A 140,728-nucleotide genomic window follows, 5' to 3' on the forward strand; every position below is an offset into this window, starting at 1 on the left:
CTTTTGGATCTGGGTACTATCTCTGGAAGAACACAGGATGCCAATTGCTTCTTTAACCGTATGACGAACATCATGCAAGTTAGGATCCATTTTCTCCTGGTTGCTTCTGGGGAAAAAAACAACCCAGAAAAGTTTGATAAACCGTTCAGAAGAGGATAGGTGGACACTCTTTTATTAATGTAGAAAATTGATATTGCTGCCTACTCACACATGGCCACTCAAGGTGGCTTACACAGATATAAAACACTCTATAGAAAGAATAAAAATAACAAGAATAGAAATAATAAAATGATAATCCACCCGACCCCGGCGACAACACACTTTCAAACTAACCATTTAATGGTCTCTCTTTACTGTTCTCTAAGAAAAACAGAAACTCCTTCTGTACAATTAAGACAGGGGGGTCTTCAAACCTGGCCCTTTGATGACTTGTGGACTTCAACTCCCAGAATTCCCCAGCCAGGCATGCGTGAACTTCAACTCCCAGCATGCCTGGCTGAGAAATTCTGGGAGTTGAAGTCCACAAGTCATCAAAGGGCCAGGTTTGAAGACCCCTGTATTAAGACAACGAAAGAGCTTCAGAATGCATCATTTATTGATAAATTTTATCCATGGTTAGGGAAGCGAACCAGCGAGAAATGAATATGTTATTTTTAATATATACATTAGTAAGAATGATATGTATTGACCAACTGATACTGTTTATGTCTATCGTTTAGCACATACGTTATAGCCATTTACTGTGATATGTTATTTTGAATATATACATTAGTAAGGAGAATGATATGTATTGACCAACTGATACCGTTTACGTCTATCGTTTAGCACATACATTATAGCCATTTACTATTATTTATTTTATTTTTATTTTTATTCCATTTATATCCCGCCCTTCTCCGAAGACTCAGGGCGGCTTACAAGCTTAGCAGTAGCCTTCATTCTATGTATATGCCTGCTTATTAGGGCTTTCACACACACCCCAAGCGGCATTATTACAAAGTCAGCTTAATTGCCCCCAACAATCTGGGTCCTCATTTTACCTACCTCGGAAGGATGGAAGGCTGAGTCAACCTTGAGCCTGGTGGGACTCGAACCTGCACTAATTGCAGGCAGCTGGTGTTACTTAAGGAGGCATTAGCCCACTGCTCCACCAAGGCTCTTTTATTATATTAATTAGCGTTAACTGAACATATGTACCCGGACAACAGTCTGTTTGCTAAAGCTTGAAAATGTTATTGGGGGGGCAACCCCAATGTTGTTCCCAACCCCATCCCTACCCCAGTCCCAACCCCAAACTTAACCTCAATCCCTACCCTGGTTCCACACTATATATATATATATATATATATATATATATATATATATATATATATATATATATATATATATATATATATATATATATATATATATATATATATATATATATATATATATATATATATACACACACATATATATATATATAATACATCATTTATTCACCCACCTGTGGTTGGTATTTGGGGAAGGAAAACATAGGCTTATAATAATGGCAATAAGTTTATAAGGCATACAAATCTATTGCATTGCTACGCGCCCCCCTCCCCACCCTCATTGGACTGGCTAGTTTAAGGCAACCCAGCCCGCGCTCTAGCATTGAGGGCTTCATGCACTGCGAGTCACGTGTGAACCCGACATTGGTCTTTTTACCAACCCCCCGAGCGTCTGAACGCAGACACAAGCTAGCACTGCCAGTGAGAGAATATAATATCCCAGAAGGCGTCCATTTCTATTCAAAGGGCTTTTACTTCCTACGGAAATAAAATTTTGAGTTGTCACTTACTTAACGACGCCGACCCGAGTCCTTCCAACGCGTCCCCCCCCCGGAAAAAAACAGAGGGCGCTCTAGGATTTCTCCTTTCTCTGCCTCCTCCTCCTCCCTAGAGACACGAGGCATTGTTCCCTCCTGACAGGAAGTTAAGAATGGAGCGCCGCTCTAGCTGCCCGCTCTCTATCACCGCTCTGATGAATTAGCTCTCGCTCTCTCTCTCTCTCTCTCTCTGCGCGACTGGTCAAAACTGGCGCGCGAGGCCGCCCTTCGCCCCGCCCACCCCACTTCTTAAAGAGACAGTAACGAAAGGACCGCTCCTCAATAGCATTCCCCTACTAAGCGTTCAAAATGAGTTTGTATTGTTCAGGACGTTTGCAATAAGTAGAAAAAGTTGAAAGTTCCAAAAGGTTGTTCAGCAGAGCACGAGAAACAATGGTTGGAAGCTGACCAAAGAGGGAAGCAACCTGGAATTAAGGAGAAACTTCCTGATAGTGACGACAATTAACCAGTGGAACAGCTTGCCACCAGAAATCGTGGGCGCTCCATCACTGGAGGTTTTTAAGAGGCTGGACAGTCACCTGTCTGAGTTTATATAGGTTCTCCTGCTGGAGCAGGGGCTGGACTAGAAGACCTCCAAGATCCCTTCCAGCTACTATTCTATTCTTATTCCATTACGTTCCAATATTCTATTCTAATTCTATTCCAATATTCTATTTTATTCTATTCTTATTCTAATTCCATTCCAATATTCTATTTTATTCTATTCTATTCTTATTCTAATTCCATTCCAATATTCTATTCTATTCCACCCTTCAGTGACATAAATCTAGCCTGTCGGCTTGCTTATTGAGGCCAATTTCTTCTGATTCTAATTCTTTTGGAGCACCAACAGGTTCCTCGTTTGCCATTTCACAATGAACTGTGAGGCATGTTAATAATAATAGATCACAGATGATTATGGATAAACCCTAGAATCCATGTGTTTCTATATGGGTTACTGCACCCACACAACTGCCTGAATTTGTACACGTTAAATAGTGAAGAAAAGGTTTGAAACTGCAGCTTGCTTCATATTATCGGCCAGAGTTCTTGGCTGCTGTCCACACATGAAACAGTGGATACCTACAAGATGTTGGTAACAGGGCACCTGAATTACTCATGTTAACTCACATAATACATTATTATTACATTTTCAATCATCTGGATCTGGTCTAATCAACAAGCAGAATGAAGTAGGAGTGTATGTGTGTACGTCTGTTAACCATTGTAGCAGAATATAGTTAGCACTGACTTCCAGCACTTCCTCCGAAGAGCGGAAACAGAAAAGATTTAGAGACATGGGTATGTGCTTTCTTGAGAAATCAATGGGTTGATACCACAAACATCTTGAAGACAAGATCCCTAGAAATTACTGCAACAGTAATTCTACTGATTAGACAGATTTACTCAACTCTGCATTCACAGTTACTATCCAAGTCTTTGATCTGAGATTAACTGCCCTTTCCATAGTTATTAACAGAGACTGCAAGAGCCAATCATGTTTAAAATGTCTATGGCAGCATTTCTCAATTCTGGGAGTTTAAGTCCACCATGCCTTAAAGCTGCCAAAGTTGAGAAACATGGTCTATGATGGGGTAGGCAACCTTGGCTCTTTTATGATTCATGGACTTCAACTCCCAGAATTCCTCAGCCAGCCATGCTGAGGGGAAAGGGAGAGGTTTCCAAGCTGAGCCAGGCTGGCTCAGGAATTCTGGGAGTTGAAGTCCACGAGTCATGAAAGAGCCAAGGTGGCCTACTCCTGGCCTAGGCCGCTTTATGACTCATGGACTTGAACTCCCAGAATTCCTGAGCCAGCCATGCTGAGGGGAAAGGGAGAGGTTTCCAAGCTGAGCCAGGCTGGCTCAGGAATTCTGGGAGTTGAAGTCCACGAGTCATAAAAGAGCCAAAGTTGCCTACCGCTGGTCTATGGAGTTAAACTATTAAGTATGTTTCTTCGCCCCAATATAGTGCCATCCACACACGCGGTGACAATTCATCTTACCTGCGAGTTGCAGTCCTGACCCAGAAGACACCAGGTTAGGGAAGCCTAATCTAGACACTCTGAACAGCTTTTCTGATCCTTGTTAGTGGTAAACCAGCATTAGTTGCAAGCTTATTTGCTAAAATATTAGACCACTGTAATTTTCAATGAGCAATAATTCGTTCACACCCTAAACCTTACTGGTTTATTTGTCATTCTACACAAGTACAAAACGCAACATGACTACAAGATGCCACCAAGTTATACGAAAATCAAACTTTATAGTAATGACTGTACAACAGGCTGAAGGCTTTCTGGCCTTTGAGAAACTGAACCTTGGTTATTCCAATCACGAAAATCCTTGCTCCCACCCACCTCCCAAACAGAGATCAGGAAAATACGATGTTTCAGCTTGTGTGTTTTGCACATCTTCTAAAAAGCAAAAGATTTACAGCGTCGTTGGCAGGAACTGAGTTTTTTTCCCCCGTTACCGCTAATAAGTTTAATTTAAGGGGTGTTTTGAGTGTGTCACAGATTCAGGAACCAACACTGCCAACAGCCAAAATGTAACTTTGGGCACGCAGGAGAATTAGAAACGAAATGGGGAGGGGGGGTTATAAAAATTTACTGATTTAGTGAAAGGGGACAAAGATGTTTTGACACTGAGATATACGTCCAAGCCATTTTGGCATGTCTTGAGAAGCGACCAATTTTCTCGGGAGTTGTAAAGATTTGTGTCTAAAATAACAAATTCATTTTGAGAATGTCAAAACCAAAGGAACACCTCCACCCTACCGGATGCAAGATTCTTAGCTAGTTTTATCATTTCTCAAAGGCTCCTTTGCTTTATTCTTTAAAAAAAAAATTTCTTTAAAAAAGATACCATTTTAAATGGGTGCGCTTTTAACTTTAAAAAAAAACACAAAAAAAACCCCCACAGCTGCCTAGTCCTGTGTTTTATCGAGAAGAATTGGAACTGGATCGGCTGCGGTGACGCCTCCGGCCTGGAGATCTGGATCTGGATCGCCTGCGAACTGGGGATCTGCGCCTAGGAGACCTGGATCTGAAAGGAAACAGATAAGAGGGAAGGGCTTCAGCTGAAGAAGAGCTGCACGTACTTAGTAGAGCATGATCAGCCCAATTCAGAGATGTTTCATAGGCTATTTATTTATTGTCTGCCTTTTTCTGAAGAGAAAACTCAAGTTTCCTGAGTGCATTTGGAAGGGCGCAGGCGGAGATAGGTATCCCTCCATAATAAAACCTAGGAGAGAGATCCACTCTGATGATCTCAGTAATGGCTCCCAAAGAAGGGGTTTCGAGAATCCTTCTGACAATTGAAAACTTTAACAAACTGGTTGCGACAAGTTACATACTCTTCCACTACGAAAAAGACTGCTTCAATGAAGGTGCGTGAGCGGAAGGGAAAGACGCACACCAGATTAACCACAGTGGCCCCGGCCTTACTGTGAAGGGATTCAGAGGCAACGCAAGAGCCATTAAGGAGAGATCTGGAGAAGAGTCCAAAGGTTGAAGTCAGTGTGAAAAGTAAAAAAAAAAAAAAAACTCCAAATAATCCTCCACTGATTTTGTTTGGTACAAGACGAGACGGACAAGAGAAATTCTGACAGCTTTTAAAGATGTCATGACACCCTATAAGACCACAGAGTGGCATTTCAGGAATGTCTTATTTCAGACATGGCCAGGGGTAGGCAACCTTGGCTCTTTTATGACTCCTGGACTTCAATTCCCAGAATTCCTGAGTCAGCATGGCTCAACTTGGAAACCTCTGACTCAGGAATTCTGGGAGTTGAAGTCCAGGAGTCATAAAAGAGCCGAGGTTGCCTACCCCTGGACATGGCACCCCCTATCGCTGATTAAGGCAGCCTACCTTCTCCTCATGCGTGGCGGCGAGCGGCGCCACATAGGGGGCGGTAGCAACATCCTTCTGGGAGGGGTAAAACGCCTGGGAAGAGGCCTTGGTCGAGGAGCTAAGACAGCTGTGGCGGTAATCTCCTGCCCATCGATTTGACCTGTTTGGATCACAGAAGAATATCCGGAGCGCTGTAGCCATCCAACATCTCTAGGAAGCACATTTTCTAATTCCGCCTACTTCAAACGCCAGCTGGCCATAACCCACACGGAGGGGGGGGGAAACGCAGGGAGCGGGCCTCGGGAATGGATGGATGCTCAGTTGAAGTCAATAGGAAGGACACGTCAGTGAGATGGACGTTTCCCCACCACTAGCAACGTATCTTTGTAAAACAGGGTTTCTCTACCATGGCAACTTGAAGAGCTGTGCATTTCAACTCCCAGAATTCCCCAGCCAGCCATCTGAAGTCCACAGGAGCCCCCCCCCTTCCCTCCTCCCAATTTTCCACGTTTTTCCGGACACCTACCTCCGTCCATGTGTTTCAGTGCCTTTTCAGCATCGTCCGGATTTTCAAACTCTACGTAGGCATAGCCCCTGGAAAGATGGGGGTTGAGCCTATCTGCTGGCATATCGATCATCTTGATCTTTCCGTAAGTAGAAAATATCTCCATGATGTGATCCTTCAAGGAAAAGAATTCCAGGCATCACTACCTATTCCCATTACCTTTAGTCTTCCTAAATGAATGCCGAATGAGAGACAGCTGTGCCTTTAACTGAGATATAAGCACACCAGCGAAATCCATGCCGAGGGATTTGCGTTTCACGTTTGCCTGCCTTAGTAAAGGTAAAGGTTCCCCCGCACATGCGTGCTAGTCGTTTCCGACTCTAGGGGCTGGTGCTCATCTCCGTTTCAAAGCCGAAGAGCTGGCGCTTGTCCGAGGATCTCTCCGTGGTCATGTGGCCAGCATGACTAGACGCCAAAGGCGCACGGAGCGCTGTTACCTTCCCACCGTAGTGGTCCCTATTTTTCTACTTGCATTTTTACGTGCTTTCGAACTGCTAGGTTGTCAGAAGCTGGGACGAGTAACAGGCGCTCACTCTGTTACGCGGCACTCGGGATTCGACCCGCCAAACTGCCAACCTTCTGATCGACAAGCTCAGCGTCCTAACCCACTGAGCCACCACGTCCCTTTTGCTGCCTTACTTTAGCTAAAATATATTCCTGTTATGTATTTACAGGAAATACAGAAATACTAGTGGTGATAGAACCAAGGGTTTAAGACAGCGAGCTCAACTGACAGGCGCAATTAGGTTCGCTATTGGAAAAGCGTCAGACAGCAACTGGGCGTGTGAAGTGGGGGAAAAGCCTCTTGTAAACTATGGAGAACCACCAACAGAACAGACAAAAGAGTGAATTAGGCTGATCAAATGAGTTATTCCACCTTGAAATCACACCGGGGTTTTTCATGAATCCAGCTCAGTTCTTTTACAGCTGGATTCCCAATTCCCAGAGTCCAAATTAATTACGACTTTGATTCTGCTCCTTCAGGGTCTAATTTTCCTTCGTTTGGAATCCAATTAAGCAACTGGCTACAATTACCTTCGTGACATTTCTGGTAAGCCTTCCCACGTGAACCTTTGTGGGCTTAGGCGAGGGACTCCTCCTCTTCCGTTCTTTTTCATCTCTCTTGGGTGGTTTAGATCTGGAGAAAACAGAGAAATCGTTATTTTTGTTGTTGTTTTTTTCCTAACGAGCAGGCTTGTAATAAAAGCCAGCGGCTGGCTACCATTTAAACGGCATGCTATTTAAACAACAGGCTGTCTGGATGATATAGGTTTCAATGAAGTTGTCAAACCTTCAGACATGATAGGAAGGCAACTGTGTTAAATCTATGGCAGCAAAAAACATCCAGTAGTTTGGTAGCATCTCTTCTGATTAATAAATGCTATTAAAAGGCACCTGCAGTTAGATGTAGGATTTAAAATGGGGCGGATGGGGGGAAGGCTCAAGGTTGACTCAGCCTTCCATTCTTCCGAGGTAGGTAAAATGAGGACCCAGATTGTTGGGGGCAATAAGCTGATTTTGTAATAATGCCGCTTGGGGTGTGTGTGAAAGCCCTAATAAGCAGGCATATACATAGAATGAAGGCTATTGCTAAGCACATTGATCTGTGCTTCTTAGATTGTAAGCCGCCCTGAGTCTTCAAGGGCGGGATATAAATGGAATTTTTTAAAAAAAGTTGATTATGCAAATTCATGTGAGACTGATTACAAGTATCTTATCAATTAACAATTGCAATGTGATTAAAACATTTTTTTTTACATCTGCATAAACCAAACTATCAACTCTTCCCTTTCCTCCCAGTTTAAATTCTGTATGTCTAGTCACTCTGCATCTGATAAAAGGAGCTGCATCTTTTGAAAACTTTTGCCTTTTAATAAAATGTTAGTTGGAAAAGGTGCTACAAGATGCCTAAATTTAGGCCTTTAAAAAAAAAATTAAAAAAAAAAACAACCTGGCATTTACAGCTTTAAGACTTGTGGACTTCCAACTCCCAGAATTTCTCAGCCAGCATGTCTGGCTGAGGAATTCTGGGAGTTGAAGTCCACAAAGCATAAAAGGGCCAAGTCGCAAGATCCCTGGCCCACAACCTTCTGCATTGTAACTCTTTGTTGATGACTTACCATTTCAGGTAAACGTAATCAACTGTTATTTTCAGTAATTACACCAACGAAGATTTAAAGCAGAGTTCCCCAGAGTGGTCAACATCATCTCAAGGATTAATGGACTATCCAAGATAATCATTATTACGATTAGTATTCATATTACTATTAAAATAATATGGGGTTGGGGGGGTGGGGTCGATGGATCAGTGAACTGAAGAGTTTGGGAACCCCTGATTTAAAGCAATGGGTGAAAATTAGTCCTCGACTCCCAAGACTTTAAGCCACCTCGTTCAAGTCCAGATTTACCACATTCCCCCAGGCGATGCCCACTCACTTGGAACGGGATCGTCTCCGATTGTCGTGTCTTCGTCGGGAAGGGCTTGGAGAGCCCGAAGAACTGCTGGAGCTGGAGCTACGGGAAGTGCTCGAACTCCCCGAACGGCTTGAGGCAGACGAGGAACTGGAGCCACTGCTGGACCCAGTGCTGGAACTTGACCCTGAACTGGAGGTGGAACTTGAACGAGACCTGACAGAAGAACAGCAGCAGCCATGTTATCACCAAAACCGAGCAGAATCAACTCTCGTGATCTAGAACAAGGGTCCTCAACCCCCCCGGTCCGTGGACTGGTACCGGGCCGCGGCATGCCAGCAACCGGTCCGCACAAACAAGCAGAGCCCCATCCGCAGGATGCAGGCAGCACACACAAAACCACGCACCCTCCGGTCTGCGGAAAAACCTCTTCTCTCCACGGAACCGGTCCCCGGTGGCCAAAAGGTTGGGGGCCTCTGATCTACAAGGCTTGCAAGAAGCCCTCGTAAACCCCACACGTACTTTCGCGTGCCTCAGTCAAGAAAGAGGAATTGAAGTAATGTTCCTTCTTTTTTTTTTTAATGGATCGTTTCCATCAAAACCTTAACAGTAAGAATGGGAGGCTAAGACCAAACCAGGAGAAGGCCCTTCACGCTCACCATCTCCAAAATTCCTCACCGGGCAATGAATGGAAATAATTAATAATTTAGTTGATTGTTAACCATCTCAAACAAGTGACCCTGGGCAACGTACGCATCCAACATAAAAATGACGAAAGCTATTCAAACAGTAGCAAGTAAATATTATACGGCACCAAGTAAAACGGTGAGTATTCGTGTTAACACAGGCAGGAAATGGGGCCCTTCACGTCCTCGGGGCCCCGTATCCAGTTGTGGGACAAGCTTTGCGGTAAACTCTGAAACGCTGCCTCCCCACAAGGACTCCTCCGGAAGTGAGTTTCTAGTTCCCCAGAAGCCACAATGTGGCCCTGCGCTTCGTACGCTTTTTCAGGGATCCCGGGATCGCGCGTACCTGGTGCTACTGCTGCCGCTGGAGGCGCTGTGCCTCTTGCGGTTTTTGTCACGCCCACGGTCTTTTTCGCCGGACTCCTTTGCGGCTGGTTTGTCCTTCGACCGGTCCTTGGATTTCTCTTCAGTCCGGTCTTTGCGCTTGGTCGGAGACGGAGCCCTTTTAACAGAAAGGCCAGAGAGTTATCGTCTTAACTTCAGCTGCCGGACAAAAGCAGGCCACGGTGAGCAGGCCACGGAATTCCCAGCCTGCACCCCATCGGGGTGGGTTCGAAGAAAGGCAGAGCCACGCAGGGAAATTATGAAAGGAGCCAAGAGAAGCATTTCCAATTGCAGGCCGTCTGTCTAGCGACCGTCGGAAGTTACGGTGGCATTGGGGGGGGGGGAAGGGGACTTAACAACCTTTTTTTTTTCTCACACTGATGACCACTGTGGCATCCTCACAGTCAGGGGATCAAAATTTGGAAGCTCGGCAAACTGACTCCTATTTATGACGGTTGCGATGCCTCGGGCCAAGGCCAACACCTCTTGTGACTTTCTGACAGGCAGTCGATGGGGGAAAAGCCAGGCCCACGTAACCACTGTGTTACTAATTTAACAACTGCAGTGATTCACTTAACAACCCTGGCAAGAAAGGTCGTAAAATGGGGCAAACCTGGCTTAACTGCCTCGCTTAGCAACAGAAATGTGGAGCTCCACTGTGGTCGTTGCAAGTCGAGCATTATCTGTACTCATGGTCCCGAGGAAAGTCCTAATAGGCTGCAAAGATCTCTCCCCCTTCCCCTTTCCCACCCTCCAGTCCCTGGGAGAATTTTGGCCTTGAAAATTCAGAGGGTGGTTACCTAGTGCTGGACTTTTTATTATTTTCTTTGATGGCTAGCAAACTCTTCTTTTTCATTCCTGACAGTTCCATTTTCCACTTCGGAGTCCCAAAGCAGCTCTGGGGGGGCCTCACTTATCTGAAAGCTTACTTCTAACGGATCCCTAAGCGAGTGCAAGAAGCTCCAGAGAGCAGCCTAGGGACAAGATAAAAGCATTGAGAGACAAATTAACATACAGGCAGGAGGAGGAGGGAAAAAAATCTTATTTGATAAGAACAGCTGGTGGTATCAACCAATATTCACGCAAAGCACTGGGTGGACGTTAACAGCAAATTACTTGGCTGAAAAAATGGCACCTGCTGAATAATCTAAATCAAGTGTTCCCGATCTGAGCAATTTTAATTTGTGTGGACTGGAGAATTCGGGGACCTGAAGTCCACAGAAATTAAAGTTGCTCAGATGAGAAACACTGATCTAGGTTGGGTATTTTAGTAGATACTGTATTTGAATAGCTTCTAAGGACCACTAATACTAAACAAAGAAAGAATGCGCCGGGGGGGGGGTGTTTCGCCACCATCACAAACAAGTTTTTCTGTCTAAATTTTTCCCAGAATTGTATCTTTAAATTGGGAGGGGGGGGCGCAGGGGATATGAAAGGAGCGTCATTGAAGGCTGCATAATTTTGGGGATTCGGGCGTCCCCTTGGTTAGCTTTGTAGGAGCTTCCGACACAAATACGGATGGGATCTTTAAATAGGAAATTAAATTAAAAATTATATATGAATAAAATTAAGTGTTAATAAAATCTGAGGGCAGGGCTCCCATACTTACAGCTCCTGCTTAAAGAACCTGGGATAAGTGTGATCCAATCAAACGTGATCAGTGGTTAACAGCTGAACTTTATATGTGAGCCAGACCTGGCTATCCAACAAATCATAGTAAAATAAACAATTCTGCACTATGTTCTAACCCAGGCATGTCAAACTCACAACGTCACGTGACGTCGCGCGACGTATCGGAGCTTTTTCCCCATTGCCAGCAATGGGGTGGGCGCGGTTTCGTTGTGATGCATCCGGCCCCGTGGGCCGGCAGTTTGACACCCCTGTTCTAACCAATATAGATGCAATAACTTTTCTATAGCTTTTAATCTTCAGTATAAGATACAGAGCAGCATGTTAAAAGATATACTCTCTATTCAATAGCATGTGGTATAGGTAATAATTATATTTGCATATATTTCTACTTAAGTACATGCAAGCATTTCCCCAGCAAAGCTGATTGGGGCCACCCTTTTGGAAAGAGGAAGAACTGCTAAACATATTTTAATCTTTGTACTACAATTTTTAGATATCGGGGCACTATGAGATTATTTGACTATTTAGATACTGAAATACCTTAGTTTGGAATGCTATAAGCACTTGCCTCATCTGGAAAGCATAAATTAAGGGAGTTCTGTTAGTTATGACATCCTGTTGGCATCTAAACAAGCCTGCAATTTAATATTTTTTAACAGACGGAACAAGGTATTTTCTTACTGCACAATTTAAAAAAAATATTCAGATAACATTTACTTTTTCTCACTGCTACTCTCCCTACCCTACCTTTATTTCAACCCTCATATCAATCAAGCTCCACCACTATCTCTATTTCCCTTAGCTCCTTAAATATGAAAGGAATACAAGTTACAGAACCACCCTGAGATTTTATTCTGAGCGAGCATCCGAATCCCAGCCTATCCATCAGAAACACTCATATGGCCTTTTGTAAAGTTGGGAGAACCATTTGGAAGCCACCAAAGCAAGTCTTTTGAGTTTTATTACACCGATCTAGCTATCGTGTTATATCTCTGTATTACGCATTATTATGTATTACTTTGCGTTATTAATTTATTTAGCGTATGGCAGGTCACACACAATATTAAAAACATTTCATATTTACGAGTTAAAACAGTTTTAAAAAGAAGCAGTAATAAAACCTAAGAGGAAACCAGAAACAGCATTTCAGAGTTTGATGTCGAGTTTGGAAATCCAGTCAGTAGCTACCGTTGTTAGGCAGAGGAAGTCCTTAAAATCTCCTAGGTATTTTCTATTAATGCATTCCTTTCACTATATGTTGGATAGTCTGTCGGGAAGCCCCGCAATCACATTGCACTGAAGATGTCTTCCCCCATTTATACAAAGAATCGGCACACACCCCATGTGTCGTTCTAATTCTATTGTATGTCACCGATGTGTGTCGGGGTAAGTCTTGGTGGAGCCTTGGTGGAGCAGTGGGCTAATGCCTCCTTAAGTAACACCAGCTGCCTGCAATTAGTGCAGGTTCGCGTCCCACCAGGCTCAAGGTTGACTCAGCCTTCCATCCTTCCGAGGTAGGTAAAATGAGGACCCAGATTGTTGGGGGCAATTAAGCTGACTTTGTAATAATGCCGCTTGGGGGGGGGGGGAAAGCCCTAATAAGCAGGCATATACATAGAATGAAGGCTACTGCTAAGCTTGTAAGCCGCCCTGAGTCTTCGGAGAAGGGCGGGATATAAATGGAATTAAAATAAAAAAAAGTTGAACCCTGGAGGTATACTATTAGGATTAATATGCTCGAAAATATCTTGGGAGGCATAGTTATTCCATGCTTCCATCCGCTTTTGTGTGGTGCTCTGATGTTCGGCCAGCAGCTTAAGAGCTGTGAGGAGTGGTGGATTTCTTGACTTTAATCGACCTCTTAAGAGATCAGAGGTATAGGCATGAATGGGTAGAGAAGAGTTTAGCAGGATCTTACTATACTCCCGAATAAGAGCTTCTTGTCGTCGTAAGTGTGTGTGTGGGGAGTATATGGCTAAGAACTGGACAGCCATTTGTCTGAAATGGTATAGGGTTTCCTGCCTTAGCAGGGGGTTGGACTAGATGACCTCCAAGGTCCCTTCCAACTTATTATTATTATTATTATTATTATTATTATTATTATTATTATTATTATTATTATTATATTATATTAACTGGTAGCCAGTGAATAGGTGTTTTATAGATTTTATACACCCAGTAACTTTGCGTTATGATACACCCCGAAAACTACCCAGAATGCAACAGGATTGAAGTGGTGCATAATTCCATTTAAAAAAAAACAACAACTGATGGGAGGACACAGACCTGCCTCTCCCCCGCTTCAAAAAAAAAAAAAACCAAACAAAAATCCCTGGAATAAATCAGATTTCTTTTTTTGGCAAAAGCGACGGCAGCAAACCGTGTAAAACCTTACAGGGCGGGCATTGGTCCGGCAAGTGGTGCAAAAATGACTTTCAAGTTCTGCAGCGGACCATTGGGGGAACCCAGTGCCTTCTTTTGCCCCCCCCGCCCCCCCTAAAAAGGGGGAGCAGCTCCAACAGCCCCCCCCCTCCCCGGGCCAGGAACTTGCTTTGAGCAAGAGGCCAGAAAGGGGCGGAGCCAGCTTGGTTCTACGTCACTCACCCACCCGTACGCCGCCCCGTCCTCCAGATTCAGAGGAGCCTCCCCTCCCCACTTTCCGTCCGGGCTTTCCGTCCTCCCGAGGCGGGCTCCCGCTCCTCCACGAGGCCGACCGTGCCGAGAAGGCCCTCAGCGGCTCGGCGAACCGCTTCCCGGCGCTCTCACGGCCTTTCCCGAGCCAGATGGCGACGGATTCGACCCCTCTCCGCGACTTACATCCTCAGAGATCGCCCGTTGCTCTCCTCCGTCGCGCTCGCGGTGACGCGATTTGCCGCCTTCCGCAGAGCTGGGCGCAGGCGGATGGCGTCAAGACGGCGACGGGGAAAAGGCGCTGGAATCCTTGACGCCTCTGTCTCCAAGGTTACGGCTCCTTTTTTTCCCCCTCCCACTTTTTTTTTAAAGGGCCAGACAGGCGAATTTTGCTGTTGGCGGGGTCGCGTTTAGGAGAACGCCGAGAAAGCTAGATTTGCAGTTGATGAGTGCGTGCAAAACCATGAGAATAATCAAGTTGCAAAACAAAAACCCAATATTCTTTTTTTTTTACTGGACTGACAGGCATTTTAATTATATTTACAATTTTTAATTTATTTTTAATTTTTAATTTTAATTTATTGCACAGATGATTTTAATTTTATTTTTATCTTAATTTCTGTGCTTATTATATGTTTTGTTGTTAGCCGCCAATAAATAAATAAATAAATAAATAAATAAATAAATAAATAAATAAATAAGTGAAAATCTCCTGATGTGTTAGACCACAACTGTCATCAACTACCATGGTTTGGATCATGGGAGTTGTAGTACATAGGACTTTTCATCTTTTCGGGAACCGAAAGGGCTTAGCGCTGTAGCAGGTTCTAGATTTTGCAGAAGACCATGCTAGCATGCAGTAGGTTCCAGATGTTTGGGGAGACTGCTAATAACATTAGCAGGTTCCAGATGTTGCAGAAGACCGCTAGCATCACAACAGATTCCAGTAGAAGATCTAGCCAGAAATCTGGGTAGAAGATGTTGCAGAAGACCATGCTAGCATCACAACAGATTCTACATGTTACAGAAGACCATGCCAGCACCACAGCAGGTTCCAGGCGTTGGAGAAGATCTAGATAGAAATCTGGGTAGAAGATTTGCAATTGCAACCTGGAGAAACGACTCACTTCGCAGCCTCTGGATGGCATTACATCTTATGGTGAATGTTGATATTAAGAGGTTATGAAATACACAGATGGATCATGCATCAAATTTCTCTCCAGCTGCCTTGATGGGATGTAGGGCTATCCTAGCACTGTGGGCAAAGCTGAACAAATTTTAACCATAAAATTATTAGAAGTGGTTGGCCCTCACTTTCTTCATCCTAGGGCTGAGAGATGGACGGGCTCCAAGTCACACCCAACTGGCTTCATGCCTAAAGCAGGACTAGAACTCACAGTCACACCTGGTTTCCAGCCTGGTGCTTTAACCACTTACCCGAAACTGGCTTTTATTCACATATGATTGTTCTCATGTTATTACTTTGTGATGAAGCATGTTGTGTGAACCCCACCCCTTTGCTTACTGGTCATAAGTCACTTTTTTCTGTGCCATTGTAATTCTGAATGGTTGCTAAACAAATTGTTGTCAGTCAAGGACTTGTAGTGCAAGGATGAACATTGGTCTCTTCCTGACGGCCACACAAATGTGCTTCTACTTGTAATAAATGTAATAAAATAAAATAAATAAATAATAAATACTTAACAGCTTCCGACTGCTGAAGGTCTCCGTTGCTTAGCATAACTAGAAAGGCAAAGAGAAGCTATTTCCTAATTTGTAGACGATCCTTGTGTTAACTGTGACAGGGAGAGCTGTAAGCCAAGCCATCCATTTCCAAAGAAAGATGAAAAACAGAAAAAGTGTGAGGGGCGGGGGGAAAGCTCTCAAGAATTGTCAGGAAGAGGAACTTCAGATCCCTTGATAGGTCTCATAACTGAAAATCAGTCAGTAAGCTGCGTTCCAATGTTTTTATTTTATTTTTCAGTCCATTCGTATGCCACCCAGTCATTCTGACTCCCTGTGGCTCACAACAGAATAAAGTACAATCAACCACAAATAAATTTCCAGACTAGGGACAGCGAAAACAAACACCATAAGATCTCCATGATCAGAGGAAAAAGAAAAGAACGAATTAGCAATTAAACATTTATTTCACAACTCCCCGAATGCCGGAACTGGAAAAACCAAGAGAACAGTATGATTTTTAAAAATGGGGGGAAAAAATGTAAGGTGGTGGTGGGAAGAACTACGGCTCAAACCGCCACAGCTGAGGCCATCTCCAGCAGAGTGGTGGGATTCAGCCACTTCGCACCACTTTGGCAGAACCGGTAGCTAATTTATTGTTGCCCCAGGCCCAGAATGGACTTCCGGAAGTGGCATCCACGCAGAGAACCGGTTGTTCACCTATTTGAATCCCGCCACTGATCTCCAGCATCATTAAGCCGCTGGGCCACCAAATCTCTGCCGTCAAGTTCATCTTCCTTATTTCTACAGAAGGAAGTTGATGATTTTGGAGACCCCTGTTCTACGGGATCAGAGAGTACTGTATATGGATGGGAAATGTAATTAGTAATTGCTGCAATGCTAGAGGATCGGCAGAGGGCAGTAGCTGATTAAAAGTTAAATAAAAAAAAATGCAGCTTCTACAAGCCCAGTTAAATCACATGTGCCTGAAAGCAAATGTCACACCTACCCTTTGACTTAAGTTTCATTACCGAACTAAGTAACATCATCAGTGCTACAGGAGCAAACCCCACCTCCTTCTAGCACTGATGATGCTATCTAGCTGGGTAATGAAACGGCTGCAAGAATACAACTAAGTTCAGAGAGCACTAAGGGCCCCCTATTCACTTCTGCAGAGGCATGAGAAGCTGGTTCTGGGACCGCACATTTCGGGAGACATTGAATTTGGCCTTTGCCCCATGGAAGAGTGCCTTCCCAACTGATACCATCTGGTGGCATTGTTTTATAAAAATAACATATTTTAATTTTAGCTGTGGTCTACTTGCAGTGAGCAAGAAATTCAAGTCTGCAGAGTTGGTAGCTATGTGAGCAAGGTGACGGCTACAAACAACTTTTTACTATACAAATTCCTGAGTTTCATTCTGGGGGGAAAGGGAATGTTTGGACAAGGCTGACCTCTTTTTTATTTTTTATTTTAATTTCTTTTGCCTACATACTGACTTTTGTTGCTTAGAAAATGGGAGCTGAGCCTAGGAACCTGCCTGGCGTCCAGTTACCTCCTTGCCCACAGCTTAAAATGTCACCTGAACCAACGGCTTTGTGAAAATTGTTTGCCTGAACTGTTCTTTCCCCCGTTTCCTGAACTAGGAAGTGAACCTGAGATTTTTCTCTGCATGGAAAGAGACAAGCTCTCCTCAGAGAGGTCCCCTAAAGCAAATAGTATTTGAGGCATGCATTGTCGGTGGCAACACACATCACAACTAAGACGGTCCATTGCTTAGGGGGAGTGAAGCCACCATAGATCTGATTAACAATCCATCAGCTCTCCGCCCACCCAACCCTTTTCTTCTCTTAAAAAAATAATTCTGGATTTACTAGAATCAAATCCTGAACATTCTGCCTCTAAAAGAAATGTTTTGCTTCTCTCTCTTTCTCTCTTTCTGATTGTGATGGGCAAAGCACTTTACCACCACCCCGCCCCGATAAATTAGGGGCAGAAAATAATCACATTTTTTTTTTTTCACAGTGGGTGGGGGGAAATTATCATGGCACCCCACCAATTTTTCACACAACCTGGCAGTGAGAGATGCCGTAGAAACAAAGAGGTAGGTTTCTCACACCCCGTGGGAGAACAGAAAAACCTTGCCCTCAAAATAAATACTTCAGGAATTTGATCCGTTTACGCTGTGCTCGATTGGCTGGAACTTTCTTCTGAGATTTACCTCTTCATCAGATCCCCAAAATAGCTTTTTCTTTACGGAGGCTCTTCCTGGTAGAATCAGATATCTGACATAATCTCGCAGCGATCGTTCAGTTCAATGTTGTTGTAGTTCTGCGGTCTGAAAAACCCAGAAGGAAATAGGGTAGGAGAGTAGCGTTGAGTTTTATTTGCTTAATGAGATGGAGCAGGCTGCTTCTGCTCTGTTTCTCGTAACAGAAAAAAACAGAGATGGTTACGGAATCTAAGCAACATCCTAGAACAGTGTTTCTCTAAACCTGGGCAACTAACTTCAACTTCTACTCCCAGAATCCCCTGGGGACATGAGCACATACAATAGCTTAAAGTTGCCAGGGTTAAAAAAATGCTGTCTTAGAAGAAGACCATGTCGAAACATCCATACGGGTAGTCCTCGATTTACAATCATTCATTTAGCGACCGTTCAAAGTGATAACGGAATTGAAAACTGGTTTCACATGACTCTTGCAGCATCCTCATGGCCGTGTGATCGAAATTTGGGCAATTGGAAACTGGCATGTACTTACGACGGTTGCACTGCCCCAGAGGTCATGTGGTCACCATTTGTAACCTTCCCAGCTAGCTTCCAACAGGCAAAGTCAAAGGGGGGGAGCAGGATTCACTTAACGACCGCACAATTCACTTAACTGCAGCAATTCGCTTAACAACGGTGGCAAAAAGGTCGTAAAATGGCCAAACTTGCTTAACAACTGCCTTGCTTCGCCATGGAAATGTTGGGTCGTGAGTCGAGGACCACCTGTATGGACTCCAGGAGTGTAATTGGAACTGATCTCTGCATTTTTCTTTTTTTTTTTTAATGCATGAAGTCACCAACTGTCCTCAGTCCTTAATAATGCTGTTAAGGAAGCTGAGCGTATTTTAGTTCAGGGCAAGCAAAGACATGTTGAAATCTGAAATCCGCCTTATACGAATGCAAAAACACAGACACACAAAGTCAGCGAAAGCATCAGGGAAGCAGGAACTTCAGCTCTTGTGAAGAATCTCGGAAATGTAGGAAATAAAGGAAATAAATACAGATAATCCTCAACTTGCAACCATTTGTTTAGGCGCCATTCAAAGTTATGACATGCTCTGGGAAAAAAATGTCTTGCGGCCAGCCCTGAAACATGACAACATCTCTGCAGTCCTGTGCACTTACTACAGTTTCCCCATAGACTTTGCTTGCCAAAAGGTCACAAAAGGGGATCACATGTCCCAGTACACTACAATCTTCATAAATTGTTGTTGTTAATTGCAAAGTCGTGTCCGACCCATCGCGACCCCATGGGCAACGTTCCTCCAGGCCTTCCTGTCCTCTACCATCTTCTGGAGTCCATCTAGGCTCACGCCTCCTGCTTCAGTGACTCCATCCAGCCACCTCATTCTCTGTCGTCTCCTTCTTCTTCTCTTGCCCTCAACCTTTCCCAGCATTAGGCTCTTCTCCAGTGAGTCCTTCCTTCTCATTAGGTGGCCAAAGTATCGGAACTTCAGGATCTGGCCTTCTAAAGAGCAGTCAGGGTTGATCTACGAGTTGCCAGTTGTTAAGCCTCTGAATTTCGGTCACATGACTACGGGGATGCTGCAACAGTTGTTAAGTGTGAAGAAGGGTCGTAAGTCACCTTTTTCAGTGTCACTGTAACTTTCATTAAAGGAATGGTTGTAAGTCTAAGAATACCTGTAACCTGTGTTGCCCAGCACATTAGGTGGGTACCAGGTTGGGCAAAGGATGATGGAGTCGGGTTCATACTGGATCAATGTTGCAGCTTCATGTTTTAGTTGCTAACTTTGGCTTCAGCACAAATCCCAATAGCAGCTCTTTTTTTTTACCTTTTTATACAATAGAAAGTTCCACCGATTAACAGCAGTATGAGCAAAATGGAACCCAAGGTCAAAAAAGCAATTTCCCAGGCTTCAAGTGAAGCTGTGGAAAAAAAAGAGAAAAAGGTATTATTAATATAAGGGCTAGATGCATCCGTACTTTCTTTTAATGGTTGGTGGAATCAGTCATAATGCAAAAATTATGAAGAAAAAGAAAGAAAGAAAGAAAGAAAGAAAGAAAGAAAGAAAGAAAGAAAGAAAGAAAGAAAGAAAGAAAGAAAGAAAGAAAGAAAGAAAGAAAGAGAATGGAAAGAAAGAGAAAGGAAGGAAGGAAGGAAGGAAGGAAGGAAGGAAGGAAGGAAGGAAGGAAGGAAGGAAGAAAGAAAGAAAGAAAAGGAAAAGAAAGGAAGGAAGGAAGAGAAAGAAAGAAAAAGAAAGAAAGAAAAAATGGAAGGAAGAAAAAAGGAAGGAAGGAAGAAAAAAGGAAGGAAGAAAGGAAGGAAGAGAAAGAGAACAAAGGAATAAAGGAAGGAAGGAAGGAAGGAAAAAAAGGAAGGAAGGAAAGAGAGAAAAGGAAGGAAGAAGGAAAGAAAGAAGAAAAAAGGAAATGAAGAAAGAAAGAAGGAAAGAAAGAAAGAAAGAAAGAAAGAAAGAAAGAAAGAAAGAAAGAAAGAAAGAAAGAAAGAGGAAGGAAGGAAGGAAGGAAGAAAGAAAGAAAGAAAGAAAGAAAGAAAGAAAGAAAGAAAGAAAGAAAGAAAGAAAGAAAGGAAGAGAAAGAAAGAAAAAGAAAGAAAGAAAAAATGGAAGGAAGAAAAAAGGAAGGAAGGAAGAAAAAAGGAAGGAAGAAAGGAAGGAAGAGAAAGAGAACAAAGGAATAAAGAAAGGAAGGAAGGAAGGAAGGAAAAAAAGGAAGGAAGGAAAGAGAGAAAAGGAAGGAAGAAGGAAAGAAAGAAGAAAAAAGGAAAGGAAGAAAGAAAGAAGGAAAGAAAGAAAAAGAAAAGAAAGAGAAAGAAAGAAAGAAAAAGAAAATTCTTTCCTTGAAGAATCTGGGGTCTTCTGTGTCACTTTCATTCTTCCCCCTACAAACCTTTGGTCACCACCTGATCGTCTCACCTTTAGCTATTGGTACCACTTCACTGGAAGATGCACAGGGGGCATTAGTTCGGAGGACTATCCCATCCACAGGAAATAGGTGGGAAGTTAGGGAAAATTTCTGTTGCCATTGGATCAGGAGCTGCCGCTCTTCCGGTGACGTGGCCAGCAACCGGCCGGACAGTTTCAGTGTGGTATTAGAGCAGGTGAAATTCAGTTCTGTGGAAAGACAAGAAAGATGGCTAGCTGCTATCCAGGTTTGAAAGACCAGGTCCAATTAAACTGATTTATTCTGTGATGCCTCAGTGATTAAAGACGCTGCACTTTGTCACCCGTACGTCGACAACCCGGGCTCAAGACCCAAGGGCCACACGGTGAGGTGAGCTCTCGTTACTTGCCCCGGTTCCTGCCCACCTAGCAGTTCCAAAGCATGCAAACGCGAGTAGATAAATAGGTACCACTTGGGTGGCATGCTGGCCACGTGACCACAGAAGCATCTTTGGACAACGCGGGCTCCCTCAGCGGGAAAACAGAGATTAGCACCGCGTCCAAGAGTTGGACACAACTGACAGGGAAATTTTTACCTTTGTGGCTAAATTGCTAGACAATTTAAAATTGAATGAAAAACAGAGGCAATAGGGTTATTCCCCATACAGAGAATCATTTCTCCTTTCTCCTTAAAAATGGCAAAATGTGATAGTGGGCAATTTTTATAGGAGCTCTCCGCACCATATTCTCGGCTGGTCTGGGGAAACCAGCTTTTGCATCCCTGCTTGAAACCAAGGGTGGAGAATCTATATCCTTTCAGAATATGTTAGATCAGTAATGGCGAACCTTTTAGAGACCGATTGCCCAAACTGCAACCCAAAACCCACTTACGTATCATTGGGTGCCGGGTGGGCTTGGCCCATTGCCCATCTTTTATAAAAAGATTTTATAAAACCCAGCTGAAGGCCTAGGACTGGGGTGACGGTACGTGTGCCCACAGAGAGGGCTCTGTGTGCCACCTGTGGCACGTGTCCCATAGGTTCGCTGCCACGGTGTTAGTCGCTTCTATCATCCCGGTCATTTGGCTTTGTTTTGGCAGGGAATAATGGGCACAGATATATATATTAAAATCTGGGCCACTACAGATTCCCCATCTTAGCTTGAAAAGTTAAGAAAAATAACATTATTTACACTGGCTGTGCTGGTGATGACCTATAAAGCCCTGAATGGCTTGGGTCCGGGATATTTGAGGGAACACCTGCTGCCAGCATCAAGTTCCCTTCGTCCAGTGCGCTCCCACAGGGAGGGTCTTCTCAGGGTGCCGCCGGTAAAAGATTGCCGGCGGATAACACCCAGGGGGAGGGCCTTTTCTGTGGGTGCGCCTGCCCTCTGGAACCAGCTGCCCGTGGAGCTCAGGACTGCCCCTGACCTGCGTTCATTCCGCCGGGACCTGAAGACTTGGCTCTTTGAGCTCTCTGGCCCAGGCTGAGAATTTTAACTGGGGTTTTATTTTCAGGGATAATTTAATCTTTTTAATTGTCTTTTAACTTTTGTATTTTGTATTAGTGTGATTTTAAAATGCCCTGTAAACCGCCCTGAGTCCTTCGGGAAAGGGCGGTATATAAATCTAATAAAATTAAATTTTCTGGCATGAATGTATTGTCCCTAGCAATGTTTTCAAGAAGCAATATCAATCAATATTATGCTATTTTTTTTAAAAAAAACATATTGGACACAAACCTTGCAGGGCGCAGGGAGAGATAGCGCATAAGCAGCTATCTTCCATGGATCTCACTAGTATCTGCTGGAGGTGAGCTTGCAGCTGTGGATTTTGAAGCCAGGGGGAACAGTCTATCAAGAAAAGAATAGCCACCTTAAGCACCTGAATCTGGGCAACATTACAACATTTATATATGCAAATAAAGAACAATGTAAAAGTCACACATTCAAAACGTATCGAACATTAAAAAGATTTGGCGTGGTGGTGAAAGCACCAGGCCAGAGACTGGAATACCGTGAGTTCTATATTAGTCCCGCTTCAGTATGAAGCTGGGCGATTTTGAGCCGCCCACTCTTCCTCGACCCCAAAAAGAAGGTAAGGGCAAATCAGTTCTGAAAAACCTTGCCAAGAAAACTGCAAGGACTAGCCCATGCAGTTGCTAGGAGCAGGGCTTTTTTTTTGTCACAGAACACCCAGAACGGAGTTCCGGCACCTTTTTGGGATGTTAACTTGCAGGGTAGGCAAGGCGGGTTGTATGACATGTCTGAGTTCTGGCATGAGTTCTCTCTCTCTCTCTCTCTCTCTCTCTCTGTGTGTGTGTGTGTCTCTGTCTCTGTCTCTGTCTCTCTCTCTCTCGTTGTGTCTGCGGCTGGTTTAGCATCGTGCCCCCTTCTGGGAAAAGAACCAGGGTGTCAGGCCCAAACCAAGAATGAGAGTGGGCAGTTCTTCCACATTGAGTTCCTTATTGTTTCATCTGTCAGTGCTCCAAACATTGGACTTTTTTGCTTTGACAACATAACAGGCAGCCTTTCCCTTTAAACTGTTTTGCTTTTGAATTAAATGAAGCTGGGGGGAAGAGAATGCTATCCCGGTTGTTTTTTTTTAAATAAGATAACGAATGGCGCGAAATAGAACGGAAGAAGCGAAGCATTGCACGTTAAACTAATTGGAGAATGTGATTTATGACGTTTACATTAAGGGAGGGAATTGTGTTTGATACGATGTGTTCAGGGGAGAATTCAGATTTTGGTATTCATCCATGAGTGCCGACGCTTCGTTCTCACTATTAATAGACTTTTTAGAATAAACAATGCCTGAAGATTCTTTGATATGTTTCATTAGTCGGAACCATGACACCATCTTTACAGACAAACATCTTCCATGCTCAGAACTCTACTATCTGTATTGAAAATGTAGTCTAGGAACTATTAGGGAGGCGTGGTCTTCACCCTCTTTCTCTCACACATATCTAGGCTGAGTTGCCCCTTAGTCCTCTGGAATTCACTCCTTCCCTCCTGGAAACCCAGCTCCTCCCTACATTCTATCACATCATATATGGACTTCAAGTTCCAGAATGCCTCAGTCACCATGTGTCAGGCCCCAAGCCAGGAATAACATGTGGTGATTCTTCCAGGCTGAGTTCTTCATTGTTTCACGCCTGTAGACAAAATCTTGACGGACTGAAGATTCTACTGTCTGCATCTACAATATACTCTGGGAACTACTGAGGAGAGACTGTCTTCACTCTCTTTCTCTCACACAGGATATCTGGACTGCATTGCCTCTTCTGGACTGCAGTCCTCCCTCCTCAAGATCTGCCTTCTCATCACACAAGGGATGACCTCATTCTCTCCAGTTGCAGGTGAGAGAGAGAGAAAAGACCACTTACTAGGTGTCCATAGGCACATTCCAAGATCCAAAGACAGAGACTCCTGAGGACAGCTATTCTCCATGCCTGGGGTGGGGTTGGAGATGAGAAACGTTTCCTTGCAAAAAGGGCAGTAGCTCAAAGACCAGATTCTGCAAGGAAACAAAAAAGCAAGCCCAAAACATTTGTAGCAAGCAAAACATTACACGTGGACCAAACATTTGCAAGCAAATATCACAGTGATGGTTAGAGGAAAGGATTTCAAGAAATGCAGTTAAAGACACAATTGGCTTGTGGACCAGAAGGTTGGTAGTTTGAGACCCAAGCACCATGTGAAGGAGCGAACTCCTGTTCTGGCTCAACCCCTAGCTGCCCACCTAGCAGTTTGAAAGCATTCAAATGCAAGTAGATAAATAGGTACCACTTTGGCGGGAAGGTAGCAGCTCTCCATGCACCTTAGCATATAGTGCTGGCCACATGACCACGGAACTATCTTCGGACAAAGCTGGTCTCCTTGTCTAGGAAATGGAGATGAGCACCACCCTGTTCTGTCCCAGCCTACTTGAGTCCTTGTTCAGTTTCACAAGGAGAAACCCCTCTTCCAATCAAGCAGGCAGAAACCGCAAGAAAAACCCAAACCCCTTTTATTACTCACAGACCTGAAGAAAACAAACACAGTTCACCGCAACTCGATTCTTAACCCGAACGGTTGCCTTCGGCAACCAGCACCTCCCACACCTTCCCTTTTATTATGCAGCCGAGGTGTGGTTTCCTAATGCTTGCTCCTTTGCTTTTGGAGCCGCCCCATTGCATTCCTTTGTCCTGCTCTCTTTGCCTGCCGGCGTTTACGAGCATCCTGGATGTCACCCAGCTGTGCTTCATCATGGTCCAACTCAGACTCCCAGCACAGCTGTGTCTCAGCCTGAGCGCGAGTAGAGGGGCCAGGCTCCTCCTCAGACTGTAAGTCTTGGAGCTCTTCAGAGCCTTCCTCTGACTCTGTTGTCACTCCAGGCCCCTCTTCCTCCTCTGAGTCTTCAGCTGCCAGATCCACAGAATCACAACACGCCCCTAGAATTGGAGACAACTGGATGGGGGAAAACCTTTACCGTACCTTTACCTTTAATGGGATGTGAGAATGATCTTGGGAGAAGGAGGAAGAGTGGCAGACTAGACAACACTTGCATAATAGACAACTGGGCCTATAGAAGAAATGTGGGTGTGGGAGCCTCCCTAGTTTTTACAGAAAGAAATGCAGAATAGGAGGGGAAATAACAAGGCACTGTAAGAACACAAGATGCTCACTGAAGTAGCCAAGGACCACTCGGGACGACAGGCTAGTTAACAACAGGTTTATTAAGAGCAAGGCAAACATAGAATAACTTGTCCGGCTTTTATAGCCGGCAGCTGGTAGCGAGGACCAATCAGCGGTGTTTAATTTGGCGCCGTGTCAGGCAGGGACCAATCCGCGTCGTCTTCTGTTGACAGCTCCGGCTTCCGCGTGGCTTGGTGTTTTGACAGCCGCGAGCTGTCAGTGGTCGCGCCTGCGCTGTGCGGTGGACGCTTTGACAGCTCAGGCTTCCTCGTAGTCTGGAGTTTGACAGCCGCGAGCTGTCAGTGGTGGCGCCTGCGCTGTGCGGGGAACTTTGACAGCTGTCAAAGTTCCCGCGTGTTTTTCTGTCAGGAGGCTTTTAGTTTATACACTTTGCTGCTGTCGTATTATTTGAACTGTTAACATATATACATATCTATTAAAGGATTGTTTACATATATAACACACCCCTTACCCCTCCCCTGGTGCGTTTCCTTCCTCTTGGATGTTTGAACCTGCCCACTGATAGTCTTTTAGGTAGGTGGGTGGTCTACGATTCCTGGTTGAGCGGCGAAGGGGTGGAGGGTGGTCTGGTCCTGGATCTTCGTTTTGGTGTTCTTCTTCCTGGTTTGGGATAGGCAGTATTTCCGGTGGGGGTTGTATGCTGGCATTGGTTGGTTGCTCAGAATTGTGTGGTGGTTGTCTGGGTCTGAGCTGATCAATATGGCGGCGTATGTTGCCCTGTGCTTGCGTAGCTATAAGGTATGAGATGGGCCCTGTTTGTTTTATTACTGTCCCTTGGACCCACTTGTTTTTATCTGTGTATGATCGTGCCCAAATCAATTGACCTGGGTTGAGTGTGCGGGTGGGGTGGGGGTGCTGTTTTTCTTCTGGATATGTGTCGGGGTGCAGTCTGTCCAGACGTGTTATTAGCCTTCTCCCCCATCTTAATTCCGCCGGTGATTTGCCGGTCGTAGAGCATGGTGTTGTGTGTTGTGCTAAGAGGAACTGGCTGAGGCGCCTCTGCCAGTTTCCTTTAACGAATTTTTTTAACGCTTCTTTTGTGGATCGTACCATAATTTCAGCCATTCCGTTCGATGATGGGTGGAACGGCGCCGACGTGACCAGCCTAATACAATTCTTCATAGCGAAGATCTGAAATTCACGAGAGGTGAATTGAGGTCCGTTGTCAGAAACCATGGTGTCAGGTAGGCCGTGTGTAGCGAATATTTTTCGTAAAGCTTGAATAGTGGCCTGGGACGTTGTTTTTCTAAGGGGTGTGACTTCCAGCCATTTAGAGTGGCTGTCTACTACAATTAAGAAACTTTGGCCTTGGATGGGTCCAGCAAAATCTATATGTATACGTGACCAAGGGTTCCTTGTAGTCTCCCATTTATGGATTAGTGCCTGGGGTGGTTCATTCCTGGTCTCTTGACAGGTATAACACCCACCCACATACTTTTCTATTTGTTTATCTATGCCTGGCCACCACACATAACTTCTAGCCATCGCCTTCATTTTTACAATTCCAGGGTGTCCTTCGTGTAAGATTTGTAATGTTTGGTCTATGTTTTTCTCTGGTATGATGACCCTATTTCCCCACAGCAGGCATCCTCTATGTGTTGAGATCTCATTTTTCCTGTTATAATAAGGTTGGAATTGAGGTTGTGGATTTTGAGCTGGCCATCCTGTTGTGGCCCATTTGAGGATTCTGGCAAGTATTTTATCTTTGGCAGAATTATTAGCTATGATGTTTGCAGTCAGGGGGCATTCTGGCAGTTGGGAGATTGCTAAAATCTGGCTGGCTGGGGCTGGGTCTGCGTCCCTGGTTTGTATGGGCAGTCTGCTGAGGCAGTCAGCATGTCCCAATTCTTTACCTGGTTTATGTATTAGTTGATAGGAATAGGCTGCTAAGAATGTTGACCATCTTAAAATTCTCGGAGAGAGAATTTGTGGCGTAGTTTTGTTCCAAGTGAATATGCCTAGCAGGGGTTTGTGATCCGTAAATATAGTAAATGGTCTTCCATACAGGTAATCATGAAATTTTTTGACCCCTGCTACTATTGCTAGGGCTTCCCTGTCAATTTGTGCATAGTTTCTTTCAGCTTTGGTCAGAGTGCGTGAATAGAAGGCTATGGGTCTTTGTGTACCGTCCTTGAATATGTGACTTAAGACAGCCCCGATTCCATAGGGAGAGGCATCGCAAGCGATGCATATTGGGGTGTCCTCTCTGAAAAGGGTGATAGTTGAACTGTGACAGATAATCTTTTTTAACAATTGGAAGCTATTCTCATGTTCTTTGGTCCAGGACCAAGTTGTACCCTTGTCTAGGAGTCTATGCAGAGGCTCCGCAATAGTGGCTTTATGGGGGATGAAGGCGTGGTAAAAGTTTAACAGTCCTAAAAAGGATTGGAGCTCTTGTTTATTCCTAGGGCTGGGTGCGGTCTGAATAGCCTGAAGTTTTTCTGAGGTGGGGTGAATGCCCTGGCTATCTATTTTGTACCCTAGGAATTCTGTGGATGTGACTCCAATAGAGCACTTTTCCCGCTTAAGTTTGAGGCCGGCTTCTCTGAGCCGGCTCAGCACAGCTGACAGCCTGTCAGCTAAGTTCGCTTCGTTTTCTCCGGCGATGAGAACATCGTCGAAATAGGGGCAGACCCCGGGTATTCCTTTCAGGGTCTTCTCCATGATACCCTGAAATATACCCGGGGCCGCCGATATGCCAAATTGGAGCCTCTTTACTTTAAAGGCACCGCGGTGGGTGACAATTGTCTGGGCCTCCGCAGTGTCCTCAGTGACAGGCAGTTGCAAATACGCCTGTGTGAGATCAAGCTTGGCGAAAAGGGCACCAGAGCGGATGGAAGCAAATACGTCCCTTACCGCTGGCACCGGGTAGGCATGGGGGCTGAGGGCTAGGTTGACTGTCGCCTTATAATCAGCGCACACTCTCACTTCACCATTAGGTTTGATTGGGGTGACAATAGGGGTCTCCCAGGTTCCCCCTTCTGTTGGCTCCAGCACCCCTAGTCCTACGAGGCGATCCAGTTCGTTTTCGATTTTTTCTTTAAGGGCAAAAGGTACCCTCCTGGCTCTTATCTTAATTGGTTGGATTGCAGGGTTTAGCTGCAAGGAGATGGGGGGACCCGTATATTTTCCTAGAGTGCCATCGAAAACGTCGGCGTACTTATCGCAAACGACTTCTAGGCTGGGTGTTTGAATGGTGTTAACCCCCGTTAAGGCGATGCCTAGTGGACTGAACCAGTTTAGTCCTATCAGGTTGGTACGGTTCCCTGGTGTAACTAAAACCTCCAGGGGACCCTTGAACCCCTTGTACTGCACTACGACCTTGGCTTTCCCTTCCAACGGAATGGGGGTTTTCTGGAAGTCAGCTAGGTGTACCTGAGTTTTTTTCAGGGGAATTTGTCCCCGGCCTTGCTGACAGATCTCCTGATAGGTTGTCAGCGAAATTAAGGAGACTGCTGACCCTGAATCTACTTCCATCTGGCAGGGCACCCCCTGAATTCTGACCCAAATCTTAACCTTGGAGCTTATGCTGTTTACCCTGTCAATTGTCTCTACCAGGGGCCCTGGTGGGGTTTCCCTGCTGGCCTGGGCAGCCGGCCTACCTGGGGGGTTTGCCTCCACCTCATTGATGTTGTCCCGGCCCTTGCTGCGGCACACCGGCTTGATGTGGCCAGTCTTCCCGCAATTGTGGCATTTCGCGTTCCTAAATCGGCAGCTTCCACGGGCATGGTTGCCCCCGCAGCTGGCACAGGCGGCTCGTTGCTCGTAACGAGGTGGTGGCGGTGGGGGGTTCCTGGACCTACGGCTGTCCGATGTGTTGCCCCTCCTCGGCTGCCGGTGCTCCATTCTGCGCTGTAGGGCTTCTCCATCGGTGAAATCTACCGACTCTCCGCTGTCGCTGAAGGTTGCGCTCTCCTGGTAGACGGTCGCGGGGGTCTCAGGGGTCGTGATCGTCGGCTTCTTCTTGTGGCTGTGCTCGTACGCCATGATCTCCCTGGTCAGCTCAGCCAGGTTCATGTCGGGTTTGGACGTCAGTTTCTTCTGTAGCCTCTCGTCCCTCAGACCGATCACCACCTGGTCTCTGATGCGGTCTTCCAGGTCGGGGAAACAGCAGTTCCGTGCAGCGTGTCTGACCCCGGCGATGAACTCGTTGGCGGGCTCGTCCGGCCGTTGTTTCTTTTGTGCGAATTGTACTCGCCAGTATAGTTCTGAACGAGCCGGCATGTAGTACTTGTTCAGCTGGTCCACCAGGTCCGCGTAGGAGACTTCAGTGATGGGCACCGGGCTGAACAACCCGACGGCTGCATCGTACACCGGGGGCCCGCTGATGTACAGCAGAGCGGCGGCCTTTGCTCGGTCGTCAGTGATTTTACTGACGAGGAGGAATCCCTCGACTTGGCCGAGGTGTGATTGCCATCTCTCGGGATGGCGGGTATCAAACTCCCTCACACGGCCGAAGTTTGCCATGTCGTCCGGTCCTGGGTTGCTCCGATGGAAGTTAAAACTTCCGTGACAGCTCTTGCCGGGAACTCCCTTCCTCGGCCGTGACTTCAGCTCCGGAGCGATCCCACCTTCGTCGCCAGTGAAGTAGCCAAGGACCACTCGGGACGACAGGCTAGTTAACAACAGGTTTATTAAGAGCAAGGCAAACATAGAATAACTTGTCCGGCTTTTATAGCCGGCAGCTGGTAGCGAGGACCAATCAGCGGTGTTTAATTTGGCGCCGTGTCAGGCAGGGACCAATCCGCGTCGTCTTCTGTTGACAGCTCCGGCTTCCGCGTGGCTTGGTGTTTTGACAGCCGCGAGCTGTCAGTGGTCGCGCCTGCGCTGTGCGGTGGACGCTTTGACAGCTCAGGCTTCCTCGTAGTCCGGAGTTTGACAGCCGCGAGCTGTCAGTGGTGGCGCCTGCGCTGTGCGGGGAACTTTGACAGCTGTCAAAGTTCCCGCGTGTTTTTCTGTCAGGAGGCTTTTAGTTTATACACTTTGCTGCTGCCGTATTATTTGAACTGTTAACATATATACATATCTATTAAAGGATTGTTTACATATATAACACACTCACCTTTCCCTTTTCCCAGATACAAAGGGTATTTGAGGGATCATCCCAGGATTCCAGGTCACAAGGTATTCTATTTTCTCGGCAATATTTAGAGTACCATATGGAAGTCGCAGCTTTCGGCTGAATAGCGCCACCGTCAGGTTCTCCTGGCTTGGGAAGGAGTGATTCCAGAGAGCGGGCATCACCAACTGCTCTGGAAAGAAACGGGATAAAGTTAATGAAGGAGCAGCATTTTTTTTTTAAAAAAAGCAATAAATTAATTTATTTAAGAAAATTTATATTAGTGCCCAACTCATTCTCAAGTGACTCCAGGCAGCTTACAAAGATTTTTTTCCATCTAAAAACAATAAAAAGTAACCGCTGATTAAGCCAAACAGCTTCAAACTGCAGTGATTTAAAAATTTTCCCCTCTCAACAACTGTGTGATTTTGCTAACTGTTTACACATACTTGGTGCTGGTTACTCACTTCTGTATTCAATCCCTGTCCATTTTGCACCCATAATTATCTTGTTTTTTCTCTCTCTCTCTCTCACACACACACTTTTAAAGTACCTAAATATGCTTTTCACAATCGTCACTTCTTCACTGGCATAGTATTTCAGTTTTTAAATATTTTTCACTAGCTTTTTACTCTTGTCCTTGTTTCAGCTCAGTAAAATGTAAAGCCTTGATTTAATGAGCCCCGGAAACAACTGACAAAATCTTTGCAAGTACAAATATCCTTCTGAGAATTGGGAAAAAAAACACCCAAAACCCACCCGCTGCTTTACGCACTGATAACATGGCCCCAAATGTTGTGTTATTAAGTAGATGATTTAGTATGGTAGAAAATAGATAACTTTTAGGAAATAGAAGAAGATTATATTCAAATAGATAAAATGCGTATTCTGGATATTATATTTTGTTATGAAGTGAGATAAGGGAAATCTTGGGTACCCAAAGTCTGAAAATTATAAATAATCAAGGCGATCAAACCGGTCAGTCCTAGAGGAGATCAACCCTGACTGCTCTTTAGAAGGCCAGATCCTGAAGCTAAAACTCAAATACTTTGGCCACCTAATGAGAAGGAAGGACTCACTGGAGAAGAGCCTCATGCTGGGAAAGGTTGAGGGCAATAGAAGAAGGGGATGACAGAGAATGAGGTGGCTGGATGGAGTCACTGAAGCAGTAGGCGTGAGCTTAAAAGGACTCCAGAAGATGGTAGAGGACAGGAAGGCCTGGAGGAAGGTTGTCCATGGGCTCGCGATGGGTCAGACACGACTTCGCAGCTAACAACAACAATGGATTGTTTATGAAGACTCAATGTAAGCCAAAAATTTATTGATAAATGTAATAATGATGTTTTTTTCCAGTTGATATAATTAGAATTGTACTAGCTTGAATATGAGACAGTAAATATTAAGGGGAAAAGAGAAGAAATATCTGATGCTGTAACCTAAGATTGCACTAAAGATTTTATTATTGAACCATTGATTACCCAGCCACCATGTTGCTTTTCAAATACTAAAATGTAAATTTGGAAAATTAATAAAATATTATTAAAAACAAACAAACATGGCCCCAAATATGTAAAACACAGCATGCTTTATGCATGACAAAAATACACCTGGCAATTCCCGTTCCAAAGCACAAATACAGGTAGTCCTTGACTTACGACCACAACTGAGCCCAAAATGTCCGTTACTAAGCGAGGCAGGCGTGAAGCAAATTGTGCCCCATTTCACAACCTTTCTTGCCACGGTCGTTAAACGAATCGCTATAGTTGCTAACTTAAGCAAGACGGTCGTGAAGTGAACCCGGCTTCCCCCACTGACTTTGCTTGTCAGAAGGTCGCAAAAAGGGGATCGATCACATGACCCCGGGACACTGCGACTGTCATACGTACGAGTCAGCTGCCAAGCATCTGAATTTGGATCACGTGACCGCAGGGACGCCACAATGGTCGTCAAGTGTGAAAAACGGTCCTAAGTCACGTTTTTTCAGTGCCGTTGTAACTTCGGACGGTCCCTAAGTGCATCGTTGTAAGTCAAGGACTACCAGGGCATGAACAGAGCAGTTTATTAGGACCAGCGACCTACCATCAGGCTTCACACTCTGGAACATTGGTCCTGGCTTGACGACAAAGAGACCCTCACTCCCAAATTTGCCTTGCAGGTGGATGCTGGTGTACGGCCGGCTATGGTTTCCGAAGAAGAATTGCAATGTGTATCTTTTTAAGCTGTCCCCGGTCTTTCCCTTCAGTTCTATGAACTTGTAGAGTAACGAGTCATTGGCCAGACCCACTTCATTGATGACCGTGGAAGAATTATGGAGCACCTCTTTGGTGAGATTCCAGTTGAGAGACACACAAGAGTTTTCCCCAAGAGGCGTTGTTTCAGTCACCTGGGAGGTGGACAGGAGAAGGCACCCAAAAAGTATATGAATCTGCAATGTTCTTTTTTTTTTAAGTGCATTTTCAAATTTCGAACGGCTCTCCCCAACTGATGGCTCCTTATAGCCACTCTATCGAGATATTTTCAGAATTTAGCCCCAGAGAAAAAACATCTAAGGGGAGAGATTGGCTTCATTTAATAATCCAGTTTCAAGGCCAACCAAGTCTTTGGGAATTCCGGAGAACTTAAAAGAGATTAACAAGGGAAACAGTATATAGAAAAAGAAATTGTGACTGAGCAGAAGAGCAAAACACTCAGTTATAATCCAAGCGTAACTAAAATGGGCTTGAAAACTATGCTGTTGCAGGCCTGGGAGAGAACAAACATGTTTTTATAGCTTCCTGAACGTCATAAGAATGGGAGATGCGTGAATATTGGGAAGGATATTGTCTAGTGGCTAAAGTAGGAGACCATGGAAAGTAGGAGACCATGAGTTCAAGTCCTGTCTTAGCCATGAAAGCCAGCTGGCCGACTTTGGACCGATCATCAGGAGACAGTGTGTTCTAGTCCTGCTTTAGGCATGAAAGCCAGCTTGTGATTTTTAGACCAATCACCAGGAGACGGTGAGTTCTAGTCCTGCCTTAGCCAAATGGGTGACATTGGGCCAATCACCGGGAGACGGTGAGTTCTAGTCCTGCCTTAGCCAAATGGGTGACGTTGGGCCAATCACCGGGAGACGGTGAGTTCTAGTCCTGCCTTAGCCAAATGGGTGACGTTGGGCCAATCACTAGGAGACGTTGAGTTCTATTCCTGCCTTAGCCAAATGGGTGACGTTGGGCCAATCACTGGGAGACGGTGAGTTCTAGTCCTGCCTTAGCCAAATGGGTGACGTTGGGCCAATCACCAGGAGACGTCGAGTTCTAGTCCTGCCTTAGCCAAATGGGTGACGTTGGGCCAATCACCGGGAGACGGTGAGTTCTAGTCCTGCCTTAGCCAAATGGGTGACGTTGGGCCAATCGCCAGGAAATGGTGAGTTCTATTCCCGCCTTAGGCATGAAAGCCAACTGGGTGACTTTGGGCCAGCCCCTCTCTCTTAGCCCAACCCACCTCACAGAGTTGTTGTGAGGAACATAGGAGGAAGATGTGTTGGGTAGGTTCAATGCCTTGGATTGTTTGTAAAAATAATAGAAGCGAGATACAAATAAATAAACATGAACAGATGAGACCAACATGTCTCCCGGTATCTTCCTTCTATCAGCCAGATGTTTGTGAGAAATCCACTCAAGTGTGGTAAGAACCCCATTTAACGTAATTCTCAGGACTGGTGACACATTATTTCCGAACAGTCAACACAATCAAAACCCTAATGGAATAAACTCAAAATCTAATTCAGCCCACATCCTGTTTCCTTCTGGAAAGCCCCCATCAGGAAGACCTATACTCAATTATCTCTTTCTAAGCTTGTCCCACCTCCATCAGCTGTGGTTCAAGTTGATGAGATGACTTGATTCCGCTAGAATGCTGATGCAGCAGGCTGGAGTTGGGAGGGTTATCAGATACTGCACAAAGCCATCACGTGGCTGTAGCCAACCCCTCCATGAGCTGCTAATATGATTTGCAGCAAGGGTCTCCAACCTGGGAATCTTTTAAGATTTGTGCACCAATTCCCGGAATTCCCCAGCCAGAATTCTGGGCGCTGAAGTCCACAAATCCTAAAGTTGCCAAGTGTGGAGACTCCTGGTTTACAGCATAACATTAGCACAGTCCATTATGGGGTGGACTCAGCCAACTATGCTAAAGCAAATGAGGGCTTGGTGTGTAAGATAAACATAACCAAAGATGGTGTAAACGAGAAACACAAGTCTTGGCTGATCTCTGTGGCTCCTCTTGAACCTTCAGCCATTTTACCTGGAAACTCTTGGAATCTCTGGGCTTCAGGCTGAGACATCGGCTGATGGACTCGTCTTCAGTGCTGTGGGAATCGTTTTCATGGAGGACATTTTGTCCAGGAGTGAGAAGAGCCACCAGCTTCTCCGCTTTATCCGTACCCCGGGCTCTGTACACCACAGCATCAACCAGCCCATCCACAGTCACCTGCATGTTGGTTTTATAGACAGGATTGGGGTGGCGGTAGAGAGCCACGGCGTCTACGCCATTCTGGATGGTGGTATCTGGCAAAAGAAGCGAGGGCCTGGGGGTGACTCCTGCACTCCCTACAAGGAAGTAGCCCCACTCGTTGGTGGAATAGCCTGTCAGGTTCAAGACTTGGTAAGCTAAGTTGTTCTTGCCGTTGTACAGAACAAGCCAGTAATCCTGGAGTGAAAATGGCGCTTGTCCTGGGTAGAACAGCTCAATATATTCCGTATCTTCTCGAGATCCAGGATTGTCTGCGTTTACTTCGTTGATAAGCAACTCCAGGGCTGGAGATTCTTCGGTTGTCCTCGGTTCTTCCGAAGTTAAATCTACAATGAACCAAATCTTGTCACTTCAGATTGAACATTCAAACATTGTATTCTAGGCTGAATAGCTAATCTTTCTTTCCTGATCTCCGAAGAGAAGAAGGGGGTTACAGGGAGTCAACTTAGAAAGTTCTCCAAGCATTGCAACCAATTATTTAAAAATTATGGACATCCTCCAGAAATAATTAGGGGACTAGAGGCTAAAACATATAAGGAACGATTGCTGGAATTGGGTATGTCTAGTTTAATGAAGAGGAGGGACAGGATAGCAGTCTTCCAATATCTCAGGGGCTGCCACAAAGAAGCTATTCTCCAAAGCACCTGAAGGCAGGACAAGAAGCAACGGATGGAAACTGACCAAGGAAAGAAGCAACCTGGAACTAAGGAGAAGTTTCCTGACCGTGAGGACAATTAATCAGTGGAACAGCCTGCCTCCAGAAGCTGTGAATGCTCCATCACTGGAGGTTTTTAAGAAGAGACTGGACAGCCACTTGCCTGAAATGGTATAGGGTTTCCTGCCTGAGCAGGGGGTTGGACTAGATGACCTCCAAGGTCCCTTCCCACTTTGTTAGTCAGTTATTCTGAATCACAAAATCAGAACTCAGTCTTAGTAATGCCAGATCATTGGAGGGGGAAAAGGCTACGATTCCTTAAACAAAACGCTGTCTTTTTAAAAGTAACCTTTTGGACAGAAAAGTGCAGGAAGCTTTTTAAGTTTCCTTTCTTGAAAACATTGCCTCCTTTCCCCAAACGTCTCTTCTTTTTTCATCACCTCACCATCTTAAAGCTTTTTGGTTAGGATGGATGGATAGAATATAGATGGATGGATAGAATATCTCTCTCTGTCTGTCTGTCTGTCTGTCTGTCTCTCTCTCTCTCTCTCTCTCATTGTGTCTGTCTGTCTGTCTGTCTGTCTGTCTGTCTGTCTATCTATCTATCTATCTAGTCAAGGAGAGAAGTATCTCAGGGGCTGCCACAAAGAAGAGGGAGTCAAGCTATTCTCCAAAGCACCTGAAAGCAGGACAAGAAGCAACAGAGGGAAACTAATCAAGGAGAGAAGCAACCTAGAACTAAGGATAAATTTCCTGACAGTCAGAACAATCAACCAGTGGAACAACCTGCCTCTAGAAGCTGTGAATGCTCCAACACTGGAAGTTTTTAAGAAGAGACTGGACAGCCATTTGTCTGGAATGGTATAGGGTTTCCTGCCTTAGCAGGGGGTTGGACTAGATGACCTCCAAGGTCCCTTCCAACTACTACTTCTTCTTCTTCTTCTTCTTCTTCTTCTTCTTCTTCTTCTTCTTCTTCTTCTTCTTCTTCTTCTTATTATTATTATTATTATTATTATTATTATTATTATTATTATTATTATTATTATTATTATTATTATATCAAGCCTATAAAATATAATCTAGCTCTTCAACGTGGGGTGGTTCAATCTCCCATTCCACTTCAAAAGTTTTCCTCCTGAAGGAAAAAAAGAGCATTGCCTGCCTTTGTTCACTTTGTTAGTGAAGTTTGATTAGCAACCGCTCAAAGTTACGGCAGCACCGAAAAAAGTGATTGGCGACAAGTCCTCACACTTATGACCGTTGCAGCATCCCTGCAGTCACATGATCAACCAGGCACATATTTACAACAGTTGCGGTGTCCCGTTGGTCATATGATCGCCACGCTGGCTTGGGAGTTCTGGGTATTGAAGTCTGCCCATTTTGAAACTGTCAAACTGCCAAACACTGGCTTATCACAAGGCCCAGCAATTCTCATCTTCCACACAATGGTGAATGGTGAATGCTTGTGCTCGAGGGGAGGGGGGAGGTAAAAGTCCTGGAAGCTGCACTCCATTGTGTTCTCCCCTCCGTCGCACTACTGTACCTGGAGGTGTGTGTGTCCCATCTGCATTGCTTGAACAAGTCTTAATCGCTATGCTGTGGTTCTGATTTCCGAAATGCAACAGTTCCTCACTCTTCTCCAAGATTGAGAGGGCCTGCAACTCATGGTTCAGCTGCTCCGTTGAGCGGGCACTCAAGAGGACATTGAAAATCAGTTCTCTGCCTTCACATGTTAAAACAGGATCTGTGCCGAGAGGAGTAAAAGGAAAATCTCATTCTTGGTCTCAATCTGTGCAAATTTCTTTCCCAAGTACTGTCATTGCCTGTTTTAATATTAGCATTGACGTGAATCTCTTTTAAATTTCATTTCATTTCCATTTTACGGTTTGTTACCTGTGCTCAACAGACGCTAGAAGAGCAGCGAGTAAATCAAACCATAGTTATTACTGTATCATGGTTTGATTTACCCAAACACAAATGGCTGCTTCATCCCCTGAACTATTATATTCGGACTGTTGGTTTACACAATTTAATGAACCAGCCAGCTGATCTTCTTTCCTGCCACAGATTACGCCATGAAAGAACAACATCAAGATTTCCTTCCTTTGGTTTCGGTCATTGCGTTAGGACGTTTTTCACAAATCTGTAAGTTTATCTAGCGATGTCTTACTTAGCCTCTTTCATGAGCTTGCTAAGGATCTTACTGGAAGGTTTTTGCAAAAACCTGGAACCATCGTCTTTCTTGGTTCTTTCAACCAAACTTTGCTGGTTCTTTCAACACAGGGGTTGAAACACCCCAAGAGAAAGACCACACAGCTTACCTTTGAAATACGCCGGGGAAAAACTGCAGTTGCATTGTTGCTCCAGAGACTGGGCCAAAACTCTCTGAATCGTGCTTTCGTCCTGAGGTTTTTCTTGGCAATCTTAAGGTACAGAAGACACGGACGGAAGATTAACAGAAGAGACAGAGAAGATATTTGTATCTCCACTTAGTTTGCTTAATGCGTTTACACCCTAACCCTGTCAGGTGGAAAGGACCGGGACCACACATTAGGTTGCAGTTAACAGAATATTGCAGGTCTGAAAGTACAAGTCTTCCACGGTCTCCTTTAAAGCCTGAGAAACTAGGCAGGGTGTCTTCTGAGCCTCTTGCCCCACCCATTATTTAGCTGAGGGCTATGCTGTCCCTTATCTTCTGAGCCTCTTGCCCCACCCATTATTTAGCTGAGGGCTATGCTGTCCCTTATCTTCTGAGCCTCTTGCCCCACCCATTATTTAGCTGAGGGCTATGCTGTCCCTTATCTTCTGAGCCTCTTGCCCCACCCATTATTTAGCTGAGGGCTATGCTGTCCCTTATCTTCTGAGCCTCTTGCCCCACCCATTATTTAGCTGAGGGCTATGCTGTCCCTTATCTTCTGAGCCTCTTGCCCCACCCATTATTTAGCTGAGGGCCGTAGGGACCACTACGGTGGGAAGGTAACAGCGTTCTGTGCGCCTTTGGCGTCTAGTCATGCCGGCCACATGACCACGGAGACGTCCTCGGACAAGCGCTGGCTCTTCGGCTTTGAAACGGAGATGAGCACCGGCCCCTAGAGTTGGAGACGGCTAGCACGCATGTGCGGGGGAACCTTTACCTTTACCTATGCTGTCCCTTATCTGACTGTTCCCTTGGCAGCGTCCCTTGGCCTATTCCCCTGAGGTCTTTCCCACAACCCATTATACCGTAGTATGTTTGGTGCAATCCCACACGCTTCAGTTCACAGGTCCCCCACTGTCTCCAGGCAGCCCTTACCTGCTATTTGAAAACAAAAGGAAACTTTTTGGCTAAAGCGCTTCTTCGGGCAGTCGTTGAACTGCAAAGGTGTGGGTTTGCCAAGGGCGTAGGAGGACGGATCACGGGAGACGGAGCAGCAGACGCACCGGCTCACAGATGCACCACCATCCTGCTGGGATCTGATGAAAATTAACAGAGGGGAAGAGAAAGGTCCATAAACAATCAGAGGGAAAGGCCAGAAGAGAATATGAGAAGTAGAGAAATGGCTGAAGTGATTTTAATAGTTTATCTTCTGCAAAACGGGCGAGGGAGATGCTTCGCTAAATGGAATGAGCTGGACCCCTTGAGAGCTATTTTTGGAGAGCCCTTCTAGCATGTTCACAGTACAGGTGGTCCTTGACTTACGACCACAATGCAAGGCAGTTGTTAAATGAATCGTGCCTTTTTTTGCCATGGCCGTTAAGTTAATCACTGCAGCAGTTAGCAATAGTTCTTAGCACTTAGACTTATATACCGCTTTACAGTGCTTTACAGCCCTCTCTAAGTGGTTTATTCCCCCCAACAATCTGGGTTCTCAGTTTACCGACCTCAGAAAGATGGAAAGCTGAGTCAGCCTTGAGCCAGTCAGGAAAGGAAGGAAGGAAGGAAGGAAGGAAGATAGCACTTAGACTTCTATACCGCTCCACAGTGCTTTACGGCCCTCTCTAAGCGGTTTACCGAGTCAGCATCTTGCCCCCAACAATCTGGGCCCTCATTTTACCGACCTCAGAAGGATGGAAGGCTGAATCAACCTTGAGCCGGTGAGGACCGAACTCGTGGCAGTCGGCAGAGTCAGCCTGCAGTACCGCATTCTAACCACTGCGCCACCAGGGCTGATATGCTTTCGAAGGAAGGCATTCAACCAACAGGCAAATCAGACTGCAAAGTGAATCAAACCAGTAGCAAAACCTCTCTCGGGGCTTTTTCCTGATTGCTATGCTTTGCCATCAATGCATATTTTGGCTCCAGCAAAGCAGCACTTTTCACTTTTCTCGTGTGCCTCTCTCATTCTCAAGTCCTAGAACTTGGGAATTTGTTTCGGCACGAGCAGGCTTCCTTCTGCAAGGATTAGCAGAACATTTCTGCTTGCATTCAGCTTCCTTACTGTTCGCTCACGTAGAAGGGGGGCTTCCCGTGGGTCAAGAGGTCCACCAGCTGCGAATCCGGCTGTTCCACTGTTGTGTACACCAAGGCATCCAGAAGGTCCGAAATCGGTGGGACACCGGAGCCCACCACAAAGTGGCCGATGGTCCCGCTGTACAGGGCAATGGCATTGGCGCCTGCTTTGAGAAGCGGGGTGCTGGAATTCTGGAGGGACTGCGAGTGAGCTGCACCCCCTGAAAGAAAGAGAACTTTATGTGGCATTTAAAGGATACCTCTACAGGTAGCTCTTGACTTACGGCCACAACCAGGCCCAACAATCACCTTTGCTAAGCAAGGCAGCTGTTAAATGAGTTTTACTCCATTTTATGCCTTTTTTTGCCACGGTTATTAAGTGAATCATTTGAGTTGTTAAGTGAATCCAGCAGTCGTTATGTGAACGCAGTTTCCCCCATTGATTTCGCTCGTCGGAAGCCAGCTGGGAAGGTCTCAAATGGTGATCACGTAACCCCAGGATACTGGAGCCATCACAAACCCCTGCCAGCTGCCAAGCGCTTGAATTTTGATCCTTGGGGATGCTGCAAAGAACTGGCCATAATTCATTGTTTTTTTTATTGGCGTTGTAACTTAGAACGGTCACTAAACAAACAGTTGTAAGTCAAGGGTTACCTGCGCATTACTCCAAAGGCACGTTCCATTTAGGGTGATCGAACAATCAACATTGGGCAAGTGTTAGGTTTACAGATAAAGTTCTATAAACTGGTGCTTTAATTCCAAAATCAATCACATGATCCCGGGACACTGTGACAGTTGTAACAGCAAGGGCCGGTCACAAATACTTTTTTCAGTAACCTTGGTTGTTAAACGGATTGTTGTAAATAGAGGATGACCTGTGTGACCGCTGCTGAGAATTCTGGGAGCTGAAGTTTATACTTCTAGAGAGCATCCAGGTCAGAGAAGAAGTACATGATGGTCCTTGAAATATGGTCTTACAAGAGGCAACTGGGACTTTTTTGTTTTCCTTTGAAGACATTTTGCTTCTCATCCCAGAAGCTTCTTCAGCTCTGACTGGATGGTGGGGAGTGGAAGGATTTATATTCCTTGCAGACATTGGCGTCAACTTCCCTCCGTCCAGTGCGCTCCCACAGAGAGGGCCTCCTCAGGGTGCCGCCGATCAAAGAATGCCGATTGGTGACCCCCAGGGGGAGAGCGTTCTCTGTGGGCACGCCAGACCTCTGGAACCGCTTACCGGTTGAGCTCCGGATGGCCCCCGACCTTCGCTCCTTCCGGCGCGATCTCAAAACATTCTTTTTCGAACAAGCTGGCCTGGTCTGACGGGATGGGGTTGGGTTTTTTAAAACTAGTTTTAACTTTAATATGTATTGATTTTATGGGCATGATGTTTAATGGCTTTTTAATTTTTGTATTCGATTTTATTGTGTATTGCCCTGTTCACCGCCCTGAGTCCTTCGGGAGAAGGGTGGTATAGAAATCAAATTATTAAATTAAATTAAATTAAATTCCTTTCAGCAATTCCAAGAAGGCTCCACACACCCATTTGCACCACTCAGGTGACCTTGAGGACACAGGTAAACCTCCAAGCGGCCTCAATGGCTCTCTGAAAGAAGGCAAATGACCAGTGGTCTGCAAGGAATATAAATCCTTCCACTCCCCACCATCCAGTCAGAGCTGAAGAAGCTTCTGGGATGAGAAGCGAAACGCCTTCAAAGAAGAACCAAAGAAAGTCCAGTTGCCTCTTGAAAACAGCATCTTTGGGACAACCATGAGTTGGATGACTGGGAATCTCCACAGACAAGTGCATGATGGTGAAATTCTCAGCCCATCAGACCAGTGAAGGGAAAATACTGTGACATCGTGGTTTGTGTGTCAATCTCCAAATTGCTTGAATACATGACTTGCATCACCCTTGGGCAGGCAAGATGTTCAACTGATGAATCTGAGGGTCAAGCACACCTTCCAAGAGACAAAGTGTCAGAATCCATTTATATCACATTTCATGGATGTATGGGTAGAATATTGTGCTTATTCTGGGGATTCTACCCTCTCTCCGAGGGGGGGGGAGAGGATGGTTACTCAGATTGTATAGGCTGTCTTCAAAGAGCAGGGTAGCTTTTGATCTGGGGGGACAGGGGGAGAGAGAGAGATCTGGATTGCATCTCCATTTGCAGCTGAAAAGGAAGAAGCAGTAACAATAAACACAAGGAGAGTTCCCTTTCCCACGAAAGGGCCTGACACCTAAGTAAATGATGTGAGCCTGACCAAATGGATGAGGGGAGGGGGCTGAAATGGGAATGCTTTATATAGGATTGAAATGTAACTCTGTTAGATCCCGTCTTGTATTGCCACAATCGATCTCATCCTGTTCTGTACCAGCCTGCTACCGGCCCTGCAGAAAAGGCAGGGACAACCCCTCCACAAACGGCAAGAGGCTGGAACTACATCTGCCAAATTTATAGCTACAAAAACAAACAAGACACGAACCAAGAAACCGGAGCTTTAAGAAACATGAACCATCCGAGCGGTTGCCTTCAGCAAACCAGCCCTCCCCACACATTCCCCTTATATAGAGTTCAGGGCGTGGCTTCTCTCTGCCTCCTTCCGAGGTGCCCCATTGCCTTCCTCTGTTTACTCCTGATTGACTGCCTCCTGCGTCGGGCGTCCTTGAACAGGGCCAGCTGTGGGTCATCTTCATCCACGCTGTCAGGCTCACACAGTTGGGTCTCCGTGGTGACCAAGTGGGAGGGGCCTGGCTGAGGGCTCTCATCAGCAAGATCTTCAACCCCCTCAGCAAGGTCTTCAACACCCCCTCCTCCTCCTCTGAGTCATCCGACCCAACTGCCGAACCCACAGCCTGACCCTGAATCACAACACATCCTAGTAAACTTTTCTTTTTGGACAAACTTGCATCCAAGAGTTCTTATTTCCTAAGATGTGGATTGAGGTGGGTCCTGACACAAAGCATCTCCTGGCAAGGTCAAGTGTCTATTTACATAGCTTTCTCCTCCTAGGAGGAAGGATTACAGCTTCTAAAACAAGTCCTAGATTCTCGCAAGATGCCAAAATAAAGTCGCTTGCGTCTTGCACAGAGGAGGGGTGTACTGTGCCTGTAAACTGCAGCTTTCGCCTTAGCAACTCTAATTTTGGGCAGTAGCACATCGTTTAACACGTCACGTGAACCCAGTCATCGCTTCTGAACATGCTGCTTCGCTAAGCCAGAGCTTCCTAAACGCAGGGAGTCCTCGACTGACGACCGTAACTGAGTCCAACATTTCTGTTGCTAAGTTGTTTTAAGTGAGTTTTGCCTCGTTTTATGACCTTTCTTGCCACATTTGTTAAGTGAATTCCTGCAGTTGTTAAGTTAGCCACTTGGTTGTGAAGCAAATCTGGCCTCCCCCATTTACTTTGTTTGTCAGAAGGTCGCAAAAGGGGATCACATGACCCTGGGGCGCGGCAACCGTCATAAATGTGAGTCAGTTGCCAAGCGTCTGAATTTTGATCATGTGACCCTGGGGAATGCCGCAATCGTCGTAACTGTGAAAAAGGGCCATAACTCAACTTTTTGCCACTGCCATTGTAACTTTGAACAGTCGCTAAACGAACTGTTGTAAGTCAAGGACTTCAGGTATGCCTCAACTTACAACCACCTTTAGGGCCAGAATTTCCTAGTGTGATATATGATCTAGCCCAGGGGTAAGCAACCTTGGCTCTTTTATGACTCGTGGACTTCAACTCTCAGAATTCTCTAGAGCAGGGGTAGGCAACCTTGGCTCTTTTATGACTCGTGGACTTCAATTCCCAGAATTCCTGAGCCAGCATGGCTCAGCTTGGAAACCTTTCCCTTTCCCCTCAGCATGGCTGGCTCAGGAATTCTGGGAGTTGAAGACCACGAGTCATAAAAGAGCCAAGGTTGCCTACCCCTGATCTAGCCAATGGCTACTGATCGTGCTGGCCAATGGATCGTGCGTCAAAAACTGGACAAACACATATAGAGAAAATATCTAACCCTACCTGGAATTTCGGACAGTCCTGAACCCAACAGAAGTAACCCATCGGGAGAAGTTTCACCCTTGACCTCCATGACAGAGTAGATCTTTTGGGTGCTTCCTTCAATTAGCACCATCACCAGGTCCTTTACCTCTTGTGAAGGGGGACCTTGGAGCTCCACAAACTCAGAGTCTCCAGCAGAGGATGCCAACTTCACCTCATTGATCAGCACCAAAGAGGCGTTCAACTGTGAGAAAGGGATGCAGTGGTTGTCTGAGCCTGGGGTTGGCGCTCCCACTTGGAAGAACCTCTGAGAATCCGCCCCTTGGCATCTCTCCAGAGACTCATCATCTGTGGTCCGGAATAGCGGGTCTTCCAAGAAAGGTTCTGTGCCAGGGGTCAGCACTCGAACCAACTCGTCTGCTCTGTCCCTTTTGTTAGATTTATGCACCAACGCATCCACCAGGCCTTTGTTGTCTACAGGCATGCCCTGGTACAAGTCCGATCTCCCCAAATAGAGAGCAATTGCATCCGGTCCATTCTGGATTGTGCCCTTTGAGAGGATGACAGCTGGCCTTGGGACAAGGCTGCCAGACCCAATCAGGAGAAAACCCTGGTCATCTGTGGAGAAACCACCAAGATTTATCACTTTGTAGGCCTTGTTTCCCTTTCCGTTGTAGAGGACTAAATGATATCCGGTCAAAGCCACTCTTTGTCCACTGACATGATAGAGTTCCAAATATTCCATGGTGTCCTCTCCGGGATTATCTGCATTGACCTCATTAATCAGGAGTGCCGGCTTTATCTTTTGGTCCCTGAGGAGGTTCTGCGAATTCCCTTCACGTAACCAGATGCATAGAAGGAGCACCGATGCACCGATCAAGCCAGACCCCATGACTTGCAGAGACGAGCTGTTTCCCAGGAGTCTAACAATCAGGTCCTCTTTCCAACCAGGTCTGGACAAAACAGAAGAGAAAATAGCTGGGAAAAACAGCCAACAGGATTCAAAGTGATAAAATTATCCCATCGTCACAACTAGCGATGATGGATGCCCAAAGATACAGACACCTCAAATCCAAACAGCAGTGACAAGCAAGTCCAAGGCTCTCCTGCAGTAATGTTCATAATAATTTCCCTTTTGTAATCTTACCCTTTCCATTAAGAAAACGAAAGAAATTTTTAAAAGCCACACGTTTCTTGTAAATCATTTCCAACCTGGCCCTAACCCGGATTGAACCAAAACAATAACAGATATCCCTTATCTTGGAAAAGACACGTATCTTGCAAATGGCAAGAAATATTGGATACCAATAAACTATAAAATACGCGTTTTTCCTTTTCAACTTTCTTCTTATTCCTCCTTCCAAAGAGAAGGAATAAAATTAATTCCAATTTAAAATGGAGACTGGAATAAAATTGCCAGTCCGTGACCGTTGGAGAGAGAGGATTTGTTTAGGGGGAAAAAAAATACTTCTGAAAAAATGCAAGTGTGAGGAATCTCCATTACTTGGATTCTCATGTAAGTAGTCCTCGACTTACAACTTTAACTGAGTCTAAAACTCCATTTGCTAAGTGAAACAGTTGCGAATTTTGCCCTTCAGCTCTTGAATACCTGCCGTTCTTCAGTTAGCAATTGAAGTGCATCTGGCTTCCCCACTGACTTTCTTTGTCAGAAGGTGGCAAAAGGGGATCACGTGCTACCGTCATAAGTACGATGCTGCCATCGTTGTAAGTGTGAAAAACGGTCATAAATCCTTTTTTTCCCCCACTGCCGTTGTAACTTTGAACAGTCACTAAATGAACTACTTCTATAGACGTCACTTGGAAGGTATTTTTATTCCTTTCAAACATACCATTAAATTTAATTGTCTTTACAGCTGATACGTAACGTATCATTTCCCCATGTTAATCTTATTTTTTAATTTATTTTTATTTTAATCCCATTTATATCCCGCCCTTCTCCAAAGACTCAGGGCGGCTTACAATCTAAAGCACAAATCAATGTGCTTAGCAATAGCCTTCATTCTATGTATATGCCTGCTTATTAGGGCTTTCGCCCCCCCCCCAAGCGGCATTATTACAAAGTCAGCTTATTGCCCCCAACAATCTGGGTCCTCATTTTACCTACCTCGGAAGGACGGAAGGCTGAGTCAACCTTGAGCCTGGTGGGACTCGAACCTGCACTAATTGCAGGCAGCTGGTGTTACTTAAGGAGGCATTAGCCCACTGCTCCACCAAGGCTCTTGATCTTATACTTTACAGGGATTGTGTATAAAGCTATCTTAGACTATATGATGGGTCAATATTGGTATAACGCTGAGACAATAGATGAATTTTTATTACCTTCAAGTTATCTGTTATTTCCATTCGATTAATAAAGCACAATAAACCCCTTTCAGCTTAGCTGGCCAAACAGACTTCTCTTCCGCATTATATCAAAATATTTACTCAACCGTGGTTGGTAATAAGCCATAATCGGCAAGACCACAGCTGCTAAGCCACACACTGCCATTCCCAAACCTAAGACAAAGAAACACTTTTCCAATGATGTATGGGGTGAAATAACTGATTCTGTCGTTGCTTAAACGGTTTTGCTATTAGAAAATGAACCTCACCAGCAAAATGTGGGCGAGTTTCCTGCTCTTTTTTAAAAAAAAAATCTACCATAGAAACTGTGGTTTACACCCAAAAGATTGTATCTCGTCCCGTTTGACCACAGCTTGGATAAGCTCATATCCTGTTATTGGTGACAATAACTTTTAAATTAAGAATGTCTTTATGTACAAATGTGTCAGAGAGGAAAAACTCTTTTTACAAAATGCAATTCTAGCAGCTTGTCGCATTACAGTTTGTTGCTGCTAACACCTCCCATTAAAGTTTTCTGAAATTTTAACTGCTAGAGCCCTCTTTTCGCCAGTAAGTGTACACTTCAGCTTCTTGGAATGGATCCCTGGGTGTGATTTTCTCAACAGCCTAGATTTCTGTTACTTTTGGGTGTTTTTAAAATGCAAAGCTTCTGAGCTATTAATGAGGAAGTGGGCATTTCGAGTTTTATTCTGTCTTGGATAACCCTTGTTTTCTCCAACCTTTGCCCTGTCCAAACCATGGGAACAATACAGTATTTACCTACCTGTCAAGTTAATTGGAAGGTTGGAAAGACTGTAATATTAAAAACAGAGGCAGGTCCTCCATGAGACCAGAAATATGCCACTGCAGTCACTGTAGGTATTCATCTCCTGGAACAGCAAAGAACAGAAAATAAAGAAGCACTGCTAAGCTGGGCAGAGATTACTTTGCACTAATACAGAAGAGTGATTATCATATTGATTGAAGTTTCAGCCTAGAAGATATAGTTCACATCTGCACTTGGTTACCCACTACACCACTACAGTCTGCACCGCTGATCCTAACAAATCTTTTTAACAAATCTTGGACAGGACAGGACAGGACAAGTGAAGTGGAATGGAGTGGAGTGGAGTGGAGTGGAGTGGAGTGGAGTGGAGTGGAGTGGAGTAGAGTAGAGTAGAGTAGAGTAGAGTAGAGTAGAGTAGAGTAGAATAGAGCAGAATAGAATAGAGCAGAATAGAATAGAGTAGAGTAAAGGTAGGGTAGAAGAGAATAGAAGAGAAGAGAGTAGTGTAGAATAGAATAGAATAGAATAGAATAGAATAGAATAGAATAGAATAGAATAGAATAGAATAGAATAGAATAGAATAGAATAGAATAGAATAGAATAGAATAGAATAGAATAGAATAGGAAAAAAGGAATAGAATAGAATGTAGAAGAATAGAATAGAATAGAATAGAATAGAATAGAATAGAATAGAATAGAATAGAATAGAATAGAATAGAATAGAATAGAATAGAATAGAATAGAACAGAACAGAAGAATAGAGTAGAGTAGAATAGAATAGAATAGAATAGAATAGAATAGAGCAGAATAGAATAGAGTAGAGTAAAGGTAGGGTAGAAGAGAGTAGAGTAGAGTAGAGTAGAGTAGAGTAGAGTAGAGTAGAGTAGAATAGAATAGAATAGAATAGAATAGAATAGAATAGAATAGAATAGAATAGAATAGAATAGAATAGAATAGAATAGAATAGAATAGAATAGAATAGAATAGAATAGAATAGAATAGAATAGAATAGAATAGAATAGGAGTTACCAATCTACCAAAATCTGGAGCACTGATTTTAAAAATCTTGCAAGACTGTTATACCAATCTTCTAGACATTGTTGTGAGAGAAAGAACAAACTCAGCAAGCTGACGTAGAATTGGTAACATGCCACTTGGCACATAGCACTTGTGGGAAGCCGCCATTGTCTTCAAAGACCTATGAGTCAAAGCACTGCCAGTCAACAAAGCTGCTGTGTTTTATTAACTCAAGGTGAGGGCGAAGCTTGATAATCAAACCTAGTTGGCTTTCCGGATGGGTTGAACAAGCCCGATTCCTACGGCCAAGCTATTGTAAAATGATTTATAGCTGGGATTTTCCCTTGAAAGTTAAATCATGGTATTCTTAAACAGCTGGGGTCAAGCCACAGCAAAGCAAAGCAGAAGATGGCTTCTTAGCCTAGCTAGCCTAACATTTAAATATAGTCACTCTCTCCCATTCTAAGCGTCTGGGAGAAAGGGAGTGGGTTATATTTATTTTTTATTTATTAGATTGTTATCCAGCCTTTATTATTTTTTTTCTAAATAACCCAAGGCAGTGAAAATACCTCATACTCCCTTCTTCCTATTTTCCCCACAACAACAACCCTGTGAGGTGGGTTGGGATGAGAGAGAACGATGGGCCCAAAGTCACCCAGTTGGCTTTCATGACTAAGACCGGGGTGGGGGTGGTGCTAGAACTCACAGTCTCCTGGCGATTGGGCCAAAGTCACTTAACCAGCTTTCGTGCCTAAGGTAGGACTAGAACTCACCATCTCCCGGTTTCTCGCCTAGTGCTTTAACCACTAGATCAGACTGGCTTTCTTTATACCAAGCACAATCAATCAAAATAATAATAATAATAATAATAATAATAATAATAATAATAATAATAATAATAATAATAACAACAACAACAACAACAACAACATAGAAGGGACGTGGTGGCTCAGTGGGTTAGGGCACTGAGCTTGTCGATCAGAAGGTCGGCAGTTTGGCGGGTCGAATCCCGAGTGCCGTGTAACAGAGTGCTGCGTAACAGAGTGAGCACCTGTTACGCGTCCCAGCTTCTGCCAACCTAGCAGTTCGAAAGCACGTAAAAATGCAAGTAGAAAAATAGGGACCACTCCGGTGGGAAGGTAACAGCGTTCCGTGCGCCTTTGGCGTCCAGTCATGCCAGCCACATGACCACGGAGACGTCCTCGGACAAGTGCCGGCTCTTCGGCTTTGAAACGGAGATGAGCACCGGCCCGTAGAGTCAGAAACAACTAGCACGCATGTGCGGGGGAACCTTTACCTTTACTTAATAATAATATAAGTAAAAAATAAGCAACCCGAACAAAATGAGAATCTAAAGGACACCTTTTCTTTAGTTCTTACATCAAGAGAAAAGCGGCCGTTCCATTTCCACCCATCACTGCCCAGCTATGAAACAGAAGATTTTGTTTGCATCACAAGCAAGCCTTGGTTTGCTTAAAAGTATGATTTAAATAAGCCCCAATTTATGGGGTTCACCCAGCATCCTGGCCCGCTACCAGAGCTGGCCTTTCAGAAGCGAAAGGCCCAGCGGAGCTGCTTCACGCAACGGCATCGCCCGTCCGGCGTGTGAAAACAAGAAACTGGACATCTCCGCAGCTTCTGTTTTCTCCCCGGATGGGGCTTCGCTTCTTCTCCTCTCCAGAAGTGGGAGCTCTGCCAAGCCAAAGGCAGCCCGGGAGAGAGAGCGCACTTGGGGGGAGGCGGGGGGGGGGGTCCAAGGAGGAGAACGCCCCCCCCCTGAGCCGAGCCGAGCGCAGGACCGCGAGTGCAAAGGCTGCTCGGAGGAAGTCCTTCCCATTTGCCGGCCTTTGGAAAGAGGAAACGTGGAAGGGGGAAAAAAGGAAGGTGCTTCCTTTCCTTTCCTTCCCTCTTCCTCCTTCCTTTCCTTTCCTCTTCCTCCTTCCTTTCCTTTCCTCTCCTTCCCTCTTCCTCCTTCCTCTCATTCCCTCTTCCTCCTTCCTTTCCTTTTCTCTCCTTTCCTCTTCCTCCTTCCTTTCCTTCCCTCTTCCTCCTTCCTTTCCTTCCCTCTCCTTCCCTCTTCCTCCTTCCTCTCCTTCCCTCTTCCTCCTTCCTTTCCTTTCCTCTCCTTCCCTCTTCCTCCTTCCTTTCCTTTCCTCTCCTTCCCTCTTCCTCCTTCCTTTCCTTTCCTCTCCTTCCCTCTTCCTCCTTCCTTTCCTCTTCCTCCTTCCTTTCCTTTCCTCTCCTTCCCTCTTCCTCCTTCCTTTCCTTTCCTCTCCTTCGCTCTTCCTCCTTCCTTTCCTTTTCTCTCCTTTCCTCTTCCTCCTTCCTTTCCTTCCCTCTTCCTCCTTCCTTTCCTTCCCTCTCCTTCCCTCTTCCTCCTTCCTCTCCTTCCCTCTTCCTCCTTCCTTTCCTTCCCTCTCCTTCCCTCTTCCTCCTTCCTTTCCTTTCCTCTCCTTCCCTCTTCCTCCTTCCTTTCCTTTCCTCTCCTTTCCTCTTCCTCCTTCCTTTCCTCTTCCTCCTTCCTTTCCTTTCCTCTCCTTCCCTCTTCCTCCTTCCTTTCCTTTCCTCTCCTTCCCTCTTCCTCCTTCCTTTCCTTCCCTCTCCTTCCCTCTTCCTCCTTCCTCTCCTTCCCTCTTCCTCCTTCCTTTCCTTTCCTCTCCTTCCCTCTTCCTCCTTCCTTTCCTTTCCTCTCCTTCCCTCTTCCTCCTTCCTCTCATTCCCTCTTCCTCCTTCCTCTCCTTCCCTCTTCCTCCTTCCTTTCCTTTTCTCTCCTTTCCTCTTCCTCCTTCCTTTCCTTCCCTCTTCCTCCTTCCTTTCCTTTCCTCTTCCTCCTTCCTTCCCTCTTCCTCCTTCCTTTCCTCTCCTTCTCTCTTCCACCCTTTCCTTTCCTCTCCTTCCCTCTTCCTCCTTCCTCTCCTTCCCTCTTCCTTCTTCTTCCTTCCTTCCTCCCTCCCTCCCTCTATCCTTTCCCTCCTTCTTACCTTTCCTTTCTTTTTCGAAAGAAAGAAAAAAAAGAGGGAAAGCGCGCAGTCAAGGCGATAAGAACCGTCTCCAACCTCCTCGGAGCAGGGAAGGGCGGCCAGGCGTCCCGAGGCGCATCTCGCTCGGGCTTCCAGTGCGCGCCCTGCCCGCCTCCGCTCCGCCTCCGCCCCCGGCCAGCTCGTCCCACTCGCGGCTGGCAGTTCCACGCCGAAAAGCTTCCACGCCAAGCGGGGCCCGGGGAAAGCTCGGGGGTTTCTGCCTGCCGGGCAGCCCGTCCTCGGAGCTCTGATGGTCTCCGGCTGCGAGCGCCGAGAGCCCGCCTTTGGGGAGGTTGTGGGGGGGCAGAGGAGGCGCCTTGATCCCCCCCCCTTTTCCAAAATCCGGGGCTGGGAGGGCTTAGCCGGGATTTTCCCTTGAGGGTTAAATCATAGGGTGGTTGTTTTTCCCCCCTTGATAACGAAAATGCATTTTCTGAATGTTTCCTTCTGCGCGGAAAAACGCGTGGCGGTCCCGTTCGTTGCATGGCAAACACGCGGATTCCTCCTTAACGCCCTGTATTGTAGGTAGATTCGGGCTGGAAGAAGCAAAAATGGCCTTTAGGGGGCAGCAAAGAGCAGGCAGCCCTCTTTACACATTGCAAAGAAATATGTTCTGCTTGGGTTAAACTGGACTCCGCATTGGAACAAGTATTTCAGGAGGCATAGCAAAGCTCCCCAACTTTTCCAGCTAGGTGGCCCGGAAGGAAAGAGAGTAGCAGGGAAATGAGAGCACGGCTGCACAAGCAGACCACATGCGCCCATGGCGGTGTGCTGGCACCTGCGTGCATGCCCAAACAGGCCGCTAGTGCCCGCATGACGCTGATGGCAGTACTAGTGCACCCAGGCATGCCCAAACAGGACTGCTAGCCCCCACGCGGCAGTACTACTGCAAGTGGGGGGGGGGCCCTGGCCAGCTATTCTTGTGGCCTCATGGCCAACAGGCCACGGCTTGGTACCGGGCTGCGGACCATAGGTTGGGGACCACTGTGGTATAGCATTTGTCAAGCGCTGGGGAAATCAAGAGATTCTGGCAGTTCAAATGAGTATAAAGATTTATTGCAGGCTTAAGCTCTCTATGAGAATCGGAACTACTGACGGTCAAGGGAAATTAGCAGGAGATAAGAAAGGAACTCAGGGTGGGCTGCATTTAGATCTCTTGTGGGTGCGCAGAGACTCATGACTGATGACGCATTTGACTCCTGCTTCTGGCTCAGCCTGGTCATCTCCTACAATACATCATGTTTGGGATGGAACTTTGAGTCAGGTGTCTCTCATTATGTCTTGCCCCTGGCAGCTTTTTAAGGACACAGTCTTCATTTCTACCAATTTGGACCAATTATTCTCTTCTCTCCGCCAGCTGAATAGTAACGGGAGAACCCGTGGCCTGCTTAAGACTGCCAAATTGGAGCTACTGACAATCATAATTCAAGATTTTCTAGGGTCAATGGATCCTCGTTTGACTCACAGAAATAAGTAGAGCATCCAAAATTGGAGGGGTTTTTTGGGGGGGGTGTTGAAGGAGAGAGAGGAAGCATCTTAAATATATTAGGTAAAGGTAAAGGTTCCCCCGCGCATGTGCACTAGTCGTTTCCAACTCTAGGGGCCAGTGCTCATCTTCGTTTCAAAGCCGAAGAGCCAGTGCTTGTCCGAGAACGTCTCCGTGGTCATGTGGCTGGCATGACTAGACGCCAAAGGCGCATGGAACACTGTTACCTTCCCACCGGAGTGGTCCCTATTTTTCTACTTGCGTTTTTATGTGCTTTTGAACTGCTAGGTTGGCAGAAGCTGGGACGAGTAACAGGCGCTCACTCTGCTATGTGGCACTCGGGATTCGACCTGCCAAACTGCCAACCTTCTGATCGACAAGCTCAGCGTCCTAACCCACTGAGCCACCGCGTCCCTTTAAATATATTAGGGGACCTATTTTGATTAGGATTCCAGTTAAGGATAACACTAATTTCTCCATCATTAAATTTCATGTTGTATACCTCCTTGGAAGCCAATTTGGTGGCGTGGTTAAGGCACCAGCCTAAAAACCAGGAGACTGTGAGTTCTAGTCCTGCCTTTATCCAAAGCCAATTGGGCGACCTTGGGCCAGTCACTTTCTCTCAGCCTTAGGAAGCAGAGAATGGCAAGCCACTTCTGAACAACCTTGCCAAGGAAACTGATCAGGCAGTGGCCAGGAATCATCAGTGAACTGAATGCATCCGAAAGTTTAAATAAAATAATAAAATATAAAATGAAATAAAATTGTTGTAATTTCCCCCCCCCCCCATTTTGCTCAAATGTCACCATTTTCAAATAGATAATCAGGGTTAACTCGCCAACCTTTTGAATGTGAAATCTTTCAAGGCCTTTGAAATGTTGCTGGAAAGGATAAATGTTTTGCGGTTTCGTATGAAGCAATGTTGGGATTTTTAATCAGGAAAATGATATTTTTGCAAAGGAGAGGAACTTAGCCCATTAGCAGAACTGGCCTTCCCTGACTTGGGGCATTCCAGATGTGAGTGCAGCTGCCAGGCAACTAACTATAGGTTGTGGGGGAATATAGCAAAATGGGAATGGGTTGAACTAAATATATCAGGGGTGTATCCCGTACTTAGAATATAGAAGCATAGGGCTGGAAGGGAACTTAAGAGATCATGCAGTCCAACGCCCTGCTCAAGTAGGAGATCCTACACCATTTTGGACAAATGGCTGTCCAATCTCTGAATCGTTGCAGGATGTAAGCCGTTCCGTGTAAAGCTGCCTTTTGCAATTGACTGGTGAGGATTTTGTCAATGGTGGAAGCCTCTGAATTCTTTAGCCACGATTTTAAGCAACTCAATTTGTAGGCTCTTCTTTCAAATACCGTTGCAGGAACTATCTGCCTCTTAGAGCTGGGGGGAAAAATGCAGTCCAGCTGGAATTCTGCACCTGGAAATGTGGAAGAGGGTGTCACCCACCTATCTCCAGCAGCAAAATATCTTCTGCCATCCTTGTTCCAACCTAGGAACTTAGGAATTCTTTTCCTTTCTTTTCCTTTCCTTTCCTTTCCTTCTTTCCTTTCCTTTCCTTTCCTTTCCTTTCCTTTCCTTTCCTTTCCTTTCCTTTCCTTCCTTCTTTCTTTCTTTTTCTTTCTTTCTTTCTCTCTCTTTTTTCTTTCTTTCTTTCTTTCTTTCTTTCTTTCTTTCTTTCTTTCTTTCTTTCTTTCTTCTTCCTTCCTTCTTTCCTTCTTTTTCTTTCTTCCTTTTCTCTTTCTTTCTTCCTTTTCTTCCTTTTCTTTCTTTCTTTCTTTTTCTTTCTTTCTTTCTTTCTTTCTTTCTTTCTTTCTTTTTCTTTCTTTCTTTCTCTTTCTTTCTTTCTTTTCTTTTTCCTTTCCTTTCCTTCCTTTTCTTTCTCCCTCTTTTCTTTTCTTTCCTTCCTTCTCTTTCCTCCCTTCATCTTCCTCCCCTTATCCCCCCCCTCTGTGTGTCTCCCCCCCCCACACACACACACACGCACAGAGGAAGGCCTCAAGGGCCTTGAGCAAAGAAGGCTGAGTCAGGCACTTTGTTTGGTGTGCAACTTTTAATCAGGCCAGGAAGGAAATACTGCTAAACGGATTTTCAAGGAGCGGCTGGGGAAGGAGAGAGCAAAAAGGCCAGGCCAGCTCCTGCAGAAACCCTGCAGAGAAGCTTCAAAGGGGGACGCAGGAAAAATGGGAGAAGCGACATCTGAAAGCCCTCTGGTGCAACTGGATGCAAATCTTCTTAGGATCGCTGCCACCCATCACCTTCTCCTCATTCTGAACTTTTTCCAAAAACCTGGTGACAGCCAGAGGGATGCAAGTGGTTTTTTTTTTCCTCTTTTGGGGTGGGGGAAGCATCCCACGATGCAGGAGGCTCTGTTGTGGGGGGGGGGAGGGGGACCCAGGCGTTCAGTCTGCAGCTGTGGAAACAGAAGCGGGAGCAAAGCGTTGAAGGAGCAGCGAGCACAGCACAGCTCTCATCAGCGTTAAAAGAAAAACTCTCGAGCAAAGTTGACCAGTTGTGTCAAAAAACTTTTTTTTGCAGCGGCTGCAAATGGGAAAATAAAATAAAAATCCCCCCCTTTTTTTCTTAAAAAAAAAGGAAGTCTTTTTTCTTCTTCTTTCTACTAAAGGAAGTGTCAACGCTACCGCTTCGGCTGGGAAAGGAACAAGCAGAATATTCTTTGGAGATTGAATGAATGGGAAGTGATAAAATGTCAAGCTTGTGAGAATGGCTACTGAGGATTTAACAGAATGGCAGAGTTGGAAGGGACCCTGGAGGTCATCCAGTCCAACCCCCTGCTCAGGCAGGAAAACCCTATACCATTTCAGACAAAATGGCTGTCCAGTCTCTTCTTAAAAACGTCCAGTGTTGGAACATTCATAACTTCTGGAGGCAGGTGGTTCCACTGGTTAATTGTTCTCACTGTAAGGAAATGTTCTGGCATCCCATGGTTTTGTGATCAAAATCTGAGTCCTTGGCAACCAGCATGTATTTATGACAACTGCAGCACCCAAGATCCAGCCAGCTTCCGAGAAGCAACTCAATAGAGGAAGCCGATCACTTAACTGCAGTGATTTTGCTTAACGACTCTGGCAAAAATGTCATCAAATGGGGTAATACCACTGAACATTTCACCTGGCTTAGCGACGGAAATTCTCCACCCAAATTTGATCGTACCGTGTAGTTTAGGAAAAGCCCCAAAGTGCCTGGGATCAGAATAAGCCACGAGTTAATTATCTTTGTCCACAGAATTTGGCTTGGTAGACACTCTGCTTATGCTCAGAGGTCTTTGGGAAGTCTCCTCCCTGAAAACCAAAGAGAAGGACCCCGCTTTTTCAAAAGGCAACTGGGCGTTCTTTGTTTTTCCTGGAAGATGTTTCGCTTCTCATCCGGGAAGCTCCTTCAGTTCTGAACTGAAGAACTGAAGAAGCTTTTTGGATGAGAAGTGAAATATCTTCAAGCAAAACCAAGAGAAGTCCAAGTTGCCTTTCGAAAAAGCACCTGTGGGTCAACCATGACCTGGACGACTGAGAATCTCCGTAGATAAAGAGAGGGCCTTCGCCTTTGATTAAAATCAGGGTCTCCAGATTAGAAAAGGACTACTTTCTGATATTTACTTTACTTTGGCAGTTACTGAACTGGTCATGAGGTGGGCCGGGTGTCAAATCATCACGCTCTTGCAATTTAAACCAAATCCTACGAAATTCTACCATTTCTTTTTTTTTTTTTGAGGCAATAGCGGCGGAATCTTGCAAAATCTGAGGGACCTTGTGAAATCTTACCAACTTCAGATATTTCTACACGAATTACTTACTTACATCAGTCACATGCCTCCCATTTCTTTACACGAAGAAGCAACTTAAAGGAATATTAAAGATGCCTCAACACCGTAGGTCCTCTACGTTTAAAACCCATCTCTGCCAGATTTTACCCTTTTTGATCATTGCATTTATCTTTCTTTTTTGTACACAGGCCGTCCTCGACTTATACCAGTTTCATTTAGTGACCTAAGAGACTTAGGACCGTTTTTCACACTGATGACCTTTGCTGCCTCCCCGTGGTCACATGATCAAAATTCAGACGTTTGGCAACTGGCATGTGCTCATGACTGTTGCAGTGTCCCAGGGTCATCTGATCCCCTTTTGTGACTTTCAGACAAACAAAAGCCAAATGGGGAAGCCAGATTCATTTGACAACCGTGTTACTCACTTCACAAATGCAGTGTGCCAACTGTCCAACTAACAGACCCAACGAAAGAACTCTTCAAGGCATTTAAGTCCCAGCAGGCTAAACGTTATTGGCTGTAGCCTTTCAGAACGGAAGAAACAAAACCAGCTCTGAGGTTTCCTGCGGGAAAGCTTGCTTAGCTAAAAGATAGATGCCCAGGCCCCCACCCACTGGGGGTTCACATGGTCCAATGGTGCTCTTCCATTTTCTTATGGGAACAGTTCACTTCTCCATCGAGCACCTGCAGCAATGGCCTTGACGTGCTGCAGGCTCTCACGATCCGCGAATAGCTTTCTTAGCATTCCATTTCCTCCCTTCATGTTCTACCCCTCCCCGCTTTTTCTACGGACAAATGAGGAAGCTAGCAGGCATCGTGGCCATGCATCCTTGATAGACTGATTCATTCAACGACTGTGGCGAGAAAAGCCGTAAAATGGGGCAGACTCGTTTAACAAACGTTTCCCTTAGCAACGTAAATTTTGAGCTCCCTTTTGGTCGTAACTCAAGGAGTACCTGTCCTGGCTCTCCAATGCAATTTTTCTGCTTCCTGAAAGAACGTAACGTGCCTCTGTGTAACTTTGGACCCTAACCAGGAGGCGGGGTGTGTCTTTCAATCTTTTAGCTGCCTGCCAACACAAAACCCCCTCTGAAGAACTTTAGTTGTGGAAAGTCCTCTGGATGATGCTTAGACAGGTGGTCCTTGACTTACAGCCATCATCGGGATCAAAATTCCTGTTGCTAAGCAAGACGGTGATTGAGTTGCATCCAATTTTACAAACTTTCTATGCAATAGAAGTGAAGCAAATTGCTGCAGTGAATCACGAGGTCATTAAATGAATCCAACTTCTCCCACTGACATTGGGAAGGTCACACACGGCGACCACATGACCCTCAGCTGTTGCAATTGTCACAAATACACGCCAGTTGCCGAGCGCCCAGATTTTGATCATGTGACCATGGGGAACGCTGCAATGATCAGGAAGTGCGAAAAGTGGTCCCAGCTTACTTTTTTTCCCCACTGCCTTTCTAACTCTGAACGCTCACTAAACGAACGGTTGTAAGCTGAGGACTACCTGGGATGGTTGTCAAGCATTGCTTGTCAAGGATCTGAATTCTGATTGCGCGGGCAATGCTGCGACGGTCGTAAGTGAAGGACCAATTGTAAATCGCTGTTTCCTGTGCTCTCGTAACTTTGTAAGCTCGCTAAACAAACACTTCTTAAGTCAAAGGACCAAACCGTAGGAAGGAACGTTGTGGGGAGGAAAAAGCATGGAAAAGTATAACGGGAAAATACCTTGGAGAAAATTGCTGTTTGAGGGTTTTCTCCATTAAAAATTGAATAAGGCATTAGACATCAGAGAGCATCATACAAAAGGCAGAAAGACCTACTCACCAGGCACTTTAAGTCTATAATTTGCCAGTTGTTCCAAGTCTGCAAGAGAAAAAGTAAAAATAGGAAATGAGACAATAAATCCTTACTGGGCAGTATATGCAAAGTTCCATATCTAGAAATGTACCAGTATTTTAAAACTGAAGGCTCCTTCATGCTCTCTGAGCTTGGTTGTTTTCTTAACACACATTTCATGACCTAAACTAGGTAACATCATCAGCCCTAGATGATGAACAGAGCGCTGATGATGTTGCCTACTTCGGTAATGAAATGTCTGCAAGAAAAGAACTAAGCCCAGAGCATCGAGGACCCCTCATTTAAACGCTGAAACTACAAATATTCTCCTTTACTTGGTTCCATTTTAAAACTGAGCTGCTAACGTGTCTCTCAAAACTGGACTGCTGTTACATCTTGAAAGGTACTACAGATGCGGCTGTCCAAATTAGATCTCCGACGTTGACTGTTCTTGTTTTAGGATGAGCCATCGTTTGGACAGGCTTGAAAATTGCGTATCTGTTGTTTAGTCGCCTGGCTTTCTGTTTCAAAAATCTGTTTAGATGGTTCTACAAGAATTATTACTAAATCACCCTGCAACCTTTTGTTCCATTGCCTTCAAAGTAATATAAATGTTGGTTCATACAGCAGGCCGAGCCTATTTTCTCCCCTTTGGGCTTGGGATGAGGTATCGGTTAGATTTAGAACATAGAACATAGAATGATAAAGTTGGAAGGGACCTTGGAGGTCATCTAGTCCAACCCCCTGCTCAGGCAGGAAACCCTACATCATTTCAGACAAATGGCTGTCCACTCTTTTCTTAATCATTCTAACTGTCAGGATCCTTCCCGCGATTCATCCGCTCGCTATTTTCTTTACCACTCAGTCTGCTCGTGAGGCTGCTTGGGAAGAGGCAGCTGCGGTCGTCTCCTCACATACACTTCCGTGTCAGCAGTCTCTTGCACAGCTTGCTCTGCAGGACAATGGAGGCGGGGGGGGGGAACCAAACCAAAGAGGTTAATTCACACTCCAGCATCTCAATAACACAAGATCCACAGGTTAATAGCATACATCCCCAAATGCTAACCCGCTGTCGGTATTTTTTTACACGCAGGCACCAAAAACATTGCACGCGACACGTCTATTTCCAAAACATTTCACGTGAGAACCGGTTTGGTGCAGTAGTGGTTAAGGCAACCAGGCTAGCAACCAGGAGATGGTAAATTCTAGTCTTGCCTTACTGGATGACTACGTGAAAGCTGGCTGGGTGACTTTGCGTCAATCGCCCAGAGACTGCGAGTTCTAGTCCTGCTTCAGGAACGAAAGCCAGCTGGCTGACTTGGAGCCAATCACCAGGAGATGGTGAGTTCTAGTCCTGCCTTACTGGATGACTTCGGATCCGTCCCTCTCTCTCAAGCCCAACCCACCTCACAGGATTGTTGTTATGGGAAAAATAGGAGGAGGAAAGAGTATAAAGCAATAAAGGTGGGATAGACATCTAATCAGCAAATAAAATAAATGTAGCTTTAGTCATCAGATCCCCGGCTCATTTACCCACTACTAAAAGATGTATGACGGTAACACAGATGGGCCCAAGATGGAGGGGGCTTCCATAAGTTGCTCAGTGAAAATGGATGAACTGATCCAGAGATATTTTCTTTGGGACCCTTTCATATCCCCAGTTACTAGACACTCCACGCTATTCCAGTCCAATTTTTTTTGTCTATAGTCTGTTCACATGTTCCTCTGCTTCCAAGGTCTTTCTATTATGTGGTTCCAATAAATAATGCATTCCTTCTATTATGAGCTTCTGTCAAAACCCCCGTCTCAAACAATGATGGGAAAGTTTACACCGTTTTTTAAAACAAATGGTCTTTTTTTTCACGTGAAGAAAAACCAGGAAATAGCGGACAAAGTTCAACCCAAATGAAAAATGAATGATTGTGGAACAGGCTGCTGGCCAACATCCTCCTCAAAATTGATGGGTCTAGAGGGTGACGAACTGATGCCATTGTTGAAAATGGCCTTGCGATTAAGAAGGGGCCAAAATATCACTGGTTATTTATGCCAGATCAGAACTAGATGACTCTGTAGGTAGATTTAAATTCTGGTTAATCCTGTAATCATTTATAGGGAGAATTGTTGCATAAACCATAAGAACAAGATAACTCAAGTATGCATGCTTGATGTGTGTTTAAAGACTTGCCAAGTCTCACAAACACACCTTCTTTCAACAACCTACTGCTGAATCCAGGAGAGGAGATTTGTTCAATACATAATTTCCAGATGTGATGGCTTCCCCATAATGTAATCCACCGTTGGCTATGCGGTTCAAATCCCACTTGTCGGGAAAATCAGGAAAAATAGCGCAAACATTTCACTCTTTCCCCAATTCCAGTGACTTTTCCCCCTTGTCTTGGATTCCGAGTTCCACTTTTCTAGCCACCGTGGCTGAGGAGAACGGTATTATAGTCCAAAATTAGGAGGGAGTGAAGCTGGGCAAAAGATACACTTTTCAAGGCATGCAAACGCGCTCAAGGATTCTGTGAGCACCTATGAAATTTGTGATGCCAACGGGGACTTACCAATTTCATCCAAGATATTCTGCTGAGCAGTATGGTGAGCTTTCTCCTGTTCGTTTAAAAAGAGAAGGTGGGAAAGAGAGAGAGAGAGAAAAAAAAGGCACACATTAATTGGAAGCTTTGGAAGATAGAACCACAGAGCTGGGAGGGACCCCTGGAGGTCTGCTAGTCCAACCCCCTGCTCCAAGCAGGAGCCTTACGCCATCCCAGTCAAAGGGTTGTCCAGTCTATTTTTGAAAACCTCCAGGGATGGAGCAGCCTCAACTCCAAGAGGCAAGCTGTTCCGCTGATTAATTGTTCTTACTGTCAGCAAATTGCTGCTTACTTCCAGGCTGGATCACTCTTTAACAAGCTTCCACCCATTACATTATGTCCTGCCGTCTCTCAATTAGGCTGCCAACAGGATGAACTTTCAACCGACACAAATAGCAACTGAAATATTAGTCCTGTATTTCTGCAGGGCATCGTGTTTGGGGGTTGGGGGGGGGGAAACTAGTTTATACCTTCTGGGATGGCTAGCTTTTTCTAACCACGGCTTAGGTGAAATCTGAGCTGTTTCATCTTCAGACTACGCCAGCCCTGTTGAAGATGTTAAAAGGAGAGGAAAATGCAAAAAGCCGGTAAGCATTTATTTTTTATTTTTAGAAGCCCGTCTGGTGCTAAATACATTGCAGTGACTCCAGTTTGACCTACTTCAGGTTGGGGGCTTTTAAAGGCATGGCTGCTATGCTGGGTTGAATATTGGATCCGCCAGCAAGGAGGCCAGCCTGGCATTCTTGCAGAAGGTTAACTGAAATTTAATGCTTGCAATTGAACTGCTCTCTTGGCTAGATCTCTTCACTTATGCTCTCTCATCTACCTATCGTGAGGTTTCCGGGCAAAGTGAGAAATATAGAAATCTTTTCTGGAGACCAAACAGTCAGTCAGAAGGGTAGCTAACCCATGGGAAAAGAGGGCATAACCGTTCACATAGATACAGGTAGTCCTTGACTTATGACCACAACTGAGCCCAAAACGTCTGTTGCTAAGCGAGACACTTATTGAGTTTTGCCCTGCTTTACGACCTTTGTTGCCACAACTGTCAAGTGAATCACCGCAGTGGTTAACAACATGGTTCTTAAGTGGATTTGGCTTCCCCATTGACTTAGTGTGCCAGAAGGTCACCAAAAGGGATCACGTGATCCCGGGGCACTGCAACAGTCCTAAACACGAGTCCGTTGCCAAGGGTCTGGATTTTGATCACGTGGCCATTAGGGATGCTGCAACGGTTGTAAGTGTGAAGAGTGATCATCAGTCACTTTTTTCAGCGCCGTTGTACTTTTGAAAGGTAATTATAAGTCGAGGATTATCTTTATTAGCGAACGGGAAACGGGATCGCGTTGCTGGGATGCATGGAAGAAAGAGAATTTGGCTTCCAAGGTTAGGAGGGGGTAGATTCAAAAGAAATCAAGTCACAGCCATCCAAATCAACGGAACATCCAAAGCAGTTTCCAGTCAGACTATATCAGAATTAAGCTTTGATTGAGGGAAAGTGGAAACATAGTTAATTTTTATCTTGAGGAGGGAGCAAAGTCTATTGCGTAGGACGGTGTTGCTGGTAAGCTATCTGTGTGGTGTTTGAATTGCTGGGATTATTCTGCATGCATTTAAATGCCTTTAGTGTTGCTACTGGATATCATCTGATTTAATCTCACTCCTCTTACCAAGAGTTTCATTTTATACCAGCAACTTCCATCTTGGTATTGGGTGGTTGTCTTGGGACTCTTGCTCCCACCAGCACGTCTTTCACACTTGGCCCAGCCAGCATGCATATTTTTAAATGGCCAAGTTTGTTGCTGGCTGGGGTACCTCTGGGATTTGAAGTCCACCCATCTTAAAGTGGCCACATTCGGAAAACACTATGCTAGCCCTACCATTGCTGTTCACCTATTTCATTTCATTTCAACCCCCATTGCAACATTACACAGCACTGTGCAAAAAGCATTTGAAAATGATGGTGTTGGGTTGGTCTTTCCTATTTCTCCACTAAGATTACTCTCCCAAGCTGCTACCCATCATCCATGAATGATGGATGGAATCTATAAATCTTCCTCTTTCTTTCTTTTTTTTTTCCAAATAGCACTTAGCTCTTGTTGGTGGGTTTAGCTGTGTAAACAGAGGCATTCAGAGCTGGAACGCTGGAAATAGAAGGAATTATTAACTCGACATGACACCATTTCTGCAAACGTGAATAGCCACGCGGAAAGGTGTCATCTGAGGAGTGACGTTCTAATGGGGGTCAAGGAGAGAGAAAAATCTTTCAAGGGTTAAAGAAAGAATTCTGCCCTACTGTAAATATGCCTCCATTTTCTTCTTGTTGGAAATGTATAATCTGACCGACGGGCTAATGATTATAGTTAATGAAACAGCGCAAGTCTTTATGGGAGACCAAAACAGGAACAATTTGATAGTGCAAGCATTCAGTAACAGCATCCAGGGATATGTGATTTTTTTTTCCATTTTTATAATTAAACCCTAGAAACATGATTATTTTTAATTAAAAAAAACCCATAATCCGTCTTAAGAGAACCTTGTCTGTCCTATGGTTGAACTTTAAATACATCCATGACCTTGATTCAATACATAAATGCACTGGAGGTTTTTTAAAAAGAGAGTGGACAGCCCTTTGTCTGAAATGGTATAGAGCAGGGGTAGGCAACCTTGGCTCTTTTATGACTCGTGGACTTCAACTCCCAGAATTCCTGAGCCAGCATGGCTCAGCTTGGAAACCTCTCCCTTTTCCCTCAGCGTGGCTGGCTCAGGAATGCTGGGAGTTGAAGTCCACGAGTCATAAAAGAGCCGAGGTTGCCTACCCTTGGTATAGGGTCTCCTAATTGAGCAGGGGGCTGGACTAGAAGACCTCCAAGGTCCCTTCCAAGTCTGTTATTCTCTTCTGTTGTGTTCATAAGTCAGGTTAGAGGAGTAGATTTTTTTTCAAAACAGAGAAACACATGCCCATTAATATGGAAATTACCCTCTGGTTTAACGATTCCTGATGATCTCTGTCATGGAAAAAAATAAATGATCTCATGTTGACGGGAGAGTTAAGATACCGTCATGTTAAGATCTGGCATGTTTAGCTATGGCTTGTGAAATAAGCCAAAAGTGGATCTATAGAACACATGGAGCCATAAACCACACTTTACAAACCACATTGGAGTCCGTAATGTACTTTGATTGGTTTCTGCCCTGCAGGTCACAGAGCCTTGAGCCGCCCTAAGCTGGAATGAACCTGTTCAGTGATTTAGTGGTCTTCCTCCTTGTGCCAAGAGGGATCAGAAGGTGCATTAATGGGTCACGCTGAAACAGATATGGAGGACATGATAAATATTCCATGCCCGACTCTATAATCTGGATGTCCATTTTAGGAGAGCATGGCTTGATGGCCATTAAAGTTGGGCTGAACTTCAAATAGTCTCTTTGGGATTTGTTCATCAAGACAGGCGGGATAGGATTTGTACTAGATCAGACAGCAGATCTGCAAATAAGTAAAGAGTTAGTTAAATAGAAGGAGTAATTTCTACAACCATGACCTTCTCTCTTGTTAAATATATATATGGATGGGCTATATGAGATGCAGTTGTCTTAACAAATCTTCTTGCAGCAACCCAGGCCGGTTATAGATAGGGTTTACACATTGTGATAGGACCCAATTTATCTAATCATGGTTTACTGGTGAGGTTCACATGATCTGTTAAATCTGATGAGCAAATACACTACCCAGGTTAGCAACGCACAGTTCTGTAATCATTTAATATCCTGTGCCCAAACAAAGAGGCCTATATGACAGGTTAAGAATGAAAAGTCATCATATAACCAGCAAAGAAAACATCTAGGTTTTTCACTATCTGTTGAACCACAAATAACTAAAATTTGCCTAGATACTTGTGGCCAGGACCACAGTTTTCTCCATGCTAATATAAGGTACTGAAGGCTAGGGCATCAGAAAACATGAATGAAACCACCTGGATGCTTTGGAATTGCGATGTTGGAGAAAATAAAGTTGAGGAAACCTCTATCGCCCAAAGAACAATATGAAAAATCAAAATGCTTGCTGGAAATCTAGTAATGATGCTAAAAGCTTAAATATTTTGGACCCCTTGACAGTAACTGAAGAAGACCCGGGATGCTTGGAAAAATCGCAGGCTCTTGGAAAAGACATCAGCAAAACACCTAATACCACCAGCCTGAATTTAGGAAATCTCATAGGCAGTTATGGATGACAGTTCTGGAGAAAAGGATAGCCTTCAACCCATGAAAATTCCAAAGCGGTTGAACGATGGAACAACAAAAATGCAAGAGGTGACTCAATCCATGCAGTTACCTCAAAGGTGGATAAGTAGATTGGGGAAGGTATCCCCAGTCTGAATGACCTTGTTGGTTACGCCTTGAAGGCTGAGGACCTCAGAGATTCCATAAAACTGAAGTCCACCCCCTCTGTTATGCTTTATCTCATTTTACCTGGATTTGATTGTGGCTCACCTGGTGCTCTTTTCCTGCAGTTTCCCTCTGGTGGGCCCTGTGTTCAGGGTGAGGATGCTTCTTGTGGGTATCTGGGCTAAACAAAAGACTGGTTAGCTTCTGCATGGAGGCCTCCAGCTCTTCTTCCGTGTATTCCAGAACTTTTCCGGCACTGCTGACAACCTGACTGTAGGAGGTTGAAGGCTTCTCATCATCTGGCTTCTTGATCCCATCATCTGGCTTCTGCTTCATCAAAATAAGTATTAAGACAAACAAAATCATGCACAGGCAGACAACCCAGAACTCTTCCATTCTAGTAGATTCAGGAACCTCACTTCAGCCAGAACTTTGAATATTGCCGCGGTAAAGAGCAAACTCGGTGCTGGGTTGAGCAACTTTTCACGTTTTTTTTTAGTAGGGGGGGGGGGAAAGCTTACAATACTCCAAATGAAGAGCACAAATAAAATCTGTTCCACCGGATATTTTGGGAAATTGAAGTGAGAACTTCCTTGCTTAAAGAACTTTCGTCCACCTTAGATGTTCTTCACCAGCAAACACAGCCGAACCTTAAATCGTATGCAAGTTACAGAATCTTTTTCTTAGATTCTGAGATGGTTTGTTAGTGAATTAAAAAAAAGCTTGTTTCCATATTCTCATAAAGCCATTTTGCCGTGGCTGCTTCCTTGCTCACTGGTAAATGCTAGGCGATTCTTCAGACCAGCGAGATCCGTTCCCCAGCCAAAAATATCAGTCAGGTTCAGGAATGGTTCCCACAATTGTCCACAGCTCCTTTTGATATTTCAAATGTACAAGTCCGACAATGTTTAAATAGCCTTGTGTTTTATTTTCAAAATCCAAGATTTCTGTCCGGAATACTTTGATTTAGTTCATACGACTTGTAAATCAATTAACCAAAGGATGCTTATTCAAAAATGCTGTCCTTTAAAAAATATATATATACGCAGAAATGAAGATACAAGCTAAAGCTACTTTTAAAAACGATTTGCCAAGCAAGAAGACCCAGCCTTTTGAACTGTAAGTACCACCAGAAATTAGAAATCTTGAAATCTCTTGAATTTATCTCCAAGGATATTTGCTCGTCAAGAAGTGGATGTCAGTTGCTTTATATGGTTATTGCTCTTTCTCCTCTGACACTCCTTTTTTCAGACCCCTCCACATAGCTATTCCATAGGAAACTAGTCAATGGGCCAATTAAAATGTGGCACCCACCCCCATCTTTAGCCAATCCAGGAAGAGGGTCACTATCTATCATTCATCATTGCAAAGTCGGTCTCAAGGGCCAAAAAGTGAATGAGAAGGGCTAGCGGCTGGAGATGAATCTTGCAAGCCAAACTTGCAAGCTGAGCTTTCTGCCAGACGTTTTTTGTTACTGTTGAGAGAATGCCAGAGCGATATCAAGATACTGCCTATATTTTCAATTTTATACCTGACTTGCTGACCGCTCAGTCACAGCTTTTAAAATAGCCTGTTCCTACAACCGAGCTTCTTTCCTTAACCACCTCAACGTTTTTAACAGATGCAGAAAAATCACCAAACGCGTACGGGGCTTGGAAGCAATTCAAGGCGCAGGCAGTCCTCGGCTCACGACCACAATTGAGCCCCCAATTTTTGGTTGCTAAGCGAGACGTTTCGAGTTTTGCCCTATTTTACGACCCTTTCTTGCCCCCGTTGCTAAGTGAATCACTGCAGCTGTTAAAGCTAGTAACACGGTTGGTAAGTGAATCTGGCTTCCCCATCGACTTTGCTTGTCAGGAGGACGTAAAACGGGATCACGAGACCCCGGGACAAGGCGACCATCATAAATATGAGTCTGTTGCCAGGCCTGTCAGTTTTGATCCCATGACTGTGAGGATGCTGCAACCGTTGTGTGAAAAATGTCACTTGTTTCAGTATTATTAACTTTGAACGGTCACTAAACTGCTGCAAGTCACATCTTTCTAGATGATTGAAAACACTTAAGGTACTCTGACTTTAGAGAATGAACTTATCAACTTAAGGTAACCAGCTGCATATTCGAAGTCCTTTTTTGGGGGACCCCTTGGGATAAACTAACAATGAAAATATGGCACCCACGATTTATCACTTGTTGCTTGTACACCGAGAGCTTCTGCACTGGAGACAAATTCCTTGTGTATCCAACCACACTTGGCCAATAAAGAATTCTATTCTATTCCATTCTTACTCTACATTCTATTCTATTTTATTCCATCTTCTATTTTATTCTATTCCATTCTTACTCTACAATCTATTCTATTCTTCTATTCCATTCTTACTCTACATTCTACTCTACTCTACTCTAATTAAAATAAGAAGTACCTTGCTCCTCCAACAGTTTTTTCAGAAGAAAATTTCTGAAGGTATTGATTTGAAGGCTGCTAGCTGATGAAGTCTGGTTTGTTCTTATTTCCTCAGGGTGATAAAAGATAATTGAGTGGTTGATCTCTCTCAGAATTCCTAAATAGCCACAACTCCCTAACCAAAGGTTGATTTTCTGTAGATAATGGTTGGGTTCATACATCAGGCTAAGTGACTGACTATGGAATATGCATTATAATGGCTAGGTTCATCCAACGTGCCACTTGATTTAAGAATACATTTGCTCCAAATCTCAATATCAAGCACTCAAATTTTGAGCACGTCATTGTGGGGTTGCTGCGATGCTGGTCGTAAGTGTAAGGACTGGTTGTAAGTCACAGTTGCTAAACAAACAGTTGCAAGATGAGAACTACCTATTCTGCTCCAGAAATGAGTTAAAAACAAACCAACAAAAAAAAACCCCAAAAGCCAAGAGCCTGGATCCCTTTATTTGAACTTTGATCCGTTGGGAACAATACCTTGATCTGTTCAGCAGCTTTCTATGCTCCCTTGCTGAGAGAAAATCAAAGAAAGTTTTAAGTCATGCATAAAGGCAGTTCGCACACACAGGTTGGACTCCCTGACCTTAGCGCAGGTCGTGGGAATCTCCTGGTGGTCTCCTGCATCCCAAGAAACAGCCCCATTGTTTCAAAATGATAAATGCAGTGGCCAAGGTCCAAATGCTCCTGGAAAGCTTTGTTAAATCAAAGAGCAGGCAATCCCTTTTTTGAAATCCAGATTTTGTTAAAAGGGCCTATGTTGCGGCGCACGTTAGATCAGCTGCGCTTCCGAGCATTGGCGCGGAGGAATGAGTGGCGAAGCCCTAATTCTCTCCACGCCAGGAAAATCTATTTCTGCACAAAACGTTTGCAGATCGAGGTATTTGTCTAAAAGGCTGAGAAATCGAACTTGGTTACTGTTGATCAGCTGATGATCACCGGTGAGCCTAAGCGTGGGCTTTCCTCTAAAAAATTTGAAGAATTTAAAGAATGGAGTATCCAAAAAGCCATGATAATTTTCACATCTTCATGCCTGATTTTTCATCTGCTTGCAGGTTGTGTGTGTGTTTGTGAGAGAAAGAGAGAGAGAAAGCAGATATGCTACTATTTTGTTCATTTATTTACTTACTTATAAAATTTATATGCCACCAATCTCATTGTCAGGCGACTCTTAACTCTCAATCACTTGCACCATTTAGTAAACCGTTTGCATAGAAAAATGAGTCAAATCAGGTGTGCCCGTGCAGCATAAATTTACCACTGAATTCATAAACCCCGGCATGTAACTGCGAATTTGGTTATTCTTTCTTCCTCGACTTTTTCCAAGTGTGCAATTTTCCTCCTTTTCCCAGGCCATGCTTGTCATTTCCAACCCCCCCCCCCCCCCAATTACTGCTTCTTCCCCCACTACCCAAAAGGAGCCTTTTCAAAATCAGTCTCCCGGGATCCAAACAGGTTGCTTAGAAAAAGTTGAAGCAGAATTCCTCCTGCGATGGCCTGAATGTAAAAGAGGAAGGGTCCGTTGATCTGAGGCAAGCTGGGGGTTGAGGGTAAGAAGGTTCTTGGAGGTTCTGGAAGGTTCTGGCCCCTTCTGCGGACTTCCTGAACACCTGGCTTCTCTTCTTCCGAGTCTCTTCGTTCACTTCCGCGATGTGGGCTGCTTTGGAAGCTTAAGAGGGGTGGAAGGATAGAGATGAAAAGATTAACGCAAACACTTCAAAAGGCCGACATTGGCTACTCGCTCTGTTACCTTTTGTTTTCCAGAATTCTCTTCCCAGCTCAAGCAGTGAGAATCTGAAAGATGAAAATAGGCTGGAAAACAGCCTCTACGTTGACTTTCTTTCTGGAAACATCATACAACTAAAAACTAGGCCTAACAAGCAACTAGTTTGCCATACGAAGAGCGCTCCGTAATTTGATGGATATTGTCTTCCATATATTAACCCTTAGGAAGACAGCCAGTTCGGTCTAATGGTTAAGGCACCAGCCTAGAAAGCGGGAGAGGTGAGTTCTAGGCCGGTCTTAGGGATGAAAGCCATCTAGGTGACTATGGGCCCATCACTAGGCAACCGGTGAGTTCTAGTCCTACCTTGGCCACGAAAGCTAACTGGGTGACTTTGGGCCAATCACCAAGAGAGTTCTAGTCACACCTTAAGGCAGGGGTAGGCAACCTTGGCTCTTTTATGACTCATGGACTTCAACTCCCAGAATTCCTGAGCCAGCATGGCTCAACTTGGAAACCTCTCCCTTTTCCCTCAGCGTGGCTGGCTCAGGAATTCTGTGAGTTGAAGTCCACAAGTCAAAAAGCGGCCTAGGCCTAGGCCAGGGGTAGGCAATCTTGGCTCTTTTATGACTTGTGGACTTCAACTCCCAGAATTCCTGAGCCAGCCTGGCTCAACTTGGAAACCTCTTTCCCCTCAGCGTGGCTGGCTCAGGAATTCTGGGAGTTGAAGTCCACGAGTCGTAAAAGAGCCAACGTTGCCTACCCCTGTCTTAAAAGGCATCAAAGCCAGCTGGGTGAGCTTGGGTCAGTCCCTCTCTCTCAGCCCTGCCCACTTCAGAGGGTTGTTGTTGTGGGGAAAATAGGAGGAGGTGAGTGTGTTGGATACATTCGTCGCCTTGAGTTGTTTGCAAAAATAGTAAGGTGGGATACAAATGAATGAATACCATACAATATTTATATTCCAATGCTGTTTCCCAACTGCAACCTGGTCCCTGCCTATAAAGTAATAAAATTGGGATTTAAAAAAAGTCTAATTACGGTAATTAATTAGTAAGTAAGTAAAAAGCCCCCTTCTTCCTACCTGCTTGCAAGAGCTTCAGCTGCTTCTGCCTTTCCTCGGCAATTTTCGCTCTGTAGTCACCAAACATCAGCCGCATCACTTGGCGCTTCTTGGCCAAGACGGCTTTCTTGCTGCGCAGCGTCTTGATGGCGCAGAGAGCTTCCTCCACTGGGAGAAGTCAAGGACATCAAGACATGGGACATCTCAGCAGGTAGGACGTGTGGCGAAAATATGCACGCTCCTTCGGATGCCGTGCAGTGACCTTCCCTCAATTAGCCCTCAGCTGACGAGCACAATCGAGCCCAAAATTTCTGTTATTTGTTAGATGACTTTTGCCCCATTTTATGATCTTTCTTGCCCTGCTTGTTAAGTGAATCGCTGCAGGTGTTGAGTAACCTGGTTGTTAAGTGAATATGGCTTCCCCCATCGACTCTGCTTGTCAGAAAGTCGCAAAACGGGATGTCTGTGTGTGTGTGTGTGTGTGTGTGTATGACATGACCCAAGGCCACTGCAACCGTCATAAGTATGAGTCGGTTGTCAAAGTATCTGAATGTAAATCACGTGAGGATGGGGACGCTGCAAGGGTCGTAAGTGTGAAAAATGGTCACGTCACTTTTCTATAGCGCCGTTGTGACTTTGAACAGTCACTAAGTGAACTCTTGTAAGTCGAGGACTACGTATTTAGGGTGATGGAAAATTAAATACGGCACACACTTTAAAAACCCGCTAAATAAACTCAAATACTTTGGCCACCTAATGAGAAGGAAGGACTCACTGGAGAAGAGCCTAATGCTGGGAAAGGTTGAGGGCAAGAGAAGAAGGGGACGACAGAGAAGGAGGTGGCTGGATGGAGTCACTGAAGCAGTAGGCGTGAGCCTAAATGGACTCCAGAAATGGTGGAGGACAGGAAGGCCTGGAGGAACGTTGTCCATGGGGTCATGATGGGTCGGACACGACGTCACAACTAACAACAACAAATAAACAATTGCAGCGAATCTGTTTTCTCCCCAAGATAAAATTCAGAAGGGAATAAGTTTGGTTAAGTTCTCACTGGCTGCTGTCTGCTTCTGGAACTGTCCTTTGATATCTCAAATGTCGTGATATTGTTGGAATACACCCTGTGTTTTTAAGTCTCCCTGACAGGATGTTGACAATCCTGGAAGGAGCATCCTCAAAATAATAAATGGACTAGAACTGTTCCATTGTTCAATCAAGGTCAGTGACAGGATGAGAGGAAGCGATTGGGAAAGACCACAACTCCAAAACAGGAAAGACTGCGATAACAAAAAGTGCCTACATAACAGAATAACAGAGTTGGAAGGGACCCTGAAGGTCCTCTAGTCCAACCCCCCCCCCCTGCTCAAGCAGGAAACTCTTAATATAACATTTCAGACAAAATGGCTGCCCAATCTTTTCTTAAAAACCTCCAGTGCTGGAGCACCCACAACTTCTGGAGGCAAGCTGTTGCACTAATTGTTCTTACTGTCAGGAAAATTGTCAGGAAAGATGTTTATTGTGTCTTTTCCTTCTGAGTAGGAACTCCCAGACACTAGGACAAGTTTAGGAACCTGTGACCTTCCATACACTGTTAAAACAGATTATGTTTGAGTAAAATCTGATATCTAGTTTCATATACTGCACCAGCATGGCCTATGTTTGAGGCTGGTGGAACTTGGAGGACCCAGAGACCTTATCTTTACTGAAGATGAGAAACGATGTCCACAAAATTCTGCCTTTTTCTTCTCCTCAGCTCCAGAGTACCAGGAGTGGAGAAGGTCTGGCTTGGACAGCCGATCAAGAAAAAGGTAAAGTCCCCGTCAGTTCAGATTTGACTCTTGGTGACTAATGTAGTTTTCTTTCTGGCATCAGTATGGATGCGACTGGCTGATGCCATGATATAATACCTTGTTTTTTTCTTTCCCAGTCTAACCTTCGAGCTCTCTGGCCCAGGCTGAGAATTTTAATTTTAATTTTAACTGGGGTTTTATTTGTTCAGGGATGGATATAATTTTTTTTAAACTGTTTTTAACTTTTGTATTTTTTGTTTTAATCACCCTGTAAACCGCCCTGAGTCCTTCGGGAAAGGGCGGTATATAAATATAATAAAATAAATAAAATAAATAAATAACCTGGAGATTCTTCCATCGAAATATGGATCAGGCCTAATGCTGCTTGTCTTTTTTTTTTAAATAATTCAAGGTTTGCTGACTGCTGCCACCTACTGACTTCTACTAGATTCTTTTCTATGGAGAATCATTCACCATCGTAGCAAAAGCTATTTAGCTCTTTTTGATCATCACAGCCTTGAAATCCATGTAACAACCCCCCCCCACCCTTTTGGCGGTCCCTAAAATCCTCAAGACTTGTTTTGTTCTCTCGGGCCTCGGGTTGAGATGAGGTGTGGGACTCCTTGCTGGGTGTGTCCTTGTTATTCCTGTGTCCATCTGCATAGATTAGAATAGACTAGAGCTGGAAGGGACCCTGGAGGTCTTCTAGTCCAGCCCCCTGCTCAAGCAGGAGAACCTATACCGTCTCAGACAGGTGATTGTCTAGTCTCTTCTTAAAAGCTTCCAGTAAGCGGTTCCACCGGTTGATTGTCCTCACTGTCAGGAAGTTTCTCCTTAATGCCAGGTTGCTGAACCCAATCTTGTTTTGGCTTTTATTGGATTTTTTTTGTTTTAGGGTAATATATTGTGATCTGCCCAGAGTTAGCTGGAGGCGGAGGGCATGCTTAAGTTGAATTAAATAAATAAGCAAAAAACTGATTCCAAGCAAGCTAACTCACTCTGTTTTGGGGTAGATTTCTGAGTCTTCAGGCCGAGTTCCAGCTGTTCCACACACCAATCTACCTCTCTCTTCAACTGATCATCTGGCTGTTCAGGGGGAGGGGAGACAAAAATGAGTTGGGCACGGCATCTACCATCTTGTTTCTCTTAAGTTATCTCACTAGAGTTCTCTAACTCAGCGGTCCCCAAACTTAGCAACTTTAGGATGTGTGGACCTCATCTCCCAGAATTCCCTAGCTTTGGTAGCTACATTTCAAGTCAGATGTCAAGCAATAACATTTAATGTTAGCAGTCAATGTACTGACTTGGTTCTGGCATCACACTAAACCCTCGTTTTTTAACTGCATTATAGAATGTGAAACCTTAATTTATAACTCAACAGGGGCTGAGTTCACACAACCCACTCCTCTAAAACCTGAAAAACCCACGATGGCTTGTTGCCCAATCTCAAGCACTGAATTCAAACCGGGGAAAAGGAAGAAGTCACATGGAACATCTGAAGACCTTCAGGCAAGCTACTTTGAAACGCAACCATAGTGGCCCCTTGATTTTCCACCTTGAATGATCTACTGATAAAACATAAATTATTGCAGAGACTTAATCGGGGGGGAGATGAATACTCCTGCATCACTGATTATCACAACCAATCCTTAACTCAGGGGTCTTCAAACTTGGCCCTTTTATGACTTGTGGACTTCAACTCCCAGAATTCCTCAGCCAGGATGCCTGGCTGAGGAATTCTGGGAGTTCAAGTCCACAAGTCATAAAAGGGCCAAGTTTGAGGACCCCTGCCTTAACTCACTCACTGTCTTATCCCACATTCAACTTGGTCTTTACATGCCTGTAACATCTCAGATTGATCAGTTGTTCCTTGCCCACCAAGCTTGTCGTCTCCGTGTCCTCTGTCAACGTGTGCTACTTTTGACGGCGTGGGTTTCTTCTTCTTTTTTCTCTTGGATGATCCACCAGCTGCCACAGTCAATTTCTCTTCTGCAACCTCTGTTGAAGCTGTGTACCAATGATTTTTTTTTTAAAAAAAAAACTTAACCGTCTGCTATTTTTAATCAATAACAATAGATTTATATTACTTTGCATATCTTTCACTCGCCTCAAAAATTCAGGGAGGAGAAGGGAGGGAGAAGAAATATCTTCCGTTTTGTGGAATTATTGTTGTATAATTAATGCATTGCGGATAGTCGAGTGGCCACTGGCTCAGCTACTGGTCAAAGTTATGATCGCGGTGAACTGAGGGATGTATGAGGGTCATCATAGCTGCAGCCCTCACAGCGCTTCCATGATCATGTGATCGCGATTTGGGCGCTTGGCAATGGCTCACAATTACGCATGTCACAGCATTCTGCGGTAACGCGGTTGCCACTTGTGCTCTTCACTGCTGGATTCCAGCAAGCAAAGTCGGGGGGGGGAGGGGGAAGCTGGCCACAAATGGCGTTTACACACCTGCAGAGTGCTGTTAATTGCATAGGATTCACCAAAACAACCGCAGTGGGGACTGCCGCAACCGCTGTCGCAAGCTGGTGCGGTCATGTGACGTTGCACTTTGCAACCGCATTGCTGAGCAATAGTTGCTGATCCCAACTGCCAGAGATAAGTGAGGACTGCCTGTTTTAAACTCTGTAGAGCAGAGATAAAAGCCAATTCTACTAACCAATGGGTTAGCACTGGAATTAGTCGCCAATTTGTATAAGATCACTAGGTACATATTTCCTTCCAAGGCTTAATGAAACTTGGTGGTTCCCCCGTACCTACTTGGGTGTCTTCCAACCTTGGTACCTCTTGTATAGGATGTTCTTCACCATGTCTGCTTCCACAGTCCATCCCATCAGTCCTATCGGGTTGCGAAAAGGCTGGTTTCTCTGTTGTCACCATAGCTTCCTCCTTGGATGGGACGTCTATCTCTGGAGCTGCTTCTGCTGAAGCTCCAGAGCCAGGATCGGTGGCGTCAGCTGAAGCTGAAGAAGCATCCGGGATGATGAAGCTGAAAGCAAAGTCAGGTTGCCCTGTTCCAGTGGAGAAGTCCAGCATCCTTGAGAGACCGTTACCAGTAGATTGTTCTCTAGAGTCACCCAACCCATCTTCTTCTGCTGTGGTTCTATCCATTTCTTCTGTGGTTCTGTCAGGCAGGACAAAGTTAAACTGAAAGCTGTTATCGGATGATGCAAGCAAGGAAGTTGACACTGCAGAAGGACCGTTGGATTGCTTCCTGTACACCACACTGCCCAAAGGAAGAACATTTCCTTGTTGAATTTCTACCTGCACAGGCCTCACACCTACAGGGCAGAAACAGAAACATTAAATTCCCAAACATTCCCAACATTTAACTCCCATTGAATTACCAAAGCACACTCGACCCAATGCACCAAACTACATAACCTTTCAACAAATTAAAACCACATTTGATATGTCGTATGTAGTACCTGAAGCGTTAAACCGAATGTTGTGGAATTTGGCTCGAGGTTTACGAAAGTCACCAAGCCTAACTGGGTGTACACTGTTATAAGAAGAAGCTGCATTTGTAACGGCATCCTAATAAAGGTCTCTTCTCTTCCTGTTTGGTTGATGAGTTAGCTACAGGTTGTCCTTGACTTATGACTGGGCGCTTAGTGATTATTCGAAGTTATGCCAGACCTCAAAAAAGGGAACTTACGCCCAAGATTGATAATGTTGGGCCACTTCTGCAGTCACACAACTGAATTTCAGGTGAATAGCAAGACGGTAAACTCCATTACTGTCATATGTTGAGGACTACCTGTATTTGCCTGCTTCTCTAACGGAAGATCAAGCTCAAGCTGCTAACAGTAGCAAAAACAAGCATCCTGAGGTATCTAGAGATAGCCTTATAGAAAAAGGTATATTCCTGCCATATTATCAACGTCTGAAGTTTTCCCCAAATTTTCCTCCTCTGGTTATATTCACATGAGCTGACCGCCTCCATTTTTTTTTTGGCCACATCCTTAGCTGCTAGCGTAGTGGCTGGATCTGCTGGGTGTCGGATAAGGCAAGTAGAATGGATAGTTCATCATAAAGAAAACAGAAGGGCTTACAATTTTCATCCCTTTTTTTCCCAGCAGTCTCACCGACATCCATCTTTTGCTTCCTAATGTTCATTAAAAGAGCAGAATTCTACCCTCGTCTTCTGCAATTGGCTACTTTTGCTTAGCCTTGTCCGGACCTGGTACATTTCCAGTTGTTAAGATCCCTCATCAGCTGCCAGCATGGCCCAACAGGCAGCAAAGACGGAAGCTGTAAATCATAATAACTGGAACACTTCAAGTTACAGAAGGCTGTTCCGGCTGACTCTGCAGCAGCTGCTAGCGACTTCTAAGTATCATGATAAACTGGACTGACAGCATCTCGGGATGTGAATGTTTCATCTTATAACTCGGTGTCTTGTTGAGGAACAATGTTGCTTGGACCTAGGACAAAGGTGAGCAACTTTCGGACAACCCCACCTCCTACCTGCAGAGATCCTGTACGAGGGATCTGTCCTCAAGCCAAAGCAGCTTTTCTCTGCCCTCACAGCAAACCAGGTAAAAAGAAGGAGGGAGAGCAAAAGAAAACAAAACTTTTTTAAGGGGAGGATCATTGACATGCGGAAGGCAGGACAAATGCATTCAGGTGGCGACTAGAGCAGGAAAGAACCAAAAGACATATACATCAGGGTGAAAGAATTGGGAGAAGTAGAATGAGCGAGTGACTGACACAAAAGACAGGACCTGACAGCTCACCAGCTTTTGCTGCTCTCTCGTTCTCTTCAGCCATTTTGAGACGGTAATCTCCAAAGACGTGGTGCATCATTTGCCGCTTCTTCACAAGGGGAGCTTTACGGGAGCGCAATACTCTAAGGATGCGGCGTGTTTCATCAGCTGCTCTCAGGAACCAGAGATGAAGAATGTAACAGTTACTCATGAAACCCTGGCATTACAGATATGACTGGTTGCTTAGCAATTGTTTAATGTTACAGACCTCCCCAGAGCTACTTGCAACCCAGTTTTGAAGTTCCAATGGTTGTCCTCTCGCAGCCATGTGATTGCATTTGGGGATCTTGACAACCAGCTTGCATTTATGGCCATTTGCAGTGTCCTACTATCATGCGATGGTAATTTACAGTTTTTGCCAGAAATCGGCATTAATGTCCTGTCCCTGTGCAGCAGGTTTTCTCAACCTCAGCAACTTATGTGTAGACTTCAACTCCCAGAATTCCCCAGCCAGCATACTCGTTAAGAGAATTCTGGGTGTTGAAGTCACATATCTTAAGAAATGCTGAGGTTGAGATATCTCACTGTTTCAAATGGATCCGCTAGAAGAGGTTTTATTGTTTCCAACCTACCTTGTTTTGGAGTTGGGTTGAGACGCAAAAGACCAGTCTCCAGTTGAGTAATGCACCATTCCAGTTCATCTTGAAATGTAGGTTTGGGAGCCTGGATCAATGGGAAATGTACATGCATTAACGGCTGGTATTTTTAAAAAAAGGTGTTTGCACATGTTTGTCTGTGAAACCCAAATAACCTTTAAATCCCGGTGGTGTTGGTTGTGACAAAATTGCGGTGCTTGCTAATATTCCCTCTCCTACACAGTAATTAAAATTGCAGGACTCTTTAATGTTTAGTTAGCTATTCTGGGTCTTTTATATTGCTTTAATCTTAAGCAACTCAAGGCAGATCTGTTGCCACAAGGAACACATGTCTTACCTCTTCCATTAAGAAAGTTTGCACTAAGCGTTCTTCAGATATTTCCTGGTCTGTTCATCTAATAATAAAAGTTGACACAAAAACATTTACTGTGAAATCTTGGCTATTTTTTCCCCCCCAAAGGCCTAACTATGTTTGCTACATAACTGATAAGCATTTGTAGGAGTGACATTTTCTATATTGTGTAATTATCTTGTTCTCTTCTTTGCAGAGTTTCTTCTTTTATTCCATGTTTCTTTTATGTTAGTAATAACTTTATAGTATGTCATTGTGACCAAAATATTAAAACTCTCAGGTGCTCAGTTCAAGGATTCTTTAAAATTTGTTTTCTCCACCAGCCTGCTTCATCGGTATAAAGGATTTAAACTACATATTTTTGTATTTTTAGTGCATTATGAGTTGCCCAGTCATTGGAGTCAGGTGGCATCAAACAAAATCAAACTATAAACAAATGATAGGAGGCTCCACTCTGCTGAGAACAGCAAATCATTGGAACAGCAGAAAACAAGCAATAAGAAGCAAAAGAATCTACCTGACTTCAGATACTCAGTTCATTTAGAATATATAGAATTTAGAGTCAATCTGGTGCAGTAGTGAAGGTGCAGGTCTAGAAACTGTGAGTTCTAGTCAGGCCTTAGGCATAAAAATCCAGTTGGGTGACTTTGGGCCAATTCACCTCACAAGCTGTTGTTCTGGGGAAAATAGGAGTATTGGATGTTAGCAGCCTTGAGCTAACTAAATATGTATTTAAATCTACATATATAAATGTATTTATAAATATATGAAAAACTATTCCTTTCGTATATTTATATTTGTATATAATACAAATATTTATATATTTGTACGTAAATAGAGTTGTATATTTATATTTGGTTTGGTATATATTTTTAATTATACACTGCCAGACTCTATGAGATGGCTGGTCTTTAAATTTGATAAGTAATAATAAACAAATCACACACACACACACACACACTTTTTTTCCCGCAAGAGAACGGTGCTTATCCTGAACTCAAATACATTTTGCTCCGGGGTAACGTAATACCACTATTTACAGTTCTCTTTCAGGTCCTTAAAAATGCAAAACCACCCGTGCTCTACTTTAAAATTAAACAGGATTTGCAATCGGAATTCCTAACCACCACCATCCCCCCCCCCAAATAATAATAATAATAGGAATTAGTGCGAAGTCAAGGCTAACCGTGGGAGGACGGAGAAATAAAATATTAGTGGCTTGCTAATACATAAACCAAAAGCTCAAATCATGCATCTGCTGCAATGCGGCAGAGAACCGGCCTGGCGGGCTCTTAATAATGTTGCATTGGAAACTGAAATTAAAAGCAGGCAGTTGCTTCCCGACTCCAGCTCTCGTGCCCGACCAGGCCGCGCCTCGACCCCCCACCTCCCCTTAAATTTACACGGATTCCTCCTCCCTCGCTCCAATCCGGATCAATCCACTCCGAAAGATACTGAGGCCGAAATCCAGTTCCGTTACACTTTATGCGCGTTACTCCATTGGGAATCCCACCGCAAGCACGAGCAAGGCGGGCCCGGTCCGTCGCTGGACCGCTTCCCCCCCTCGCTCCGGAGCTCGGAAAATTCAGTTCCGCTTGGAAGCCGTTCCTCCCTCCGATTGGCTGGGAAGTCAGCTGTTTTGTCCCACTCAAGAGAACTGGGTCTATCTGTAAAGAAGACTTGGACTAGGACTTCAGGGGGGGTTGGACTACAATGCCTATTCTTCTCGCCAGCCTGGGAATGCTTTGCCTAAAGCACCCAAGTTCTCTCCAAAAATCTGGAAGCAAACACTGTGAAGAGTTGGTTCTTGCAGTGTACCAGTCATTTTTTCTTAACTTGTGAAAGGGTAGAGTTTTGCATTCACGTCTGTCATAAATGATCCAGTGGGGGATTATTATTATTTTTTCTTTATTTTTCCCTCTAATGCTGGGAAAGGTGGAAGGAAAGTGAAGGAGAGGATCAGCAGCAAGGGGAATGCACTGTTACAGGGATTAGGCATTGTTGGAAGCCCTGAAGGACCAGATTAGACACACCGATCATCCAGTAGGGAAGCTACCTATGTGGTTGTTAGGAGTCAAAAATGACTTAATGGCACATAATCGATCAATCCTCCCAGCAAAAAGATTTATTGAAAGTGAACATTCATCCGCCACAATCTCCCTCTGCTGGAGAAACAATACTGTGGACTGAACATTTTATTACCCTTTATAAAAGATATGCTTTTAAGAAACATTTCCAAAATAAAAGAATCAGATGAAATTGCTACTTGGCTGGAATCACAATGCCTGAAAATTTAAATCCACAGCATGTCAAAAAGAAGAAATAAAAATGTAACGAAGCCAAAGAAACCCACTTTGCAAAATAATAATGATAATAATGATGATGATGATGTTGAAAGAAACCTTGGAGGTCTTCTAGTCCAACCCCCTGCTCAGGCAGGAAACCCTAGGGGCCAAGGAACCTTTGGATGTCTGCAGATAGATTTCAGGGGATTCTTAATCTTGGACAGGAACATTATTACCTTTATTTCCACAAACATCTTAACTTATATATATATATAGAGAGAGAGAGCTAGCTTTTCATTCAATAGAGTTTATAGCTAAGTATGGCCTCCAGACATCAAAAATGTTTGTTCGAACCAATGTATCTCAGTATCTAAAATCAGTATACCCTTAAAAAGTGTATTGCCATTATGATTTCATGGATTAATAAAGAAGTGTGTACTCGCCTCCCACTTGGAAGGTTGAGAGTTCAAATCCTAGTTAGCGGCAGATGTTTCTCTCTCCTAGGGCGCAAAGAAAAAAATGTCTATGAACTCCACATAGGCAATCAGGAAGGGCATCGGGCCAGTAAATGCTCAGCTCCACCCAGTCGCTCCGACTCTCCCCTGAATTAGAGGATTACAGCAGACATGTCAAACACAAGGCCCGGGGGCCGGATCCGGCCCACGAAGCGGTTTCATGTGGCCCGCGAAGCCATCCTGGAAACAGTGAGGGAACAGCCCCCACTGCCTTGGCCCTGGCCCAGAGACCCTCCTTCTGCCAGAGACCCTCAGATCTGTCCCACTCCTGCCCAGGCCCCCATAGGCATCCTTGATGCGAATGATGTAGAGCTGGCCACACCCACCCAGTAGGCCATACGCACTCTAGCCACGCCCACCCAGTAGGCCACGCCCACCCTGGCCATACCCACCCGGCCCCCTGAGGGCAACCGCAATGCTGATGCGGCCCTCAATGAAATTGAGTTTGACACCCCTGGATTACAGGGTTGTAAAAAGGGAGTTTTTAATGCATATATTCTGTATACATTAGGCTGTCAAACAAATGATTTTTGCGGGGTGCCCATTACCTTGGGGTTTAATATCACCCCAGATTTTTAGACCGGCTGCTCAGGCAAATCCAGTCAATGTAACGGTATTGTATAGAGTTAGCTTCAAATGGGACCAAGCAGATGCCTCCTTCCCAAAGCTTCATCCAAATGTTAAAGAGGTTGCGCTGAAAGACAAAGAATGAAGCGCTCTGGGGGGAAAAAGGGCTGCTGTTCCCCAGTAGGTCTCTTGATTTACAGCGAGAAATGTCCCTGTCAAGCTCCGGAAGGAGTCCCACCTTGTGTCTGTGGGACAGCTACCTGGATCAACTCGAGGAGAAAAGTTCTATCACCCTCCACAGGAAGGAGGGCAGCCAATGCTACAGTTGAAGCAGGACCTTTTGAAGAGTATGGAGAAAAATGAGGCAAACCAGAAGGCTTTAGGGAAAAATGGAGCTACGGGTCACTCCAGGTCCTCCTCTGCCTTCAGTCTGAAGCGCTGCCCGTCCAGCAATGCAGTTTCAGAAGGTGAAGTTGCCTTGTTTCCACACCTCTTCGCCATCAATATAAGTGGCCCGTACATGAAGACTTTCATCCAGCAGCACAAAATCTGTAGGAAAAAAAAAGAAAGAAAATGATGCCTCTCACCCCAAGCTTGGTCACTGCCGGTAGGAATTTTAGGCGCTACGATATAGGAGAGATGGGCGTCACTATCCCAAAGGTGCTTTTTTCACGAGGCGACTGGACTTTCTTGTTTTTCTTTGAAGACCTTCCGCTTCTCCTCCAAGAAGCTTCTTCGGCTCTGACTGGATGGTGGGGAAGTCAGAGCCGAAGAAGCTTCTTGGAGGAGAAGCGAAAACGTCTTCAAAGAAAAACGCAAAAGCCCAGTCGCCTCGTAAAAAAAGCACCTTTGGGATAACTATGAGCCGGATGACGGAGAATCTCCACAGACCGATGGACATAGCTGTTTCAGCCAACCCCAACTGAAACTGGCCCAATCGGTCCAACTACGCCTCCCATAATTCTTCATTCAGCAGAGAAAGATAAGGCAGACGGGCTTCTCCAGGGAGAGAATTCCATGAATGCCACAAGCAGGGAGGTTGCAATCCTTGCAACACACCCAACATCTAAAGCAGTGATGGCGAACCTTTTAGAGACCGAGTGCCCAAACTGCAACCCAAAACCCACTTATGTATTATCAGGTGCCGGGTGGGCGTGGCCCATTGGGTGGGCGTGGCTGCACTGGTAACGGCAAACTGGGACTAAAAAGTTCAATCAATCAATTCCAACTTTGCGAGATCTTTTTTTTCCCCGCGAGAAGTTGAAATTGATTGATTTTTTAATTTTTTTTCACACGGCGGCGAAGGCCTAAAGCGAAAAGGTTTTATAAAACCCAGCTGAAGGCCTAGGACTGGGGCGACGGCGCGCATGCCCACAGAAAGGGCTCTGCGTGCCACCTGTGGCACGCGTGCCATAGGTTCGCCACCACGGATCTAAAGGATGTAAGGTAGGATAAGAGGACAAGAGATTTGTGGTTTGGATTCCCAACCTCTGAAGCAGTGATGAAGGTACTGCTGGATCAGAACCAGGGAGAACGAGATCCAATCACCCTTCAGCCAGCCCCAGAAGATCTCTGGGTGACTTTAGCCCAGCCCTTTGTTTTCAGCTCAGCCTATCTGACAGGATTACCAACGGATTCCATGTTGAACTGGAAAGAGTGTGATCCAAATTCAATCCTTATAAGAGCAAAATACCTGCGTCGGTATCATAATTCAAGGTTCCTTTTCGGTCCTCGATATTTAAGAGCTGAGCAGGGTGGAGAGAGGCAGCCTCCAGGGCTGTTTCTAATGAACAAGCTGCAAAACAGAAATGGGAGTTGTTGCTTAGTTCACAGCAACAATGGCAAAGAGCTCTTCGCTTGGACGGTGCAACCCTTGTCCATTCTACAGCACTTCTGAACGGGCAGGAGACTCTATGATTGACAGTCTGTCTAGGCCAGTGTTTCTCAACGCTGGGGATTTGGAGATGTGTGGACTTCAATCTTAAAATTCCCCAACCAGGGAATTCCTGTGTGGGAATTGAACCTTCACTTGTGGACCTGATCTTTCGCACCTGACACTGGGTTGTTACAAGGGCCACCTATTTTTTTTGGGGGGGAGGGGGTAGGTTTACAAATAAATCCTCAGCAGATCTGGCTCCCCAGGAGATGGCAACTCTCTGTCCTAGTAGGCCAGACTCTCCTTACCAGTGGCATCCCTGAAATGTCGGACACAGGTGTCCATGGTGGAGATGCTTCCACTCAGTGTTTTGGTACCTGGAAAGAGAGGAGGAGGAAGAGGACGAGGAGGAGGAGGAGGAAGATGATCAGCTTTACATGCAAAGACAGTTGGATGGGGATGATGGGAACTATAGTGCATCTCACAGGTTCTCACAAGACCTTTCTGGGTCTTGGGGATAGAGCTTAGGGAAAAATAAGCCCACCTATTTGAGTGGCCAACTGAGATTTCAGCCTAGGAGTGCCCTTACCTGCAATGTAGGTTTTTGCACCTTCTACCTCTACCACCAGCTGGCCCAGAGTGTGTCTGCCAGGGGGAAGTCCCATCGCTGGGATGGCATCTGTCACCAGGACCAGACCTAAGGAGGGATAATTTGCACCTCTTAATTCCACCTGAAAAATCACTTCACTGTTGCCAACATATGGTTAACCTGGTTTTCAGGCACCCCAATGAATGGACCCAATCATTTCCAGCTTATGTAAAATATGTAAACGCGATTGCATTAAAGTGTCTTCAAACCAATGTTAAAACTTTGAGTGAACTGAACTGTACTCTCTCTTTGGTGTCTTCCATCTTTATACCAAAAACCATCCCAATATACACAGACAACAGTGGACCAAAGTAACTAAAAAGATACCCCTTCTCATATCAGGGGAGGGGTCTTCCTTGTGGAGACAGACCTTGAGGGTGAGCCCGGTGTGCGATTCGCAGAGCGGCAGGATTCGTGTGGATCCCATCTGAGATCATGCCATAAAACACTTGCTGATTGGGAGGAATCTTGTCACTTGTGAGAAGCCCCACGATCCCAGGGTCCCGATGGTGGAACTGCACAAGGAAAGTTAGGACACAAGGCAGTGAGTCCATGGATTAGGAAGAAGGACTACAAAACCTACTGTTCCATTTCTTGACTAGACCAGGGGTAGGCAACCTTGGCTCTTTTATGACTCGTGGACTTCAACTCCCAGAATTCCTGAGCCAGCATGGCTCAGCTTGGAAACCTCTCCCTTTCCCCTCAGCGTGGCTGGCTCAGGAATTCTGGGAGTTGAAGTCCACGAGTCATAAAAGAGCCAAGGTTGCCTATCTCTCCGTCTAGACCATACGATCTGGGCAGTCTCCTCAGAGGCGAAATCACAATCCAGAATTCTGTGGAACGGTGGGTTTTCCAAGCCCCAGGAGTGGATTCGAATACCGACAGTCCTCAATTTACAAATCATTTGTTTAGCAACCGACTGAAGTTACAACAGCACTGAAACAAGTAACTTGGCAACCACTCGGTTAGGATGCTGGAAATGGAAACTTGCCTAGGTACTACTCACAGGTAACATGGCATTGAAGAGGTGAGTAATGAAGGTAGCTCCATGGCAAACAGCCTCCTCAGCCTGAGATAGATTAGCCACAGAGTGACCTAGAAAGAAATGGAGAGAACTCTACATTATGTTCCTTTGGGACCTTTTCCTGGTGTATTGAATCACTTAGAAGAGTTTTTCAAACTTTCAAAGCATGCTGGCTAGGGAATGAGAAAGGAAGTGCAAAAACATTTGCTAGTTTTGCCCAATTGGGTGACCCGCTATGACTAGCAGGACCTATCTTGACCTGACATTTGATGGGAGTGAATAAAACAGATCCACTTTCGGGATTACTCCTTCCAAACAAAATATTCCTTCTAGCCACGCAGGGGATATTGTTAGCATTCCCATTGCGGCTGCTGTCTTTAGGGAGGTCAGAAATGACACGTGCATGATGACGTCACTATGAAAACGCCACAGCTTCTATCCTGAGGCAAGTATGGAAGTGCACACTATAGTCCTGTTGTCATGGTTCCGATGAATGAGACAAATCAAACAAATTGCAGGCATATTATTTATCTAAAAAGTCTTAGTAATGAACCGAAACACCGGCACTCATGGAGGGATGAATCTGAATCTGAAATCTCCTCCCCCACAAACCCAGCGTAACACACACACAATCCCCACACACAATCCCCGCCCTTATCTACACGTCATAAATCATATTATCCAATTAGTTTTACATATGAGGTTTCACTTCCCATTCTGTACGTGCGCGGCTTTTTGCAATCTTATCACAACTTCCCGGTGATTTCCTCCCTCCCAAATGAAGCAATTAAAATAACAGGCTGCCTCTTATATTGTCAGTGCAAAAACATGTCAATGTTTGCAGCATTGACAACTGTGATAACGAAACAGGATGATCACCTTGGTGACCTTGGTGATTTGCTGGGAATGCACCTATGCCTCCCACGGCATAGCGCCCCGACTGAACTTCTCAATCCTTCAGTACTGAGGGGCACATGACATGGATTTCGTAAATTGCTAGCTAACATCATTACTTTCTGTTTTAATTTATTTTCTCTCTTTTAAAGTGACGTTCAGGTTTGCTAGCTTTTAACTGTTCCCAAACTGATAAAAACAGGCTCCAGATAAGAAAAAATCTGTTAGTACAAATCAGGAGTTCGGTTTCTCTTGTGAACTCCAAGCAACCTTTTTCCTTACAACTCACGCCCCTTTTTGACATCCACCTCCTTTTAATGAACATGCGTGATATTAAGGGATGCAAATACGTAACACGTCCGACTACATGCGACTGATTTCCTATGCAAAAGGGAGATCACTTTTATCCTGTCCAATCAACGTCCCTCTTGGAAGTTTTCTTTGTTTTGTGTGAACTATAAAAAGGAATGAACCCTGGGGCTCAAGATTCTCTCTCTCCTTTTTCATACAGAGATCCCAATTTCTTTCAGGGTGCCCTAATAAACGGCTTTTAAATGATCTTCCAACTCGGTTGCTTATTGGGAAGGTAAAACCGAGGCAGAACCTAGGACCAGATTTGGCTATCGGTTCCCAGGGACAAAGTTTACCCAACGATACGCAGATGCCTCTCTTGGTCAACTCCCGGATCACTTCACTGCTACGTTTCATCTCAGGTGCCAAGGTGATAATCCGGACACAGTCCAGGCTCCCATACATGGCGAGCAAATCCTGAAAGGCTCCCGACTCAAAAGTACGGAGGTAATTTTCCGGGTGAGCCCCCTTCTTCTCTTTGCTGATGAAGGGACCCTCCAGATGAATCCCTGCCAAAGGAGAAAGACATCCAAAGCTCTGGAACAAGATGAGGCAAGCTAGTGTGGACAGCCGGACCACTGAAGGGTATAATATGGGGGCAGGAGACCTATGACAAACTTCAACTGAAGTGAAGATCTGTAGCAAATTTTCCAAATCCCAGGCCGTTAGCCATGATGGTCTAGAGCAAAGGTAGGCAACCTTGGCTCTTTTATGACTCGTGGACTTCAACTCCCAGAATTCCTGAGCCAGCCACGCTGAGGGGAAAGAGAGAGGTGTCCAAGCTGAGCCATGCTGGCTCAGGAATTCTGGGAGTTGAAGTCCACGAGTCATAAAAGAGCCAAGGTTGTCTACCCCTGCCCTAGAGTTCTTGAAGGTACTGACACCCCCCACCCTCCAGAAAGGCACCAGATTAGAGAAAGGTGCAAAGGATCTTTTATCTTTCTTACCTCATCAAAAGATACAACTATTAAAGATGAATGACTCTTATTCACCTAGGACACCAGCTCCATGAGGTCCTCCATTTTGTACACGGATCTGAGGCAGCACCTATTAGGAGAGGAGACATTGAGACCACTGTTACTGAATGACATGTGTGGGTATTTGGCGATAAAATGTAGAGGTAGTCCTTGACTTACAACCATTTGATTAGTGGCTGTTTGAAGTTACGACGGCACTGGTAAAAGTGAACTTATGAACCTTTTCACACTTACGACCACTGCCGCATCCCCATGGTCATGTGATCAATATTTAGTCGCTAGGCAACTGATTCATATTTCTGACGGTTGCAGTGACCCTGGGCCGTGTGATCCCCTTTTGCGACCTTCTGCCAAGCAAAGTCAATGGGGAGGCCAGATTCACTTCACAACCGTGTTACTCATTTAACAACTGCAGTCATTCACGTAACAACTGGTCACAAAATGGGGCAAAACTCACTTAACCAATGTCTCACTTTGCAACAGAAATTTTGGGCTTAGCCGTGGTCATGAGTCAAGGACTACATGTAGTCTTCTTTCTTTGCTGAATTCACTTCTTCAGCAACACCGTTTTATAAAACCAGATCAAAAAGAACCGGTAGGGGAGATGGAGAAGGTCCCTCTTGACCCACCAACAAAAGGAAGGGGTCAGGATGAAAGAAAAGTGGGGAAAACTAAGCCAGAGTTAACCAGGATTAATCAGGAGTGTACATAACTTTGGGGGAAAAAACAAGCTCTATTGTGGTGGTGGGCATTGTATGAATCAAGTCCATATTCAGCCTATTATACCCAGATCTCTGATTATTTCTGTAATTATTTCTATTCTAGTTGGCCCATAGAGGCTCATTTCTACAACCCCAAACAGACCACAGGAAACAGAAACACAACAGGTTCTGAAAGATTGTTCATATGCAACTAATGCAGAATAATGATCTGATTTAGTGATTGGACTTACATCACATAAAGCCATTGCTTGATCTGGATTTCCTGGCTAATCTAAAATTAATTCTTTACCAGACAGAGTTAGATTTCGTGTTTTCTCCAGGCGCTCAATCATGCTGGCTCAGGAATTCTGGGAGTTGAAGTCCACGAGTCATAAAAAGAGCCAAGGTTGCCTACCCCAGACCTAAACCATCCACCTTGGTTGACCAACTATAATAGAGAGGCCAGGTTTACACAATCCCTCAAATCAAAGCAATCCATGTTACAGCTTTGGATCTCCTCACCTTGTGATAGACCGAGGATGGTGAGGTCACCATGGTTGGGCAAAATGAAGTCACTCCGCTGGACAGTATCTTCTGGCCAACCAGTGAAATTCCTGCTTGCACATCATCTGTAGCCAGGGAAAAATCTACTCCGAAACCTCCTGAGAAGACAGAAGGAGACGCCCATCCTTGCTATTTAGGTTATCCAGTGACTTGCCTCTGTGCAAGTCATGTTTATACACCTGGATAATATGCTCTGCAGATGGAGGGATTAACTTATTTTTGGTTCCCAATGGCAAAGTATCTTTGGAAATGGAATTGTCCTTTCCCTATCCATTCTGTTTGAGGCTGGTTACCGCATAATCCTCAGATTGCTTCCTCGCAAGTAGGTTGAACTTCCATTAGCCAAGTTGGCTAGTTATCGATCGTAAACATCTCCCGGGAGATGTCCCTTTGTAGTGAGATGAGTGGCAAATACATTTAACAAATACCTCTCACTGTCTTTCTTTGTGATCCGATTTTACAGCAAGGCCATGAAGACTTAGATTCCAGCATGGTCCAAGCAAATAAAATATGCAAGCAGATATTTCTGTAGGGGATGACCAGGCTGAGCCCGACGGAGGGGTCAAATGCATCATTAGTCTGGAGTCCCTTTGTGCTCACAAGAGATTTAAATCCAGCCCACCTTGAATTATGTTTACTCTTATTTACCTCCAATTTGCTTTGACTGTTAGTAGTTCAGATTCTTGTAGAGCTTAAGATTGCAATAAACCTATATATTTATTTGAACTTCCTAGACTCCTGATTTCCAATACTTGATTATCTAGCTATATCTATCTATCTATCTGGGACGCGGTGGCTCAGTGGGTTAGGACGCTGAGCTTGTCGATCAGAAGGTCGGCAGTTTGACGGGTCGAATCCTGAGTGCCGCCTAACAGAGTGAGCGCCTGTTACTCGTCCCAGCTTCTGCCAACCAAGCAGTTCGAAAGCACGTAAAAAATGCAAGTAGAAAAACAGGGACCACTATGGTGGGAAGGTAACAGCGCTCCGTGCACCTTTGGCGTCTAGTCATGCCGGCCACATGACCACGGAGACGTCCTCGGACAAGCGCTGGCTCTTCGGCTTTGAAACGGAGATGAGCACCGGCCCCTAGAGTTGGAAACGACTAGCACGCATGTGCGGGGGAACCTTTACCTTTACCCTATCTATCTATCTATCTATCTATCTATCTATCTATCTATCTATCTATCTATCTATCATCTAAGTCCAGCCCACCTCAAATTCTGTTTACTCTTATTTACCACCAATTAGCTTTGACTGTTAGTAGTTCAGATTCTTGTAGAGAGCTTTAGCGTACGATAAACCTATACATTTATTTGAACTGCCTGGATTTCCTGATTTCCTGCGCTTGACAATTTCTGCATCACTTGGATTGTGGCACTTGGTTTACAGAAGTAGTTGAAATCCCTTACCGTTGATTTGTACATCAATGAAGCCCGGTGCCAGGATGCTGCCTTTGCAGTCCAGCTGGATATCTGCAGACTTTTTCTCATCGAAGAACACCTTCTCTGGGTTTAAGATCTTCCCGGCTCTTACCCATAGATCCTCTCTGAAAACAGAATGAGCTAGCCATCCAATTCTTAGATAAGAGTTCCACTTGATCTCTCCTTTGGCCAATCAACCAAAGGCAGTCCTCTGCTGGAATCCTACCTATAATTTATTCTGCAGTGAAGAGACTTTTATTCACCATCCAGGGAGTCGGCTAAACGAGGGTTTGGTTCTGTCAATTTTTACTGAGAGTAAGCAGGTGATGGAAGAGAGGGCTAGTGGGCACTGGCTTTTAAGGGAGCCTTCTCTTGACTTATGAAGTTGTCTGATCCCCAGGTTTTCCCTTTGTTTTTATTTTTTTTATTTTTATTTTAATTCCATTTATATCCCGCCCTTCTCCGAAGACTCAGGGCGGCTTACAAGCTTAGCAGTAGCCTTCATTCTATGTATATGCCTGCTTATTAGGGCTTTCACACACACCCCAAGCGGCATTATTACAAAGTCAGCTTATTGCCCCCAACAATCTGGGTCCTCATTTTACCTACCTCGGAAGGATGGAAGGCTGAGTCAACCTTGAGCCTGGTGGGACTCGAACCTGCACTAATTGCAGGCAGCTGGTGTTACTTAAGGAGGCATTAGCCCACTGCTCCACCAAGGCTCTTTTTTCCCCTTTGGGGAAAATTCTGGAGAAGATGGTTGGAGATGATTGTTGTGAGGTGACCAAAACTCAGTGATTACCACCAAAATGTTAAAAAAGTGTTATGGAATGCAGTGGACTGGATTCCCAGAAGGGAGGGGCTGTGTTTCAGAGGAGTAGGAGGCAACTGAGTTCAGATAGTTTGTGTGAGAGAAAGAGGGTAAAAACAGTCTCTGCCTAACAGTTCCCAGAATATATGCTTCACGCAGGTAGTAGTCTGCTTCAGTTTGACAATATTTTGTCTATAGGAGTGGGAACCATAAAGAATCCTGCTTGGAAGATACACCGCTTATCTATTTGGCTTTGAGGGCCTGACAGAAAGATATAATATGTAAACAAATGGAGCAATACGTATTATCAGTTCCTTTCTACCTGGAGGACATTAACCTTAGCAGAATGTTCTTTGAAAGAGAATACTTGTAGCTCAGGGTTGAAATGGGGAGTTCCTGGTGTTCTCTGAGGGTTGGTTTTTTTTGCAGACGTTTTAATTGCCAAATTAAGTAACATCATCAGTGCTGGAAGGGAGTGGGGTTTGTGGAGTGGAGGAGGACGAGGACTGTGGAGTCCTTGGTGCTCTCTGAGCTTGGTTGTTTTCTTGTAGACGTTTCATTACCAAACTAGGTAACATCACCAGTGTTAGAGGGGAATGGGTTTTATTCTCTGTTTATATACAAGCCCATTTTAGCACTGATGTTACTTAGTTAGATAATGAAACATCTGCAAGAAAACAACCAAGCTCAGAGAGCACCAAGGACCTCACAGAATATTCTTTGTCATAGCTATCTTACCCATTTCCATTAGAACAAGGGTCTTCAAACTTGGCCCTTTTATGACTTGTGGACTTCAACTCCCAGAATTCCTCAGCCAGCGGGCCTGGCTGAGGAATTCTGGGAGCTGAAGTCCACAAGTCATAAAAGGGCCAAGTTTGAAGACCCCTGCATTAGAAGCGTAACATTCCATGCTCAGATCTAAACCATTAGAACAAGATGGAAGAGTAAAATAAAGTCCTCACCTTTGTAGGACGTGATCCTTTAAAATCCGGCAGTTGGTAAATTGGAGGATTGGTGCATCCACAGTGGATTTATGGCATGGCATCCTTCAGGCACACGTGTGAGGCAACTATCAGAAACAGCACGGAGAGAACATGAAGGAAACCATATTTAAGCCATATTTCTTCATCTATTATGCAAGCCTTGGTTTGTTTAGTCATGATTTACTGTATCAGAAAACAAAACTGTTGAACGGGTTAAAAGCAATATGGGAACACGATCTATTGAAGCCCCTTTGCATCTTATTTTATTTAATTATTCAATTTTTTTATCCTGCTTTTATTACTTTATGTAACTCAAGGCAGCGCACTGTACCTTGAAACGTAATGAGTTGATAGCTTTCTTACAGGTTGCAGCAAGAACGTGGAAGGCAGAAACAGATTTGAACGTTTAACGTTTAACCCTAATCCCAACCCCACCTTACTCCTAATCCTATAAAAACTTATCATATATAAAAAAACTAATCATATGTATATATATATAAACTAATTATATATATGTTAAGTGTTTGTTAAGTATTTTAGAATACCTTGCTAGGCCCCAAACACGGGACAAATTTCTCTCTCTCTCTCTCTCTCTATATATATATAAATATATATAAAGGTAAAGGTTCCCCGCACATGTGTGCTAGTCGTTTCCAACTCTAGGGGCCGGTGCTCATCTCAGTTTCAAAGCCGAAGAGCCAACGTTTGTCCGAGGACGTCTCCGTGGTCATGTGGCCGGCATGAGTAGACGCCAAAGGCGCACAGAACGCTGTTACCTTCCCACCGGAGTGGTCCCTGTTTTTCTACTTGCATTTTTACGTGCTTTTGAACTGCTAGGTTGGCAGAAGCTGGGACGAGTAACAGGCGCTCACTCTGTTACGCGGCACTCGGGATTCAACCCGCCAAACTGCTGACCTTCTGATCGACAAGCTCAGCGTCCTAACCCACTGAGCCACCACATCCCTACATACTAATTATATATATATATATATATGTATATGTATATGTATATGTATATGTATACACACACACATATACACACATATACACACACTAATTATATATATACTAATTATACATATACTAATTATACATATACTAATTATATATATAGGGATGCGGTGGCTCAGTGGGTTAGGACGCTGAGCTTGTCGATCAGAAGGTCGGCAGTTTGGCGGGTCGAATCCCGAGTGCCGCGTAACAGAGTGAGCGCCTGTTACTCGTCCCAGCTTCTGCCAACCTAGCAGTTCGAAAGCACGTAAAAAATGCAAGTAGAAAAATAGGGACCACTACGGTGGGAAGGTAACAGCGTTCCGTGTGCCTTTGGCATCTAGTCATGCTGGCCACATGACCACGGAGACGTCCTCGGACAAGTGCTGGCTCTTCGGCTTTGAAATGGAGATGAGCACCGGCCCCTAAAGTCGGAAACGACTAGCACGCATGTGCGGGGGAACCTTTACCTTACCTTTACCTAATTATATATATAGTAATTATATATATACTAATTTTATATCTATCTATATCTATCTATATCTATCTATCTATCTATCTATCTATCTATCTATCTACTAATTATACACACACACACACACCAGATTTCGGTTTTAGGGTTCCCTCTGTTGCAAAGAGAGTATTGTTATCAGCACCTCAAGAGCAAAAGACACGTGAAGCTGCCCCCCTTTTCTAGGCACAATTCCGAGCACTCTTGGTGGCTCATGAAAGAGAACCCCCAAAGCTGGTGCTCAGCCTCTTTCTCCCCCCACCCTCCACATTAATTCCCGTAGCGGAGGGTCCAAATTGAAGGATTAGTTCTTGCTGCAACCTAACCCCCCCCCCACCCCCGCCGGCTTCTCCAGCAATCTTAGTGCCGCAATCTTCCTGCACTTTAGGACGGCAAAATCTTGCAAAAAGTCATCTCCACACACACACACACACACACCCCAACGGTCCATCTGGGATCCTGTCCGGGGGAGGGGGGGGCACTGAAACCGCCTGTCCGTCATTGCAGAGGGAGGAGACCGCGCCGCCCCACCCGCCGGTGCCCCAATGCCAGCCGGAGAGGCAGCGGAGGCTTCCCCGGGGCTGGGAAGCCTTCTCCGGGGAAGCGAGGAGCCCAGAAGCCGCCCCGGGCTTACCCGCCCAGCCTTTTCCCCGCCCGGTGCCAACTTCGCTCTGTCGGGGCTGCCCGCAAGATTCCCGGTCCCGGTCACGTGACAGAGCGCGCGGCACGCCAGCTGATGGGCAATGGAGGGAGGATCACGTGAGCGGCGGCGAGGAGCCGCCATGATGGGAAGGGAAGAGGAGCGGCTTTCGCCGGCCGCCGCCGCCGCCATCTTGGTGAGGTAGCAGCGATCTGTGTAGAGCAGGGGTCTTCAAACTTGGCCCTTTGATGACTTGTGGACTTCAACTCCCAGAATTCCTCAGCCAGGCTTGGTTTTCTTGTAGACGTTTCATTACCAAACTAGGTAACATCATCAGTGTTAGAGGGGAATGGGTTTTATTCTCTGTTTATATACAAGCCCATTTTAGCACTGAGGTTACTTAGTTAGATAATGAAACATCTGCAAGAAAACCACCCAGCTCAGAGAGCACCAAGGACCTCACAGAATATTCTTTGTCATAGCTATCTTACCCATTTCCATTAGAACAAGGGTCTTCAAACTTGGCCCTTTTATGACTTGTGGACTTCAACTCCCAGAATTCCTCAGCCAGCAAAGCTGGCTGAGGAATTCTGGGAGTTGAAGTCCACAAGTCATAAAAGGGCCAAGTTTGAAGACCCCTGGTGTAGAGCCTGCAACACGGTGGCCTTGCGAGGGGAACCTCTTCAGGAGATTATAATGGGTTTTCAATGATTTTGCGCATGTGCGTGTTGGGGCGTGTCTGTTTCACGTGTTGGGTTACAGGTAGTCCTCGACTTACAGCCGCCCGTTTAGTGATTGTTCAAAGTTACAAGGACACTGGGGGAAAAAGGGACTAAGGACCGTTTTTCACACTTATGGCCGTTGCGGCATCCTCACGATCATCTGATTTACATTCAGCAGGTCCCTAGAAACTTGACTCATACTTATGACGTTTGCAGTGTCCTGGGGGGGGTCATGCGATCCCCTTTTGCGACCTTCTGGCAAGCAAAGTCAATGGGGAAGCCAGATTCATTTAACAACCGTGTTACTAACTTAACAACTGCAGTGATTCACTTAACAACTGTGGCAAGAAAGGTTGTAAAATGAGGCAAAATTCACTTAACAGCTGTCTCACTTAGCCAGGGAAATTTTGAGCTCAATTATGGGCGTAAGTTGAGGACTACCTGCATTCTGTGTTTTTATTCAAGGCTTTCCCATCGTTTTTGGGATTATAACCTGGCCCCCATCCAAAGCTGATCATCACCAGTAAGAGAACAAGCTATGTTCGTATCACATATTTAACCTGGTTCCCATTAACCTAGGACAGAGGTTTTTGTGGGTTACCTTTGGGGCTATTTTGTGGTCTGGTTTTTTCTTTAAATACTTCCCCGTCATTTTTTGTCATTACGCTTTTTGATGTATTGCGTCATTTTGCGGGATTTTGTTTTTGAAAATCTCCATAGACACCCAAGCAGGGCATTTTTGTGCTGACCAGGGAATTCTGGGAGTTGAAGTCCACAGGTCTTAAAAGTTGCCAAGGTTGGACACCCCTGTCCTAGGTTAATGGGTTAATCTAGGAACCAGGTTAAATATGTGATGCTAACATAGCTTGTTCTTTTTTACTGATGATGTTCAGCTTTGGATGGGGGCCAGGTTATGTTTTAATAAAATACACTCATAAGAAAAGCTGTTGGGGGTTTTTTTGCTTTCAGTGGGGCCCATGGGCATAAGTGCTTATGGTTGTGGTCATCTGCCTTCGTGCTGTCCAATCCTTGAGATGGGTGAAAAAGTGGAAGAACAATTAGGAACTGGTTCAAAGACAATGAATGTCAAAAGCCAACATGCTTCTGATGATCTTTGCATCTTGTCCCGGTCCGCAAGTCTTATCAATTTGTTCACATCCTTACTTAGACAATGTATGCGTCATCCATTTCCTTCCCAATAATATTGGTTAGATTTTAAGCTGTAATTTAAAAATCCATAAAAACATTTTACGTAGGCATGTAAGTTATCGGTTGCATTTCTACCCCCTGGCAATCAATTGGATCCTCAGTGGCTGAAATCGTAATGAAGTACAAAAATGGCAGTGGTAAATTGTTTTTTGAGTTCCTTCTAAACTGTATAACTTCTTTTAATTTGGAATCCTGTAATGTGTAATACATTATGCAACGTGCATGTGTAGAAATAGATTGTGCTGCTTTTACTGTCATTCTTTTGAAGACCGTTAATATGCAAGATGAACGTTTCTGTTAAGAATCTATTCCTAGCAATTACAGTGCAGAAAAGGTACTGAAAATGTTTTTTTAAAGAGATGCTGTTTTATACATCATATATCATGTCTTGATTCACAGAGAACACTAAATCTTTACAGACGTGTTCACACATCATACTAACCCAACATTAGTGAGACTGCAGTATTTCTTAATAGGAAGGATGAATTCAGTCCAAGTATCTCTGGATCTAAATGTGGGCATTTATAACACTCGGTGTATGAGTGTGGCATGTTAACTACATGAAATTATCTTGTTTTGTGTTGTTTCATGGTGACTGAGTCTAGTAAGTGCCTGCACAGCCCGGAGAACCCAAAAAACCCTGTTTGAAGTACACCTATCCATTTCACTTCTTCCCTCCCCGTGGTGGATAAACGTAGAAGAGATAATGCAGAAGTAAAACATGAAACGTGGATAAATCAATTTAGCGGTATGAGACTAGACTTACATTTGGGAGAGAAAGGGAGAGAGAGAGAACACGCAGCCGTGTGGGGGTTTAACACCACCTTAATTTATTTTCCAGGACCATATGTCCATTTTAATGTCAGGCAGCTCCACCCCAAGACAGATTTTGCAAGGGGGGGGGTTGAATGAGAAAACCACCAGGAAGCATCAAGGGCACCTAACAGAATAATAATACATGCCAGAGTTCCCCACTGCAGCAGCTTGAAAGGACCAGCAAAAACAATCGTTCTGGGTTGCTTGCGAAGAAGAGCGCAGTCTCCATCCTCAAAGGGTTCCCCAACCGTAGACCAGCATATTAATCAAAGCTTCTGACATCCTTGTGACGAAGGCAGCAAGGACAGGAGCCACGACTGACTCAGGGAGAAGCTGCAAAAACCAAGCAGCATGCTAATTGGGTTTGGAGCCTCGTGGCAACATTTTCCTTCCTTCCCCCCCCCCCTTTTGCTTCAAACCAGCACTTTGAGGGAAATGAAACCATACCAGCCCATCTCCGTTTCTTGCAAAGCAAACAGGAAAATCCCCAGAACCCTTCTCAGATTTGCTTGAAAAGGTTGTTGGGATAATGACCCAGACGGTTTGCTGCTGGCTAAGGTTAATTATCGTTAACTGTTTTGCTTCAGACTCGCCATCTTCAGAGAAAACATACTTGGGCCAAGTGACGCTGGAAGGAAAGCAGAAAGGGGATAAAATCTCTCTGCCTCAGGATTCTTATTTTCCCAAAGTTAAAAGTGCAGGGTTGCTCTTTGCTTTACGCTAATCCACCCAGCCTGTTTGCAAATGCATCCTTCCCTTCCTTCCCTTCTTTCCGGCTAGGACAGGCAGATCAAGAGATCACTACAAGCCTGACTTTTGGCCTGACTCCAAGTCACGAGGCCCAAGTGAATCATTGAGCAACAAGGAACAGCTCTGGATGTCTGTCTACTGATAAGGTTGATTCGTTTTTGTCTTTTTTTGCCCCGGCCTGGGGGGGGGGGGGCGGGCTGTCTCACATCCCAGACCAAGAATGTACATCCTAGAATGAGCGAAAGTTGGAAAACACACCCCACTTCCGCAAAAGCCACATCACAACACGGAACTAGGTCAAGAGACAGAGGAGTGGAGCAGAAGGCTGTATGAAAGCAAGGCTGACTTATCGCTTGACACATCCTTCCTAGCCTAAAATACTTTGCAGGCAGTGGGGAACGCGGAAGAAATGCGTTAGAATATGTCCTGTTTCCCTGCATAGGTAAATGTTGTGAATTGTGGATCTGGGATTTAATTCCCTGAAAGACCAGGGAGTTAAAAAGACCAACAACTATCCAGGAGAAAAAACTTGTATTTTAAGTGTTCTACCCAAGCAATTGGGTGGCCTCGTGGATGAGGTTTTATTCCTTGCTGCTGCTTTGTTCCCCTTTCTCCTTCCCTCCCCTGCTTCTTCTCTGCAGGGCTGACTCAACTCTGCAGCAGACATACTCTGGTGTAAAATCAAAACCGGGAGATTCGTTCAGAGCTTTTTTGTGTGCGTGTGTCCTGCAGATCCCTCTGCCCCTGCCTTTTTCTTAAATGAACAAAGACGAAGAGTGACTAAGATGGGCAGGGCAGGGCAGAAACGGGATGAAGGAATACATAATCAGCTGCAGTCCCCATCGCCCCAAAAGTGTTCCTTTGGCCAGTGGAGGAGGGCGCTCAATCTATATTTCCATCTGTGAAGCTTGCAAAGCTGAGGGGAAACCGTGAATGAGTCACTGGGTTGTCCGTGACCTGAAAATCCAAGGGAATACCAAGGATATACATAATGCAGAGACTCGATTCCTCCTTTGTGGGCTGCCTGGCTAGCCTTACAGGGGAACTCACCACCACCTGGTGATTGGCCCCAAGTCATCCAGTCAGCGTTCATGCCTGCCTAAGGCAGTACTAGAATTCACAGTCTCCTGCTTTCTAACCTGGTGCCTTCACCACTATACCCAACGGACTTATATAAGCCTTATGAAGCCCTACATTTTTTTTCCTGAAGGATCTCCACACCTCCTTCCACCTCGTCCGTCCACCAGAAAAATTCCTGCACAGGTATGCAGAAAGAAAACCAGATCTGATTTATTTTTGTTGCAGTAAGCAAAAGGGGGAAGAGAAGCAAAATACCGTATTCTCCACACTGTTCTTGGCACTGAACTAAGTGTGTGCTTAGAAGGAGAGGCATTTTCCCCCCCTTGTAATTCAACCCACCCCCCACCCCGTTTTCCAAATTAGACTTCATGGGTTCAGACCCAACCCTCTATATGCAACTGGCTTGCCCTACCTGTACTGACATTGACAGTACACGTCACTTGTATATAAATACAGAGCCTACTCCACTCCCTTCTAGCCCTGATGTTACCTTGTTGGGCAATGAAACATCTGCAAGAAAACCACCAAGCTCAGAGAGCACCGAGGAACCCAGATTAAAAGTATTGGAAGAGGCTGTGGAAGCTAGCCTTCGTGAGCTTTTCCTTTCCTAGTTTGATTTTTCAGAACCCAGTTAGCCATACTAAGGATTTACTCCAATTGCTGGGTTTGTTCAATACCACCGACTCCAAATTAACCCAGTGGGCTGAAATGACACAATCCATTAATGGCCCAAGGCTAAAACTAAGGTTCCCCAGCTCTGAGATTTCTGACTGACCTGGTTCATAAAAGCTGGACTTCTCTCCTCTCCTCCCCCCCCCCTTTTATTAGTAAGGTCCAGGCATTCACAAGGACAGGAGGGAAGGGGAGGGGGAAGGTTGGCTGTGCTGGATGGCATCAGGGTTTGGAGAACCCACCTCTCGAGACAACTCACAACAAGACACACTGCGCGACCAACAATATAGTGGAGGAATTTTTTTTATTACCTGGAAACGTATTACTGCAAAATCCAACATTGGCTGCACGACGTTTTGATGCCAGAGCATACAGTTTTCACTACTTGGGAACACAGGAGTGTCGCTTTTTTTTTTTTTTTTGCTGTTATCTGTATAAACACAAACGGCCTCACACTCCGATACCAGGACACGACAGCAATCATTGAGAATCAAATTACATCCAAGGATTTCTCTGCACTTACAGTTAACCCCACAGTGTAGTAATCTATCTATGCATGAGATTAATATATATATATATATCTATATATATGTGGGGGCGTGTGTGGGGGGGGTGGGTGGGTGTAGAGAGAGAAGAGCATGGAAAATTGAAAACTCTTGTTCCATTATGTACGAACATGTCAAGTCTTATAAATAAAACATCCAATGGAGGGAGGGGAACGTTACCTAGTTTATATTTATACATAAAGGGCTCTAATGGCAAAAATGGATGGGAAAGAGCGGAGGCACTTCCCCCAGGCCTTGCGGAAAAGGCTTGCGGCAGGCCCTCTTGCTTTTCGTGTTGAAGTACACAGAGGACAGACAAGTCACATACATTGCGCATTTACAAGAGATCAACTACCAAAAACTGATGACAACTGTACACATTTGTGGAGAGACCTTTTTTTGTTGTTTTTTCCCCTCTCTCTCTCTCCAAATTCTGGAACTTAGTTTTTTTTTCTTTGTTTTCCATCGACACTCTGCGGCGATTACCCTTTTGTGGAAAGGATAAGGCCAACGATGAGGCCGTACAGCCCCAAGACTTCGGCGAAGATCAAGATCAGGATCATGCCCACAAATAACCTCGGCTGCTGTGCCGTCCCCCGGACACCCGCGTCGCCCACAATGCCAATGGCGAAGCCGGCAGCCAAACCGCTGAGGCCTACGCTCAGTCCTGCGCCCAGCTGAAGGAAGCTCCTGTAACGGAAGAGAAGACAAGCTGAATGGCACGTTGGAAATAACCGGCTTCAAATCAGGGAAGCCTGTTTTTCTGCAGGAGAAGTGAAAGAATCTGACTTCCTCTCTGGAAGTTTTAACTCCCTCCAGGCCTGCGCTCTGCAACAAGACCTTGGGAAAGCAGCGTCCAGCCGCAGAAGATCCTGCTGGGGAAAAAAAAAAGGATCCAGCTCGGAACGGCTTTTTCTAAAAGCTGGGTTGCTTTCACCGAGGCCAGCCTAAAACCGCCCCGCAGAGCGGGCTCGTGTTGTTTACTCTCCTGTGACAAGAGTGCTGGTAATGAAAAGCACCTCACATCTTATGTAACTGTGCTCAAGTAGAAGCCAGAGTACGAAAGATGTGCTGGTGCAGGGTTTCCGATGAGGAAGAATTACACGGCAAGAGGAAGACTTGACAGACTTATTCAAAACCCCTGAAAAGAGCAAACGACGAAGGAAATCTCATTTCAGAGATTGGCACAGCAGGACACATCTCATAAATGTTAGGACTCTCTGCTGACTTTTATGTCACTGCATTTACTTATCAGTTCCTCTGCAAACTAGTTGCCAATTCGTTGCTGCTTTGGATTTGCTCCTGGTAAAAGAGGTGTACTTGGACCTGAACCTCTGTACGCAAACACAGTTCCTACAGTGCCACTCAGTGGTTTGTCAAAGAAGCCACCATTAGGCTTACAAAGAAAGTATGTCGTGAACTAACACGAGGCACATGATGGTTTTGTATCTAAGGGAGGTTGAAAAATGTGAAGCAAATAAATAAATATTGGGGAGGGGGGTCCTCTGCTGGGCTCTTCCCAAGGCAACAGGAATGGCAATGGCATCTGGAGCCACAGTGGCACAGTGGTTAGGATGAAGTATGGCAGGATAATTCTGCCAACTCTCAGCAGTTCAATTCTAACCAGCTCAAGGTTGACTCAGCCTTCCCTCCTTCCCAGGTCAGTAAAATGAGGACCCGGATTTTGGGGGGGCAATACGCTGGCTCTGTAAACCACTTAGAGAGGGCTGTAAAGCACCGTGAAGCGGTATATAAGTCTAAGTGCTATTGCTATCCCATATTCAAATCTGGCGAGTTTTATACCATTGGCCAAGTCTCAATTGTCAGGAATAAAACATTTTGTTCCTTCAAGTTCACGGCAAGCTGCTCTTAAGCTTTCCTCCAATGACGCTACCACCCATCCGGTCTTGCCCCCATGTTTGTTTTTTCTCAACCTTTCTAATTAATCTTATTTTTTCCCTGACCTCTAGAAAAGAGACTGAAAGCTACAGAAAGCAAGTTATTCCCGAAGGGACAGGCATGAGTGGGTTCCCCTAGTCAACTACAGCCACTCATGAAAATTTAAATCTGATTGTGTTTCAGCCCATTTTAAGCACACCTGGAAACTTCTGGGCATGTCTCATGTAGCAGCAAGAGGATTAGTTTACCAACATGTTTCAATTAAGCATCTCTGAATAATTAAAAGCTGAAGTGTTGTATTGGATATCAGTTATCCAATAGGATTTTGCTTCATGAATGAAAGAAGCAAGTCAGACTCAAGTCAAAAGTCAGTTCTGGAAATAAATCCAAGTTTTGGATCCCTAATGCTGGGCCTGCTAACACTTCAGGTCTCAAATGATATCCTAAAAGTTGACAAAAAGTCTTTCTAGGGCAGGGGTGTCAAACTCAATTTCATTGAGGGCCACATCAGCATTGTGGTTGCCCTCGGGGGGCCAGAGTGGACGCGGCATACTGAGTGGGTGCAGCTGGAGTGCATATGGGTGGGCATGGCCAGCTCTACATCGTTCGCATCAAGCGTGCCTATGGGGGCCTGGACAGGAGCGGGACAGATCTGAGGGTCTCTGGCAGGAGGGGGGTCTCTGGGCCAGGGCCAAGGCAGTCGGGGCTGTTCCCTCACTGTTTCCAGGATGGCTTTGAGGGCCACATGAAACCACTTCGCGGGCCGGATCTGGCCCCCGGGCCTTGTGTTTGACATGTCTGTTCTAGGGGGATGGACCCTTTGTTTGTCATGTTGCACAATTTTAAGAACACAACACCCAACGCTGTACTGGGAGCCCTCGACTTATAACCACAATTATAGTATTTTATACACAGTACCTGCAGTATTAACCTGGTGAACTCTCAAGGTTCCTCCTTCCATTATGGATTCAAGATGGACAGTGATTAATATTCATGTTACTTATATGTAAGGGTGTAGGTCTATACATGTTGTATAAAGTATGTTTAAATGCGTGTTGCGTATGTGTACACTTTGAGAGCAACTAAATTTCATTTTTAACGTGTGCCGTTGTGTCCACAGTAAAAAAAAAAATGACAATAAAGGTTATCTAATTGGGACTAGAATTTCAGTCGCACCTGATTTTACCCCTTTTGTTATGATTGAGCGAATCACCGCAGTTGTTAAGCACATCTGATTTCCCCCACTGACTATGCTGATCCGAAGCTGCCCGGGGAGGTCACACATGGCAATCACATGATCCCAGCACATTGCAACCACCGAAAATACATGCTGGTTGATCGCATGCCGTTGGGGTGATGCAACTGTCATATGTGCGAGGACTTTTTGTGTGTGTGTCCTTGAACAGTCGTAAACGAATAGCATTGGGAATCTACAAGCTTCCAGATGTGGATTGCCTCCTGGAAGATCCCATTACTGGACACGACTGGGGCTATGTCAAGTTGCCTTTTAGTATGGGGTCTGGAGATCCGTAGGTTTTCTATCGCGGAACGTGGGCTTTCTGCCTAGAACTGAGCCAATTATGGCAAGACACTGCCCGGGCTGTATGATTCCAAAGCTGGATTTAGTCAAGGCAGGTATGCCTGGTGCACTACAGAAAAGAGGCAGATTTTTTTTTCCCCTGGATGGTTGGCTCATTATTGGCACAATGTCCATTCCAAGTGGTTGGCAGGGCCAGGACAATTACAATTTAAATTTACACTGGATTTTTTTTTTTAAAAAATGATTGTCCCTCATACAGAGAATACTCTTTTTCATCACACTGAACATTACACTTTGATCACCGTTTTTGGAAACTCTGGAGAATGTACCAGAATTTTTTTATCCTCCTCTATTTTATAGAGACACAACTGAAATCATAAGTCTTTTATCAAATGCTGTAGCACTGACAAAGGTCCAGAAGCTCCGCCTGTTTTTTGTTCCATTTTTTTTAAAAAAAAAAATCTTTACGGGTACCAAGTTCCAAAGTAAACAGTGCTAATATAACTAACTAAATACTGTAAATAAAATAAATTCTGCGTACTGCAGCGTTTCTCAATCTTGACAGCTTTTAACTCGTGTGGACTTCCAATTCCCAGAATTCCCCAGCCAGGAAAGCAAAGCAAAGCTGGCTGCGGCATTCTGGCAGCTGGAAGTCCACATGACTTAAAAGGCTGAGAAGCACTTGCGTCCGGCATGTCATTTAAAAACTTATTTATTTGAACAATCTGGCCTGGTTTGATGGGTTTAGGGTTGGATCTAATTTTAACATAGTTTTAATCATTGGGCATGATTATTTAATTCTTTTAACTTCTTTTAACTTTTGTATTTATATTCTGATATTTATTGCCCTGTACACCGCCCTGAGTCCTTCAGGAGAAGGGCGGTATAAAAATTTAATAAATAATAAATAATAATAATTTTCTCAAGGAGCTGCTCCTCTCCAAAGGCAAAACACCAAAGGCCTGAGAAGTGTTGATTCTGTACCCTGCTCCTTCCGGTCAGCGTTTCCTTTCTCCTAGAGCAGAGAATGGAAACCAGCTGGATGCTTTTTCCATCGAGAGTCAGAACCTCTTGCAGCCCTGCTTCTCCGAGCAACTTACTTGAATAGCGAGATGTCATGCACGAGAGAGCTGGCAATCAGGACTGCCACTACCAAGCCATAGATGGCTATGATACCCGCCATGACCACTGGGATGATGGACTTCATGATCAGTTCTGGCCGCATGACCGACATGGCAGCAATACCTGTGCCGCTCTTTGCTGTGCCGTAAGCGGCCCCCAAGGCTGCAAGAGAGGGAAAAAGACACAGGTGAGTCCTACCACATGCCCAACTTGTAATGCGACGTAGAGACTAAACCTCTAATCTAGGGGGTCTTCAAACCTGGCCCTTTTATGACTTGTGGACTTGAACTTCCAGAATTAAATTTCTAGCCAGGTTGTCACATAAGCAGACTGTGAATGAGAAAGCCACAAGCAGGTTTAAGAATGGATACCTTAGGCCAGGGGTCTTCAAACCTGGCCCTTTGATGACTTGTGGAGTTGAACTTCCAGAATTCCTCAGCCAGCAACCCACCAAGAATGCAACAGGGAGCCACAGAGAGCTCACAAAGCAAGCTTAGACGTTCGCAAACTTGAAAGAGATTTAGCTGGAATTGCAAAGCTGGCACATTCGTTGCCCAATGCCAAGTTCAACCTGTACACCAATCCCAATTGTCTGACTTAAAAACTGGGTAAGGCAAGGCAGGGCGGGAGGAGACACGGAAAAGATAGAATGCAGTTTAGGTTTTGCTCACATGGATGTGCTAATATTCACACTTCATCAACGGTTAGCAGCTTTTTAAAGATAGGCCTTACAACAGGGGTCTTCGAACTTGGCCCTTTGATGACTTGTGGACTTCAACTCCCAGAATTCCTCAGCCAGGCACCTGGCTGAGGAATTCTGGGAGTTGAGGTCCACAAGTCATCAAAGGGCCAAGTTCGAAGACCCCTGCTCTAATCAAACACTAAGGAATCTGCTCAGGAAAGAGCTTCTCCACCGTGTCCCTTTTGTAAAACCATGTCAGGTCATTTATATATACAAATCTATGCTTAAAATTTCATTCCTTCCTTCCTTCCTTCAATTTTTATGTTAGGAATTTCTTTTGAAATGATATTAAGTATATATTTTACATAGCACTTACATCCCATTTCCCAAAAGACAAGAAACCCACATTACTATACTTTTTAGAAATTCTGGTTGGGGGCTGCAAAAAAATGATCCTGCCCCTGCTTCATTCACTGAGCAACAGCATAATTTCAACACACGTTATGAGATCAAACTCTCCCTTTCTTTTTCCAAAACAAAAAAAGGGGAAAATCAATGTCGTTACGTGGGAAAGATGCAGAAATTTGCCGGCTTAGATAACCAACTCAACTCGCCGAGCTTGTTTTCTCCACCTTCAATGAGTCACAAGTCTACCCAAGCACAAGCCACAGTGGGTTCTTGTGTCTCCCAACCTCATCCACAACGTTTCTGCAATAGCAATTAGACTTATATACCTCTTCACAGTTCTTTACAGCCCTCTCTAAGCAGTTTGCAGAGTCAGCATATTGCCCCCCCAATCTGGATCCTCATTTTACCGACCTTGGAAGGATGGGAGGCTTGAGTCAACCTCAAACCGGTGAGAATCGAACTCCTGGCGGTGAGCAGAGTTAGCCTGCAATACTGCATTCTAACCCCTTTCCGCCACCACGGCACATTAAAAGAAAAAGCGTGTGATCTAATACCATCCTTCAACTGTGGCTCTCAAAATGCCGGTTTCAGTTTTGAGGTTAGAACAGGGCAATCACAAACAAGAAGATCAGAAGAGGTAGAACTGTTGTGTGTGCCGCTTTGTCTCCTCCACCCATTTCTTGTGAAGTTCTCACGAAAGACAATAACACAAATGAGCTGCATCCTTTGCCACGAGAGGCTACGGGACACCCTGCCCCACCCAGGGCATTTTGCTTGTAAGCATTCTAGGACCATCGTTAGAAATTAGAAATAAGCTATTTACTCTCCATCTTTGGGGGAGGGGGAGAAGAGAGTCCTGTCTGGGTTCTTCTACACTCTTAGTCCACTAACTAGGTATACTGCAGCTTCTCCAAAGTTGAGGCTGTGTACTACAGGAACCAGACTGAAAGCAGAGACATGCTTCTTTTCTAGAAATGTGTTGCAGGAACGTGGCTTATCTTCTTCTGCTCTTCTGTGTAAACAGTCCCAGAAAAGAGCAAAGTTCTCCCAGCTGAGAGTAGCAAAGTTCTAAGACCGTCAGCTTTTCTGTGGTTCGGCTTTTATTAATGTCTCTAATCCTGAGCTAATCCTCGACTTAGCCATGAGTATGTTTACACCTTCCAGCTTCCTAGGACAGGGCTACTATTGGTAAAATCAAAGCCCCCATCAGAAAAGGCCTTTCGAGCAAACTTGCTTCTAATACAGCTATTCTGGAAACGGCTCGGAAATTACTGTGGGGGCCTCTTTTTTGAGAGACTGCATTTGCAGACTGGTTCACTGGTCAAGGTGATGGTTTCATTTCTGCTTTCGCATACTAAAGAAGTGCTGAAGTACAAAGATGTGCTAATACCAAAAGATATTTCGCCCCCTCTTTTCCCCCCCAGGTATGTCCCATGCTACAATGTCCCAAACTCCCAGCCATTTGGATATGGTTTCGATTCTTGAAGCTGCGGTGCCAATGTGTGTAGAGGCTGTGTTACAGCAGGTAATCAACACACAGACATTTGCTAGGCACAATGCTAAATACAGGGTTGATCATTCACTGCCTTTTGCTTTTGACGCCTGCAGGCCGTCTCAGGCCCGATTATCACCTGAGGCTTTGCAACAAGCAAGTTAGGAGTCTCTTACCTGTTTGCCCTGACTGCTCTTTAGAAGGCCAGATCCTGAAGTTGAAACTCCAATACTTTGGCCACCTAATGAGAAGGAAGGACTCACTGGAGAAGAGCCTCATGCTGGGAAAGATTGAGGGCAAGAGAAGAATGGGACGACAGAGAATGAGGTGGCTGGACGGAGTTACTGAAACAGTAGGCGTGAGCCTAAACGGACTCCAGAAGATGGTGGAGGAGAGGAAGGCCTGGAGGAAGGTTGTCCATGGGGTCGCAATGGGTTGGACACGACTTCGCAGCTAACAACAACAACACCTGTTTGCCCAGCAGGTGACATACACTTGCTACTCCAGTTCTTCTTTGGCTATGTAGCTGCTCAAATAAATCAGCTGTAATTGCTACAACCAGGTCCATGTCTACAAAAGATACTGGACAGTTGAGACTGTCGCCTTGTTTCTCTGAGCATCACATGGAACTCAACCTGTACCCCTTTTCAATTCCGAACTGAGAGTAAGAACTACATTTCCAGCTTAACTGAGTCTCCATCAAGCATACACAAATAATTTTGATAGGTGCTACCTGAGGAACTACAATAGGGATATCCATCTGATGGTGCCTTGCTTAGATTAAATGCTAAGCGAATAGTTGGGTGTACAGACTAAAAACTGATCACTTTTATCCAACTGAGACTTCCAAGGAAATCTCCTGTGTCCGTCTTTCACAAGATACTTTAACGGGTAAAAGGTCAGAGTTTTCATCTCCTGTGAACGACTCGGGCACATGCAAGATCTTCAAGGATTCCTCCAAATAAAAATGGCACTAGAGGCTGGTACTGCCACTTCATCCTCCCTTTTCAATGGACACTGTAGGAAATATATTGAGGGCATCATCCTGGGGAACTGAGATCTAACTTCACTGGTGATTATTACACCCAGCTTATAAGAGATGGAATATATCTACCTTAATCCCGACTAAAAACTTATCTCTGGACATCAACCAGTAAAAAGCAAAGTCCAAGACATTTGATATAACGCACAAAGGAGCATTCTGTTTTAAGTCCTAAATGAAGCTTGCAAATCCTTGCACAACTGTAGTGAGAAACCGAACGGTTACCTATACAGCTTGACAACATTCTTAAAAACTATTTTTTAAGGCACGTGAAACAATCCAATTGTTTATTTGGCCACTAAGATTTGGTTGATTACAGCGGGATAAACACAAAACATGAATTCTTTTTTTAAAAAAACATGTGGCCACTCCAAAAGTTTTAATATGCCCGGGCAGAATTTTGCCTTTTTATCCTGGGAATGAAATGTTCTTCCATATCACAAATTCACACTGCTGTACAGTGGGCAAGCCCTCTTTAAGCATGAGGAACTAGAGATGGGTCTATCAACTACTTGCATTTAAATCTCCGTGATAGTGAAAGTCAACCAACTGGATGTTCAGGATTATTTGCTTTGCTAGATGGACCCAGCAATAGCACTTAGACTTATATACCGCTTCACAGTGCTTTTCAGCCCTCTCTAAGCGGTTTACAGAGTCAGCATTCTTGTCCCCAACAATCTAGGTCTTCATTTTATTGACCTGAAGGATGAAAGGTCGAGTCAACCTTGAGCTGGTCAGGATCGAACTCCTGGCAGTGGGCAGTGCCAGCCTGAAATACTGCATTGTAACCACTGTGCCATGACAGATCTTGGTACAAAGGGAGTAGTTTTATATTCATTTTTTTAAAATCGTAGGACAAGCGCATACTGACCACTCCTACTAAAGGCCAATTGCAGTGACTAGTAGACCAAAGAAAAGTCAAAAGATTTTAGCTGCCTTCAAGCATTTATTTGACAAATATATGAAAACCTGATAGCAGCACAACTTAGTTTCCACTTCCCAATTTCAGATGCAAAGCAGCACTGGTTAGGTAGGCACCTGCCAGACTTGTGGCCTGCTTAGCAATATGAATAATAAATACAGAGGAAAAATAAATAAAGACTTCCTCTTGGTGAATTGGTAAGAGCCAAAATCAATTTTGGAAGTTGGTCAAGATTCATCACGTACCACGCTTTCAAAGCATGAAAGAAAACCAGCTCCAGCAAGCTGCAATCTGACTGAGGGAACCATGATTTCCCAGGAAGTCCAAAAGGGCAAGATCTCAAATCTTTTAAGACAAGCCACCAGACTAGAGTGATATTCCAGCGGAGGTCAAGTTTGTGCTACCTGTAGAGCTTTCACAGGCTAACTTAAGAAGTTAGTATCTCCTAGTTTAGCAACAGCTAAAGGTTGTTCAACAAGACTCCGTGTTTAACGTTTCTCTTAAAACTTCTTTTACAGGGTTATCAACAATGCTATTATGGACAGCACACTAAAAAGCAGAGACATCACCCTGTCAACAAAAGTGCGTATAGTCAAGGCTATGGTCTTCCCAGTTGCAATGTATGGCAGTGAAAGCTGGACCATAAGAAAGGCCAAGCGCCAAAGAATTGAGGCCTTTGAACTCTGGTGCTGGAGAAGACTCCTGCGAGTCCCCTGGACTGCAAGGCGATCAAACCGGTCAGTCCTAGAGGAGATCAACCCTGACTGCTCTTTAGAAGGCCAGATCCTGAAGTGGAAACTCAGATACTTTGGCCACCTCATGAGAAGGAAGGACTCACTGGAGAAGAGCCTCATGCTGGGAAAGATGGAGGGCAAGAGAAGGGGACGACAGAGAAAGAGGTGGCTGGATGGAGTCACTGAAGCAGTAAGCATGAGCTTAAATGGACTCCAGCAGATGGTAGAGGACAGGAAGGCTTGGAGGAATGTTGTCCATAGGGTCACGATGGGTCAGACATGACTTCGCAGCTAACAACAACAACAATTATGGATAGGGAGAGAGAGTATCCAAGGGAGGTCTATTTACTTTCATAGGAAACCTGACACAGCCAAGCCTGTTCTTCTTCAACGGTACAAGGCGGCATGCAAAAAAGCAATTTCTAGCCAAGTTGTCACATAAGCAGACTGTGAATGAGAAAGCCACAGGCAGGTTTAAGAATGGATACCTTAGGCCAGGGGTCTTCAAACTTGGCCCTTTGATGACTTGTGGGCTTCAACTCCCAGAATTCCTCAGCCAGCATTGGAGGTGAAGTCCACGTCATAAAAAGGCCCACGTTTGAAGACCCCTGCCTTAGGCGCACACCTGATTCCTCAACCCCACGGGAAAGGACAACACGTACCCAATCCCTAGCTGCATTTATTCATTCTGTTCCAATTCTAACCAGCCTGCCTTCTTTTTAAAGAGGGGAAATTACATAAATATCTATTTTTATTCTTTGCAACGGGTGAATCAGTAACTTTTCCAAATGTTGCCATACAGTACTGTATGTACTGTACCAGTACTGTTTCAATTTGCATATAAAGTAAGTGCTACTTTAGACAGGATATATAATTGTCGATCAAATCAATTGTGGTCTAGCTTTGCATACTATTCCACCAGCTAAGGCAGAATTTCAAAATGTTCCTCTCTCTAAACTGGCGTGAGCAGAAATTTAAGAAAGGGGAATAAACTGATTATTTGAAAACTGGTGCTTAAGATTTTCATATTTTTACTATTGTACTCAAGAAAAATAGAACGAAAAAGTTCCACAGAAAGTAATATAAAGCAGGAATACAACATCAAAATGCTGACGTAGTCGTTGCAATGAAGATTTTTAAATGACACTCCTTTTAAATATTGGTGGTTTAAAAATAAATCTCGATTTATCTGAAATCATTTTGGTCCAATCTTCCATTATAATGACAAACCATCAATTCCATCTAGGATTTCAAATCCAAAGTAGCAATTTCTTTCCAAAGAAGAAAAATGTTTATACTTCATGCTAGCTAAACCTAAGGCTCTTTGTAAATTGATAGTTTCCAAGTTTTTGGTATCACATTTTATTGAAACTTTGTCTCTCCTCTCAAAATCACAGCAAACTTGAGTTAGTCTCAACCGAACCTCAAAGAAAACATACGTAACATTCTTTCAAAAAGAGCCATTAATTCATAAAACTAGGATAGTTCAACTTTTTATTCCAACTTTCTTGCAATTATCAATCTCTTGATGATATCAGGTCCAAATTCTGAACTCAACAAACGTTTTAACTAAATAAACTGCCACTTGGCTCTTTAAAATAACAGCAGGCATCCATTGGCTTGGTTTTCCACTCTCCTCCTGTGGGTGCAAAAAAGAAACCAATTTCCTTAATGACTTTTTTTTCCTGCAAACTTATTAGCAGGGAATGATAAATGGGGTCTAAATACAGAAATCAACTGTTCCCTTATATAAATAGGAAGCACCTTAAGATCCAATTCATTCAGGATAGGAAACTGGAAAGTGTGATAAAGCCAACAATCTTGCAGAGATATATGGTATATCCTTATAATGCCATCAAGCCCATATGGTAGCCTTTATTCCTACCCAATTAAGAGATGAAGAACTGGGGCAAATATTTCATATATGGCTGAACAGTGGTATATATTTAGCTGGTGCAGACAGTGTTTGTGTTTTAGTGAAGAATGTATTCCAAATCATAAGAACGTTTTGGCCATATGCCCAACCTCAGCAGTTGAGTCGTTACACAAAATGTAACTTTTTTTAAAAAAAACACACCACAATATAGCACAATGCTATCTGTTATTGGAACAATACTGGTTTTATTAGTATGGCTGACAAGCATGAAAGATGTGGAGAAGAGTTTCAGCCATTATAGTGACTCTGCTTAACAGTGACAAAAATCAAAGACAATATGGCTTATTTCAGATATGAAAATGAATCATGGTTTATACATTATTCTTTTCCGTGATCTAGTAGTTTAGTCAGTATGTTCTTGCTCAGACGCTGCCAGGATATTTCCATCAGGTTTGTAGGACACTCATTGGGAAAACATAAGACAATGGAACTCGTGCAGGTTGCGCAATAAGCAAGCTATGCTGATACACAGAGTATTAAGAAACAGTACCACTCCTTATAGTAACACTCCTTATGGTGATAGCGCGGAGCAATTTCTTGTATCAAGTACAGTGCAATCCTATTTTAAACTCGCCTTCAAAACTAATAAATCTGAGAGAGTAAAAAGTTAAATATATAAATATTTTAAGATGTCAGAAGACTCATTGGAATCCTTGCTTCCACTCTCCCTCTGAACTCCGTGGGAACACTCAAACAGTGACTATTTATAGTCAATGATATGCTTCACGTATGATGTTAAGCCATGCTTGCTTAAACTGTTTTCTTGAGCTTCGTTCCAAAATATCAGTCTGAAAGGAAATCTTGACTGAATTTCCCTCTGATGCAAATTGTCCCGCATAGGATTGCACAGCTGAAAAAAGGAAATTGGCTCAACTACAGAGACCGTTTTTTATCTGCTAAAATGCAGAATTCCTGCACTTTGTGATTGTACCCCACACCCAGACTACCCACAATACTAACTAGAACTGCAGGCTGCTGGGGGAGAAGGGTTAACACCCAACCCATACTTCCAGGAATATTTTTTTTGCTTCTTGTAGCACAGTATTTTTTTTTGTCAAATATACAATTTAAAACTCTTTAGAATAATTTTTGGGATCACAGAATGCTGCTTAATAAACACATCTTAGTCCTAAAAGGAAAAAGCACCAACAGCGTTGTTTGTTCTTGGCAGCTTTCCCCCCCCAAACAATGGTACTTTAAACAAAACAACAATCATGTCAGCATGGTTTGCAGCAGAGGCATTTATTTGAATAAAAATGTATTCAATAGAATAAGTTCTACTAAGTTTCACCCAGTTTCTCAGCCACTGGATTCCAAGAGATTCTTAGAGAACAATTTGATATGAATAATCTGCAAATCATCCAGCAGGTTTCATCAACCATCTCCCCACACCTACCTGTTTCTAAGCTATCATTCTGAAGAAATGTTGACAGTCTTCAGTTAAACTAGGCATTTTTTTTAACTCAGAAAGGGTCATACATTCCCTTAAGGCATAATTCTTCTAAACAAGGTTTGTGGAATGAACCATAGCTGGCTGAATTCATGCAATTTCTTTAACTAACATATCCCTGGCTAGATACAGGCATAGAATCCCCATGAAGTAAACCACATGATGGCCTAATGCAGGGGTAGGCAACCTTGGCTCTCTTATGACTCGTGGACTTCAATTCCCAGAATTCCTGAGCCAGATCTAAGATGCAGATCTAGGCAATTTATTGATAAGCTGACATACAATCCGAAATGGAAAATACTGTACTAGCTTTCTTCGGCAATTCACAAACAGAAATGGCACTAATAAATCACCAAGATAATCACAAGGTCAAAATCCTAGATGAGTCTAGCTTCGCAATATACAACTTTATAAAGCAGAAAGACAAGCCACCATGCTAGCTAAGAGATGATTCCAGGGCATATGAATTGACCCAGGCACATGTACTTTCCAAACTGCTCTTCTGCACAGAAAGTCACTTTAATCATAACTGCTAACGCCGATGACACAATCACTATTTTGAGAGAGAGACGAAAATTCTAATATGAGCCCTAAAATAAGCAAATCACAATTAAAACCAAAGGATCCATTTCAAGTCCATTCTTGTTCCTATGAGACGGGCCCACCAAATCTGTGACTCCCAATTTCCCCACTCTGCAAAACTGCCAATGTTTTATACTGTTCTGTCACCAATCATGATTTGTAAACCAAAATGCTTATTGGGTTCATGCAACAAAGGTGAAACCAAACACACCGTCTATGGCTAAGCACAGGGGCCTTCAAACTTGGCAACTTTAAGACCTGTGGACTTCCACCCCTGATCTAAGATGATATATAATTTCAATTGTCGGGCCACTGCAGGAACCATTCGAAGCAAAAGTAGGAAACGTGATGGGGATACGGCCATGTTACTCCTTGGAAATTTGTCACCGTTTCTTTCTGCAATGAGAAACATTTTAGTTAGCCATGTTGCATGGAAAAATTAAGTAAGAGCATCACTCAGTGGCGTTTGACCATCCGTGCTATAACTAACAAAAGGGGGGGGGGGAATATCACATTATCCCTTGAGGTTACAGATCAATCTCCACTGCAGTGTCAATCACCTGAAGGTCACCAAGCGAAGCAATTAGCCATCGCAAGATTAGCCAGCGGTAGCTAGAATGGTTTCTATGAGATGTTTACTATCATCAGCAATTAGCGTGTATGGAACCAAGATGAGGGTGTTTATACAACACGATTTCTGCATCCAGCCTGCTTGCACGGAACAAGACTTGGATCTGCTAGCAGCCAGCTAGTCTTGAGTCATTAAGACCTGTAATAGACAACCACCTTCTCTCTTCCTTATGGCCCTCCAAGGCAGCACTCAATGACATTCCTACCTATGTTATTCACACCTCAGGATTCTCCAATTGGGATGCCTGCCACAAGCAGATTAGCTTCTGGCCTGCTGCAAGCAAAGCATCCAACATTTCATTGAAGAAAGCACTAGGCAACAGGGATGCACTAAGAGTTGCCCAACACAAGTTGCATCAGAAAAAGCTTGCAACAGTAGATACGATGAACTACCGGCAGTCCTCGACTTACCACAGTTCGTTTAGTGACTATTCGAAGTCACAACAGTGCTGAAAAAAGTGACTTATGACCATTTTTCAACCTTACGGTTGTTACAGCATCCCCGCGGTTACACGATCACAATTTGGACAACTGACTCATTTATGATACCTGCAGTATCACGGGGTCGTGCGATCACCTTTTGCAACCTTCGAACAAGCAAATTCAACGGGGAAGCCGGATTCACTTAACAACCGTGTTACTAACTTAACTGCAGTGATTCTCTTTCACGGTGGCAAGAAAGGTTGTAAAAAGGGTGAAAATTCACTTGACAATTAACATAATAGAAATGTTTGGCTCAATTGTGGTCATAAGTCGAGGACTAGCTCTATTCCGTTGTGCTTTATATCAGAGGTCCCCAACCTTTTGGGCACCAGGGTCCGGTTCCGTGGAGATAGGTTTTTCTACGGACTGGAGAATGCATGGTTTTGTGTGCTGCCTGCATCCCACGCATGGGGCTTTGCTTGCTTGTGCGGACCGGTTGCTGGCATGCCATGGCCCACGGACCGGGGGTTGGGGACCCCCTGCTTTATATCATATGCATACAACTATCTCCGTGGATAAAGTCCACCTTACGCTGCAGTAAAAAAATAAATAAATCAAAAAGTATTTAGAATTTAGCTATGTCTGCATTGGGGATTTTCTGAGGGTGGAGGGGCAGCACCAGAGCCAAGTAGTAGACAGATGTTCTAGTCTTTAGAAGTGGCATCAGTATGAGGAGCCTGTTGCCTTGGGGCAGCAGGCCCAATGGTTTCAGTTCAAGGATGCAAGCTGCTGCTATCAACTCATTAAAGAGGATCCATAAACTGCAAAGGTCAACCTGATGCCTTTACTGCTTTGCAAAGTATTTCTGTTAGCTATTCAGTTGCATTAAAAAGGCAGCAAAGGGGCTTAAAGACGTTGCGTGGCATAAATAGATCTGGAGCTTAAAGCTTGCTTTTTTTTCACCCTTGGTCATTCCTTTTTCTAGGGCTACAAGAAAATCAATTAAGCTGGTTTGAACAGCAGTGGCCAACACAAAAGACTGCCTGCCTTCAATCAGGGCAGCTCTCATTTCCATTCAGTCACAATGAACACAGGGATGCCTCAGGCTAGCCACTCTCATAACTAATTTATCCTTACAACACCCTTAACAGAAGAAAGAGAAATAAAAAAAATGATATTCAAGGATGATTCTCATGCACATTAAGCTTTTCAGGGAAAGAGATTCTCCCAAGATGCTATCAACTGAATTTTATTTAAAATAAAATTGGCATTTTTGTAAATATAAGCGTATTCATTTTAAGGAAAGTGCTTGAATTTTGTATTAATGCTGACAGTCACAATGTGGTTTGAGCTTAGCACGGTACTGTACATCAACACAGTCAATTCTGGTTTAATATAGCCAAGGTTAAACTGGCTTAGCAGGGTAGGTAAAGCCAGCTGGCGAGTTTTGTTTTTAACCTGGAGCAATAGTTTAAAATAGTATCCACCAATCAGTGTTATAACATGGCAGGCAATTGTAATGTTATCCTAACACATCTGGATGTTGACAAGACTGGAAAGGCTTATTTTAATCGGGCTTCAAGGAAATTTAACTTCTGTACTGACATCTGCAGCACTGTTATCACCCTAAAAAAGATAAAAGGTCAAAGATGTGTCTCCGGGTCCCAATTCTGGACAAGCCCCAGTTCTCTACAGTGAAGTGAGCATAAACACAGAATCAAGTGAGGCTGCAGCAGCAAGGCCATTAGTTTCATTAAATCAGCCACTTCGGGCTCTTCTTTAATCAAGCAGCCACAAAATCAAGAATTTCACAGTATTCTTCCAATATGCGCAAGCTTCAGTTACAGGCCACTCTTGTGGAGTAGGGATAGATGTCACAAGCCTGGCCTACTTTGGGCTGTGTCAGTCAGTTCTGAGAAGCCAGCCTTCAGTAGTTAAGCTGGCAATGAACGAAGGAGATACTGCAAGGAAAATCCTATTCTTTGCAGCTCCTCCTTAATTTGGAAACCAGTTTATCAAGCCTCGCTGAGCCTTCCAAAGATCACGGAAAACCAGGTGACAGGCACGGGACAAGAATGCTCCAGAGGGTCAGGGTGCATTGCAAGCTTCGCTGAATTCAAGCATGTGGGGAAGCAGCCGAGGCTTCTAAAGCTCCCTCTTTTTCTCTCTCCCCCCTCCCCACAGTCATATGGCCGGGACAGGGTTCCTCCATCAGCTGGTGTTATGACGTCACCCCCATTTGCCTTTCCCAAGCAACCTGCCTATCTCCTTTTTCTTCCACCTCCCAGATAAGAGCAAAGGACCCTCCCCAAAGCAGCCCCTCCCCCAGACCAAAACCAGAAGGCAGGAAGGATGGCATAAGAGAAGCAGCAGGCAGGCCTTGTCTGGCTCCAGCCAGACTGGGGGTTCCACCCTTTACTTGGGTAGGAACATCTCCGCAGCCACTTGAGCCAGAAGAGGCTTTTAAATGATGGGAGGGGGAAAGCAGGCTGGCACAAAAGACAGACCCCCCCCTTTCCTCTTTTCACACTGGAGAAAAGCAGGCAGATGTAACACAGATGCTGCTGGCACGGCGGCACTGGAGTGAAAAGCTTCTTAAAAGAGATCAACGTGAAGGGCACCCACGCACATCCGCCCTCCAAGCCCAAGGCACCAAATTCCCCAGGGGGAGGGCTGGGGTGGGGGGCTTCCAACGCCAGGGCAGGGGTGGGTGGGGGGGATGAATCTACTGGATCCTTCTAGCAGGGTGGGGCTTCCAGGCAGCAGCAGCCAGAGGAGACGACATCTCTGCCACCGCTGCCCTTCCCAATGCGCCAACCTCACCACCACCACCACCAGGACGGGGGTGGCATTCCCGACCACGGCACAATCCAACTCTTTATTTGGGGGGGAGGGAGGAAGGAAGGAAGGAAGGGAGAGGGAGAGAGATGGAGAGGGAGGGAGAGGAAGAGTAAAGAGCCTTGGTGGAGCAGTGGGCTAATGCCTCCTTAAGTAACACCAGCTGCCTGCAATTAGTGCAGGTTCGAGTCCCACCAGGCTCAAGGTTGACTCAGCCTTCCATCCTTCCCAGGTAGGTAAAATGAGGACCCAGATTGTTGGGGGCAATTAAGCTGACTTTGTAATAATGCCGCTTAAGGGGTGTGTGTGAAAGCCCTAACAAGCAGGCATAGACATAGAATGAAGGCTATCGCTAAGCACATTGATTTGTGCTTCTTAGATTGTAAGCCGCCCTGAGTCTTCGGAGAAGGGCGGGATATAAACGGAATTAAAATAAAAATAAAAATAATAAAAAAAGACGGGAGTCTCAAAAAAAAAGAAAAGAAAAGATCAAAGCAGTCTTTCTCAGCGGGGCAGCGGACTCCAGCTCCCATCTTCCCCAGCCTGGCAGGCTGCCACCCGCAGGCAAGAAAAAAAGAAAAGAAAAGGAGGCTTCTTCGCTCAGCCCAGCCACCATCTCTGCCCTTTCCCCAAAAGTGATACCCTTCCCCACCCCCGGGGGTATCCCGTCCACACGACCCCCCCCTCCCGCCCTGCTTTGGAGACCCCCTCCCCAATTCAAAGAGCTGGTGGGTCGTGTAAAGGCAGGCCTGGGCTGGAGGGGGGGGGAAGAAAAAGGGGGGGGAAGAGAGAGAGAGAGGAGAGAGGGAGGGGCGGGGGGCGCCATCCCCATGGCAACAGACCCCCCCCTTAAGAGGTTTCCTCCCTTCCCCCCTCCCTCCCCCCCCCCGCGGGCCTCACCGCTGAAGATCATGGCGGCCGAGGCGCCCATGACGGCGAAGAAGGAGGAGTACTCGGGGCCGGCCGGAGCAGTACTCATGGCGGGACCGGCTGAGGGGCGAGGAAGAGGAGGGAGGCGACGACGACGCCGGCGGCTGCTGCGGAATTCGGGCAGCTGAGGGGCTTGGGGGCGGCGGCTTCTACTTCAGCTTCTCCTCCGCCCTCGCTGCGCCGCCTGGGAACGAGGTAAGATGGCGCGGGGGGGGCGGCGGCGGGGGGGTTTCGAGACGACGACGACGGCGGTCTTGCGTGGACGGTCCTCCGCTGCGCCCGCGCTGGCTCTAAATACCCAGCCGCCGCAGAACAAAATGGCGGCGGAGCCCTGCGTCACGTGGCTCGCTCCTGGCTCCGCCCCCTCCTGCTCCTCTCCCTCCTCCTTTTTCGCTTCTCGGCTTTCTCTCTCTTTCTCTCTCTCTCTCTTTTTTTTTTTTTTTTGGAAACACGGGATATACCAAGCGAGGCGAGGGGGAACACGTCGATGGGAAACGGGGAACGCAGGTGGTGGTGATTTTTTTCCCCCCCCGCCCCTACACTGCATCATTACAGAGGAAGGAAATCAATGTTATGGCGCTGTCGTCTGAGGGCTGGAATGGCGAGCGGAATGTCGGGGGACGCTCCTTGGCGTTCCCGGCTCCCCTTTCGCTACATGGGTGGTTTCGCCCCGTCAAGGCCGGTCGGGATCTAGCCTCAGCGCGTTTGGGGATTTTTTTTTTCCCCCCCAAGATGATTCAGCGCTGATTAGCATAAGGGGCGGGGCTAGTGAGAGAAGGCCCGTCCTCTTTTCTGAGGTTTTTTTTTATGGTTTTTTGGGGAAAGGTGCCTGGTTAATCCGGATATATCAATCGGGATTTAATCGGGATTTATATCATTTATTTCTCTTGCAGCAAGTACAGGAGGGAGATTCTGCAAAAAAACAAAACAAAAAAACCCCCACCTTCCTGGAATCCTGTTACCTTCCAGATGTTATTTGGGCTGCAGTTCCCAGAACTTCCCAGCCTGAGCATCGGGTTAGGAAAAGATTGATTTAAAAAGTTAAAAGCCATTTACTGGGTCAGAAACATTGGGTGGCTTTGCTTCATTATATTTCCAAATGAGCAATGCAAGAAAATGCGAAGCTCTAAAATACTTCCAGAACAGACTGCAGTTCTATTTTATTTATTTATTTATTTATTTATTTATTTATTTATTTATTTATTTATTTATTTATTTATTTGAATTTCTATACCTCACTCAGGGCGGTGTACAGGGCAATAAAACACTACATACAAAAGTTAAAAGTAAGATTAAATTAATTAAGCCCTAACAATAAATAATTAAAAATACCCCAAACCCTTAAACCAGGCCGGCCTGTTCAAATAAATAGGTTTTCAGATCACGGCGGAAAGAGCGAAGGTCGTAAAACGTGGTATCTTGAGTCTTTAAATAAATGTAGCGTATCAAAAAATGTCCTTGATTTATGTCTGTTTTTAACGATGGTTTGAATTTATGATGGCCTCGGAAAAAGTGACTTATGACCCCATTCTTCAGGTACAAGCATGTTGCCCCCCCCCCCCGCTCCATAGTCACATGTCGCAAATCAGATGCTTGCGACTAAATTGCATGTATGACGGTTGGGGTGTCTTGTAGTTGTTAATCATAATTTGCAATCTCCCAGCTGGCTTCTGACAAAAGCAGTTGGGGATGTCAGATTCACTTAATAACCATGATAGAAGTAGTTGTAACACTGAGTCCCAGCACATGATAACTTGCATAACAGCCACATCATTAACGACTGAAATATCAGTTCCTGTTGTGGTCATAAGTTGAGGACTACCTGTACATCCTTCTGAATGAATGTACATTGAGAAAAAGTTAGGACGAAGGTCAAGTCCTCTTCCTCCGTGAACCCTGGATTGGCCTTCATCTGAAAAAGGTGTTGGAGTATGACTTCTATTCTGATTTTAATGTTTAATTTTATTGATGATACTGTACACCACCCAGGGCCCCTCTCCAAGAAAGATGGGCGGTTAAGAAATATTAGGTTGCAATCAGAATGTTCATCCAACTGCACCAAATAATAAGATACAATTTTCTTCTAGGTGAAAAGAAGAAATAGGGGGAGACATGATAGCAGTGTTCCAGTATCTGAGGGGCTGCCACAAGGCAGAGGGGACCAGGTTGTTCACCAAAGCACCAGAGGGAAAGATGAGAAACAATGGTTGGAAACTGATGGAGAGAAGCAACCTGGAATTAAGGAGAAACGTCCTGAGAGCGAGGACAATCAACCAGTGGAACAGCTTGCCACCAGAAATCGTGGGCGCTTCATCACTGGAGATTTTCAAGAAGAGGCTAGACAGTAACTTGTCTGAGATGGTGTAGGTTCTCCTGCTTGAGCAGGGGGCTGGACTAGATAGAAGACCTCCAAGGTCCCTTCCAGCTTCTATTCTATTCTGTTCTATTCTATTCTATTCTATTCTATTCTATTCTATTCTATTCTATTCTATTCTATTCTATTCTATTCTATTCTATTCTATTCTATTCTATTCTTTCTTAATGACTTGAGAAGGAGATGTGATTAATGAATCTCGATGACAGGTAACTATCATTTCTTACATCAAAAAACCTATCAACTGTAGGAGAAGAGGCTGAGGGGAAAGGTGGGATTAAATGTGTCATCAGTTTGGAATCATTGCGCAGCCACAAGAGACCCAAATCCAGCCTCCCCGTGAATTCTGTTAACCCTTATATAAAGCATTATTACAAATTAAATTTATATGACCACCCACCAGTTATCTTTTTGAATATATACGCCTGTCACAGAGTTAAACTTTTATTATAGAGACTCCTTGTTGGGTTAGTACTTTTATCTCATTTGATTTTACATCTGTGCTGTGTATTTTTAAATTTTGCTAGAACATAATCATAAGCACGCTACTATTTCTTACAGCAATGGCGTTTGGTTCCCAGCCTGACTGCTTGGGCTTTATGTTGTACAGTCAAAAATCTGTGTAAAGGAAGATAAAGTTGGCTAGCTGGAAGCAGCCTGGGGGAGCTTGATGCAGTTTCAAAGCCGATAAACCTGGGCATGTGTAAATAAAAACAGAGGTTTAAGAAAATAACACACCAGGAGCATGTTGTCTGTTCCTATGTGGTGGGTTACTATAGAGGGACTGTTGACAGAACAGGCAAGTTATAGGTCAAAAAATAGAAAAGTCTGCCACTGCATGAGTACATCAGCATGAGGATTGCAGACATCCAGATGATCAATAAACAACAGCAAAAAAATTGAATTTGTACTCTCCTTGCTAAAATCTGATGGCTCCCCAAATGTGATAGCGATTGTTTCAGAATTGTGCCGCTTCAAGTCTGCATCGATCAACCTTAGTGACTTAAAGAGGGGTAGACTTCAACTCCGCGAATTTCCCAGCCAGCATATTGGGGGGGGGATTGAAGACGACTGTCTGAAAAGCGGGATGGCCAGAGAATTCTGGAAACTAAAGTCTATATGTGTTAAAGCATACTGACTACTAGGGAATTCTGGGAACTGAAGTCCACAAATATTAAAGCAGCCTGGCTAGGGAAGTCTGGGAATTAAAATCCATGCCTCTTACACAAGGACGGGCAATTAATTTTCTCCAGAGGTCACATCAAAAATTGGGACTATTGTAATGCTGTGAAGGTATGTAGGCATGAACATTAACAATAATAAAAAAGTTACTTTCAAAATATAAGCAATCCTTGCATGACGGACAGGGACAACCTAAACACCAGATGTGGCTCAGGTCCTATAAAATGCACGGGTCTGCTCTTATAATAGCATGCTGGCTGGGGAATTCTGGGAGTTGAAGTCCACGCCTCTTCAATAAATTGGCCAAGAAACACCAATTTGCATCATTGCATTGCATTAAGCTGCCCCTTGGTGGCTTGCATTTCAGATTTGGTTCTTAGCATCTCAGCCTTCACACTGCCTGTTTTGTGGATTGGTTTTACTTTACCATAAAACTGGAAGAGGTGCTTTCCTTGCTGTATTTAGCTTGGCTTCTGCATTCCCCCTCTCTGTTTTGCATTGACCACAGATTTTTCCCAGGCTGTGCTACAGCGAAAGCTCCCGTCTATTCTTAATCCCTCCCTGGCAGCAGGCAAGCTGCTTTTAATATTTAGCAGATTGGATGTTATCATTCTCTACTGTAATCGGTGGATCAGACGCATTGCATGAGAGACCGACTGTGCCAAATATGGGCGGTGGGGAAGGGAGAGAAACCCTCTTTTGGATTGTTTAATGTGGTTTTAAAGTACAATGCCAATGTGAGGGGTGCCATGCTTCCCAACCATGGCCGCTGCTTCCTTTGCGTGTGCTAACTGTAAGTTTTAAAATGGACATATAGTATGTTATGTCTCCATCGTGACCTGGATTGTCCCCATTACGTAGACCAAGGCTTTGGATCTTACCAATTTTAAAGAGGGGTGGACCATGCTGGCTGGGGAATTCTGGGAGCTGAAGTCCACCCACTGAGGTGTTTTTCAATCTTACCAATTTTAAGAGGGGCGGACCATGCTGGCTGGGGAATTCTGGGAGTTGAAGTCCACCCGCTGAGGTGTTTTTTGATCTTACCAATTTTAAGAGGGGTGGACCATGCTGGCTAGGGAATTCTGGGAGTTGAAGTCCACACACTTTAAAGTAGTCAAGGCTGAGAAATGCTGCTGTCCTTCATAATAGAAGGAAGCAGCATCTTAAATCACATATTCTTTCTAGCCAAGCAAACAACCATTCAGGAATAAGGAATGAGCAGAGGCTGTGAAATCTCAGAACTGTCTACAATCACTTCTTCCTTTCTTAGCTGGCTGATTGGAGGGCACTTAAAGGTTATCAGAGGTTTTCACACAGGAAAAGAAGCAAGGGATATGTGGAGACAGGATTTTCTGCAAACTATTTTGCAGAGATTTGGATTTATTTTTTTTTAAGAGCTGAGCCCTGGATTTCCTCAAGACAAAAACAGTTCTCAAAGTGCAGAGATTAGTTCCTTTTTTTTATTGCTCCATTTGGCGTAAGACGGGTATTTCAGTCAAAGATTGACATATGTAGAAGCACAGAAGCGAGATAAAAGGCTAGATATGTTACTGACACATTTCTTTTTTTTACTCTTTGCAATTGTTTTTTCACGTCTAACACTACTGAATCTTGTTTGTTTTAATGCATGACAACATTCAGTTGCTCGGAGTTTTGACGCAGGACATCCAAAGTTGTTTAACTTTCAAACTTGTGAACTTTGCCAACGTAAAGCACGATTTATTTATTTATGTATATCTCACCTTTTTTTAATTTTTTTACAAATAACTCAAGGCAGCAAGCATATCCAACACTTCCTTTTCTTATTTTCCCCACAACAACAATCCTGTGAGGTGAGTTGGGCTGAGAGAGATTGACTCAAGGTCACCCAGCTGGCTTTCATGCCTAAAGCAGGACTAGGAAATGATGGGATCTTGGCTTATATTTTAACAAATCCTTGTAGGTAGAATCAAAATATCCAGAGCTTGAGATTGATACTCAAATGCTCATGACTCCTTAGTCATAATGTTGGTGGTGCCGGCCCAAGTGCTTGACAATGGCTGTTAGAGATATTCAGGCAAGCTATCTTGGTCAACTTTTTATTTTATTTTATTTTAATTCCATTTATATCCCGCCCTTCTCCGAAGACTCAGGGCGGCTTACAAGCTTAGCAGTAGTCTTCATTCTATGTATATGCCTGCTTATTAGGGCTTTCACACACACACCCCAAGCGGCATTATTACAAAGTCAGCTTAATTGCCCCCAACAATCTGGGTCCTCATTTTACCTACCTTGGAAGGATGGAAGGCTGAGTCAACCTTGAGCCTGGTGGGATGCGAACCTGCACTAATTGCAGGCATCTGGTGTTACTTAAGGAGGCATTAGCCCACTGCTCCACCAAGGCTCTTTGAAGACTTATCTCTTTAAAACAAACGAATGGATTAGGACAAGCTTTCCTGGTCTGCTATCCTTCAAATGCATGGGAAAAGGCAGTACGGCATTTCTACAGCTGGTTTTTAAAACCCTGAGGTGTGGCCATTAGAACAGTCTGAAATAGGGACAAATCTGATGTAATACTAAAACATCTGGAATCGCCATATGTTTCTACGGTACGGTAATTTAAAAGTACGTGACAAGATTGAGATAGTTCTCTATTAATATTATACAGATCCTTTCTTTCTTCTGTTTCAGTTCATTATCATCACTAGGGTTTATTTTTAAAAAAAATTTTTTAGCGGGTATTCACTACGTTATGGTTCATCGCACAGCCAGCCAGATGTTCAGACTAGATTTTTGTCATTGTGATGGTCGGTTGCACAGTCAGCCAGATGTTTAGACTGGATTTGGCATTTTTGTCCACCTACCGAGTCATTCCCAAGGACCTGGGATAGGCAGATGTGGCTGTTTGATGGTGTTAAAGGTACTGGAGAAACATGTCACCTGTTCCAAGTCCAGGTGCCTTTTTTGCAATTGACGGGTCGTGATTTTGTCAACGATTATTATTTTCTCCTCGGTTCATTACACGTGGGTTGTTATATTTGATCAGGGCTGCCACGCTGCGCAACGTTGTTTTTGTTACAGAGTAGAGAAAGGTAGAGGAATTAATTCAAATCTGTTGCTGGAGTCCCAGCACAATTTTGATGCTGCTGTAGATGCACTAAGGGGGAAGGAAGAGAACGAAGTACTTGGATGAGGATTTTGTGAAAAGAGCCATGCGGTGCCACACTTTTCTTTCTTTTTCTTTTTTTTGCATGTCGCATTTGTCAGCTCTGATTTCTCGGCAACAAATAGACAGTACAGCTCATCTTTTCTGGCTGCTTCCTCATTCTGCTACCCAAATATGTGGTTTTTTCTGAAATCGCAGGATTGTTCAGATTAGAGCCAGCAGGCTTCCCTGGGCTAAAATTCGGGACCTGGGATGTCTGCAAATAATCTTTTTTCCCTTACTTAGCTCTAATTTTGGAGTTCTAGTAGTGGACACTTTAATGTGAGCCAGCAGTGTGCTGCAGCTGCCAAAAAAGCCAACGCAGTCCTAGGCTGCATCAACAGAGGGATAGAATCAAGACCACGTGAAGTCCTACTACCGCTTTATAATGCCTTGGTAAGGCCACACCTAGAATATTGCATCCAGTTTTGGTCACCACAATATAAAATAGATGTTGAGTACAGAGCAGAGCAACTAAGATGATTGCAGCAGGGCTGGAAGATAAAATATATGAAGAATGGTTGCAGAAATTGAGTATGTCTAGTTTAGTGAAAAGAAGGACTAGGGGTGACATGATAGCAGTGTTCCAATATTTGAGGAGCTGCCACAAAGAAGAGCGGGGTCCATTTGTCTGAAATGGTATAGGATTTCCTGCTTCAGCTGGGGGTTGGACTAGAAGACCTCTAAGGTCCCTTCCAACTCTGTTATTCAGTTATCCGTTATTCTGGGTCAACCTATTTTTCCAAAGCACCAGAAGGCAAGACAAGAAACAATGGGTGGAAACTAACCAAGGAAGAGAAGCGACCTAGAATGAAGGAGAATTTCTGAACAGTGAGAACAATTAATCAGTGGAACGACTTGCCTCCAGAAGTTGTGGGTGCTCCAACACTGGAGATTTTTAAGAAGAGACTGGGCAACCATTTGTCTGAAATGGTGTAGGGTTTCCTGCCTGAGCAGGGGGTTGGACTAGGTCCCTTCTAACTCCGTTATTCTATTAATTTAAGTGGAAATTTCCTTTTAAAACTGCAGAAGGCCATTGTGCAATGCATTTGTTCTCTGACTCTGCCAGCTCTGAAGATAACACCTCACACTTTCAATTTTGCAGCAGCTGGAACAGTACAACTGGGAGCTGAATGTCTCTTGGATTGGAGCTTGGATATTTCACGCAACATTTTTCGTCTCCTTAATCAAATAAGCCACAGTCTTCTTGCTAAAAACTGGGGTGGTGTATGCAACAATCAGCGCCCCACCCCACCCCGCGGCATTAAATCAAGCAAAACCTCAGCGCCACTGTTGTGTGTGTCGCCTCCCTGTAAAAATAACACCTTTCTTCTTAGCCTTGTTAATTCCTCTGTGTGAATAACTTGGAGGAGACACACCGCTGCTAGCATTTGAGTAATGAGCAGCAATTTTTCTGTGTGGCTTCAGAATAGCTGCTTTGCTGGATTTCTTCAGAATATTCAATTCCAGTTAGAATAAGCCACGCAGGGAGCATATTTTCATTCCCATTTTGTGTATGCCCGTTCAAACTCTGGCCACATTTGCTTGCTGGTTTGATTTTATTTACCGTACTTTCTAAATTTATGTCCTGTCTTCTCTCTAGGGATTCAGGGAGGGGAACACAGCACTTGGTCCCCCAGTGTTCTCCCACCACCACCATCACAGCAGATCACATTGTAGATCTATAGATCACATCGTGACTGACTGTAAGATGAGGACATATAACGGCCCAGCGTCTGATTTCTTTCATATAAACAGTGCTGCATTTCAGTGGTTAGATGGCCTAGAGACGTTGGTATCCGAATATAAATCCTTTTAACATTACTGTCTCTTTCATCTAGGTGAAATACTAATATATACTGCAAGTCCCTGTATGATGTGCCATGTGCTAAATAAATGGAACATAGAAAACGTAGAATAATAGGACTGGAAGGGACGTTGGAGGTCTTCTAGTCCAACCCCCTCCTCCTGGCAGGAGATCCTATACCATTCCGGACTTTCTTTGGGGTTGATGGGATCATAGAAAGAATAATAGAATAACAAAACAGAATAATGGAGTTATTTTATTATTTTTTATTTTACTTTATTTTGTTTTATTTTATTTTATTCTCCCTGGATGTCCTCCAGTCCAACCTCCCACCCAGACAGGAGGCCCTTGCTGGAGAATAAAATAAAACAATAAAACAATTAAATTAAATTAAAATAATAAATAAAATAAAATAATAATACAATAAAATAAAATAATAAAAAATAAATAAAAATAATAAAATATAAAACACAAAATAAAATACAAATATAAAATAAAAAATAAAATAAAAATAAAAAATACAAAATAAAATATAAAACAAAATAAAAATATATAAAATAAATATAAAAATAAAAAATAAATAAAATAAAATAAAAATAAAAAATACAAAATAAAATATAAAACAAAATAAAAATATATAAAATAAATATAAAAATAAAAAATAAATAAAATAAAATAAAAATACAAAAATACAAAATAAAATATAAAACAAAATAAAAATATATAAAATAAATATAAAAATAAAAAATAATAAAATAAAATAAAAAATAAAATAAAAAATAAAATAAAATAAAAATAAAATAAATAATAAACATTAGAAATAAAATAAACCACCACAGCTGGGGATGTGGGTTGGGCTGAGAGAAACTGACTGGCCCAAAGTCAATTTTCATGGGTGAGGGTGGACTCGGAAATGTTTATGTTTATTGGACTTATATACCGCCCTTCTCCCGTAGGACTCAGGGCGGTTCACAAGGAATTTAAAATAACAATACAACAATACAATTACAAAAGTTAAGAACAATTAAAATGAATTAAATTTAGTCCTTGAATAAAATAAAACCCCTGTTAAACTCCAATTAAAACCCAATTAAATTAAAATTACAATTAAAATTCTCAGTCCAGACCAGAAAGCTCGAAGAGCCAGGTCTTCAGGTCCCGTCAGAATGAGCGAAGGTCAGGGACAGTCCTGAGCTCTACAGGCAGCTGGTTCCAAAGGGCAGGTGCACCCACAGAGAAGGCCTTCCCCCTGGGTGTTCCCCGCCGGCAATCTTTTGCCGGCAGTACCCTGAGAAGGCCCTCCCTGTGGGAGCGCACAGGACGAAGGGAGCTTGATGCCGGCAGCAGGTGTTCCCTCAAATATCCCGGACCCAAGCCATTTAGGGCTTTATAGGTCATCACCAGCACCTTGAATCTCACCCGGAGGGCAACCGGAAGCCAATGGGTCTCCCCAGCCCTGAACCCCTACATCACACTGGTTCTTGAGTAGCAACCGCGCACCAGTGTGTTTGGTGGAGCTTCTGAGAGTGAGGAACAAAAAACACCGAAGTTTGCAGTGGAAACATTGCGCAGCACATTCCAATCTGGTTGACCTGGGTGGCACCTGGCAACCAGCCCTCATCCAGGAGATAAACAGCATGAGGCACAGTGTGTATTCTTCCATCAGGGCTGGAGAGAGTTGATAGGGTAAACACTGCACATCCCCATCCATTCACAGCAGGAGCTGCAGAAATTCCTCTCTTGTACACTGAACTACTACTGGTATATTCTCCATACTGGTGGTCCTCAATTTATGGCCACAAGTGGGATCAGAACCTCCATTGCTAAGCAAGACCGTTGTTAATGCCTGATCTTACAAACCTTTATTTTTTTTTTTTATTGAAAAGTTTTAACATACAATTTTTCTTTAAAACCCCCCCTCCCCCTCCCTTCACCCTCCCCCCCTACCTCTCCCCCCTCCCCCCCTCCCCCCCCCGACTTCCCAGAGCTAAATACAAGGTATATATAAAAAAACCAATCATAAACAATCATATACTAACAACTATAAGCTCTAAAATCCATCACTCTCTAGCTTATATAGGATAAAACAAACCTTAGTAATATTAAATATATATATAAAAAAAAACTAAAAGAAAAAAAAAGAAGAAAAAAGAAAGAAGACTTATTCAAATGCTACATAAAACTTCTTAACCCTATACTTATTCTGGATAAACTCAGTAGGGCAAATCCCACTTGACAAACCTCTCACTTAGCAACATAAATTGTGGGCTCTGCTGTGGTCGTAAGGCAAGGACTACCTGTAGTTCACCAGAGTCTTTTTGTATTGGGACACCTTTTTCTGGATTTCTTTTGTCTCTCCAAAAGACCAGGGCAGAGAGAATAGGGCAGGGCAAGCTAAATTAACAATCCCGCAAGATCGGCATGAGCAAAACCAGTTAGGAATCTCTGTGGGATTAAATAGAAACCAGTTCTTTATCCCACCTGAACTCCTGTGCTGTGGATTGGCAGTTAGGGCCCCCATTCCTGGTCTAATGTCCTAACAAAGGCTTTACAACAGGCGTGGAAATAATGTCTATGGAGATTTTCAGTCATCCAGGTCCTGGTTGTCCCAAATGTGCTTTTCCACAAGGCAAATGGACTTCCTTGTTTTTCTTTGAAGACATTTCGCTTCTCATCCAAGAAGCTTCTTCAGCTCTGATTGGTTGGTGGGGAATGGAAGGATCTATACTCCTTGCAGACAGCTGGTCATTTGCCTTCTTTTAGTGACTGCAAATGACCAGCTGTCTGCAAGGAGTATAAATCCTTCCATTCCTTTTCCCACCATCCAGTCAGAGCTGAAAAAGCTTCTTGAATGAGAAGCGAAACGTCTTCAAGAAAAACCAAGAAAGTCCAGTTGCCTCATGAAAAAAAGCACCTTTGGGGCATGGAAATAATGGAATTCAGCCTCAGCGGCTAGGAGATTTATGAATATGACTCTTCTCTAGACTTTTGCTGCAGATAGCTTGAGAATATCCATAAGCTGTCAGCCGTTGCCATGGTAATTTGCTGAGCTGAATCCAGCAGACACTCTGCTAGATCTCTCGGAGGTGAGTTAACCACGTCTACCTATCGATTATTTAACCGCTAAAGTTGACAAATAAATGCAATAACAAATGCAATTATAAATAAAATCAGGGGCGACTCAGAACAACCGCCTTGCTTAGCAAAAGGAGTTTTGATTGTAAGATGAAGACTGTCTACAAGGCCCTCTGGGATATCAACTTCAAAAGAAGATGGTGCCCTGGGTTAAAACCGAACTATAATTGTAGCCCAGGACTCTCTGTGATATCCACAGCTCTGCTAAATCAGGGCAGATTTACTATTTTCTGCACTAAGAAGGACACCATTCTCAGCTCAAAGACTTTACCTCAGAAAACACTAGAAATTTTGGGCCACAGATCTCCTGGAGTCTGTTGGTAATACTCAGCGTGCAGGTTTCGAAGAGGAAATAATGGTGAAAATTTCGACACCGAATCCTGCTAAGGAAACCCAAAGGGAGAGGTTTATTGCATTATGTTATACATTTTCTTTTTTTATGGCTGTCTCTAGATGGAGTCAGGCCTGGGGATGTTTTGGGTTCCTCTTCATTTGTGGACATGGAAAGCAAATACCCACCCATTGACAAGCCATCTCTGGTTGCATCCGGCTTTGACATATCGGCTGCGGTACATCATGCTCTTCACTTCTGCTTGCTTGGGCGATTTTGCTGAGTGGTTTTACTGAAAAAAATTTGGCCCTCATCTTGAAATGCATCCGGAAAAGAAGCTATTGAGGACGTTGGCTGTGTAGTTTCCAGCCAACAGATTTTGTAGAAAAACCAAACTGGCTAATGGCTCTTCTGACTCATTTTTTAAAAACTAATAGTTCCCACTCTCCCTGTCTCTTACTTTATTTTAATAAATTCAATTTATTGAGTTGCCTATGCAGCATACAACTCATGGTGACATAACTGCAGTAGGAGCCACAACGACAGGCAGTCCTCAATTTAATGACCACAGTTGCGCCCAAAATTTCCCTTGCTGAGCAAGACAGTTGTTCAGTGAGTTTTCCTATTTTACGACCTTTCCTACCACAGCTGTTAAGTGAATCACTGCAGTCATCAAGTTAATAGCACAGCCGTGAAGTGAATCTGGCTTCCCCATTGATTTTGCTTGTCAGAAGGTCGCAAGAGGCGATCATGTGACTCCAGGACACGGCAACGGCCATAAGTATCAGACAGGCCTCTGAATTTGGATCATGGGGATGCTGCAACGGTTGTAAGTGTGAAAAACGGCCGTAAGTCACTTTTTTCAGCGCTGTTGTAACTTCGGTCACTAAATGGATGGTTTGTACATCAAGGCCTACCAGTATTAATATTTTGGTGATTTGTCTCCCTAATTGTAATTCTTTTGGACAAGACCAGTTGTATCCTCTCCTCAAATCGGATATTGAGCGAGCAGCTTCATGTTGGGAGGACACAGCTAAAGTAAACACAGCTTGGGGTAAACACAGCTACAAGGACAGTATCCTCCATGAACCCTGAAGGTCTTAGCCACCAGGCCAACTACAGGGTGCAGCCCGGGCTGTGGCTCTCCAGTTTTTCCACATCGCGTTTTGCTCACTTTCTGGGGTCTAATTCCCAAGACAGCTGCCTTGCTCTGTTTTATGAGACCCCACCCGTATTGCCCAGTTTGCAGCCACTGTTGTGTGTTATACTTCCAAGCTGTACTTTGTGCCTCTGGCAATAAAGATATGTGGCGTGGAGACCAGCCAGCCAATCTAAATAAACCTCTAAAAACTCTGGAAATTGTGGGTTCTCCATGACTGGAGGCCTTCAAGAAGAGACTGGACAATCATTTGTCTGAGATGGTGTAGGGTCTGCTGCTTGAGCAACAGGTTGGGCTTGAAGACCTCCAAGGTCCCTTCCTTACTTTTCTTGTTTCATTTTAGCAGCAGAGCTTCTCCGAGAACCCAGCCTTCTCAGAATCTTTCCTTACAAGTCTCCTCTGCCATCTCTAGTCATTCCATGATTCATCACGTGAAGAGTTTCCACAGTGCCTTTTTCCTGCTTGCGGTTTTCACTTCCCCATTTTTTTTCTTCTTCTTTGCTTTTCTGGCAGGGTGTTTCCATGATAGGTCTGTTGCAATCAGGGGCACAATTGCCACCCATTTTGCTGAGGAGGAGGGCTTTGCACAAATTAAAGCAATGCCATTCAAATCCCAAAGGAAGAAGTCAGCGCCTGTATTCCTTTACCTGTTTTGGACAGAGATAGATAAGACAGATGGAGATGGAGATGGAGATATAGAGATAGAGATAGTTAGATAGATAGATAGATAGATAGATAGATAGATAGATAGATAGATAGATAGATACAGAGATAAATGGATAGATAGATGGATAGATAGATATGGAGATAGATATAGATAGATAGATAGATAGATAGATAGATAGATAGATAGATAGATAGATAGATAGATAGATAGACAGACAGACAGACACGGACAGAGATAGATAGATATGGACAGAGATAGATACAGAGATAGATGGATGGATAGATAGACAGACAGACAGACAGACACGGACAGAGATAGATAGATATGGACAGAGATAGATGGATGGATGGATGGATGGATAGATAGATAGACAGACAGAGACAGAGATAGATAGATAGATACTGACAGATAGATAGATGGATGGATGGATAGACAGACAGACAGACACAGAGAGACAGATACTGACAGAGAGAGAGAGAGAGAGAGAGAGAGAGAGAGAGATGGACAGATGGATAGATAGATATAGATTTGAGACAGATACCTCAAAGCTTAATGAGTTCTTAATAGAAATATCCCATTTCTATTAATATTCTTTAAGGTGACAACATATGGAATGTTTTTCTAAATAAAGTGAACAGATGCCAATGAAGGCTCAGAAATCATTGTAAGCAGGAGCGACTTGCCTTAACTATACCTTTTCTGATTTGCTATCTGTCCAAGGCTTTGGAGTGATGTACCCTCAGGTTCCCATATCTTTTGCCTTTGTTGGCATTAGTGTGCTTAAAAATAAGTACAACAGTGATGATGATTAAGGATCTCCATTAGTATCAATTTCAATTACAAATGGTTTTCCATGAGTCAGGAATGGTTAAACTTCTGCATATGTTTAAACCACTAAGTTTTCCCCCCCTCAAACTTAGAAGCAAAGCAAGATAGGTGAGAACATCTTTATTTTGGGGATTGGACCAGAAAGCAATGTTGTCTAGATAGAAAAGTCCTTTTTCATAAACACACTGCAAGTTGCAAGGCTTTATATGGAAAGCATGGGTTGGAAACAAAATAACAGAGTTGGAAGGGACCTTGGAGGTCTTCTAGTCCAACCCCCTACTCAAGGCAGAGTCCTATAACATTCTGGACAAATGGCTATTCAACCTCTTCTTAACAACTTCCAGTGATGGAGAACTCAAACTTCTGGAGGCAAGCTGTTGCTCTGATTAATTGTTCTCAACGTCAGGAAATTTCTCCTTAATTCTAGGTTGGATCTTTGAAGAGATACATTTTTGAAGAATGCTTAGGGAATTGTACCTGAGAAGCGTAGCAACATTATTTATTACACATACCCTGAAATTCAGAATGATGGAATTGGCACCTTAAAGATCATCCAGTCCCATCTTGGCAAGGTGTAGGAAAACCACATCATCCCTCCTGAAGAGATTTTACCTTTTTGCCAAATCTTTAGAGGGACTGCCCTTTTTTTTTTTGTCCCCCTAGGGGCAATACAAAAGACTTCTCCAATGTTGTTATTAGAATACTGCGTCCAGTTTTGGTCACCACATTACAAAAAAAGATGTTGAGACTTTGGAAAAAGTCAAAGAAGAGCAACTAAGAGGATTAAAAGCCTGGAGACTAAAACATACGAAGAACGGTTGCAGGATTCGGGTTTGGCTAGTCAAGAGAAAAGAAGAACGGGTGGGGGGGGGGACATGATAGCAGTATTCCAATATCTGTAGGGCTACCACAAAGAGGAGGGGGGTCACCTTATTTTCCAAAGCACTAGAGGGCAGGAGAAGAAACAATGGATGGAAACTAATCAAGGAGAGAAGCAACCAGGAATAAAGTAGAAACTTCCTAACAGTGAGGACAATTAACCAGTGGAACGGCTTGCCGTCAGAAGTCGTGGGCGCTTCTTCACTGGAGATTTTGAAGAAGAGACTGGACAGTCACCTGTCTGAAATGGTCTAGGGTCTCCTGCTTGAGCAGGAGGTTGGACTAGAAGACCTCCAAGATCCCTTCCAGCTCTATTCTGATTGAGCTGTTTTATAACCAGTCCCGCTATGCGTTTGGCAAATGATTAAACTCTACTGCTCAACTAAATTGTATATGAAGTGACCACTGACATCTAGAGGACTAAATGGGCAGTGCTACTTGACTCCCATTCCTTTTTAAAGAAGAGTCTGAACATATTGTACACTTGCAAAAACATCAACATCCCATAATTGCAACATAGGAAAGGGCATTGCTTGCTAGAGGTCCTAGGAATCAAAGCCCTAAATAATATGCGAGGGGTATCAGTTCGGGAAAACCGTGCAGTGATATTTTGGCAAGGCAGGCAAAACACCCCAACTACATTTCCAAGAAAACAGTTTGGGCTTTTCACGTACTGGAAGTCCTTTTTGACTTACAACAATTTATTTTAATAACCATTCCAAGTTAAAATGGCACTGAAAAAAAAGGGATTTACACACCTACAACTGTTGTAGCATCTCCACAGTCACGTGTGTTCAAAATTTGGGAGCTTGGCAACCGGCCTGCATTTACAATAGCCGCACAATTCCGGAGTCCTGTGATCGCCATCTGCAACCTTCCCAGCTGGCTTCTGACAAGCAAAGTCAATGGGACAATTTGGATTTGCTTATTAACCACGTGATTCATGTAACTGCAGTGATTTGCTTAACAACCATAGCAAAATAAAAAATAAAAAAAATGCCGTAAGTTGGGCGTGACTCACCTTACAAGCTCCTTACTCAGTGATGAAAACCCTGGTCAAAATTATGGACGTACATCAAGGGCTACTACACCTGTGGTCAGATCTGATTTGAAAGAAACTTTACAATGACCTTACTCTTTGGGTTTATCTGAACAGAAACAATGAAAGATGCTTAATAATCAAGCCACAATGTTAGGGGAGACTTCTCCCCCTCCCAAATCTCAGGATCTCGGCACCCAAACAACCACGTTTCCCAGTCCTAGGAGCAACCTTAGATGCGGAAAAATCTCAACAGCAGGCCCCAATAATTATGAAGCTGCATTGAAAAATGGAAGTCATACTCAAGTTTATTTTTACAATAAAATCGGTTGGATTTCTGGACAGTCACAGATCCACACACTTTATACGGACTTAGGCCATGACAACTTGAAGAAGAGGCGATATAAATTATGAAGTGGGGAAAGGTTCGGGGGCCAGAAAGTCACAAATGTCTCTGGACGAGGGGGTGGGGGGGGGTGGAGAAACCCCACCATCCGAAATAAACTCTGCACATTCATACATATTCAGTACACCGAGTTTGAAAATCAAGATGCACAGCACCAAAAGAAAGATAAAGAGGCAGTCGTGTTACTGAAAACATTGCAGGGCTGGAGAGATCACCCAGTCCCATACCAATCAACTACTGCTTTACTCTGCACTGAATGCTTCAGGTCAGATGGCTAATACTGCTTTGGAAATACTGTTTCTCTAAGCACAAATGCAGAGGGATAAGTCTAGAAAAGGACCAAGGGCTGGTGGGAATATTTCCGTGCACAATGTATATTGCATTGAACTTCAGCGGTCTGAAGCTATTAACTGGAAATAAAGCATATTACTGATATGCGGTGCCTGGAATGTAAACAGAAAAATATGATGATGTAAGGGGTTTCCTTAACATCCCCAAATCAGTGCCACTGCAGAATTAAAAATTAATTAAGACTCCTGAAATATAATTTCCCCACACGTTGGAATTATTAGTAAATTCCATTAATTATTGGGACAGCAGCCAGGTACGACAATATCACACAGACACAAAAAGCAGGGGGTTCAAATAGACTTAAGGAACCAAGTCCCTAAAAATAATGGGTTGGATCTGAAGGTGCTTGTGTGCTGTGCAATAAAATCTTTCCATCTACTGTAGCTCTGTGAGGATCAGGGAATCCCTAGAAGGGTGTAATACACAGAGGGTGAGAAGGGAGGAAAGCTGAAAGAAATCAGCAACATAATCCACTGATTACATACAATTCTCTTTGGATGGAAGCTCCAATTGATAAGAAATGAGACTTACTGATTTTGCCTCAGCTGCTCACCCACATCTGTCAAGATCTGGAAAAGAAAAAACCCTGAATGCCTCCAGGGGATGGCAATGGATCCACTGAGTTATGGATCAACTGAGGGGTTGATTTAAGATCACCCCTTCCCACTAAAAAAAATATATCAGGCTGTGCATCAAACTCAACAGAGCAGAAAGAGGCTGAGCGGGAATCACTTAAGACTACACGGAATTACGTACAAAGTCACCGTGACTAAACAAGGAGGTCCCAGATTTATCTGAGATCCTCAAATCAGCTTTTTACAAAGTAGGAAGAAGCTTAGTTCTTGTGGCCTCAAAGGGAAGCTTGGTTCCTGCAACTGGAAACAGGCCACGGAAACTTGAAATACTTCACAGGCTAATTATTCTTGTTGAAGGAGGCAACCTTCTCAGCTGCTCATAGTGTCCTTGAACCCCCAAACTTCCATGATAGCTATCTGGAAATTTTCAGAGCACAACGGCTGATTGTTGAAAGTATTGCAATGACTCGTTCTTCCGTGATTCAAGTCTGCATCAAGGTACAGGGCTTGGCCATCACCACCACCTGCGAACAAGAGAGACGTTGCGCCATTTTGGAATGTCTACCTCAGGGGTCTTCAAACCTGGCCCTTTTACGAGTTGTGGACTTCAGCTCCCAGAATTCCTCAGCCAGGCACGCTGGCTGAGGAATTCTGGGAGTTGAAGTCCGCAACTCATAAGAGGGCCAGATTTGAAGACCCCTGGTCTACATCTTGATGCGATCTCACATATGATTCTTGTATTATAGGTAGCCCTTTGACTTATGTCGGTAACAGAACTTGAATTTCTGTCGTTAAGTCATGACCGACACAAGCTGAGGCACCCATGTGACCGGCCCCAATTTTACAACATTTTTTTTTGCTGATCATTAAGCAAATGCCACGGCTGTTAAGTAAATGCAGCGGTTGTTAAACTGGGTAGTTATTAAAACAAGTTCTGTGTTCCTGGGGGTGATTTCTTTTTGCTAGAAACTGTCAGAAAATGTAGAAACCTGCAAAATGTTGTACCTTACAGTCACACGACTGCAGAATGCTGCAATTGGCTGTAAAAATTATACTGGTTGCCTGAAATGCAGTCGTGTGACTGTGATGTGTATGTGTGTATGTTCTTGCAGCTGTCGGAACTCTGGAATCAGGTTGTAAGTAACTGTGGATGGGGGCGGGAGGTGTGGGGGGGTGGGCATTATAAGATTGAACAGTTGGTATGTGACTGGTCATTAAGCAAGGACTACCGATACTTTTGTGACAGAAGAGAAACACTCACGTCTTCCTATACATCAAATAGCTGCCTCCAGTTCCTTTAAACAGGCCGCTCTGGAATTAAAAGACTCGGATGGCCAAAATCGATAAAGGAGAATATTTGTAGCTCAGGGTTGAAATGAAATGAAATCTCTGGGCACCACTGACCCGGATGACGTTACCTAGTCTGGGTAATGAAACGTCCGCAGGAAAACAACCCAGCTCAGAGAGAGCACCAAGAAGCGAGCTCTTGTGACTATCTGTTGTGATTCAGCGTCAGCCTGTGGATTCGGCAGCTGAGTTGAACAATGCCCTCTATCTTTCCCAGCATTAGGCTCTTCTCCAGTGAGTCCTTCCTTCTCATTAGGTGGCCAAAGTATTGGAGTTTCAACTTCAGGATCTGGCCTTCTAAAGAGCAGTCAGGGTTGATCTCCTCTAGGACTGACCGGTTTGATCGCCTTGCAGTCCAAGGGACTCGCAGGAGTCTTCTCCAGCACCGTAGTTCAAAGGCCTCAATTCTTTGGCACTCGGCCTTTCTTATGGTCCAACTTTCACTGCCATACATTGCAGTTGAGAAGACCGTAACCTTGACTATACGCACTTTTGTTGGCAGGGTGATGTCTCTGCTTTTTAATGTGCTGTCTAGATTTGCCATGGCTTTCCTCCCCAGGAGCAAGCGTCTTTTAATTTCTTGGCTACAGTCCCCATCTGCAGTGATCTTGGAGCCCAGGAAAATAAAATCTGTCACTACCTCCATTTCTTCCCCATCTATTTGCCTAGTTAGACATAACAATACTATAATAGTGTGTGTACTCAGGGGCTTTTGAAAAAAGAGATGATAAGAAGTGGCGGGTTGGAGAACTGGGGGGAAAGCCTGCGTTTCCAACTAATGGGGGGAGTGTGATTTATGACTGTTAATTAAAGGAGGGAATTGTGTTTGAAAGTATGTGCAAAGGGAAGGGGAACTCAGATTTTTGGCTTAATGCCTCGAAGTTCTTTGAAGAGTTTCATCTGTCGGAACCATGACAACAAGCAGCTGTTTTGAGAGGAAGCGAAAAACCGGAGACCTACCTATGATGATGCATTCAGTGCTACCAGCCATAAACATGGACGCTGCTTTGGAAGGCAAGTTGAAATGCCGGGCTGAAAGGAAAGGAGAGAGGCGACTGGAAGGATCTGAGGGGAAGTTGGTTGAGGATGGGGAGTCAGAAACAACCGAAGAATTGTTGTCTTGTTCGGAGCCAGTCATGGTGAGTTCTGGGTGCTTGATTATAACCCACTCGTATCGTTCCACTTCGGGCACCAGCTGCAAAAAAAGACAGGAGATTTAAGTTAAAAAGCCAGTGCGCTCAAGCCGGAACTGAATACTGAAGTCCTCTAGAAGAAAGTCACAATGGTTTCTTACCCTGAACACAAAACATTCTCCTGTCCCAAAGAAACGTAGCTTGCCTCCTCCTCGTTTACGTTCGCTCCAGTCTGTCGATAAATAAGCCCCACAGACCTAGGAGGTAAACAGACATTGTTTTAGGAAGCAGATAACTTCAATAAGTCAATAGCTGTAGTGGAATGTAGTCTGGATTCCCAGGAGCTTGCGATGTCTGATAGGCAGGAAGAGAACAAGGGTTCTCCCTAGCAGTGTATCTGTAGATATGCAGATAGCTACTTTAGTCTGGCAAGATTCTGTCTGCGGGTGGAGAACAATACAGGAAACTACTTTTAAGTAATGCCTTATGTCGTTCTTGGGCCTGACAATAGCTGCTCTTTCAGCTGACAGCTCAACTCTGGCAGATTGAAAGCCAAGTGTGTTAAGTATCTGAGTGTATCCTCTGGTGAATCTTGGGTTGTAAATGCAACAAACAGGAGCATCAAACGAGTCCAGGGGACTTTCATTGAGAAGAAAGCGACGATGGAAATCTCTGTTTTTATTTAGGGGAAGAAAACCTTAGAAATTGCTTCCATCAAGCTTATGAAATTCATCCAGGGATCCTCTAACCAGGCGGTTCTTTACCCTCTCACTTACCTCTTGCATAGTTGTTTTAATCAAAAGGAGAGTTGGTTCCTGTCCCTCACAATGTGAATAAAACCTAATGTACAAACACAGATATAAAAAGATGTCTGTATTAATTCAACTTCTACTGAAACATTAATTTACCTTCTACTAATTGAATACATTCCTCTAAGATTTGGTAGACTCACAAATACCAATGTATAGCATAAATATGAAGCAGGGCTATTATGTATGGTGAAGACGCTTGCATCCCACTTGGAAGTTTGAGAGTTCAATCCTAGATAGCGGCAGATGTTTCTCTCCAAGGTGCAAAGAAAAAAAAATCTGCTGCAAACTCCATATAGGCGTCAGGAAGGGCATCCAGCCAGTAAATGCTCAGCTCCATACAACTCTACCCTGGATTAAGGGATTTCAGGGTCGGAAAATGGGAGTTATATATGATATAACTTTATATATATATATCTCAAGATGGGATAAAAATATCATTAATGCAGTTCAACATTTTTTGAACATTCAGATAAGTTTAATCTAATAGGAACTAAAAAGCTCCATCAATCAAAAAGCGCATTGTACTTGAGTGACGGCTCATAAACAATTAATCAAGTTACAATAATGGTACACTTATCAAACAGAGGCATAGAATCAAGATCACGCAAAATACTAGTACCGCCTTACAAAGCCCTAGTAAGACCATACCTGGAATACTGCAGCCAATTTTGGCCACCATATCACAAAAAAAGTTGTTGAGAGTTTGGAAAAAAATCAGAGAAGAGCAACTAAGATGATCAAAGGCCTGGAGACTAAAACATACAAAGAACGGCTGCGGGACTTGGGTTTGGCCAGTCTAAAGAAAAGAAGAAATAGGGGAGACATGATAGCAGCATTCCGGTATCTGAGGGGCTGCCACAAGGCAGAGGGGACCAGGTTGTTCACCGAAGCACCAGAGGGCAGGACGAGAAACAATGGTTGGAAACTGATCAAAGAGAGAAGCAACCTGGAATTAAGGAGAAACATCCTGACAGTGAGGACAATCAACCAGTGGAACAGCTTGCCACCAGAAATTGTGGGCGCTCCATCACTGGAGGTTTTTAAGAAAGGACTAGACCAGGGGTAGGCAACCTTGGCTCTTTTATGACTCGTGGACTTCAACTCCCAGAATTCCTGAGCCAGCCATGCTGAGGGGAAAG

General features: G+C 44.4%; 8 protein-coding genes and 1 long non-coding RNA gene across 17 annotated transcripts in view; all 9 read right to left on the reverse strand.

Annotated features, from left to right (window-relative positions):
• TELO2 (telomere maintenance 2) overlaps positions 1-1,862 on the reverse strand; it is a 26,330-nt gene extending 24,468 nt beyond the window's left edge. Inside the window, exons 1-2 of the mRNA XM_081338229.1 lie at positions 1,826-1,862; positions 1-106 (exon numbers count right to left, since the gene is read on the reverse strand). The exon at positions 1-106 is cut by the window's left edge and continues 242 nt beyond it. Of these exons, the coding sequence (XP_081194355.1) occupies positions 1-90 (90 nt within the window). The 5' untranslated portion in view covers positions 91-106; positions 1,826-1,862. The remainder of the gene's footprint in view (positions 107-1,825) is intronic.
• Positions 1,863-4,438: 2,576 nt separating this feature from the next.
• On the reverse strand, positions 4,439-14,241 carry RNPS1 (RNA binding protein with serine rich domain 1). Of its 3 annotated transcripts, none has more exons than XM_081338361.1 (8): positions 14,200-14,241; positions 10,551-10,724; positions 9,713-9,868; positions 8,705-8,896; positions 7,304-7,406; positions 6,230-6,383; positions 5,722-5,863; positions 4,439-4,896 (listed from the first exon to the last, which is right to left on the reverse strand). In XM_081338361.1, exons 2-8 carry the CDS (start codon positions 10,619-10,621, stop codon positions 4,791-4,793), a joined length of 924 nt encoding a protein of 307 aa, XP_081194487.1. In that variant the 5' UTR covers positions 10,622-10,724; positions 14,200-14,241; the 3' UTR covers positions 4,439-4,790. The 3 variants fall into 3 exon arrangements, with proteins under 3 accessions (XP_081194487.1, XP_081194489.1, XP_081194488.1); XM_081338363.1 differs by having other exon boundaries at positions 13,991-14,224; XM_081338362.1 differs by having other exon boundaries at positions 13,987-14,217.
• A 1,731-nt stretch (positions 14,242-15,972) lies between these two features.
• On the reverse strand, positions 15,973-35,240 carry LOC308674286 (uncharacterized protein). The gene is made up of 8 exons (XM_081338631.1): positions 34,872-35,240; positions 32,670-32,973; positions 30,594-30,783; positions 24,220-24,350; positions 22,571-22,681; positions 20,864-21,061; positions 19,760-19,853; positions 15,973-18,035 (listed from the first exon to the last, which is right to left on the reverse strand). The coding sequence occupies exons 1-8, from the start codon at positions 35,061-35,063 to the stop codon at positions 17,975-17,977; spliced, it is 1,281 nt and encodes a 426-aa protein (XP_081194757.1). The 5' UTR covers positions 35,064-35,240; the 3' UTR covers positions 15,973-17,974.
• Positions 35,241-53,867: 18,627 nt separating this feature from the next.
• LOC308674091 (uncharacterized protein) lies at positions 53,868-66,695 on the reverse strand. Its single transcript, XM_081338290.1, has 5 exons — positions 65,551-66,695; positions 61,033-61,078; positions 59,327-59,420; positions 58,457-58,495; positions 53,868-55,252 (listed from the first exon to the last, which is right to left on the reverse strand). Coding segments are annotated over exons 1-4 (432 nt in total). The 5' UTR covers positions 65,842-66,695; the 3' UTR covers positions 53,868-55,252; positions 58,457-58,494.
• Positions 66,696-69,001: 2,306 nt separating this feature from the next.
• On the reverse strand, positions 69,002-82,014 carry LOC308674205 (UPF0488 protein C8orf33 homolog). Of its 4 annotated transcripts, none has more exons than XM_081338506.1 (11): positions 81,546-82,014; positions 80,926-80,982; positions 78,715-78,874; positions 78,183-78,240; positions 77,822-77,912; positions 77,220-77,357; positions 75,237-75,761; positions 74,311-74,481; positions 73,473-73,556; positions 70,709-70,855; positions 69,002-69,573 (listed from the first exon to the last, which is right to left on the reverse strand). In XM_081338506.1, the coding sequence occupies exons 4-11, from the start codon at positions 78,189-78,191 to the stop codon at positions 69,365-69,367; spliced, it is 1,374 nt and encodes a 457-aa protein (XP_081194632.1). In that variant the 5' UTR covers positions 78,192-78,240; positions 78,715-78,874; positions 80,926-80,982; positions 81,546-82,014; the 3' UTR covers positions 69,002-69,364. The 4 variants fall into 4 exon arrangements, with proteins under 4 accessions (XP_081194632.1, XP_081194629.1, XP_081194630.1 ...); XM_081338503.1 differs by having other exon boundaries at positions 73,473-73,560; positions 74,315-74,481; positions 81,546-82,013; XM_081338504.1 differs by lacking the exons at positions 80,926-80,982; positions 81,546-82,014 and adding an exon at positions 79,601-79,821 and having other exon boundaries at positions 73,473-73,560; positions 74,315-74,481.
• On the reverse strand, positions 81,913-94,020 carry AMDHD2 (amidohydrolase domain containing 2). Of its 3 annotated transcripts, none has more exons than XM_081338508.1 (12): positions 93,951-94,020; positions 91,795-91,901; positions 90,010-90,146; positions 88,559-88,698; positions 87,351-87,405; positions 86,655-86,867; positions 85,096-85,184; positions 84,460-84,604; positions 84,030-84,137; positions 83,749-83,817; positions 83,258-83,359; positions 81,913-82,113 (listed from the first exon to the last, which is right to left on the reverse strand). In XM_081338508.1, exons 2-12 carry the CDS (start codon positions 91,875-91,877, stop codon positions 82,025-82,027), a joined length of 1,230 nt encoding a protein of 409 aa, XP_081194634.1. In that variant the 5' UTR covers positions 91,878-91,901; positions 93,951-94,020; the 3' UTR covers positions 81,913-82,024. The 3 variants fall into 3 exon arrangements, with proteins under 3 accessions (XP_081194634.1, XP_081194633.1, XP_081194635.1); XM_081338507.1 differs by lacking the exon at positions 93,951-94,020 and adding an exon at positions 93,755-93,911; XM_081338509.1 differs by lacking the exon at positions 93,951-94,020 and adding an exon at positions 92,147-92,164.
• A 2,744-nt stretch (positions 94,021-96,764) lies between these two features.
• Positions 96,765-118,961, reverse strand: ATP6V0C (ATPase H+ transporting V0 subunit c). Of its 2 annotated transcripts, XR_014027790.1 has the most exons (5): positions 118,351-118,961; positions 104,290-104,473; positions 99,517-100,440; positions 97,151-97,331; positions 96,765-97,036 (listed from the first exon to the last, which is right to left on the reverse strand). XR_014027790.1 is itself a non-coding variant. In XM_081338237.1 (3 exons), the coding sequence occupies exons 1-3, from the start codon at positions 118,427-118,429 to the stop codon at positions 100,233-100,235; spliced, it is 471 nt and encodes a 156-aa protein (XP_081194363.1). In that variant the 5' UTR covers positions 118,430-118,961; the 3' UTR covers positions 99,493-100,232. The 2 variants fall into 2 exon arrangements, 1 of the variants encoding a protein (XP_081194363.1); XM_081338237.1 differs by lacking the exons at positions 96,765-97,036; positions 97,151-97,331 and having other exon boundaries at positions 99,493-100,440.
• An 11,487-nt stretch (positions 118,962-130,448) lies between these two features.
• On the reverse strand, positions 130,449-135,180 carry LOC308673882. The gene is made up of 3 exons (XR_014027763.1): positions 134,685-135,180; positions 132,903-132,998; positions 130,449-132,199 (listed from the first exon to the last, which is right to left on the reverse strand). It is a non-coding gene; the product is annotated as an uncharacterized lncRNA (long non-coding RNA).
• Positions 135,181-136,666: 1,486 nt separating this feature from the next.
• TBC1D24 (TBC1 domain family member 24) overlaps positions 136,667-140,728 on the reverse strand; it is a gene marked incomplete at its 3' end in the record, with an annotated part of 13,952 nt that continues 9,890 nt past the window's right edge. The window contains exons 4-7 of the mRNA XM_081337966.1: positions 139,554-139,617; positions 138,939-139,034; positions 138,605-138,839; positions 136,667-136,821 (exon numbers count right to left, since the gene is read on the reverse strand). Coding sequence (XP_081194092.1) covers positions 136,667-136,821; positions 138,605-138,839; positions 138,939-139,034; positions 139,554-139,617 — 550 coding nt within the window. The remainder of the gene's footprint in view (positions 136,822-138,604; positions 138,840-138,938; positions 139,035-139,553; positions 139,618-140,728) is intronic.

Source organism: Vipera berus (assembly GCF_964194415.1).
Source record: "Vipera berus genome assembly, chromosome: 13".
Lineage (NCBI taxonomy): Eukaryota > Metazoa > Chordata > Lepidosauria > Squamata > Viperidae > Vipera > Vipera berus.

Bases quoted from the DNA above. Each gene is read 5' to 3' on its own strand.
- LOC308674286 (XM_081338631.1), bottom strand. From the start codon at position 35,063: ATGCAGGTGACTGTGGATGGGCTGGTTGATGCTGTGGTGTACAGAGCC. The intron at 32,974-34,871 runs GTAAAATGGCTG...TCCACCTCCCAG, and splicing joins GAGATTCCAAGAGTTTCCAG to GTGACTGAAACAACGCCTCT. The intron at 30,784-32,669 runs GTAGGTCGCTGG...GTTTCTTTCCAG, and splicing joins CCAGAGTGTGAAGCCTGATG to AGCAGTTGGTGATGCCCGCT.
- RNPS1 (XM_081338361.1), bottom strand. From the start codon at position 10,621: ATGGAACTGTCAGGAATGAAAAAGAAGAGTTTGCTAGCCATCAAAGAA. The intron at 7,407-8,704 runs GTGAGTGGGCAT...TGTTTTCTCCAG, and splicing joins CGGAGACGATCCCGTTCCAA to ATCTAAACCACCCAAGAGAG. The intron at 4,897-5,721 runs GTAGGCTGCCTT...GTTTCCTTTCAG, and splicing joins CCGCCACGCATGAGGAGAAG to ATCCAGGTCTCCTAGGCGCA.
- AMDHD2 (XM_081338508.1), bottom strand. From the start codon at position 91,877: ATGCCATGCCATAAATCCACTGTGGATGCACCAATCCTCCAATTTACC. The intron at 86,868-87,350 runs GTGAATAAGAGT...CTCCTTTGGCAG, and splicing joins TCATGGAGCTGGTGTCCTAG to GGATTCATCTGGAGGGTCCC. The intron at 84,605-85,095 runs GTGAGTAGTACC...TTCCTTGTGCAG, and splicing joins TCTTCAATGCCATGTTACCT to TTCCACCATCGGGACCCTGG.
- LOC308674205 (XM_081338506.1), bottom strand. The intron at 75,762-77,219 runs GTGAGCTGTCAG...TCTGCCCTGTAG, and splicing joins CGAGAGAGCAGCAAAAGCTG to GTGTGAGGCCTGTGCAGGTA. The intron at 73,557-74,310 runs GTAAAGACCAAG...CTGAACAGCCAG, and splicing joins ATCTGAGATGTTACAGGCAT to ATGATCAGTTGAAGAGAGAG.
- LOC308674091 (XM_081338290.1), bottom strand. From the start codon at position 65,841: ATGGAAGAGTTCTGGGTTGTCTGCCTGTGCATGATTTTGTTTGTCTTA. The intron at 61,079-65,550 runs GTGAGCCACAAT...TTAAACGAACAG, and splicing joins CTGCAGGAAAAGAGCACCAG to GAGAAAGCTCACCATACTGC. The intron at 59,421-61,032 runs GTAAGTCCCCGT...ATTGTCCTGCAG, and splicing joins GAATATCTTGGATGAAATTG to AGCAAGCTGTGCAAGAGACT.
- ATP6V0C (XM_081338237.1), bottom strand. From the start codon at position 118,429: ATGAGTACTGCTCCGGCCGGCCCCGAGTACTCCTCCTTCTTCGCCGTC. The intron at 104,474-118,350 runs GTGAGGCCCGCG...CCTCTCTTGCAG, and splicing joins GGCCGCCATGATCTTCAGCG to CCTTGGGGGCCGCTTACGGC. The intron at 100,441-104,289 runs GTAAGTTGCTCG...CTTCCGTTACAG, and splicing joins CATGACATCTCGCTATTCAA to GAGCTTCCTTCAGCTGGGCG.